The 144,179-nt window shown below is 40.6% G+C and overlaps 2 protein-coding genes across 5 annotated transcripts; one reads left to right on the top strand and one right to left on the bottom strand.

Moving 5' to 3' along the window:
• Nucleotides 1-41,322: 41,322 nt before the first annotated feature.
• On the top strand, nucleotides 41,323-80,087 carry VRK2 (VRK serine/threonine kinase 2). Of its 4 annotated transcripts, XM_058800787.1 has the most exons (16): nucleotides 41,450-41,517; nucleotides 42,658-42,723; nucleotides 42,809-42,909; nucleotides 43,811-43,951; nucleotides 52,643-52,698; nucleotides 53,203-53,272; nucleotides 53,604-53,691; nucleotides 53,829-53,937; nucleotides 55,130-55,222; nucleotides 61,645-61,777; nucleotides 70,922-71,042; nucleotides 72,790-72,848; nucleotides 74,008-74,198; nucleotides 77,146-77,301; nucleotides 77,594-77,800; nucleotides 79,612-80,087. In XM_058800787.1, exons 4-16 carry the CDS (start codon nucleotides 43,816-43,818, stop codon nucleotides 79,849-79,851), a joined length of 1,659 nt encoding a protein of 552 aa, XP_058656770.1. In that variant the 5' UTR covers nucleotides 41,450-41,517; nucleotides 42,658-42,723; nucleotides 42,809-42,909; nucleotides 43,811-43,815; the 3' UTR covers nucleotides 79,852-80,087. The 4 variants fall into 4 exon arrangements, with proteins under 4 accessions (XP_058656772.1, XP_058656770.1, XP_058656773.1 ...); XM_058800789.1 differs by lacking the exon at nucleotides 42,658-42,723 and having other exon boundaries at nucleotides 41,323-41,517; XM_058800790.1 differs by lacking the exons at nucleotides 41,450-41,517; nucleotides 42,658-42,723; nucleotides 42,809-42,909 and adding exons at nucleotides 43,464-43,667; nucleotides 78,510-78,601 and having other exon boundaries at nucleotides 79,612-79,836.
• On the bottom strand, nucleotides 79,297-102,313 carry FANCL (FA complementation group L). The gene is made up of 16 exons (XM_058802887.1): nucleotides 102,109-102,313; nucleotides 101,173-101,276; nucleotides 100,802-101,029; nucleotides 98,983-99,041; nucleotides 97,944-98,004; nucleotides 97,069-97,125; nucleotides 95,394-95,491; nucleotides 91,804-91,900; nucleotides 89,119-89,187; nucleotides 83,570-83,720; nucleotides 81,909-81,992; nucleotides 81,749-81,794; nucleotides 81,580-81,661; nucleotides 80,706-80,822; nucleotides 80,264-80,335; nucleotides 79,297-79,947 (listed from the first exon to the last, which is right to left on the bottom strand). Exons 1-16 carry the CDS (start codon nucleotides 102,311-102,313, stop codon nucleotides 79,912-79,914), a joined length of 1,566 nt encoding a protein of 521 aa, XP_058658870.1. The 3' UTR covers nucleotides 79,297-79,911.
• Between the last annotated feature and the right edge of the window lie 41,866 nt (nucleotides 102,314-144,179).

The following is a 144,179-nucleotide window of genomic DNA, read 5'->3' as shown; positions in this document are numbered from 1 at the left end:
CCTGTGACAGCAACCAGCTCAGTGATGGAGACAACTCCTGGAGAAACTCTCAGATGCATCCAGAAGGGAAGCCAGCAGGTCAGGGATCAGGATCAGCCCAGCACAGGCTCACCTGCACGGCCTGAGCTCAAAGCAGCCCCCAGAGCTCCCTTCACATCAGCCTTGTCCGAGGTTACGCAGCTGAGCCGTGCCACAGCCAGCAGTGCTCAGCACAGGCAGCTCAACTTTGACAAGGTTCCTGACACTAGGAGGGAAAATGTTAGCTTAATCAAAAGGATTGCTGCAAATCTCACTTTAATGTCATCCTTAAATAGTCAAACACAATTTTTTGTCCTCCATTCAAGTATCTCATATAATCCAAAGTCACAGGCCAGTTCTGGCAATAGCAAATGGCAGAATGCCTGGCTGTGTGGTCCTTCTGCCCTCAATTTTCTTCACCCTCTTTCTCTCTTTGTAATTCAGAAGGTTCTACTTTTTTTTTTTTCTGAGTTAGCTTTCAAATTGTGATCAGCTTTTTGGAGGAAAGAATACTATGCTCACATAAATGTATTTGATCATGTAAGCACAGAACTCTTATTTACTTTAAATAAATTCTTTTCCATAAATTTATCTTCTGCAAACAACATTTACAGAGTTTGAGAAATGCATATCCCAAAGCATCAGAGTGGCTAAAAAATCAAATTATGAGAAAAGATCTCTCTCAAACTTCTTGTGACACTAAATAGTGAGGTGGGAGCATGAATGGCCTCTTTTGTGACATGCAGCTTCTAGATTGTTCAAAAGAGGTATTTAGGTCAGTGCTGCTCCCCTGAACTGGCAGAGAAGCTGGGCAGGTATCAGCTAAAATGAGTATCTCCTGCCCATGCTCCTCACCTCAGCATGAGCACCCCAGAGCCCCTCTAGAAATCTCCTTTTCTCTGCAATCTGGCTGTGTGGGCCATGCAGCTTTCAGCCTCCCAGAGCTTTGAACCTTTGAGTTTGCAGAGTGGCACTGCTTGGCCACTCCCTGAATAAAGTCACCAGCTCAGCTGTAGGATTCCATAAACTCCCTGCAGACCTGCTGGGGGGATCCAGATTTTAGAGGCTCCCTGCTTGTTCTCTTTGCACGTACAGCTTTTCCCCCTGTCTGACTGTTTTTGGCACAGCCTGGTCACACAGAGACCAAAATTTAATGTCTTGACCTCACAGCTTAGAAAGGCTGAGACAAACACCTTAGCAGGACCAATCTCCCACCTTCTGGGCCAGATTCCCCATTGTTTTAATCCAGAGAAAATCTCTAAAAATTGAAGTTCTGTCAGTTGATCCTAATTTATCACTAATCAGTTAGAGTCCTTTGAGTTAAAGCAGTCAGATTCTACTCCTATTAGCAAGGAAAAACCCAACCAAAATGAAACCAATGAAATGCTTGCTGAACTGCACCAGATAGAGCCCAAGCGGCTAAATCTGGAGACAGTTTAGAGCTGTAAATACATTTATCTGTACCACCCGTTCAGTGCCAGTTCCAGCAACACAAGTGGCCATTCCCAGGCCAGCAAAGCTCAGCTATGCCCTGTGCCACACCAGCAGTGTCCTCACAGCTCCCTGCACTGGAGGGACATCACTTCATCTCAGGCCAGACTGAGGACATGACACATTCTACTAATGGCCAGAATTAATTAATTCTTCTGAAGTGCAGAGGTGGATCAGGTAACATCAGGCCTTTGTGTGAGGCTGGTTTACCTAATGAGCAGGAGGAAAGTCCAGCAGAGCTGCTCGGAATCTGTCCTAGGGTGATTTGATGTGACAAGTTGGTCTTTTCTGACACTGAGGTTTTTCATTGTTTTGCACCTCATTTAGTCATCAGTAACAGCAGAAAAGGTGTGGGAAATGACTGTCAGTTTTCCTTCACATTTTTCATCCACTCTGTGGAAGTGTGAATGACTGTACAAGGTAACAGGGCTGGGGAAGCAGAATGCCAAAGTCCAGAATGTTGACTTTTACAAAACAGGCTGCAAAGGAGACTGGCTCCTACATGTGCTCTTGCTTTATTTCCAGGGGGAATCTGACTGGGACCTCCTGCACCAGGGATAACAAAGCTTTTGTTACAGCTTCTGTGGCCAAATGCTGCCTTCAGGCACTGAGCAAGTCCCCTCTTGATCAGTTTCCTTTTTTTGGGGGAGTTTTGTTTCTTTCCTGGCCTGCAGAGTTGGTTCCTAGGCAGATATTTACAAGAAAATCCACTGGATTAAACACAGGTAAATAGTATCATCCTTCTGAGCTGGAGGAGAGGCAGCCAGTCCCATTCCCACCAGGCAAATGCCCTCTCTGTTCCTCTGCTTATCCTGGGGGTTTGAGGGCACTGACAAAGTGAACCCACCGAGAAATGAAAATGAGTGGAGGTAAATGAAATTCATCTGAAGTAAGCAGTAAAATGTTTACTGTCAGCTCCCCACCTCAGATCTCACACCCCACAAAGCAACAGCTACACCAACAGAGTCAGGAGAACACCAAATGGTAAAAAAAAAAAAAAAAAAAAAAAAGAATATGTTGAAGATAACTGCTCCATGATCAAACAAAAGGGGAGGAAGTGCCACTACCTCCTTTTTAATTTGAGTTTCTGTGAGCGCTGCCACATTAATTATTCACTAGCTGAGCTATCTTTTTTAAACCTAGTTAACAGCAAGTGGCGGTGGATAATGGAGGTAGTCAGCACTTACACCGGGGTTTTCCAAACCCTGCGGGGGCTGTTTAAGGGTTCCCGGTGAGCGGGCTGCGGCTGGAGCTCGGGTCGGAGCGCTCCCACAGCGCAGGCACTGCCGGGGCGCCCCGGTTACAATCTTTCCTCCCGCCGCTAGTCTATGCTGTTGTATAAAGTTCGAGCAGGCTGGGGAAACTCGCTCCAAATGCTGGGATGATCACTTTGTCTCATAGTCTTCTGAATTCAATTGCAGAACGGTTGCTCCATTGTTCTGTTCTGTAAAGTATATTTAGCTTGCTTAATTAACCTATATTTCAGACAAGTCATGCAGGCATTCACCTAACTCCGTATATGCCTTTGTGATTAAACTTTAATGAAAGGGAGTCTAAAGTAAATTCCTCCATGCTGTGGTTCTGAAACAGACACATAAAAAAATCAAAATACTTCTGTCAGATAAATTATTATTATTATTATTGTTATTAGTCTGAATTTTATCTGCAAAAGAGAAAAGAATATGGATCAGAATGAACACAGGGCTGAGAGGAAAAGGTGTTTCTGATTATGCTTAATAAAGGCTACTTCAACTGAAGATAGGTACGGAGATGTAAAAGTGTTCGATGTGAAATCTGGATGGGGTGCAGAGCACAAGGGCTGCTACACAGCTGTCAGAAGAAAGTTTCTATTTCTCTGTGAAATGTGTGAAAACCCACATAATTCTATATATGTGCATTTTCTCCTAAACAAATACACAGTAGTGCTATTCCTAAATAAGAAAAAAATCAATGCCAGGCAGATGAGCGCTCATAAGCAGCCTTACAATGGCAAAGCAATATGTGTCCATGAAGGAAGAAAAAGGGAATAGATAAAAAAATAGATTTCACTTCCAAGCCTCTAGTGGATTCTTAAAAACAACTGAAGGAAAAGATCATTTTATCCACTGTTGGGAGAAAAATGCTTTGCCCAGTGTCCTTTAAACTTTCAATTAGAGCAGCTTGAGGGTCACAAAATAGACATTTTTATGCTCCTCTGTTTTATATTAAAATATATTTTTTAAAGATATTTATTACTAGAATGTGATGAAGGTTGGTCTGATGAAACACTGGCATTATTATGATCTTAGTACATATTAATGAACTTTTAAAATGCAAATCATTGACCCACTAGGTGGTCTCATGGTCTCATAAATAGCAATCTTTTGCATTCCAGCATCCAAATACCTAGTTAGGAGCTTTCCAGAATGCACATTATAGGTGATACAGACCATAACAAGTACTTTGGCAAGGGAAAAAAAAAGCCATTCCAGCCTATTGTGTCAATTAAAATGAAGGGATTTTTATGTTATGAACCATATGTTCAAAGAACATTACATGTAAAATTACATACAATCCTTCTGACTCTGAAGAACACAATAATCCTGGGACATCAGTGGAATGCTTCTGGTGAAATTTGATACTGGTGGTGGTTTTTACTGGTGGTGGTTTTACTGGTGTGTCAAACAATCATTTGAATGGCAGCCATTCCTTCCCCTGTGCTGTGATGCCACCAAACCTCCAGGGTAGGATTAGCTGGGAGAGCAGAGCAGGGGTGAGATCCTTCTGGAAGGGACCACTCCCTTTTAGCCATGAATGAACAATTCCATTGGTGCTTCAGAGCTGGGGTTTAATGACAGGAAAAGACCCAGGTGGGCACACACAGCCTGAGCCTGGCACCGAGCAGAGATGCTCAACTCCAGGGTAGCTGCTGCAGTGGGAGCAGCCACAGTTTTAAGGAAACATTTCAGCACAGTTAGTGTTAAACTACAGAAAATGTTTACTAGTTTGTAAAATTATTAATTCAGTTTTTACTGATCTACTTACCAAATTAAGCCAATATATCAAAACTAATGTCTTCCCTCTCTAATTGTTATTAATAAAGATTGCCTATTTCACCTTAACAAGAATTCATTTTCTGTCTTCAAATTAATAACAGTCTGAGGTAACTCAAGCACCACAGGGCCCGATTCCAGGCTTATTTTCAGTCAAGTTAACCTGGAGTAGCTCCAGAGCTTTCATGTAGCAAGAATTACAACTCAGAGGGGGGCAGAATCTATCCCTTCACCTGTGGGCTCTTTCTTGACAATTCTTCTGGTCTGAACTCCAAGTCAAATTCTCCCACAGTATTGAAGAAATTAAAACTATCAGCAGCACTATCTTAGCTTGTGCTTCTGGAGCCCATGCAGCTACAAATGCTGATTTTCACCACCTGAGCATCTGGCTTGGACATGGTCATTAGAAAATTATTCCATGCACTGAAGTAGATGCAGAATTATCAAGAAAGGGCAGAAACAAAAAAGGTCACCCTGGGAACCCTGTCTAGATTTCAGTGGATCTCAGGATGTTCCTCCTGAAGGTTTGTGTGAATGTCCTGGATCCAGCCATGGGGCTGGCCTGGGATCACTGCAGCCCTGGTGGGGACTGGCACAGCTTGAGAGAGCACAGCAAGGGCAATTCACAACCTGAAACCTCAGCTTTCTGCAGCCCTGGTTGGGACTGCACAGCACAGCCTGAGAGAGCACAGCAAGGGCAGTTCACAACCACTGGGCAAGGGGAAGCTGCCTGAAACCAGAGGTTTTACAGGCACAGAGCAGGGGAGACTGAAGCTCCCTGCCTGGATCCTGCCTTCACTCCTGTCACCAGCACAGTGTGCCTGGCAAACTGGGCACTGCTGCTGGGGGGCCAGAGGAGTCCTGACTCCCACCAGTCTTTTCACAACTTTCTGCCCCAGTTTGATGCAATTGTTTGGCTTCTGTCCATGCCTTTGAGTGGAACAGAGCCTAAGATGAACTGCAAAGGAACAGGTTCTTTGCCATTTTGTTTGGCTGTTTTCCCTTTCCAAAGCTCTGGCTGTTGCTTTATAAATGCCCTTCTGACACACACTTGTGCTCGAGGAGGTCAAGGAACTTTTGCCTCTCAGAAATTATGTCCTCAGTTTATCCACAACCTCAGTACAGTGAAAGCAGCTGCAATCAAATACCCTCCTGTTACCCAGCATTTAGCACAGCCCTGACCTGACAGTGCCATCCTCTCTAGGGAGGAGAGGTAATTTAGACTCCCCGACAGCTTTCTGCTGCCCAACTCTATAGTACTGGATGTTGCCTAATTATATGTGGGCTGTGTTTGCTTTGTGCTTTTTTCCAAATTAAAGCTCCCCTCATCATTTTAGCACAGCTTTTGTACTCCTGCTTTGGCATCCCAAAGCTGCATCTGTACAGCATCTTCACCCGAGCATCATAAAAAATGCTAAATGACTTATGTAGGTCTTCTCACTTAAGGTCATTTCAATTATGGCAATATCAACAGATGTATATGTTCATTAATAAAAGTGTGATATGTGTTTGTGTCCCTCTGAAAGTTCAGTCAGAAAATTATAGATTATACTGAGACACTCCAGGAATTGCTGCTCTGTAAGTCAAATGCTCTATTATTAAAAATGTCATCCCATATGAATTTCATAAATAGCAAAGCCAAGAACAGAGTAACCATTTTAAAAAGTCTAGAGGGGATTCCATAACAACATTTAAATGCATTACTACTCAAACAATTTGATTGGATTATAAAATATTTAAAACTGCAGCTGTACTTGTGGTGTTTAATGTTGACTATTTTGATTTCTGGAATATCTTACCTAAGAAGTACAAATTTACAAAACTAGTTATATAATTAGACTATAAATATATAAGAAAATCTATAACCCATGAAAACACAGAGTTTCAAGACTACTGTGTATAGCTGGATTGTTCTACATACACAAACAGAAGAAAACTGAAAAAAGGACATTAAGCATTAAAGTTCATTTAAGACATGCCCCTGGAATTAAGCAGGAGCTTATTTTGCCAGAGGTATCCCAATGACTAAAAATAAATACCACAAGAGATGTAGGACAGTGTGTGCTAAATAGATATTATCGGCCAGATTCTCAGGAGGTGTAAACTGGCACTGATCCATTGTAGTTAGTGATTACACTGACAAGTTTTGGCTTTAATTTCTTCCTGTGTCCTCTAACATTTTTTCCCCAGGATCTCTCTTACATATGTATTAGGTATGTTTGGGTTTATAATTAAATCTTCATTGACATTTTAAGCAGAAAGGACAATTTAAAAACCTATTTTTCAGGAGAATAGCTATGTATTAATCCACAAATATATACTGATGCCCATATGTTATAGATATCCTTTCATATGCTAACTGTACCCCTTCTGCCAAACTATCTGTCATCTGCGCTGCTTTACCTGGACCAGTGTCAAGACATAATTCATCCACCAAAGTCATGTTATTGGTCACTGAACCTGCACAAAAAGCAGCCTCATTTCAGGAGCACGGTGACTACCCTGAGTCCCTTTAGTAATGGCTGCTCTTTTGGCTGGGACTTCCTGCATTAGGCTGGGGTTAGAAGCCCAAAGCTTTGCAGCTCTGGGATCTGTTCTGTAGCAAGTGTTAAAACACACCCACATTCTTTGTGCCTGTACGGGACATAGTGTGGGGTACCTTGGTTTTGCCACAGCTGTGCAAGGAATACTCTACTGTGGAGGTTGCCACAGGGACTTTGTTGCTGGTGTCCACTTGTCTCCTGCAGGACAGCCCAGCTCAGGAACTCTGGCAGTGTCCAGCCCTGTTTGTCCTGCAGCAGGGGACAGTGGATGGAGCCTTCTCTGCTTGGCATTGCTGCAGAGGGACAGGCTGGAGGTGCACACATCTCACCAAGCCACAGGGAATGTCAGAGCTGTAGGGATTACCCAGCAGGCTCATCCCAAAGCACATTCCTCAGGTGTATGTTTTAAACAGCAGCCCATTTTTGGCCATAAGGGCACAGCTGTGACACAACACTTCAACTTGAAGAGGCACAGGGACATTGTCCCACACTCTCCATTCCTTTATGTGACTCTCATTTCTCAAGACATTTTGGTTTAGGCTGTCTGATCTGCACATACACAAATTCCAAATGCCCTTCTGAAACTTCTCTAATTGTGCCCACCATTTAGGCTTGGCACAGAAACATCCACACGGCTCAGCAAGCCAAACGACCTTGCAGCCCCTGTTTTCCTGAGGGAGAGTCACCTGTATTTATTTCTATTAAACAGAAATTAACTCGGACCTCCATATGCAACCTCATTTGGCATAGTTAATTCCAGATTCCAGAGTTACCATTAAAACAAAAAGCACTTCTTAGCCATTGAAATCAGCGGGAATTAGGCTTCAGTAAAGTGCACAAGGCTATAACAAAGATAATCAAATGGCATAAGGATAATCCACTAATTGTTGAAATGAGGCGGAACATCTCCCTGGCTTCTCAACAGCTCGCCCTGGGCTGAGCCGTGTTTGGAGCTCAGGAAGTTTTTATCATTTTAAAGTATGTCAAGCCTGTGCACTTGAGGGCACAGCAGGGAGCAGAGGGAGGGCTCTGCCTGCCCTGAGGTTGGCAGTTCTACTCAAGGAAATGAAGATCACCCAGTTCCAGGCGAGCAAGGGAACGCTCCTCGTTCCAGATGAGGGCATGCAAATCCACCTGGCCTTCAAAACCAGGCCAGTGCCTAACTGGTGCACATTCTGCTTCCTCACATGGCTTCTGAAAAACTATCCAGTCTTTAAAAGGACCACAAACTTGAAGTTTCTGAGATTTCCTTGGTTTCTATGAGATACAGAGGCCAAAGGCTGCTGAAGCAAATTAGGATCATGCTCTCAGTATATCTTTAAAACTATTTTGTTCTCAGCCTGAAAGCAGAATTTGACATTCAGTAACCTCTGTAAGTCCAAAGAAATGCTATTGACTTCACTGCAACTACTATAAATTTACACTCAATAGAAGTGACAGTGGAACTGTGCCACAATTTGGTCATTACTCTATGAATTCATATGACCCAGAACAAGCCCAGAAATTATTTGTGGTGTTTGTATTTTAAATGCCTGGCTTCTTGGCACATGGTCATTTTCATGAGTGGTCCCTGCCCTTGATCATTTCAAATAATGTTTGAAGCATTTGGATCTTAAAATTCTCACTGACTTCTAGAAATATCACCTTTCCTCTGCCTGATTCTGAAGTTAGAGCTGAGCCACTCAACAGAGAAGTTCAGAAAAAGTTGCACCGTAAATTTGTGCACAGAACTATGTCCATAGGTGAAAACATCACAAAATTCAAGAAAATGTAATGCCAACAGAGCTCTTAACTTTTGGCTGCCTTTACTCCTCACACTCTACCATGTGTGGTCTTCTTGGAAAAATAACTAGTTATTTGAAAAATACATGAGCAAACATTTACTTTCAGGTGTAGCAAGACAGAACATGCAATACTTTTCTCCCTTACTACAATTGTTAGGAGGATCTGCCAGCTTGTGGCACAGGGTGGGCAGTTACACCTGGAGTAAGGTCAGTGCCCTTCTGCATTTATTATAATATTTAGGATATAATGGACAGACATCTCTCAACATTACATACTTAAAAGTCTACTATACTATTGCAGATGATCCTGTAAATCTAAATTAGTCCAAAGACTATTTGAGAGACAAAAGGATCAGATATAAAAAGGCACCCAGCTTAATTCTTCACCATTAAAGAAGGGTTTAAGACTCAAGTGTTAAAGTGGAAGGGCTCTATTTTACCTCAGTGGAGTTATTCTTGATTTACACCAGCTTAGAAATAGTCCTCACAACTGGAAAAATTTATTCTACCAGACTGGTGATGGAGGCATTGATCCCAAACAAATAAAATGACCTTCTCCTTCAATTACTTTGGTCTTCACTAATTAAAATAATTTTGCTAATGAAAGCTGCGAAAATATTCACACAATCTCATGCAGTCAGTCTGACCTTCTGCTGATGCTTCTGATGATGGCAAATACTTTACCCACCAGAAAATGTAAAACCTGTAGAGCCTCCTCTACAATGTAAGAAGACAGAAAATCTGAAAATAATTGTTCATTAAATACTTCAATATCAGTGGCAGGTTCTGGGGACCTGTGCATGGTGACTTCAAGGTGCCAACACATCCTCTGACCCCACGGCTTCATTATTTCTCCTGACCTATGGATGCAGTCCATGGGTATGATTTGCAAACCACACCTGCAGATCCTCTGCAAATACAGGCTATTTTTGTTGACAAAGTGTTCTTAGGGATGAAACCACTGACTCAAACAGGCAGGCAGAATTTAGGCAGAATCTCTTTTGAAATCAAAATATTGAAATCAGAGTACTGAGTGAAAACTGGTTTTTTGAGAGATATATTAATACAAGTATCTGTAATGTATGGCTTAATGCTGGAAAATAATGCCAGTCACATGCTTGTTCACTTTATACTGATAAAATGTAAGCGTTTCCATACATTCTTAAGAGTTATAAATGGTAAGATCTCTTTTATCAGCACTAGCACAGATTGCAATGATGTTCTAAACAAAAGAGAGCATTTTGTTCAAGTGGACTTCACCATTCCACACTGGTGAGCAAGAGATTACAGAATTCTCACACTGGTCATTTCAGCATCTGTGTTCTACAGGTATCTCATTCCAAGTCCTGAGAAAATATTGTCATACTAAAGAAATTGTGTTAGTCGAGCAGCTCTTCCAATACTCAGTTCCCATTATGACATTTCAAGTGTTCTGACTCACTGACATGCCCCTTATTTTCAGCCTAAGGTCCACAGCTATTACTGCGACACACAGCTTCCCCTTAGGGTTCTTCCAAGACAAAGCCAACCAGCTGCTGGTTAAACCATGCACATGGAAGTTCTTCCCAAAGTCAAAGGAAGGAAGACACAATGGAGGGGACTGGAGGTGAGGAAGTCTTTGCAACACAGAAAAATGCCAATCCCCACAACACTTTACATGCTGGAAGCAACAGTTAAAAGTGCTTCAAAAATAAAGTTGGAATTAAAGAGAGGATCACTGAAGGGATCAGCACTGACTCCAAAGTTATCAATCCCCTCCCTACAGCTTTGGTTACATTTCACATGAATCTGTACCTTCCAAAGATTTAGCTGTATGTTTATCACTATCCAGAATGAAAAATGTGTGCTATATACCCTGTTCCACTTTGAGAATTTCAACCTCTTACTTTGTGCAAATTCAGCAATCACAATATTGTATTTTAACAAACTTCTCCCCAGAAAAGTTCAGATTCCCCTCAAACTTGGCACCACTTGCCTTGCAATAGGGAGCAAGGATCACAGCTTTCAAAGTGCCAGGATTTATTACAGAGTGCATAGAAATGCATGCATAAAATTCTTCTGGTCAAGAGACATCGACACATGGTCTGGTTGGCAAGGTGGTGATCCATCAAAGGTTGGACTTGGTGATCTCAGAGGTCTGTTCCAACCTAACTGATTCTGTTATTCTGTAATTTTTCTTCTCCATTTACCAAAGTGAAGAAAAAAGAAAAATATGTAAGATTGGGCAGATCAAGGGTGACGGTGTACTTATTATCTCCTAATTTTTTATTGACAAAGGCTGTCACCAATTGCTGCAGGCAGAGCTGCAGTCAGACCCCTCCCAGGGGTGATCATGCATATTTTCTCCCCAGCCCATGTTAAGTAATGTCTGGCATATGCTTTGAAGCAGGATGGTTTATTTCCCTACAAAATTTTTTCCTCCTGTCTTTAAATATTTGCCATTAGAAATCTGGATAGTTTTGTTATATTTATATAAATGCCAGTCCTTAGCCTTCACTGATATCTTCTGGCAATGAATTATTTATTCTACGATCTCACTGTATACTCGTTTTTAATGTACAACCCTTCAATTCCATTGCAAGTTCCTTTTGCTCACATTATAAACACTGCGTGGCTGAAAATCAGCAGGGAAGAATCCCAGAAACCCCAATCCTAATAGATGCAATATTAACTACACATCCCTGAACAAGTGTGTGGTTTCATACAGTGGGGTGTGTATTTTATCCCTATTTACTATTTGTACAGCTGCAGCATGCAGAGAACCACACAACAGTGGATGTGGTTGTTCCAGGTTGTTCCAGGTACTCTGCAAAGAGATTCACCTTGCTAAGGGCCTGGTGCAGCACAGGGCAACAGAAAGTCCAGGAGGTTGGCCAGATGTGCTGTCGTTTACAGTGCCCCTTCCAATGGCCTTATGCTGCCATTGCTGTGGGAATTCATATTTTGAGTCTCACTTCTCTCCCTGCAGATGCTGAACTGCTTTGATTCAGAGGCAACAAGGCAGCTGTTATTTGGCTAAATTCCCTGTAAACTGGTGTGCAAGGAAGAGGAATACAGTGAAGGCAGAGGAATGCAGGATGAGCTTCCAGCAAGGCTCCTCTGGTCCTTCCCTCTTTCACAGGAGCCCACTGGGAGCACAAAGGCTGAGGGAGCACCCTCATTTTCCAGGGGCAGGGCTCTCATCCACTCACATTCAGGTGTTGGGGCTGAGGAGAAGAAAGGGGTTTTGTTTGGGATACCCCTGTGTGTTTTAAATAGCAAAGCACAGGAATTGCTACCTGCCTTCAACTGGCTCTGCATAGCCCCACCGTTTTCTGCCTTTCTGGCATTTACAAAGGATTGTGTGAGGCTACATCCTCCCTAAGCAAAGCCTTAATCAGTTTTCAGTCAGTCACTTTTTTTCTTCCTGGCAGCAGATATAAGGCCACACAGTCAAATAATGAACTTGTCTTTCATTTGGATATAGTTTATTAATGACAAAAACACTAATCCATTAATCAATTTAAAACAAGTTGGTAAATGAAAAAAATTCTCAGTCTCCTTTAGTAAGAGGATCACATGCATCTTAAAAGGGGGCCATTATCTCCATGGGTTTCTCAGCTGAAGTTAAAAATCTAAAAATGATTTTCATTCATTTCTCATTAATATGCAAAATTATTCAAATTAGATAGTAATTAACCATCTACTCAGTAGAAAACCTTTTCATGATAATTTATGATAAACTCAGTAGCAGCTTTGATTGAGATTGATTTTTGGTGTTGAGAAGCTATCGTGAATACAAAAAAGCACCTGAAAAAATATTTTTAAACACCTAACTTACAGCTCAGCTAATTATATGGGAACCATGTTCACAGATTATTTCAAAGGAAGGCCTATAGGCAAGATACTAATGCTGAATGAAACGGGCAAAACATCCTTTGGAGTTTGTCCTACATTTCATCTTAAAGCTCAGCTTTCTTCACATCTCCCAGCCTAATTCATTTAGAATGTTAAATGTTTAGCGCTGTTTAATTCAGCAAACGGCTACAGTGGAGCCAGGGCTTTGCTTGATAAGGCTTACAGGATTGCTTTCAAGATAAAACTGGTTTGAAAATCAAAATGCATTCAAGACAAACTGTTGTTTTACAACACAGTGTTCCTGGGAATACCACAATGATTTGTAAACAGACTCCAGGTCTGGTTTTGCAGATGGTGACAGGAGGTCAGTGGGTTATGGGGAGAATATGGTTTTGTTCTCACTAGCAAAGATGAGCTGCAGGACTGGGGACTTGGTAGCTCTAAACACTGGGGACTGGTGTGCAGTAATGTGATTCTCCTGAGGTGGGAAAACCAGAGGGAAAGCAGCAGTGACCTTGTGCTGCTGAAGTGGTGTTCAGGGACAGAAAAAACCCCATTCAATACCTACTGCTCCTAGTGGGAATTGCTGCAAGCACCCATGCCAAAGAGGCAGGATTACAGAGGCAAGGAAAAACTGATATTCCTAAAGGCTTTTCCTCTGAACTTGATCACAGAACTAATGCAACCAACAACTGACAATCTCATAATTCACATTCGGGGGATTTTGTGTTATTCAAATAATTACCAACAATAATAGGAGAAATGGGAACCTTGATGCCAAACCTCTTGAACTCTGTCATCAGGGAGAAGGAGGAGGGGAAGGATCAGGTTTCAGTTATGAGTTCTGGGACTGTCCCCGAGGTTTAGCTCCAGCCCAGATCCAGAGCTGTCTGCTCTCCAGGGTGAAATCAAGGCCATGTGTAAGCTGCATCTCACCTCAGGTAAATATTTCCAGTCCTTAAACCAAGACTCAGAACTGAGTAAACAAGTAACTGGCAGCAATAATAAACATGTAACTAGCAGAGAGAGGAAAGCTGTGAGCAAATCTCCACTCCTTTAAGTACAATGGCACCAGCATCCACACAATAGGTCTTGGCTGAGTTTTATTTACTGCCCCACCGCAACCCCCAAACTCCTTTTCTCCATCAGTGCACTCTATAAACGTCCTGGTTCATCAATAATCCCCAAGTGGCTTTCTCAGCCCTGCATCACTTTTCACACTGCACTGTATTTGCCATCTCCTGACCTGGTACCTACACAAGCCAAAGCACACTGGGTCTGCCTGCATTGTTCCTCCTTATTCCTCCTCCCTGCAATTGCTTCCAGATGGGGCCGTGCTACAATGGCTCCATTCATTCCTCCCTGGAAGGTCCAGCGGGTGCCAATGGAGAACCTTTCCCAAGAGCCCTCCTTTCTGCAGGCATGGAAGGGACCACATTCATCCTGATCACATTCTTCCATGCTCTTGACATGGGAATGTTTTCAAAGGGCAATAAAAAACTCTGTCAAGAAGTTACTGATGACACCCAAGTTAGTATTTCCTCTTTCAGGGAAATGGTGAGAGTCAGCTCAGATGTGGAACAATGGTTTTAGGATGTTGAAACCAACATTCCTGCTCAGGTGACATGTCACAGATGGGCCTAAAAAAAAACCATTCTAGGGAAGAAAATACCACCCCTCAGCTGACACATTTAACTACTGGATCAAAGAGAGGGGAGTAACACAGGGAAAGATGATGAAGAATTTCAGAGGGACTTATGCAGTTAACTGTGCTTTCTGAGACAGCAGAGACTAAAAGGAACAACAAATTTGTTCCAAACTTCCACATCCATTGCATTTCAATGATCTATTTTTCATACATTTTGAGATTCGAATAAATTAAAGGTAGGCATATTTTTGACAAAAGCAGAAATAATAACAATTCTCTAAGCCCTTATAAACCTCTTATTTTTTCCCTTCCATTGTAGTATCTTAGGGGATTTCATAAGTATGAACTTCTCATGTGCTGAACTACTATTCAGCTTATTTTACTGGTGGGGAAATTGCAGCAAAGGACAGGTTTGGTTATGTGTCCAATAGGTCACACAAGAAGCTTTTGTCAGAAGTAGAAACACTTAACATTAACCTGGAGCCCTCAGCATTGGTCACTGGATGTTCTTTGTGGTTAGGAGGGAACAGATGCCAGCAGAGTTTAGCCAATGAGTCTGGAATGAAACAAACCCTGATAAGCAGTGCTGATAGGCCATGGTGAACCACAGGAGCAGTAACACCACACTTCAATGGGATGTGCACTTTGTAATCTGACAGACAAGAGCTGAACAACATCCAGTGGATGGCAGCAGCTCCTGAGGTCCAGCTGGAAACCAAGTGGGATCTCTGTGATCACTTTGCACCACTTGAACGAGACCAAAGCTACCCAAGCCAGCAAGGCAAAGCCATCAGACCAAAAAGAATCCGGCTCAGAAATGTTCTGCCTCCTCAGGAATGCTGGAACAGCCCTTTTCCACAAAATGCTGCACAGATCCTGGTGCTCAGTTTCCCCAGTCAAAGAGGACTCAAATGAAGTGGGATTGTGCACGGCCCAGCTGTGAAACTGGGCAGCAGGGACACCCCAGTAGCTACACTGGGCAAAACCCCCTCAATGTCAGCCTATTTACTCCCTGCCAGTGAATGAAGCTGGAGCTTTGTCCTTGTGGGTTTCCAGCTTCATTTCTTTCTGCTGCTTATGGAAACGTGAAACAGTTAACAACCTTGTTTCAATAATATGCAATTCTGAGGGAGGAAAAATTGGGACCTAAGGAACCTGGCTTTTTTTCCTACCCTTATTATAAAGTCATTTTTCAAATCACCTTTCTGACACATTTGTCCATATTGATTAGCTGCTTTTAGAATGACATTGTCTGACCTGTCTAAATCCATCAATTGCTCTCCTGCTGATGCTTCATTCCCAGGCTACTTTAGCTTCTAATGGTATGGTATGAATATTATTCATAAAGTCTTTTTGCTGAAAAGATCAATAATCACATACATCTTAGGTTTGCATTCTGGGTGTTGTTCAAGAAGCCCTTTAACTGGCCACAGACTCCTCTATTTCCCTTTTATCACCATAGACTGTAAATGTTTCATTAGTAGCATTTAGAGAGTACATACTTGATACTATATCCCCAGGAGTTTCAAGTGAGTTATTAGGAACTTGTTCAGCATTAGGATTAATGCATATTCCCAGTAGTTTTCACTGCATTTCCATTCTGTGTGCCACAAACTCTCCAGTTAAGTATGTTTTGTCCACTTAGAAACTGTTTGGTAGGGAAGGCATGCCTTAATTGTTCCCAAGACATTGGGTAATGCTCTACTGATGGGCCTAAGGTTGAACTAATAGGCAAGTAAGATGCAGTTTAGCTTCAGCAGGTTTTAAAGTACTAATGAGGCACAATATAATGAAGTTAAGAACTTGTCAAGACAGGCAGTTCATATAAAAAGTTGAAATAACTTTTACATATTTTTTTCTTAAAAAAAAAAAAATCAAGATTACTCCATCACTGAGAGGATTTATTCCACTTAAATATTTTCTGGACTAATAGAATTTCTAGAAAAGGCTTTTTAAAACTAAATGCTCTGGTTGGGCAAGGAGCAAACTGTGTCTGCCTAAATATCAATAGGTCAAATATACTTGCAAAATACAGAGTTTTTTGTTTGAAGAAAGAGTGGGCTGGATCTCCTGTATTCCAAGCTGCTTTTTATGCAACTGCTTGTCTATATTTAGCAGCTTTGCAGGCAGGGAAATTTTAGAGCTTTAAAAGAACAAATACTGACTAGTCACCATTTTAACTTTATGACATTTTCCTGGAAGCCCTCTCAGAACAAAATCACAACATTCTAGGTATTTTAGTAACTACAGGATTGATTGGAACTTCATTGGATTTTAACTACTGCATGCCAGGCCGTTGTGCTCAGCGACATAAAATATTTCATTTTCATTTTCTGACATAAAAGTCTAAGTGTCCTGCTGCTGAGATGTATCAATCAAATCAGAGGTTCAAACAGAATATTATCTTTATGCTGGTATGAGAGGGAAAATGATGCTTTAGTTCCCAGTCAATCGGTACCAAATGTCTTCACAGTCACTAACAGACTTCTGCACACACTTGTGCAGAGCCATTACTTCAGGGTTCATAAAGTGGAACACAGCATTTCTGACAAAGCTGTAGCTTTTTTTTTATTTTTAGAACATAAAAATCTTGCTTGCATCAAAAAGGAAAATCCAAACTCATTTTTTGAAGGTTCATTTTAAGACAGGCATTGCAAACAATTAAAGCCCAAGTGTTTTGTGGAGAGAGATATTTCAGAGATGTTTGAAGAATGGTTATAATCTGCCCAAGTCCATTTTTTATGAAGACCAGTGGAGAGCTGCAGCAATAGGCAGGGACACTGTAGGCTACAGAATTTTTTATTTTGTTTAATGTGACCACCTCTCTGGCCATGATGCACGATTGCTGTGGATAGGTGGAATGAAGTATTCTCTGCACTTGAAAACCCAAAGTATTTTAATGCAGAATGATGAACAGAAATGCTTAATTAGTAAGTATTTTGGCTTATATTACATTTCCACCTTAAGTGTGATTTTTCCTTCTAGCTTAGCTCACTACTCAATCTTAGCACAGGCTTTACAAATTTAATTTAAGACTGTACACCAAATACCCCTTCTGGTGGCTCACTGAACAGTGGCTCACAGACACTTCTCTTTCTTGAGACCTATCCAGCATCATGTTAAATTTCCTCAGTCAGCTGAAATATTCAAATGAAAGATGCTGCTGCAATTAGAGAAGAAGAGGAGTTTGGGTTTGATTGGAGCATTTTCATGTCTTTCTGGTAGTAAAAGAATAAAAAGCTGACTTAAGTGCTTAAATGTTAGAAAAAGAAAGTATGACCTGCAGGTAGAAACCAGGCCTGGGAGAAAGAGAAAGAAAAGAGCAGCTCCAGAAGATGAAGTGCTCAGCCTACAGGCTAGTCATGATTTCCCACGACTTGGTGTGGGAATGAGCACACACCAAAAGGCCTCTGTCAGACAACCAACTCAAATTTGACTTTTTGCACCTCTCAGTACCAGAATCCTTCAGTTCCATGCTGTAGACAAGCAAATCCTCAATTCTGTAGGAATTCAGCATCTTCTTGAGTGACTCTCCCAATATTGAGAAGACCCAGGCTCAGCACTCTGTGCTCCTGAATAAAATCAGTCTGGTTTTATTTAATCAGTCCTGGAGCACAGTGGGGCACAGGCAGCTTTTTGCACCTGGAAGCCACAGAGATCATTTCTGGCCATGTTTTTGCTGCTTCTCCAGGCACAACGCCAGCTCTTCTCCATCTCTGCATACAGCCAGGCTGGGTAGGGTGCCTCAATTTTCACAGACCAGACATCTGAGACTGCTCTGCAGGGAGCAAAACCCACCCAGTGAAAATGTGCAAACTTTTGATGGCATCAATTGCTTCTTATTGTTCCTTAACAAGTTGTCCTTTTCTAAGGCAGATGTGAATCAGAAACTTGAAGAGGCACAAATGAAGCTCCCCAGGACTGGACACTAATTGTTAGTCTGGAGAATATTCCCCTTGGTACCTCCAACATGTGAAACATTTCCCTCCCACACACAGAGATAACAATAACACTTCACTTCTGCTGACCCCTCACAAGATCATCTTCTCTGCAGCTTCTCCTACTCACAAGTCAGTTTGAAAGTGCTGCTGGCCTGTGCTTAACCCTGACCCAAAGGACAAAAATCACTGCACTGCAAGGAATGCTGCAGCACTTGTGCTCACTTCCTCCTTATTCCTCACTTCTGCCACCACATCATGGAGCTTTTCTATGAAGCACCAAGGAAAAGAGGGAGAAATCCAAGTAAAGGAGTTGTTCTGAAGCTTTGCTGCAATAGAATTTATGATGCCTCCTTAGCAAATAACTGAGTAAGGCTTCATTAAATGTTATTGTCGAGATTTTCACAGTAATATCCTTTTTCATCTGAGGTAGATAATATTGACAGTGTTGCCAAGTAATTACACCAACAGAGCAAATATATGGCACTGTGCCCTTACAATTCCTCTTCTGGCTGCCCAGCATGCAGCTCAGCAAGCAAGGCTACAGGCCACTGACAGTAGAAGAAATTGTTTTATTTCTTAATTGTGAAGCTCCAGGTTACAGAAATGCCACTCAGACTTGCTAAGCCTCTCAAATAAATAATTGATTATTTCATAGCTCAGTACAGTTACTGTACAAGCCCTAATGCAGAGAGGAACTGGCATTTGTTGGCACTTCAGAGTGTGTTGGCAATCCAGAGGAAGCCAGACTAAATTTGTGCATGTGATTCCTTTTTCCCCCAAACATTTGATCAGAGCACAGGCTCAGTGTGGTTGTGGGAGCTGCCAGTCCAATCAAAACCCACCTGTAGAACACACCAGCACATCCTTTGCAAGATCATCTTGCTCTATCATTGCCAGTAGATTCTTGGAAATCTCTGGACCTCATGAATGTCCCTTCAAATGGTGAACACCTTGTCCCACCTTGAAGGTGTCAATCAGCCACATATAGAAATCTTAGTCCCCAGATTCTGTACAATGTCAAACCAATTTCCAATTGGAAGAACAAAGAGCGTTCCTCAACATGAGACACTTTTTTAAGATCCTTCATCTCAAATAACATGACAATTTACTCTGGTTAGAAAAGGTAAGGATTTTTTACTGTTTATTCTGGAAAAAAACCCAAAATTACAGTTATCTGCTCAGTGGATCAGCTACTTGGGTGATTTCTTCCACATGTGAAAACTGCCAAGCTGACAGCATGGCAGTCTAAATCCCCTACAAGACACACTTGTACAGTAAAGGAACCAGCAAGTTATGGCTCCCCAGTGCTGAACCCCAGTGTTCCAAGGCTCCTTTGGAAGGACAAGCACAGAGAGCTAGGATATAAATCCCTGCAGTGCCATTCCATGCCTGGTCTGAGGCTCTCACTGCTAAGCAGTGTCCATTAGTCCAGCTGTAGCAGAGGATTTGCACTACAAACATTCTTAGCTGGGAACTGGACTGCAAACCCAACCTCTCATTTCCCACTGCAAACCAAAACAGTCATCATGCAGCAATAACTTTGGTCACTGCCAACCCACACCCCATCAAAGCAGTGACCTTGAAATGAAAAGGTCTCATCTCACTCCCCCTCCTTCCATTTCTCCAGCAGAACAGCAACACCAAGAGTTCTTAGGATTGGAAGGAATCCAAATGCAATGAGTATGTCACTGAACCTTGAGCTCTAAACTGGAAGCCAATGAGAATTATTCCCTACCATTCCTCTCCAGGAAGACTAAAAACAACCCAAAAAATCAAACCCCCAAGGATTTTGTTTTCAGCAACAGGTCAGGACTGAGCAATACCTATGAAAATCATCATCCCTGACCTCAGGACATCTCTCACCACCAGCTGATAACATCCAACATTTCCTTATGGCAACCCCCTTTGCTACATTCTGATTTATACGTAGAACATTGCAGATTTTGGAATCAGTCCACTGCAACTGACCACCTAAATTATTGGGCCCTTATTTATTTGAATTATTAGTTCAAATTAATTGAAGAGGTTTGTTCCTGAGCCAATGCTGCTCTGTTAGCCTGTACAACTTGAGTCAAGGCAAGGTTGTTTGGAATAGCAGAGATGAAATTTTGGTTTGGTTTTTTTCATGTCTTTAATTTTTACTTTTAGAAGTTATAAATATTGCATTAACTGGGTTATAATACAGATAGTGATCTCTTTAATTTCCACTCCTTATGGTCTGGTTTTTGGTTGGCTTTTTTGGTACAACACTTGCTGCCTTTTCACTTTCAGAAAATCAAGCCCGAGAATTTAAAGTGAGATCTGTATATAACTATATATACATATATATATAGATGTGCTATAAAAATTACAGCACAAATATCTACATATGCTGTGGGTTTTAAACACATTAATCTAAGGCTCTGAAAATATTCAGTATGTGAGCATTCTACTTTTAGGTCCATGGTATTTAAAATGGCCAAGGCGGGTTTTTGCATTGCACATAAGGCTTTTTTCTGTTAAAAAATAATAACTATAAATCTGTTTTCTCATGCCCAAGTAGTCCTTGATGAGACATGTGAGGAAATGCAGTGTGGATTGTCATGAATGGAGCAATAATCATAAAATTAGAAACAAAAGAATGAGACAGAACAAAGCTTTCTTTTTTTTAAGATTCTAAATCACACACAAAACATTTGTTCTGCTCCAGCTCTTTGTGAACTAATTGGCTCTCCTGGAGGGACAGGTAATTGTACTTGACTACACAAGCTGTCCTGAAGCTCCCTTGGAAAGCTCCAGTAAGCTTCCAGTGTTAGCAGCCATCAAGGATTTCACAGGTCAGGCATCGGATCGATACAGCTAAAAGCAGCAGGGACTGTAATGTCGACAGCAGGTTTCAGAAAACGCTGCAAGTGCCAGTTTGTTCCCCTTCATGCAGAAGCTCAAGACAGCTTAATTAACCCTTGGAAAATACAATTTATCCAGAGGCTCTGCAGGTCTGTACTGGGCCTTATTGGTGAGCTGCTGGCAGAGATAGTGTAGCTGGCAGCTCTGAATTCCCATTTCCCCCTTTCATGCTGTTCAGTTAGGATGCAAACAAGCCGTGATTTTGGGAGGAGGTGCCCGCCCTGTCCTGGGGAGCGGCTGCTTTGTTAGAAGTGCCTGTGCTTGCAGCAGGAGCGGGGCCCAGCAGGAGCATTGATCTCTCACCTGCGTGTGCGGCTCTGTGTGTGTGTGAGGAAAAAAGAGAGAGGGGGAAAGAGTCATCTCCCACAGGTCTAAATGCTTCTTTGCCCTCTTGTAAAGATGTTCCCTTGTTAGTTGTCTACTTTTACTGTCTTTTAATACCACATGGCCATGAAAAGTACAGACAAGGTAATTTTCCACATCCCAAAACACCTACATTTTAGAAGACAAAGAACTTGCCAGGGGTGACAGACCAGTAAGAAGTTAGCTTGTCTGATGTGATATTCAAATTTGTGTCTCCAATGTCAAGCCAACAGGCTGAAGGGTTTTCCTTCCACAGCTCTTTTCAAGCTAAGGAAATCTTCTAAGACATGCACAGAACAACTGTGAAAAAATACTCGAATTTCTGAGGTTGGCAGTTTTAACAAAGAAATCTGCCTGTGAACTCAGTTAAATTATTTATAATATAATCTACTTTAAAACATTAACTATACTTTGATTATTTGTGGGTTTAATGTCTATAATTTCAATTAAATCATGTAAATGTATCTTGTTCAGTTTATATTTACTTCCTTTAATGAATGTAAACCTGCTGCTTTTGTTCTGGAACAGTGAACTCTCACAGGAGAAAACAAGGTAGACACCACTTTCTGTCTACTGGTTTGTTCCTGTTTCTGATGGTAAAATACTACCTGAGTTGAGTAGGATGAGGGAGATAAAATCAAATTAGAAATTTGATTTTTTTACATGAGTGCACACAGATCATCACATAGACTCACTCAGAGACTTGTGGCATTAACTATGCAACTCTGAATCCATATTTTCATCTTCAATAACCATTAAAGACATCACAATTTACGATAAAATACAAAAATTATGAACAACAAGCCACAAGGATTCTAAAAAAAGCCAAAGCAGCCCAGACTATATCCGTGCTTGTTGTATTAACACCCTCACAAAAATGGCACACTAAAAGAACTTGATAGAATTATTTAATACATCTATGTCACAGTCCCCCTGTCCAAGAAACTAGATATTAATTTTTCAGGATACCTTGGGAGAAACACTCTGCCAGAGGTAGTGAAAGATGCTGCTTGAAGGTCTGCAAGCAAAGGGGAATGACAGATACTTGACACATTTCAACCTGGCATATTGCTACCTACTGGGGAGCCAGAAGGTTCTGAGGTGGGCCCACACTCATCCACATTTGTATTAATGACAGGCAGGAAAAAATAAACCAGTGCTGGAATGACAAATGCAGGATGAGGAAGGGCTGGGCTGTGCCCAACAGAAGTGTACAAAAGCAGAGGAAGAACTTGGGTTTATTCTTGCAAAGGGTGGTTTCACATGAGTATCTTAAATACAGGCACATTGCACTCTCCTTGAGAAGAGGGGCTTGCAGAACAATCAGCAACAAAAAAAAGACAGAAATAGGTGACAGAAAAGAAGTTTTATGGCTGCTTACACCAACTGTGAGTCTGTCTCCAGAACTGGAGAAAGAAATCCATCCTACTGTTTTCAAGTCTTTACTTGCAGTTTGGACTACAAGCAGCATGTTCTTGAAAAGACCACAGAATCCAGCTGGCTATCTCTGATTTGTGAGATGGAGCAGGATAAAAGAAGCATTGCTAAACACCTTGCCCCAGTTCTCAGGAAGCCTTGAAATTGGAATGAAAAATGTGCAAGATTTTGGTAGATGGTGCTAAGGGAAGGAAATGTGATTACTGCTAGAATATCAATTAAATAACAGAACCTTTCTGACTCCACAGCACTGGAGTCCATAGAAAGATGCTGAGGTACACAGATATGAAAAAAAGAGCTGAATGATTTTACCTCTGTCACTATTCTCCTGCAGTTTCTGTTTTTCCTGTCATTGTATCTTTTTATTTTTATCTGCACTTACACTTCTATTTTTACTGGTTTGGGGTTGAGGTTCTTATGCAATATTACCACTGTAAGGGCCTGACCTGTACTGGAGCTCCTTGGTGCCACCAGCAACATCTGACCAGCTGAGCAGTGTGGGAGAGCAAAGCAAGAAAAATAACATGATGGAAACATTTTCTTCAGGAAATGCAAATGATTTCTGGTGAAACTGAAGTGCATCTTAGCATTTTCTGACAGTTCCAGAATATGGGAGGTAAAGATCCTTAAGGAGGGCTCTGCTCTGATATATTCTAAGCAGGGTTATTCATTAGGACCTGGAAGAGCAAAATCTAAATATGACATAACTCAGGAATTCAATTTTAATAATATCAACAAAGAGCTTTTACATTCCCACAATACAATTTAAAACCAAAATCCTCCTGTTAATTATCAGGGAGTGCAGGCTCTCCAAGGTTGAGTACCTATTTCTGTTTAAAGGTCGGCACTTTAAGTGCTCTAAAATCCACATACTTGCTCAAATTGCCTTGAAATTTGGTGTGTCTCATGGGGAGCCAAGGGAAGGTTGGAGTCATATGCTGAGGGTCACATTTTCCTGGGCTTTTCAAGATATGCTTGAAAAAGCAGCTTTTTCTAAGTGATAAAATTCTGATAAACTCTTTTTTTTTTCTATTCTTGCATATCATTAGTGGATCAAACCACAGTTCTATACAACCTTTAAATGTTTGTAACATTCAACATTTGTCACCCTGAACAGGGAAGTGTCCAACTTCCTGATCCGAAGAGACTACAGAGCATCAGTATTCTGAAATCAATGGCTCCCACCTCACTGGCCAACTTCCAAATGAGCTGGAGAGTACAGGAGGATGTGTGATATTAACCTGCTCTGTGCCTGGTGGCAGTTTGCACTTGGTCCTCCAAAGGAATTCTGAAACCAGCTGAGCTGATATTATGAGTGATGGAAAAATCAAAGACATATTTTATCATGTGGGGTAAATACAATTAAAATAGTTTTTTTTAAAGCAAGTTACACATATGAATTCTTGGCTTAATGAGACAGGAGAAAATGCTTGGAAATAGTGACTGGGGAGACTTCACTGTTTTTAGGAAAGTTACAGAAGACAAACTCACTCATTAGTTTTATATGACATATTTAAAATTCCTGTAGCCATCCCACAAAAAAAAAAAAAAAAGCCCAAATGTTGGGCAATGTGGCATATTTGTGATTTCCCTGTTAGTAAGCAGGAATTTCTGATTACATAAAGCATCTGCTTGCTGATGGTGTTGTGAGGAAAATATGGTAGGAGCTGCTGACCATACGCTTCGTTATTCCTGCAACAATTTGGTGAGGGGCTGTCTCAGCTCAGGGCATGCGGTGTCAGCCTCACCAGGAGACTGCAAACTTCAGCTTTAGTGCTGCTTAAGCTCAGAAATCTTATATTATACATAAAAGGCAGGCTTTGTTCCTGCTCCATGCCCTGGGATCTGTTTGTTTTTACTGAGAGCTTTGGAATGGCAGTTTGGAAAAGGCATTTATAGTCCAGTATCTTGGGCCTCTCCTTTTCCACTCTAACATGCCTGTAATTTTTGAGGCGGGCAATGCTACCACAAAAAAAACCCCAAAACCTTTCAAGACCTTCTACAATCTATGTAGAACAGGACCTCTATTTATGTTTTATTGTGATTAATCAGTAAAATGTTCTGAATAGTAATTGGCTAAATAATAAATGTGGTTTAAATGATCTCCAACCTGTCAGTGTAGTCAGGGTGAATTAACTTAAAAGTTCAGGTGAAAAGAGTACTTGAAGAGAAAATTCTTATTGTGGTATTTTCCAAGAGGAAACTTGGCTAGCACCAAAAATGGGTTGTTTGAGGTTCTGCTTGTACAAAATTTAGTCTAAGAAACTCCTGATAGGGGTATCACTTTATTATGTGATTTTTTTCTGTCACTGTTTTAGAGAACAAACTTTGAAACTATAACCTTTTGGATTTGGTCTAATTAGATTTTTAGTACTTCATTCATTTATTTCCCTGATGTATCACATAAAAATCATGCAAAATACAAGCTTATCATGTCACAAATTTCTTCCTTTTCCATTTTTCCTTTTTTAAGTTTAGTGATTTAACTCTTCTCACCCCTCATCACTATCACTTACATAAGGCCAAATGATTTTGGAATGCCAAAAGGAAGATCACCAGAGCCATGAAAACTGACAGCCATTGCTCTGTCCCAGAATCAGGAGACATAGAGGAATGGTTCAGAATTCCTCTATGCACAAATTCAGGTCAGGAAAATTCACCCTACTGCTCCTTTTGCTCACAGAGAAAGAAAGAGAAAGAGAAAGAGAAAGAGAAAGAGAAAGAGAAAGAGAAAGAGAAAGAGAAAGAGAAAGAGAAAGAGAAAGAGAAAGAGAAAGAGAGAAAGAGAAAGAGAATTTTGGAACTTTTGAAAGGAACAATGGCCCTTTGCAGCAGTTTAGGAAATCTGGCCTAAATACTCCAGGTGAACTAACTTTTCAAATTTCACCAAGATATTCCTGAGAAGTGGAATGGCACAAAATAAAGCTGTCTTTAGGCTTCCCTTCATTGCAATGGGGTGGCTCAGGCAGTCTCTGACAGAAGGGTCAAGGAATAAAAAAATTATGATAATGGGATGATCAGCAGTCCGCTGGAGAAGTGACCAACGCATTTCTGTAGGGACAGAAGAGCTCACAAAACAAGAAGTCTCTGCTTACCACAGAAATGTGTTACGCTAGGTAACCACCCACAGGTGAAGTTAGTCCCAGTTTTCTTTTTAGAGGTGTTGTGGCTCCATTCTGTGACATTTTCCAGGCTGCCCCTGTGAAAGCCATCCTGGGAAACAAGCATATGTAAGAGGGGTTTTTTGCCTTGCTAGAAAGAACATAAGCACCATATGGTTAGAAAGGGACAGGCTTCAGTTTCTTTGTCAGCATGAGGACTGTGCACACTCCAGAACAGAATAAAGCTTCTGAAAGCTGTGGGAGAAAATGGTTACTGTTAGCTATTAACTCTGTAATTTTCTACATGTGCTGGGCAAGGATCCTGTGAAATAGCAGGAGTCTCTCTGCGGTTACAGGGACTATAAAGCAACCCTCAACAACTGTTTAGAGAGGAACCTGGTTTAAATCTTGAAAGCCTGGAATCACTTTATTTAGTCAGCAGTGGGGCAAAAGATGATTTAGAAATAGCTTCCTGGTGTGTCTGGAAAAACATCTGTATTTCATCATATAATGGAACAAACATGGTGCAGTTCAAATACAGGAATGGGTTATATAGATGATGTGTTCATTATAGGTACAAATTAGGAAGCTCCTTTGGGAAGATCAGTCTATTCTGAAGGTCACTGTCAGGTCAGATTTATTCCAAAGCAGCTTCTTTTTTACAGAACCTGGAACTAACACGCTTCTTTAATAGACTCAGCTTTTGTTCAGCTGAGTTTTTATTTGTGTTTTGCTTTCTAAGCTCAGAAAAGCTCTAAACTCAGGTATTGCTGCTGTCTTTCCAGCATGGAGAGGCTTCATGCTGCAGTGTTGCACCTGGTGAGAGCCAACACTTACTGTGCTCCTGCTGCTGCTCCTGAGCCTGCACTGAATCCTCTATCCCTGCAGCTCTGCTCCAGCCACAGGGGACATTTGGGAGCACAGCAGGAGCAGCACATCTGTCCCCAGCTGGATCTCACAGCACAACAAAGCAGCACCACAACTTACAGAAGAGCTAATGCTCAGCACGAGATGGGACTGCAGAGCTTTCCTGCAATGAAGTGAGTGGTCTAAATAAAGAATAACTGAGAGGCAAGGAGGGGCTCTTCCAAGAAGAGGGGAGTGCAATGGAAGGGAAAAGCAAGGGAAGCAGAGGGTGAACATGCTGGCAGAAAGACACACATGGAAGGGAAGGTCCATACATTTCTGGCTGTCCATACACATCTGTTGGACTTTGATATTGGTTTCCTGTGGGACCCTGGAAGAGCACAGCTCCCTGTGCACATGGAAAGTGAAAACACAGATTCTTCTGCCCCACAAGGGACTGGCAGGAATTTCAGCTCCTTGGCAGGAAACTTGGCTGCTTATGTGGGCACAAACCCCAGTGCTTCTGTGCTAAAATCAGGGAGTGAAAGTAATCCATGCAAAGTTCAAATACTGCATTGTGGCAAGCTAGGCTGAGGAAAAATACACAAAATCCAATCTTTCCTTCTTTGAGCATTTACCCAAAAGCTCAGAAGTCTTAAGAGTTTATTCTGTCTAGAAGGCACAACTGGCAATGGAGCTGTGCTCTGCCTCCAAGAAATTCTGTTCATCTGCAAAGAGCCTGGGATGCTCCATGTCCATGAAGGTGGCAGGACTCAACAAGAAGCACTATTTTTTCTCAAATTCCCAAAGTCCATAAAACAGGCAGTAAGTTTTATGGCACGGTCACAGAAGATCTTTAGACTAACAAATATAAGACATTGGAACATGGCAAGAAGCTGTGGATACCTTCAGCTCACACTTCTGTTAGGATTAGAATTTAAAAATTCTGATTTTCAAACCTGCTCTTGTGGATGACTGCCTATCATATGAATGTATAATAAAAAAGTCTTGTTGGCATAAATGCTTGGAAGAATCTTTGAAACCTTTCACAAGAATAAGTTGTGCAGGAAAGCTTCCTTTTGTTTAATAAACTAAGCTTTCATAATACTGGGCTGAACAGATTCTTTAGATATCACACAAACATTAACTAAATTCAAATTATTCTAGATATTCTGTTCTAGATGTTACAATTTACTCTGTGTCTTTGTCATAGAAAAATGACAAATCATTGATAATTGTAATCCTTACATAACAATTTAACAAGGGGTAAAAACCAGAAAAGAAAGCAAAATAGTTGAAAGAATTTTCACTTGATTTTAACAAATTAAACTCTATCTAAAAAGTTGGTTTTGTAGTGGGTTGGAATATTACATATCTGTCACAGAAGATACACTTCCATGAATTAAAATATGAAAATATAATTTTTAATTACATTTTAAACACTTTTGTTGTTATCTAGAAATCATCTGATACATCCCTACTTTCTTGAACGACCGGTAGCACTGACTATTTCAAAACCACAAAGCAAATGCACTTTAAGACAGGCTTCTGGTTTGCTGCTTTTCTTGGAAATCAATGGTTTAATTTCAACAAAGCAAAACAAAAACTACAACAACAAAACCCCACACATACAAATGTCCTGTGAAAAAACCTGAATTCTTACAAATGGTTATTATGTACCTTGGATAGGCATCTGTGAAACAGATACAAGGTTCATGAAAAGCTAAATACTGATAAAGGTGAGTTTGTTTGGTTCACTTTGCTACCTCACGCTGCCAAATTTTCATTAATTATGTCATCAGAGTAATTTGTCTCTGGTACCTGAATGAAGCAGATACCTGTGTTTGAATTACCCTCAAGCCCTGGGAGTAACTTCAGCACTGTGATCACACCACAAAAAGCACATGCTTGTACTCTCCTTTTAACTGCTTCCCCTTGCAAAAGTCCTTTACCAGGATTTTCCCCTCCTTTTTCTGATAATCCATAATCTTCAGCCTGCTGCAGACAAAAGACTTGCACCTCTGTAGCTTGATGCCTAAACTACAAAGCTTTTGCTTCTTTTGCAAAGCTGCAAAACCTTCAAATGACTTCATATATGAGCATCGTGTGTCACTTGGGACAGTCCATCCCATACCAGTCCACAGCACATTACAACACAGGAGTTGTTTTCTAAAAATCAAACACCCCAAACTTGAAAGCCTGTTGTGTGCTTTAACAGAAGAATAAAATTCTGAAGAGTAGCAGAAGGATAATGCACTTGGACTTTTAAATGTTTTGCCTACATTTCTATTTCATCTGCTTGTGTTCTTTGACTCATTCAAATATCAGCAAGAAAATGGCACTGATAAACACAGCCCTTTCTTTAAGCATTTATGGGTCTTACTGTGCATTTTGAACAAGGATTTTGATATTTTCATTTTGCAACCAATTAATAAAAGCCCACTCAGCTATAAAGAGAAAATAATGCCATGTTCTGAAAGATGTTTTACACACATTCTGCATTTATCACAGCGTTTTCACTTTAAAGCTGGAAAGAGTGACTGCAAAGCAGATTTTGTTTATGCATTGCACCTTAAAAATACATCTTGGGGAGCCCTCGGGAAAATAAATCAATATCATCCCAAGACACTGAAAACAAAGTTCCTGGAAGGTACAGAAGTCTGCAGCATTCCTGCCCAATAGGATATAAGCAGTGAGTGTAAGTTCTTTCCTGATCCTCTTTTACTTCTCTTTTTACAATGTCTTTAAACCTGTGGTGTAAAATATCTATTACCCTTTTCCCACTCACTACACTTGGATGTCCTTTGCCTTCTGTTCCCTGGATTTCACTGCAGGAATCAGGAGGTGGATGACTGTCACCAGAACCTTCTCCAGAGGCTCAGCCTGTGTCTTTATCCCCGTGATTATTGCTTGCAATACTCATTAAGCTGTTTTGTCCCCAACTACAGAGTTCAATTGAAAGGTGGCTTTTATGCTTTCTCTGTTTAGAAATAGCCTCTTGTCTAATCCATAAAACTCCTCCTTCCCTTAAAAGTTCTTTTTTTAATAAAAGCTATTATTATTCCAGTAATTCTTGGAAAAAGATCTCTCTTTGCTATCACAACAAAACTTTAAAAATCAAGTTACCCTTGAACTTTCCCAAATGGCCTTGTACAAAACATCCCGGGCTGGCTGATGAAAAGAACATAAATCTTTTAACACTCAGACACTTGAGTTGTGCCTTTCCCAGCTGAAATGATAATGACTTTCCCACCGCCGTGCCTGGGAGTGCTGCATTACAGCGCCACACAGCCGCAGTGTCACCGAGGGCAGCGCGGCTCCAGGAGGACACAGCTCAGCTGAGGGATTCCTTGGGGAGCTGCAGAGCAGTCCCTGGGGCAGCTCATCAGCAATCCCAGGCACAGCTCCATTAGGGCTCTCTGCACTGACAGCAGCTGCCTGCTGAAGGAGATGAGCAAAGCCACGGGAGCAGGAGGGTTCCACAGGGCAAGGCAGCCTCTCTGCTATGGGCTGACACCAAGATTTTGCTCAGTGCTGCCAAAAGCCTCCAGAGAGGCCCTTCTCAAACGAGATCAAAGGTGATCTGGGCAGTTACCAAGCTCTCACTCTCCTTTAATCAGGAAGGATGCACAGGAACACTGATGAAATTAAAGCCTTGCATTAGACAAATACAAAGGCATGACAGCGTTGAGGAGTGCTCAGACAGGGTGGTTGGAATTACCTTACTCTCCCTTTTGCCAAAAAATTAAGCCTGTAATAGTACAGAATAACTGGGGACAATAAATACCTCACAAGAACTAGAAATGAACCTCACTCCCTTGTGCATTTAGCTATTAAAAAAGAGATTTAAAAGCCACAGTGAAACCCCACTATAGAGTCAAGGAACAAAGCACACGAGAGCTAGAGAATGACAAGATCATTGATAGCTTGAGGGAAACCTGGAGAACTTAGAAACAAAGTGAAAATTAAGCAATTCCAATTCACCCAATTGTAGGGAACAAGTACCTTCTTGCAGGGCAGCAATACAGACTGAACTGATTTCTTTTTGGATTACAAAATTATGTTAAACTACAGAGCACACTGCTGTGAACCCAAAAACAATGCATATTTCTGATTAACAATACAATGTGTGAAAGGTGTAGAAATTCCAGAGAGATGTGAAGGTTGTGACAGCCAGTGTGATCATCCATTCTAATAATCACAGTTATAAAACCCTCTAATGTCCATGCCAAACCTACTTAATGAGGCCAAATTTGTGGACTGTCAAAACTTGGTAGGATGGAAGAGCCGACAGGAATTGACTTGAAACAAGATTACTTTTATAGTTGGAGAGAAAAACATTCATTTCACAAGACCCCTGCAAATTTTCTATACTTCATATTTAACAGTCAGCACACACAGCAAACCAAAATGATTTAATGACATTTTAAAGTCAACGCAGTTTTGGAATGCTGAGGTACAGATCTGCTTCCTAGGACTTGAAATTCATCTGGAATGGCCTTTTTCTGGCTGTGGTGCTCCTTATCCATATGTTCCTAGCATACTGCACAGTACACACAGCCCTTCTCTGATGTTAGCACTCTGCAGGCTCCTCTGCTGTGAGGGTAACATTTACCTTGGTTGCATTATTGCTCCTTTACTCGCCTTGGGAACACATTTACAAAGAGCTTCTTTATAGATTTTCTGCCACCTATTAGAATAGGGAATGTGAGTCCATTTTCTTTATGCAGATTGCCCCTCTCATTTGGATTCAGGTGCCCTTCACTCTGAAAGAGTAGGGTCAGCTCTTTAACACAGAGAAAGTGCAAGGCTGTACTCCTCAATCCAGACTGGATGAGATCTGGGCTGCACCAGGGGAGGTTTCCATTGGATATTGGGGAAAATTTCATCACTGAAAGGGTTGTCAAGCACTGAACAGGCTGCCCTGGAATGGTGGACTCACCATCCCTGAAGGGATTTGACCCTGTAAATGTGGAGCTCAGGGATGTGGTTTAGCAGTGAATTTGGCAGTGCTGTGGAAATGGTCAGACTTGATGATCTTGAGGGTCTTTTCCAACCTAAATGATTCTGTGATTCTATTCTGTGTGAACAAGGGGATGGACTGGGATAGATCATTAGAGCTTAATGACCCCTTGATTAATTTGTTGTTGACATTTACTCAGAGGAAGCAGCAGAACAGAGAAGAGAGCCATAATCAAGGGGACGGGTGTCTCTGGAGACTGTCTGAGGCTTGGTGTGCATAAACAAAGTTAGCCCAAGCTTTCAGTGGTTACACTAAACAGCTGCTTCATTATTTATGTAAAAGTAGTAGCGTATGACGACTCAGATTCTTGGAAGGAAATCTTTTTTCTTTTCCTAAAGACATGCCTCTGGATTCCTGCAAGTGATATTTATATCCTTAAGGGATTTCCTCAAATGCCTTCCCATGGCAATCTACTTTCCATAAAGGCTCGATCTGATGAACCACTCAATTACAGTAGGTCACTGTAGTGATGTAATGACAATGTCAGGTACAGACACACGAGGCAGTTTCATCTCAGACAAGTAGAAAAATTATAATCATATGAGCTGAATTTCCACTTATTTCAGTCACAGTGCTTAATTCTGGAGTCTCTTTTATCCTCTTGGTGAAATTTTCTAGGTGGAGCTTGACACAGTTGCAAACAGTACAGTCAGCACCAGGGTCTGTGCACCACTGGTAGAGCTGCTGGAAAGTTCCCTGCACTACTGAAGATTTCCAAGATGGTCTAAACAACATCTGCTTCCCAAATTTGTCTGTTCCCAATGCCAGCAGCAAGCCCCTTCCTACCCAACCCACTGTGGGTATCCCCCAGGCTACTCACTGACCATGGCTGCAAGGTGAGCAACACAAAGCCTTAAGCATCTGCTCCCTGTGTCTGCCCCTGGCCAGGAGAGAGTTGTGTAATCCACACTTATGATGCCTCTTGGGATTTGGGCACAGTCTGTAAAACTACATTGAACTCTCCTTTGCTCCCTTGCTGCCAACTCTCCCCATTCTCATCTTCTCATCTTTGGGAATGTTGCTGCCATTAGGACTCTTTTCTGAGTATCTGATTGCTCAAGTCCCCTTTGACCTCACACATCAAACATTTCTGCTTCATTCCTGCACTCAGAATGTATGGGAGACCTCAGAGAAATGTCCAGAGCTGCCAGAATTATGGACAGAGAGCCAGAGAATGGCCATCACAGCTCCTTATTGACCCTCAAACACATGGCAGTGTCTAAAGAAACATTCACACAACTTTCTCCTGCTCAGTAATTTCATGGCAAGGTGGCCTCAGAGTTAATAACTGCTTTGCTTTTCCATGGGGGCAAAATTTATTAGCATAAAAAAAAGACTGCCAGACAAACAGCCCCTCAACACTTACTACCCCTGGCACTAAATTTTGTAGTTCATTCATTAGCAGGTATGGATGAGTCATGAATCCAGAATGCAGAGATTGTCTATGAGGTGCTGCACAAAAAAAGCAATAGAAAGATGGCTTCTACTGGCCTGAAACATCCCTGCCTAGTGATCATAAACTACATTCCAAATAGCTGACACTTCCCCCTCCGTGTTCCTGCCATGTTTGCTCTAGGAAAGATCCAGCCCTCACAAAGACCTGGGGATGCCACCATAACATACATCTGTTATTAGTGCAGATGAAAGCAATCAGGAAAAATGTAAATTGTTATAAAAGTGCCAGACATTCAATAACAAACTGTTACAGCACTCAAATGACAGGAAAGCTCTGGCCTTGAGCAATCTGATTGAGCTTTGAAGACTAATAAAGCTTCAGAACTAGTCCTGCTTTGTGTACTGGTGTTGCAACAGATGACCTCAAGAGATTTTTCTTGGCCTAACTTACACAATTTTATGAAATTGTAGTTAGAAAAGTGAAATATAAATAGTCTTGAACTTTTACACAGTATTAATTTACTCTTTTGAACTGTTACTTGTATATATGATACAATTAATTCCATGAGCAATGTAAAAGCCTTCATTAGATGTGCTGCATCACAAAAATTTATGTATCATCTAAGGAATCAAATCCCCAATAAAGAAATTAATATAGCCCATTACACCCTAATGCACAAAGAAATCAGATATTTCATCCAAAATCTTTATAACCACAGTCTTTTTATTATCATGTGCAACTCACAGACTCTCCTGTCTGGAGATGGTGGTTTAATAGTAATTCTTGGATCTGGACCTGTTCTTGCTTCTCTGGACCTTGCTTTCTTCTGAACTAGGGATGCATCTCCACCAGTATTTGGGTTATACCTTCAAAACAAAGCTCCTGATTGTCTCTCTTACCATGCTTTGGTTTGGGTACAAACAAGTTGTGGAGCAGCAGAAGCACTCCATTTGGAGTGAGTGAAGCCATGTGAAATTTGGAGTGAACATATCTAGAAAGGCATTTCCTGGTGAGCTCTAGAGCACTGATGCTGTACAGCTGAGCTGTCTTTTTCAACATCACACATCAAGCAGTACTGAAAAATACTCCTGTGCTTTACCTAAAGGGTGAGTAAATCTGATCCATATAATACTGAGGATGGGCAGAGAAGCTGAATGTCATGGCCCACCCAGCTAACAGCAGAGCACTGGCACAGCAGATGACAGAAAGCCCAACTCCCTCCTCCCCTCCCTCCTTAGGCATCAAGATGGAACTGGAATGTCAGTAAATGAGAACTAATGCAAGCTCCTGCTCAGGGGGCCACGAGTTCTCTGAGTGCCCCGGCACGGAAGGAAGAGTTTATGGCTTTCTTACAACCTCTGACACCCTATCTGCAACTTTGAGAGATGACTGCTGTAACTTGTCCTAATGCCCACCCCCTGGCTTGCTCAGGAATTCACAGTTTCACTGCTGGGTCTATATAATACCTTAAATATTGGCAATCCAGTCTCCATCCAGCAGTTACAGCAAGTCTGGAGTGTACTGTAGTAAAGCAAACAGCTGCACCCCACACAGAACAGTCCAGGCCTCCAAATGAAGCGCTGAAATGAATCTCTCCAGTGCATTTTACTGCACGGGGAGATGGCTCCAGGAAGACTCAATACACAGAAGCATTATTTTTTGATGGAAGGATCATACTCAGCTTTTAGAAAAGCAGTGCTAACTGGTTTTCCTGTGCTCCACCACTTGTAAGCACCATGGGCCCAGCTGTCCCTCCCACACAGCTTTATGCATCATTCTATGTATTATTTATCCTTGGAAGATGCAGAGTCACACAGAAGTCAAAACTTGTTTGCATTTCAGTTATGGAATAAGCTATTGATTCTATTGCATCAAAGTTATTTCTGTTTTTTCAGCAGTACTATGATCCACACACAATGAAAATAAATTTTAAAAATAAAAAATGAAGTTCCAATTAAAATAGAGTTAAGATGGTTCCCCCAAAATGTATCAGAGTTCTGTATTGATTTCATGGCCTGTTGCTTTTAAAGTGACTGCTTTTAAAACTTTTGCACACAGTTGACTTCACATTACAAAAGCACTGCCAAGTGTAGAAGTATGGAATTAGTGTACTTATGCTAAAGAAAATTAAGGCATCTTCTTAACTTTATGTTTCTTTAACAGACACTCATTCTTTATATTTTCCTTTCAAATGTAAGAAAGCTTGAAAGACTTAAACCAGGTTTCATTTAATAAGAGAAAATAAGAAGCCTGCCACACAGAAAATTACTAAATTACGCTCAGTTTAGGGGTTCCACTCTTCTCTTTTGCCTCAGGCTTTTGGGACATTAAGACCATGAGATAAATCCTGGTCAGTGCTTTTTTCTAAGTAGCAGAAACGAGAGTTTATTAGCATCACAGTGGTTGCCTCAATAATGACAAAACAGTTGCTCATTACTGCTCATTAGATTCATATTAGATTCATTTGCAATAGCAATACATCTTCTATTCATACTGGATTGCAAAACAACAGATATGATTTGACACCTGCTGTAGTACAGAATTCATTAGAAAGTAATAATACAAATAAGATTTCAATGGATGGACTTAGTCTTATGTCTCTGATGGGTCTAAAATTTGTCATTTAATGTAGAATTTATATAGGATAAATATCACAGCAGGCAGTCAGCTTCTCCAAATCATGTGCTCCAATAAAATATCACACACAGAAGCAGGGAAGCAAAGAGCAGACAGACACACAAACAAGCAAATTAACAGTACCATATGCAGGAACAGACATTAACTGTTTCTTTTGATATCCCTAATAGATAAATGTAGTTACTAATTTCTAGAGTCACAGAGAAGTTCAGAAAGCTGCATTTTCATCAAAAGATTAAGTCAACAAGTAAACATGTTCGATTTTCCCTTGAAAACTTCTGGGACAAAGAGCCCAGGATGCTCCTGAAACACTTGTTAAGTGCCATTGTCTTAATTTATTTGCATAGTGCAAAACCATTATTGTGTCTCTATGCCTTGGAAGCACCAAACTAATAACAGTGTTTAAATGAGCTGAAAATCTCTTCTTTTTCCTAGAAAATCCTATCAGGAAAAGACAAAATTATCTCCAAACTCATCAGTTCTTGCCTCATTTTTCCTGTGCAAGACATGAAAGTATATGGAAGTAAAAGGTCTCCACATCACGAAGCAGAGAGACAGGCTGATTGCACAATGTAGCACTGCATATCATAAAATAATTCATATTATAATAAATTCTGCCTCATTATTACCTTTCCTGGTATTTCTGAAGGTACCAAACAAATATCCTGGTTTTGTCTTCTGCCCAGCTCTTAATTCAACTATCAAGTTAATTAATTCCCTACTATTTACAGCTTATGCAAAGGAGTGTGTTCCTATTCCCCAGCACACCTAACATCTGAAAAAAAACCATAATTTTGCTTATTCTGCCTCTGGCAAGAAACTTCTTCACAACTCCTTATCAAATCTGTTTCTTACATGAACTGCTTCCCAGCAGATGGGTTCCTTTTCCACTCAATCCAGCTCTGCTCTCCACAGAAAAACTGGGTATGGCCATTGCTGTCTGCACTGTTTGACATAAATCTCATGATTTAACCCTCAAGGACTGTAAAGATGAATTCTCAATTGAAGGCTACCACACAGGTATTGTGAATTTCATAATAAAACACTTCATCTGATACAATCTAGAATCAGACCTGCCCTTTCTACACTTCTAAAATCACATTACCAGCCCATGGTCCTCCTGTGCTTCTCCTCTTTTTCCTCCAAACCAGCAGTTTCCAAAGGCACAGACTTATATTTCGTACCCTAAAATTCTGTTTTATTTCTCTAACCAATACCCCAGTACCTCACAACTTCATATTCTTCAGCAAATTGTTTAAGGACACTTCTCTTTTGGTTTTGTTGCTCATGAAATTGGTAATACTGAATTAAACAGGGTTTCAATAGGCCCAGTTTTCTCAGGACCTATAGAAAATGTACAGTACCATTTAAAGGTTATTTCAATGTATAACCTCTTATCCCTGCTCCTTTTAAAGCAGAATTTATAGAAAATTCACCTACAATTACTCTGTGAGGAGTATTAAAAACTAACAGACTTGTCTTGGTTCAGCCAGCCATTAGAACAAGCATTTCCAAGCCTGGATTTTCAAGAGTCACTATAAACACAAAAGAGAAGGAGGGAAAAATAAATAAAGTCGCACACATAGGGTAAACCTCACTTGAATAAAGCAGCTGCTTTTAAAAATCAGCTGCTAAGAAAATGACCAGCCTGATTATTGAAATGAGAGCCACAAACCATCAAATGATCCCATTTCTCGTCCTAGAACGGTGATTCTGCACAAGGAGTTGACAGCGTGGCAGTGGGAAGTGGAGCACGGTCAGGTTCAGACAGTGCCTTGCTTTCCTGGACAGGCTGGAAACACATCCCATCCCATCCCCATCCCATCCCATCCCATCCCATCCCATCCCATCCCATCCCATCCCATCCCATCCCCATCCCATCCCATCCCATCCCATCCCATCCCCATCCCATCCCATCCCATCCCCATCCCATCCCCATCCCATCCCATCCCATCCCATCCCATCCCCATCCCATCCCCATCCCATCCCATCCCCATCCCCATCCCATCCCATCCCATCCCATCCCATCCCATCCCATCCCATCCCATCCCCATCCCATCCCCATCCCATCCCCATCCCATCCCATCCCATCCCATCCCATCCCCATCCCATCCCATCCCATCCCATCCCATCCCATCCCATCCCCATCCCATCCCATCCCATCCCCATCCCATCCCATCCCATCCCATCCCATCCCATCCCATCCCATCCCCATCCCATCCCCATCCCATCCCATCCCATCCCATCCCCATCCCATCCCCATCCCATCCCCATCCCATCCCATCCCATCCCATCCCCATCCCATCCCATCCCATCCCCATCCCATCCCATCCCATCCCCATCCCATCCCCATCCCATCCCATCCCATCCCATCCCATCCCATCCCCATCCCATCCCATCCCATCCCATCCCATCCCATCCCATCCCATCCCATCCCATCCCCATCCCATCCCCATCCCATCCCATCCCCATCCCATCCCATCCCATCCCATCCCACTCCAGTTTTATCTGATCTTTCATACACTCTGTTTGTCACTTCACCACTGGTTTTAATTTTTTAATTGAAAAAAACCACAAAAACACATCTCAAACCAAAAAACTAGAACACAACAACATATAGAAAGGAGTCTCAACAATCAGGAAAGCCAATGGCTCCCTGATTTCTCCTGGGAAAGAAGGCATTGGCACCTTGCCTCCTTTTTCTGTTTGGGATTTGAGAAATAACAATGCAAATATATTAATATTGCATGGTCAGAGCTACTTTCTATTAATATGCCATTAATATAACCACCTTTGCACTACATTTAAAGATCATGAAGATCAATATTTATACTGAGGTCAGGGAAAAAAATCAATCTTGCAGTAAAATGAGTCATATTTAATATATCCTATCAGCATAATTAAGTTTATATATAAAAAGTAGCATTGATATGTGAATAAAGAATGCCATGACAGATGAGTTTCCCTTCTTGAACAACTTCATGTGGATAATCTCGGAAATGGAACGATTTCCATGGATAAAATGAAAGAAATAGGAAATTATTCCTATAAGGTTAGGCAGTGGCCAAACCAGGATTAGGATCCCAGGAATTACTCCCAGGAGGGGAATCTTCCTGATCCCCTTCTCTGCTCTGAGCACTACACAGTCTGTTCTCCCTGCAAACACAACCCATTCCCACAACACCAATAAACTTACATTACCTCTTCACATATTTCTGAAAGAAAATAAAAATGGGTAAGAAAACACTTTTTCTTCAGTGCTCAGCAATAATTGCTTTCTAAAGGCACGAGCAATAAAACCTCTGACATCCAAGAGATGAGAACATGCCCAGGCTCTGACCACCTCTGCAGTTCTAGTGACAGGAGCAGGGAGTACCAGCTCATCCCCACAGCCATGAAAATGATGAGAGAGCAGCATTTTAAAATAAAAATAATTCCTCAGTGAGAAGAATCCTGACCCTGACTGGGCACATTCTGTGGCTCATTCAAGAGCCAGGCATTCCTTCTTACCTTTCTCAGGGCTTTTGGCTGCTTTTGTTGCCAGGAAGTTTGCCTTCCTTGTAATGGTTTCCTGTTCTGGTGAGTTCAGGGTGTAGAACTGGCTCACAACTCCATGGGATGGGTAGCAAGGGGAGTGTTAAAGGAAGGTGAGTTCCAGGGGCTAAAGTGACCCCTCTGGAAGTGTGAGAGTCATTCATTCAGGCTACTTTACACTAAAGCAAATGTCACCTATTGCCACTGTCACTGTACTTTAACAGCACTTCTCAAATAATCTTTGTTTATTTCAAATGAAAGTTCCCAGATCTCCAATCTTTTGTATTTTCTTTAAAAAGAGAACTAATTTCTTACCTGCCTTTTTCATGTCTCTCCTTCTTTCTTCTGATCTTCTGAACACGTAAACACCTCTAATAGGTTGAACTTACCGTGAGATGCAAAGTACAAGAACTGTCTGAATGAAAAGCCTTAATCAGTCATGGGTTTGGTAAATGATGTCTCCATGCCATCCATATTGAGTGTCCATTACTGCTGGGCATAGCACATTAACTGACTCATTAGCTACTGCAAACCATATGGACATAGGTTTGGGTGGGTTGCTCTGGTAATATCCTGAGGTGAGCTTGCTAATTATTGTAATTACGTGATCTTAATCATGAGGCCAGCCACACAAAATAGAGTCAGGAGGCTCTGAAATGGGTGTCAGTGCACCCAGCAGTGACTGAGCTGAGCAACACGGCCCCTGGGTGCTGGAGCTGCCTGGATACTGCAGGAAGAAATTTCTCCCAAAGTTCTGAGGACCTGGCAGGGAGCAGCAACAATGGAGCGAGCCCGGCAGGAGCCCGGGATCTGCACAGGGACACAAACAGATCTCCCAGCACAAACTGGGAAGCGCTTCTGAAACTTGATGCCTTCTTGTCAATGCTCTCAATACCGAGATGTTACATCTCTGGAGTAAATTTAGCCATGATATTTTAAGCATCAGTGAGATGGGGAGCAAAGCAGGGGAATTGAATGTGGGAGCGCTAAAATGTCAGTGTTAAATACCACAAAAGCATCACAATGCAGTGGTGAGAGAAGCTACAAGTGCTCACCTACTGTAGGAAATTTAGGGGGCTTTGTGCATGTGACACTGCAAGATTTCATATAATTGACTGCAATCTTTTGTATTCAAGCTTAGGTTTGAGCAAGGAGTAGAAAAAATTAAAATAAATGGAAGATGGACCAGATGTTTAATGTACAGTGGTTTTAGACAAAGACAGAAACAAATACAGCTTCAGGACAGGTTTGCTGTCTTATTAAACACTTAAAACACTGCCTCCCTGACAATCTTTAAATGCAGGCCATGATAAACCAGCACAGATTATTGTTACTCTCCAGAACATATGATAGAAAGACTTTGATACTGGTGGGATTTGTGCATTTTTACTCTTATTATTCATTCACATTTTACTCTTATTATTCATTCACATTTCTCCTACCAGGATTTTTGAATTTGGCAGTAGTGGTAGCTGTACCACCTTGAAGGGAAATCGCTTCCATGATAATTAGGCTTTCCTGAAAAACCCAAACCCCCACATCTGTAGTTGTTATGGTCATTCATCCCCTTTATCACCTCTCCAAACTGCTAATTTGTAGCAACTGTGAAGAGGGCACTCGGCTTTATTTGATCAGCAGAAATGAATAACAGTTTGGGAAGGTTTCCAATTGGTTGATTACAAACAGGGGAAAAGAAAAAGCCCCACCTCCAGTTCAGTCCAACAGGAAAAGAGGATTTCTTAGGCCCACCCACAAAACACGGGCATGTGCTATTTAACAGGGCCAAAGGTGCTAAGCGGATTAGAGCTTGTCTCAGTAAAGTCTTTGGTCTTTATTAATTTTTAAAACTATGTATGTATCAATTTAATTTTGAAGTGTCTGAAAGCAAACCATCAAAGCTTTGCTGGTAACACACACCTTTTTGTGGGCCTGCTGGTTATGGCTGTTTATTAACGTAGATCTGGATTTAAAATAGGAGCTCATTCTTCAGGAACAGCCTGGTATGTGCAGGAACTTTTATTTTAATATTTTCTTTTTAAATATGAGTCATATGACTAGTTTCTATTACATTCCTGTGTGGTTGTCTTTGAATTATTTTAACTTTTCATGACTGATAAAAGCTTGAAAATCTTTAACTTTGTATCTATTCTCTCATTAAAAAAAGAAAAACCCAAACAAAACAAAACAAAAAAAAACCCCAAAAAACAAACAACCACACAAGCCCTCAGGTATTTCTCACAACTTGTAGGATAAATACCTTAAACCCTCTTATACCACACGTTAACATTAAATTGCAGAAGTTGTGATAGAGCTCTAAGTTATTAAAGATGGTTTGCTATTCCTCAGAACTCCATGAATTATTCATACTTAACTTGTTTGGTTTTGTTTTTTTTCCTCTACCTCATCTGACTTCTTTCACTTTCTTATGAAACTTTGTCACTTTCTAGGGAAACTTTGTGGGCAGGGAGAGCCTGGAAGCAGGAAGCCCTTTGATAATGCTTTCATTTCAGTTTAATCATGTGGACAACTTCTTTGCTCCGCTGTTGCAAAGAGGTTTCTCCTTAAACAGAGGTTTGTCCTCTGATTCCCAGGCAACTATTTTGAGGTAATTTTCTTCTGGAAAGATCCTTTACCCAGGTAACACACAACACTGATGATGATGATGATGGTTTCTTTGATGCTGAACTGGCATCTGTAGTTGCTTTTTTAAATGAGCCAAACAAACCCCAACACCACCCTCCTACAGTCTGTTTTGGCAATTGTTGCAAAGGGGAAAACCTCCACAAAATGCTTTATGAAAATTTTTAATTTCCTCCCTTTATGGCTGAGCTTTCTGCTGGTGATTTTTCAGCTGGTCTTTTCAATAATGATAAAACCACAGAGCCTGCAAGACTGATGAAGCCAAAAGAGTTGTTACATAAAGGCTTAATTTACTGATGGCAATGCAGGCTTTGCAGTTGTAATATGTGTTAGTACTTTTAAGTTTACTTGCAAATTATGTGGTTGCTGAAGTTTTGGATTTTGATTGTTCTTTTTAAGAAGACACAGGTCTTTAAAAAAAAAGGCTTAAACTTTTAAGTTTTGTACCCTTTTTTTTCTGGAAAAGGACTAATAGTCGTGGTGTGGTGTTTTCCCCTCAGGTCTGCCTAGGTGGTGTGTACCTGGGTGAAGTGACCCTATCAATAAAGCAAAACTTGCACAAAATGGTGGGTCATGATCAAAGCTATGCCCTGGGATCTTGGGGATTTAAAACTCACCTCACTCACAGTGTCCTTTACTGCAATTTACAAGGGGATGGGCCTGATGGACTCCTGGCTCAGCAGCATCTCTCGTCTGTCCCTGCCTGGAACCAGCCTGAGGTGGCCATCACCTCCTCCACTGAGCTGTTCTGGGTGAGTACGTGTGTTTCTGGGTGGGAACAGTTACCCCTGACCGCTGCCAGGAAGGTCCTGAGGGAAAACCGACGTGGCCTGAGGGAGGCGTGGGACCGCGACAGTTCTGTGACTTCACTGCACCTCCCAAACGCGCCTGGAGAACAGTTCGGCGGTTTTTTTTACTCCAAATCCTGGCAGCTGAGACTTTCTTTTTTTACCTCAGGCAGGAGGCCGTCTGATCTCCTACTTCTCAGTGCACGAAATATTTTTTTTTAAAGTTCCTCCCTCGCGAAGCGCAGCCTCAGAAGCGGGAAAGCGGGAACGCCTGGGGCTGATGGCAGCGGACGCCATCTCCCTCATGATCTCCCTGCTCCATCTCTCTCCTTCTCCGTTCCCTTTAACGTCCCTTCTCCCGGAGCGAGTAGCCGGAACTCCCGGGACACACCGACTTTTCGGTCACCATCTCCCCGCTCCGTGCCCCCGAGGAGAGGCGGTGGCTGTGGCGCCGCCTCAGGGCGGGGCTGAGGGGAGGCGGGAATGGCGCGCGCCCCGCCCCGCCGCGCTGAGGGCCGTGAGGGGGCGGCTGCGGGAGTCCCCGGCCCGGCCGGGGCTGCCCCGGCCCTGCCCTGATCCCCGCCCCGGGTTTCCCCGCCTCGGGTTTCTCGGCGGGAAGACGGCGTCCCGCCAGCCATTCCTCCTCCTCCGGCTGCTGCGGAAGTGCCCGGCTGGGAAGCTTGCGGCCGGCGGCGAGGGGAGGCCGGGGGGGCTCTGTGGAGGTGGGTGAAGGGGAGCGGGCTGAGGGACATCGCACCCCCTCCCTGCTCCGTGCTGGAAGGCAGAGCGCATCGAGGGATGTTGTTACCACCTTCTGGCAGCAATCTTTCAACAAGCTTTCTCTTTCGTTTTCCCCTCCCTCAAGGTACCATGCCGCCCAAAGGTCCCGGCAAAGGCAAGCTGCCAGTCCCGCTCCCTAAAGACATGATCCTGAAAGACACCGAAGGAAAAACCTGGAGGCTGGGCAATCAGATCGGCCAGGGAGGATTTGGCCTGATCTATTTAGGTAAAATACTGCTGATAATTAAGAGCGTGACTTGCAAATTTTTTTGTAACTTCCTGAACTGGAAAAGGCAGTAATTTTTAAAAGCATGGTTTACATGCTTTTGGTGATCCTTGCTCCAAGCGTGGTTTTCTGGGCTGTTGTTCCTGCTCCATTCCTGCAAGTGATGCAGAGTGTTCTCTGTGGCCTGTCCAGCTCGTTTTGCTGGATACTAACACGATTTTCTATGGATCTTGAGTGGGGTAACCCAGGTGCCGCTGTGTCAAAGCACCGCCAGGCGATGCTTTTCAAAGTAAAAGTACTTTTCTTAGGCATGGTTTTGGCCTTCTGTCGCCTCATGCTCTAGCCCGCTTTCAGTTTCTGCTTTTTGGAAGTGTTATTTTCTGGCCAAGAGTAAATTAGTTTTAATGCAGGAAACGAAACAGTAACAATACTTAGCTGGGTGCTGCCTCTGAATTCACATCTTTTCAGCAGAGGTGGAAACAGTGTTCTGTATTTGCCCTGGCCTAGATAAGTTTCTGTGACTCCTTCAGAAGAAGCTGCTGCGTTTCAGTCAGTTTGTGCTCTGTGAGGAGTGAATAGCTCTGAAAGGCAGTTTGTAAAGCATTCTGGGTCACTGCAGAGGGTGTCATGTATGTTGCTGTTGCTAGTCTCTGAAAAATAACAAATCTTGTGTCCAAGGCAGTTATTATGAGCTTGGTTTTTCTTTTTTTACATGGCAGCATATAGAAACTAGTTCACAGTGTCTGTTTGGAGTGAAGTTGAGCTTGTATGGAGCAGTGAGGAATCAACTAGAAGCAGTTTACTGCATTGTCCATGAAGCCTAACATGATCTCTTTGAGTTACAGTAATATTAACTCTACTTGGAATATTGAGGCTTAAAACTTAATAAGCAAGTCACTCCTATACACAATCCAGCTTCCTTTTATGCAGAAATCAGCACACAATACAGTAGCAGTATATCCTAGAGGTTCCTGTGGTGAAGTTTCTGGTTTGGTTTCCTCTGGAATTTTTATGGTTCACACTGTTCCTCACTGTTCTGCAGACAAAGCCAGTGGGAATGACGGAGGTTTCAGGTAATAGAGTTGCCAAAGGGTAGAGCACTTGTTAAAGTATTTTCTTTTTGGTACATCTTACTACCTTGTTATGACCACCTTTGAACCATTAGTTGGTTACATTTGAGAGGTGCTGTGAGCTGGGCACATGAGGAAATGGACCCTAACATGGGCTAAGAAGTAAAGGTGTCTCTGGGACCTTCCATTCCGAGATAAAGGACAGGGAGATGGGAACCTGCAGAAGTGTCCCACAGACAGAGGGCTATGAGGGAGCTGGGGATGCAGTGCAGAGAGCAAGTTTGTAGTGTAGGACCAGTAGTGCTGTGTTCCTGAATCCCTCTGAATGTGGCTCTGTCATTCCCTGCTGCAGCCAAATCCCACTGGACCTTGAGGGTGGCTTAGCACATGGCATTCAGACATTCCAGGCAGATTGGAATTTTCTGCCTGATCACAGAGCCCACCAAGGTGATTTCTTATACTGAGGTGTTTGTTGTAGTTTGGCTCCCACTGAACTGAGGTGGAGAGCAGTCAGTGGATTAGAATGAGAGTCAGGGACTCTTGGTATTACTATTCTGTTTTTTGTAAGTGACAGCATGGCTGAGGAAATGCAGCTGCCACTTTTGTAATGGTATTTGTGTTCATTTAATCCCTTCTTTCAGCAGGAACAGTGAATGCTACCTGCAGCACTGCACTGCACTGAAGGCTCAGTTCCCCTTGTAGCTCATCAATTAAAGAGAAAATGGACATTCATCCCTAAGTATTGACACTGAAGCTTTCTCTTTTTGTTGTCCACCTTTTGATCTCTGATGTGTTTATATTAAAGTTTACCATTCAGCAGCTTCTTGATGCTACAAAATTCAGCTGTCTTTGAGAACCAGGGGAATGAGGTAGATGACAATTTTTTGTGGTTAAGATACAGGTGTTTGAAGACACCTCCTTTGCTCTGTGTTGTTCAGACCTGTTTCAGAACATCCAGAGCAAGGTGTGAGAGGACCACTAACTTTGAGAGAAGGAGCTGTAGAGAGGTGGGGGACAGGAGGTTCAATTGCCTGCCAGGTATGAAGAGCACAGCCCTTTTACTAAAGTAAAGGTTAACTTTGCCAGCTATATCTTTTAATAAGTATTTTTACAGTAGCAGTGTAAAGATTTTGATGTGGTTGTTAGAGCTTAATTTCCCATTAAGGGTATTCCATACTCCATTAATCTATAACAACGTTCTTGAGAAATTTTACAGTATCTCTGCAAAATCTATTTACTAGGGGTGCATTTTGTGGAAGACAGTTCTGTTCACTAAATCCAAGCTGCTGAAAGCCATTTACTGACCCTGAGTCCCAGGATGCAAATGGAGGGCTCCAGAACTTCTAATTGTGGGCATGAAAGTTACCATGATCTTCAGGTTCTGCCCTGCCTCACAAATGCTTTCCCTTGTTCTCTGATTACTCTTACTCTTTCCATTCTGTTCCAAATTGTTGTGTTGCTGGTGCTGCTTTGCTCTCAGGTAGAGCTGTTCCCCCTTTGGTAAGGGGAGCAGAATGAAGAGCACCTGTGGAAGGCTGGGACATTGGTGCTCTCACAACTCTGGTTTGTAGCCCTGTGGAGAGCAGTGGAAAATTAACCAAGAGCTGAGGAGCTTTACATTCTCTCATTTATCTCTCTGATCACAGCCAGTAATTAACACCAATCTTTATATAAATCATTCTCTAGTCCTGCTGCAAGCACTCTATTAATGCACAATTTGGACTGAAAATGTAAATGCAGAAAGGTCACACAATGTTTTGTTAAGGTTCGTCTGTCACGTGGAGCCTGCTGCATCCAGTGCTATCTACTTGCAGGCTTCTTTCTCATGGAAAGGGATGGTTCTGATAAACAAAAATATTTTTTAAAATTTATGTACAAATGTTTGTTAGATGGTGGTTTTTACGACAGCCCTTACCACATTGTAAATGTGTTTTAATTTTATGAAGCTCAGGAAAGTAAGTATTGATAAAGTCAACATTGAATTGTACCCTGCTTGGAGATCAGTGTAGCCAGTGCACTTTCCTTTCCTTTTGAGGTTTTTTTTCTCACATTTTCAAGGAAGAGAGAAAAAATTTCTTCCTGAGCAGTGATTAAATGAGTGAATATTGTCTTTTAATACCAGCAGTACAGGGAGCCCTGCTACTGGAGGAGGTAAGGAAGATGTCTGCTTGGTCCTGTTCTTTTAAGCTGGGGTCATAGTGCAATCTAACTGCAGATATTCTGGGAATCAGGCTGAGGTGGGAAAGAGAGTTTGTTTCTGTTTCAGACTAATTTCCATGGGTAATTTGTATAGTTGTGAGCAAGGGATGTACCTGTGTCAAGGAAGAGAAGCATCGATGGAAGCACACTTGGTCCTGCTGTTCATTCCTTGGTTTGCTTGGGAAGCTGCTTTAGCAATTGCTTCTGGAGAGACAAAGTCCTTCAGCAGTTGCCTAAATTGAAATAATGCAGCAAGTTAATTAAAAATGGAGTAAAATTATACCAAAAGATAAATTCAGCATGGCTTTTATTAGCTCAATGGAAGGACAGATCATAATAGCAAAGCCCTGCAATTAAAAGCACTCGCAGGTAACTCAGGTTAGGGATGGATTTTTCTCAACTTCAAGGTGAGAAATACCTGCAGGTGTGAAAATAAATTTGTTAGTAGACAAACACCACTTCAGGTAGGGTCTTTTTGTCTAGTCACTAATAATAACTATACAAATAGAGAACTGCAAGTGCCCTGTTTGTAGACAGACTAAATCATAAACTCAGTATGATTTTGCTACTCAGAGGCTACTTAGGGCTGCCTGACCTGCACTATCTCAAAAAGAGAAAATATTCCTTACCTTTACTAGTTCTTGCTGGTGAGTGCTTCCTCTGGAATCTTCCCCATTTCTTTTTTTCTTTTGATCCCCTGTAAGCTGACAGTCTTCACTTGGAATGTGTAACTCATTTTTGCACAGTAGTGGAGAGCCTGTTACAAAGCCTGCAGAGGTCATTGCTCTTACACTGCAGTGTTCTGCTACATCATGTGTTGGGATTCTTCTTCCATATGCTGAGTAATCCTGGGAGGTCAGGAGAGCAGTTTTGATGGAATTTATTTATTATTTACCTTCAGTGGGGGATGGAGGAGGAGCTTTGGAGGACAGCTCAGGTACCTGTTGCCTCACAGAGGGCACTCCTTCAGTTGTCTTTGGCACCTGTACCCTGCTGAAACTGGCATTGTGTCTTCTGAGTGGGCACCATGTCAGACCAGCAGATGGGCTGCAGCAGAATCTTGCCAGAAAACAGTTTGTGCATCAAGTTTTAAATATTGGAGGCCTGGGCTCCCATCTGAGAGTGCTGTAAGAGCAGGCCATGCAAAGCTTTTCTGCCTGGGGTTAAAGGATGTGTCATCCCTATTCCAGCTTGAAGTAATTAACTTTGAAAGTCAAACAATTGGCTTCCATTAGTGTGGCATACAAAAACTCTGGTGAGTCAGGATTAAGGTTTCACAGAAACACAAGTAAGAAATGTTGTGAAATTGCTTTACCAGTACTGAATGCTCTTAAATTGGAGGCATTTGGAGTTACCTGCAAAACAGTGGAGCAGTTGAACATTATTTTGTCCCAAAATCAGTTTAGTTAAGTCTTGCAGAAGGTGGGTGTAGTGGAGGGTTATGTATCTGTAATCTGTATAAAACCTCTCTATACACTCAAAGCTAAAGGAATAAGAATCTTGAATAAAACCTGGTCAAAACCCTGCTCAGCAAAGAGTCTGTCCAGGAAAAGATGCTGCATCTATAAAGTAACAGAGAAGCAGAACTTCCTTAGGCTGCAATGAAAGTGGGGTGTAAACACCCTTCAAACATGAAATGTTTCAGTTTTTGGGAGATATTGCAGTGTCAGGGAGGGGGAGGCAATGTGCTTTGTTTGCCTTGGCACCTTCCCTATGTACGAAATAGATGAAGTTGTGTTTAATAGCAAATGCTGGTTTTTATTGTGTGCATTTTGTTTTTAGTAATTCTATTGCTGCAGCTTGTGTCCTTTTTATCATTAGATGCTCTGAGCAACACTCCTTCCCTGCTTTTACCCAGTGAATTTACCCAGTGAATTCTTGGCTTGACTTGAACAGAGTCAGAACTTCTCCAGCTTTCTTTTATAGGTAGCCTGTAACTTCAGAAATGTGATATTTTTGAGATTGGTTTAAATTTCTGCAAAAACTAAGCTGATATATCACTCCTCAGGATTAGCTAATGAATGGGACAAAGCAAAAATAAAATAGTAGCAACTAGAGAACTTCTGAAAATACTTTTATTTGTGTTTCCAAACAAATCCATCCTCAAAATATCCAACAGTGGCAAAGACACCAGCTGTGGACAGGAGCAGGGCTGTTTCTCCAAACTGCCAAATCAACGTTGTTTTCTTTTCCACTGTGTAAACTTTGTCAACAAAAGTGGTTCTGTGAGAGCCATTGAAAATATTTCACCATATTCCAAATGTGACTGCCACAAATTAACTGCTGAAACTACAACAAGCACGTTTGAACTGGCAGAGGGAATTGGCACGTTCCTCTGTCAGGCTGCAATTGTGCTGTGTGCTCGTAGGAAATGGCAGTTCAGCCACAAACACCCTTTTGTTACCATTGCTGGTTAACATTTAGAGAGTGCCATTAATTAAGGATGTGGCACTCAGCACCAGAAAGGATGAAATTCACGGTTAAGGTGGATGATAAGGCCATAACTGCTGTGCTGGGTGCAACTGGGGAATCCTGGGCATGGGTTAATTCCAGTTGAGGTTTTAGTGCAGGCACAGCAGTTGGGAATCATGGCTGGGGTGTGAATCTTACTGCCCTGCTTTATTTCAGAGGGCATTTTAAAGCTGTGTGCCCCACTCTGGTGTGCTGGCTGTGACTGTGGATTGAAGGGGAGGGAGGGAAAGCAGAGCTGTGCCCTTTGCCCTCTGCAAATGTTTTGTGAGACTCCTCTTGGCATGAGCTGAAAGCAGCCCCAGCCTCCGTCACAGCCACATCCTGCACCAGTGCTCCCAGTCATGCAGACAATGGTTTGGGTTGTGTGTGCCTGCAGCAACACCCCCTCCCCAAATGTCAGGGGTTGTGCATCTCTGGTTGGCAAAAGCAGCAGAAGCTGGGAACTTGTGCACTTGTTATGCTATTTTAAGGGCGTTTTTGCAAACATAATCTCACCATATAGTGCTTCTGGTACCCTCTGTGAGTGCTTATCTGCCATCAGGGACCTCCTGCCTATCAGCACTGCTCTCCTGCAGAGTCTCTGCTCACTGTCCTGCAGTCTGCATTTCCTGATTGTAATATTATAAATAGCCATGTGCTACCACACAGAACGAGGCTAGCACATGGCTAATTACGAGTGTACAGTAATTAACTATGAGCTAAACTCGCAGGAGAGTATGTGGTGCTGGTCTATGAGGTATGTAATCAGACTGTTTGTTAAACCTTGGGAGCCTTTCCAGTCTGTTAAATAACTATACATAGTCATGAGACAATTTTTTAAAAACCATTTATGTTTATTTATGGACAAAAAAATAGTCTGTCTTTTTTCTGAGCTGTGACTGGAGTATTGGTTGGCATCTGAATGGGTGGTTAAAGTGGATTAGCAAAAGGTGCACCTACAACTTCTGCTCACCTGTATGGGTGAGACTGTCCCAGCATTGTCTGTGTCAGAGGTTTAGTGCTATTTGTGGGGACTGTAGTGCCTTGTTCCAGGAATGTGCAGTAAAAATACCTTTTTTCCTTTTGTACACTTGAATGGAACTCATTTTGTGGGGCACCTGTTCCAGTGTCCTGTTGAGCTATGACTTTTCTCCCTTTTCACTTTGTAACCGTTGCTGGTTATGTTTGGGTTTATTTTCCTTCGGGATGTGTGACTTTCAGTGTGACTCCAGAAGCATCCAAGCCAGCACAGTGTAAGAACCACGGGGGTGAAGCCCTTTTGCTGGGCTACCTCCTGTTAATTGCTCCTCTTCATTACCCTGACAGCTGTTACTCTGTTCCAGATTACCATGAACGAGGCCTCTTTTATAAAATGTCAAGAAGTCTTCAGGGAAGTTAGATCAGCCTCTTTCAAATACATTTAAATTTGATACTTGCCTACACCTATCAAACCTCTGTTAAGTAACGTGGTATTGAATTACATTTTCTTATCCAGACGTTCTTTTCTGATCTGTGCCAGTGAAATGAGCACATCAAATTCTGTTTGGGTGATGTGATGTTGTTGAATGCAGTGAAAACATACGGGATGTGCTCCTTTTACTAATGTCTTCTATTAACACATATTCTATATGTGGCTGAGAAAAATGAAACACAGAAATGCCTGAGCCTTAATTCCCACTTCAGTACAAAAATATGGTAAGAGCAAAGTGTACCAAAACTTCCCTTCTAGTAGATTTAATGTGTGTTCTGCGTGTGACTGTTACTTGTGTGAGTCTGTGGACAGTTCACACCTTCCAATGCTACTGTTTTAATATTTGAATTTTATTTTAATGTGTTATTAGCACAGCAGCATTCACATGGGGAAGTGTCAGTGGGGAGCCTGTGGGTGTTTGGGGTGTGTACCCTGCCAGATTCATCCAAGATGCTGAATAGAACTGAAGCAAGATTGCAGCTGAAGGAAGCAGTTCATTGTAGAAGTATTTTTATGCCCTGACCATCAAAAACAGTAAGCTTGGATGGTTTGATTAGATCCAAGTTTACTTGATTTTTATTATGTGGTTAAAAGAGCTCAATTTTTGTGTGTGCTTATGGTTGAAGTGTTTCACACCTGGACTGTTGTTGGCATTTGGTCATTATCAGAAGTTTTAAAGGGACACTTATTTCCTAGGAATTGTATTCTTTTTGCCTTTCTTCAGTGATGATTCTAAAAGATGATTTAGTCTCATTAAATTTTAATCCCAATGTAGCTCTATGTAGCCTCAGTAGTATCAGAGAGAGCTGATAGTTCTCTCAGGGTCAGAAGAAAATAGGATTGCATTGTCTGTGCACAGGGGTTCTGTCTCCTGGGCTGTAATTGGCACATGTGGTCAATTATTGTTTTCAAATCTCTACTTGCACTGAGAGGCACAATCCCTCAGCTCCCCTTTAGGCAGGTGGTGGCTGTGCTATCCCCAACTTAGGCCAGTGTCTAAATAATGCCAGAATAGAAATCAAGGTTCTAGGGCCAAATTAATTTGTGATAGAGGAAAGCAGACAATCCTGTCTAGAGGCATAATGTAGGTCAGAACTTTAAAGTGGTGTCTTTGTCACGACAGCAGATTGACAGCAACCCAATACAGTGGTTTTCCAATTGGCTGGAATGGCTTAAACAGGGTCTGTCCTAATGGAATGGCTCATTGTGGTGCCAGTGTGCACTGAGGACATCCTGCTTACTCCTTAATTAACATCCAGGGCACACTTCTGAGAACAGGGCTTCAAATTGCTTCTCGACTTGTTGATTAAAATTTCTCTGTGTGTTGGTTTTGTTTTATATTTCTTTGAACTTGGCAAAGCTCTGACCTTTAAAAGCAGGAATCCAGGCCATCTTTTGGTGTGTATTTTTGGTTGCCTGACTCAGTGTTAGCACATTCTTTATTTGCAATTACATTTTGTTGCATACAGCTTGATCTCAATCTCTTTGTTCCTTTTGCAGCGTCCCCTCAAATTCAGGTTCCTGTAGAAGATGATGCAGTGCATGTCATTAAAGTGGTAACGTGCAGATCTCATTTATAAATTATTAACTTGCATACAGTTCTTTCTCTTGATTATCCACCCTTATTTTCAGCATTTGGTCTTTATTGCATGCTTGTTGCTTTTGGTGCTCTGGGTTTTTTATATCCTTTGCCTGCTTGGGGATATATTTGGCATTTCCATGACACACAGTATTTCCTTGACTTGATTTTTTTCCTTGATTACAACCCTTCAACAGTGTAGTAAGGAAAATTAGACTATGATCTCAAACACGCCTGATCTCAAATATTTCTGAAAATAGTGTCTTAAATAATATCTAAATGAATCTGTGTTGTTTATGAAAATGCATTGCCAAGTAACTTTGCTTTTTAGCTACTTAAATTAAATTTCAGGTGGCATGGAATCTGGGAGATGGGAGATAAAAGGGCTTTCATTCTCTTGTTATTTCCTTTATGCTTCTCTTAAAAAACTGTTGTCTTTCTAAGGCCTTTTATGATACCAACTTTATTTGTTTCTCAACAGGAATATCTTGAAAATGGCCCCTTGTTTTCTGAGCTGAAGTTTTACCAGAGGGCAGCAAAACAAGAGCATAGTAAGTAATGTCTCAGGTAGAGGTAAGGACAAGTCTGGGTTTAACTACTTTCTTAACAACTGTTGCTTTAGAGCTTGAAAGCCAGAACCAGTGCCAGCTCATGCAGTGGCACTTCTGGATTGCTGTAGGTTTTGTTATTTGGGTCTTGGCCTTGTCCTTTCTGGTCAGAGGAGAGAACAGAAGCCAAGCAGCCAGAACAGGGCCACATTTATTGTCTGTACACCAAGGAATGGACTCCAGAGACAGGCCAGCCCTAGGACAGAGAAAACACCCCAAACCTAGAGTTCCCAGCTGCCTTTAACCCAATGTTATGGTCTTCTTGTTATTGCAGTAAGAAAATGGATGAATCTCAAAAAAATAAGATGTTTAGGAATTCCAGTGTTTTGGGGATCAGGCCTGGCTGAGTACAAGGGAAAAAGGTAATGAGATAAATGGTAATTAAGCCTCAGACTGACTGATGACCCATTTTCAAAAGTGGAGATTTAGTCCTTTCAATCTAACTCAAACTTGCAGTCATGTCTTAAAGGATTCCTTCCTTTTCTGCATTTCCTCATAGCTACAGGTTCATGGTCATGGAGAGACTGGGGCAAGACCTCCAAAGAATCTTTGAAGATTGTGGCAGCAGATTTAAGAAGGAGATTGTTCTGCAACTTGGGGCACGGATGGTATGCACAGAGAGAGGAAATTGCTGTGTCTCAAATTTGCTGAGTTCAACTAGAGAATTATCCTGCTAATACAGCTCCTTTAGGTGGCTGCTGAGTTTAGACTTAAATGTGTAAATGCTGTGTATTTTCTTATTTCTCTGGGGTTTTTTAGGGAAAAAGGTATTTAGTGGAAAATCAAGACTCCCATACAGACTGAAATTTGGTCAAATCAATTTTTTTTCTAATGGGTTAAAGCACAGACCATCCACTTCAACCTGTGTGTCTAGACTGGGATGTGTAAGCCAATTCTCATGTTTCAGCATGTATTGATTTTTTTTCAGTGTCTGAAGGGTATTGTATTAGACATCCATATTTGTCAAAGTTCACAATTGCATGCCTGAATGCCAAATTTTCACTGTGTTTGCTGAACACACTGATTATACAGGCCAGGATTTGGCCAGTCTGCAAATACCAGTTTTGTTCTCAGATGGGTGTCACTGGCACATCCCAACAGAAAGTTACATACTTGCTCCTTTGTAATATGATTTTTGTTGTGAAACTGTGAATACTGAATATTTATGTTGTGAAACTATGCTATTGCTGAGCTCAGGTGGATAGAGAGTGGAGTAGAGGCAATGGTCTTAAGTTAGAGATGAGGAACTCTTAGACTGGATGCATCCAAAGCATCTCTTTAACCTAAATTTTTTTTTTTTTTTTAATTGAAGAGCTTTCATAGTCACATAATTGATAAACTTGTAACACTCCAAAAGTCAGGATTGGCTTGTCCTTTGGATGAGTTGCCAAGTGCAAATGTATTTTTTAATAATTAGAGGAGCTGGAGGTGTTGATGCAGGGGGCTGTGACATGAGATGCTGGTCATGTAATAACTGGCAGGATCAAGTGTATGCCAGACCTTTAGAGCTGATGGAATGTGATCTTTCCAAGAGCTTGGTGTTCTCAGCATCTCCTCTGGTGTTTGTAAAGTACTGGTTTCCTTCTGGCTCTGTGATTTAGAAGCTGGTACTCAGGGAGTTCCACAGGGATATCTCAAGCAGAGTATGGCTTGTTTCTGCTTTGCCATCATTAGTCCCAGCAAAATTTGTCAGCTCAGTCTGTGTAGCCCTTGGTTCCTCTGTCTAAATGAGAAATATTTGGGGGCAGAGTGGAGAAGATGATGATGATGTTCTGTCCTCTGTTCTGAACTCTTTCCTAGTTGGATACTTTGGAGTACATACATGAAAATGAGTATGTCCATGGGGACATTAAAGCAGCAAATCTTCTGCTGGGCTACAGCAATCCACACGAGGTGAGCATGTTTACTTAGCTACACTTTTACTGTGTTTATAACCATTGAAAAGTTTTAAGTTTTGCAAATGTTTTGCTTTCCCAATTCACATATTAAAAGGAATTTATGCATGAACATTCACATCCCCTCAGAGCAGATCTGAGAGTGGCTCTGTGGAGCTTGAAGGCTGTGAAAGAAGCAGGACAAAGCTGGGCTTTGTTCCTTCTGTGTTCTGCTGACTGGGATAGTGCTATGGATGAGTAAACTAATGAAGAGGATAAATTGTGGGACCTAATTGCTGCTCTAGGTTATACCAGTAAAGGATTGGATGTGGCCTATTGTACTTTCATTCTGGGAAATTCTAGATTTCTAATATTGCCATGAATTGTTTCCATGCCCTAACTCTCCTGTCCTGCTCACTGTAGTGGATAGAACAGGTAAGTAGGATTAAAGTTGCTGTTCTCTAGCACTCTGAAGCCAGCCTTGAAATGGAAGTGTTTGGGTGAAATGTTTTAAAACAAATCTTTTGGTCCTGTCATATTCCATGTGCTCTTCTGATGTCTTTATTTTCTTCAGGTAATAAAATCTAAGTATGCTTTTTTAATTGGAAAAAAATCATTTAGGAAAAAAAGGACATTTCCAACTTCACTTAAATATAATTAGCTGTAAGCAATACTTCTTTCAATTTTGGTTTCTCTGCTGCTGTGATAAAGAACCAGATCTTGCAAAGCAGCTCACTGCCATTGGAGGTGAACATTTGAGTATATCTGCTCTTTTTAAAAGCTTCAACTTAAATGGCTGAGTCAAATTTAACTTGTCAGCTTTCTGAAAGACATCATTTGAAACACAGCATGGCTGTTTAAGACAACCCTGGTTTATACAGTGGGAGCAGCCAGTGCATAATCACAGTTTATGGTGTTCTGCTGAATCCAGAGGAGAAGGCTCTTTAGAGCCAAATTGATCTGCAACCATTAGCATAACTCAAATGACTTTTCTTTTGTCTTGGCTATTGTATATTTTTATGAGAGCAGAAATGCTGCTGTTTTTTGAAATTGCAATCACTTTGGAATTGTCCACTTCCAGTAATCATAAAATGTTAAGACTTAGAGCTGACTTGGAATTGGGCAGGTTGCTGGGTGATTTTCTGATTTGTTTCATGTGTTATTTGTATGAAGACTGTGCTGTACTTGTAATTTGCTTTAATGATAGTAAATTCATTGACAGGTTAAAAGTAAGGTACTTGTGAGTTACTGGACAGAGGTTTTAGTGTTTATTTTCTAGAGTTTATTAAATAAAAGAAATCAGTAGATGCTCCAGTTTGAGTAGCTCCTAACTCAACATGTGCAAAGTGTACATCACTGCTGGGAGGTTTGCTGCAGAATTTTGTTTCACCAAAATTTCTGTTCCATTGAAATTATTCTATAAGACTTTTTAAGAAGTTCCCATTCTAGTTCAGAAGTGCTAATGAGGAGAATTTCTAATATTTGCTTGCATTTCTATGGTAGGAACTAAATTTTCATTCCTGTATGTGTGAAATGTTTGTGCCACCTTTCTCACTCTGCCAACCCAGTGAATAACTCAATTGCCTTGGTCTTGGTTGTTTTTTTTTTTTTTTTTTAATGTAAAATGATCAACATAATCTCATAAATAGGGAGTGAGAGCATCTAGCCTGTGGCAAGCTCCAACTCAGGAGTACAAGCCCAGGGGCTTCTCTAGCTCCAGTGGGAGTTGGCATAATAAAACTGCCTGACCTAATGATTTCTGTTATGAGATTTTTCTAAATTTTAATGCCAGTGGGTTCTTTCTCTTTAGGGTCTAGGATTTTAAGAGAAAATATATTGTAAGTGTAGAATGTTGTAAGTATAGAATTAAGGAAACTTGTTTTTAAAAGAAACCAAGAACTCATCTCTTAAAAATAATATTAATCTCTATTCAAAATATAATTCCATATTCTGTTTTGGTAAAGAGAGATGAATCTCTGTTCAAAGAAGCAGGTGTACCTTTATACTGAATTCTATCTTTTTTTGCAACTGCAGAAAGTCAGTGACAAATTTGCATCTAGGAACACACATCAACAGTCACTAAATGATAGAAAAAAATGCAATTTTCCTGTGTTAAACTTCCTGCTGCTGGTCTCTCTCTTCTGTAAATAAGAGTCCCCTTTCTCAAAGGGCATGTGAAATCCATACTGCTCTCCCCTGCTTTCTGTGGCACAGCAGAGAAACAAATAAAGTCAAGGTGCTGTCAGTGTGTGACCTCCAGATGGTGGTTAGAAACGGGGAGAGGCTCCAGTGAGTGCCCTGAGAGAGCTGCAGATGTGCTCACAGGGGCAGCAGGGCCATCCCTGAGTTCCAGGTCACAGGATCAATTCTGCACTCAGTGGCTCTGAGCAGGGACTGCCAGAGCAGCACTGAGGGACTGCACAGCCCATGAATCTCACACAGGCCTCAAAGGAAACTTGGAGTCATCAGAACTATCAATTACAGGTGAAGCAGTCTCAGGGCTGGGGAGAGTTAAAGATGACTCATTGCATGGTCCTAACTGTATGATAAAGCAGAACAAGCAGCATTGATGGACTCTGAAAGAAATTTAAATCCACTCATCTCATTTAAATGGTGATGCTATTAAGAGGGGCAAGTGGTCACCAGACAAGAGCTTAAAATCTGCACTTTAAATAAATGAGATTTGAGAGAGCGCCTCCTGCAATCACCTTGTAGCATTTTTCCCCATGGATTTTATGGGCAGACATGTTGCAGACTCAAGTTTGGGTTTAAAAGCTGGGAATTTTAATGGTATGTGCACCTCAGTCCTGATTTTAAGTCTTTCTTAGACCAAGTCAGTTACATTATAGAACTCTGACTTGATTATCAGAGATAGAAAAATACAAAATTGTTTCAGAAGATACAGAAATCATGCATTGATCTTTTGGGAAAAAGTTGCATGAAAGCAATTCTGACTTCAAGCTGTTTTTCATTGTGAGGTGAATCATCATGATTCCTGCTTTTTAGCCCACTGGGACAGACTTGCTGAAGTGCAGGCGAATTGAGAAAAAATCAGATCTTCTCTGTTCTCCTTCAGGGCAGAGATGCCCTGTGCCCTTTCCCCTCTCTCTGCTGGTAACCACCATGGACCTGAGTCTGCCTTTACCCTTCTTGTAGCCCAGTGCCCAGCTGAACCTGACAGCACTCTGGCCATTAGCAACCAATCTGCCTCTTATTAGCAGGTATCTACTTAATTATTTACAGGCATGACGTAAACTAGGAATGGAAACAGAGAAAATCACTGTACTTCATCCTTCCAGCAATAAATCTCCTGCTCTGTCCTTCAAGATAAAGGGAATACCACGAGAATCCAGAGGGCCAGGCTAATAACTGCCCAGCTCAGTGCAAATAAATATCATCATGGGTCCAGGTTGTAAGAATTGTGTGTGTTTAGCAGATATTTAGCACTTCAGACACCAAGCACTGTGAGGGAGTCGTGCACAGAAAGGGCAGGGAATGGCTGAAACTGTGGCTGGCTTCTCATGCTCACAAATAATTATTTGTGCCTGTGATGATTCACTTGACCAAGAGCACATTTATGTGTGCATGGAATTAAAGGTGAAGACTTTAGAAATCTGGCTCATGGTTGGGAACAAAAATCTATTAATGACAGACCGTGCTGAGCACTGCAGAGCCTGGTGCAGACAGGGCTACTATGTAAAGAAGAGAAACCTGAACAAAAACAAGAGTTAAAATAAGTGAGTGGGAAGGAGTGTACACTGTGCCACAGCTAAACCCAGCTGTTCTGGGCTTTTCCCTGCTACATTTTCATAATCCACAGCATCTTTTCTTGTTCCAGTGTCCTGTTTGTCTTGGTTGCTCTACTCTGTTTTGTTCTTTTTTTTGTTTTTTCCCCAAAAAAAGCATGCAGATAAAAAATATTTATGGTATTGAAACCCATACTAAAACTGCCTTAATTTTTGCCAGTATTCTCTAACACTCATCTGCTTTTCCCCTTTCCCACACCCTTAAAAAATCCACAACAACTATAAACTCTAAATGAGCTACCTCTACCATGTTCTGAGCAAATTTGGAAGGGCATGCAGTATTACATTATCAAAAAGTGACAACTAGCTATAAAGAACTATATATCTTTTTAATGATGAAAGGGTTATAATGAGAATTGATGAAATGAAATTAATGGTAATTTAAAATAACACAGTCATTCTGATAATGGTTGTGGCAAGGTTGTAACAGTGCCTTGCTGGTTTTGTACAAGCTGAAGGGGATTGATTTTTGTTGGTGGCCAAGAGGCTTTGCCTTGAGAGGCTGCCATGTTTGTGGACAAAATCTGATGTGAAAATTAAGGAAGTGATAAATGGCCCAGCTAGAAAGAACCTGACCTGGTACACTCATGGCCAACTTTTGAGGAGAACTGCTGTCAGGATCACCCTGCATATGAGTGGCTTTAGGAAGAAGTTGCTTCTTTATTTCCAGGTCTTTCCATCTTCAGTCAGTGCAGGAAACCTAAAGTTCCTTCTCACTTCTAGGGTGTTTTCAGTATAAATTGAAAACTGCTCTGCTGATATGGCTACTGAAGGTGTTTTATGCAAATCCATTGGTTAAAAATGTGCTGCATTATGGAGCTACCTTAAAAATAAAAAATTACAAAGTGACTGTGATAGGATAAGTGGTGGGGGGTTAAGTTTGACTAGCAAATATTTGTGGCTGCTTTCTGGGTGGCCTGGTGTTGGTATAGTTTGAAAGATCACCAAGGCTGGGCTGTCACATGGGAGTCTCTATCACATAAGCTGGCATGCCCAGCCCAAACCAGAGAGCTGCCACAGGTGCTGTGGGTGTATTTTCTTTCCTAACAGTTGAAGTCTTATTTTAATGTAGGCATAGCCTTAATTTTTAAAGGTATTTTATCTTCCTGTCTATGTCAGAAACCTGTAGTCAAGGAGAACACAAAGCACAGCACTGAGTCTGGAAGAATGCACCTCCTAGGCTCCTCTCTCCTTCCCAGCCCACAAAGGAGGCAACAGACTCACAGAACTTGGTTTTTAGGGTAATTTGAGTGAGTTCTCTGGCTGTGGGCTCAGTTAGGGCAGCACCAGAGCATCAGGAATGCACCAGAGAACGGATGCAGGAGAAAATCAAATCAGTCAGCCCGACCAAGCTGATGCCCTGTCCCAGATTTTGTAGCCATCCATGCCTCTGGTCTTTGATCTTGTATCTCATTTTGGCTGGGCTGTCAGGTGAGAAACATCATCAATAATCTTAAAAGCCACCCCCCTGCAGGAAGTGAGGGCTGCAGCCCGGCTTACACGCTCCAGATAAGCTCAGATCCTGCAGCAGAAACAGTAAAACCAAGAGACCAGCAATCCCAGGATTTGAAGCTGCCTGCAGCACAAACAGGAATCAGAAGTTGAACAGAATGTGCTACAAAGTAATGTGTTACATTTTCTTGAGGCTTTTTTGTTTGTTTGTTTTTGCCTTTTCCAGGACTGACATAATTAAATACCAAGTGAGTGCCAGGAAAGTTTGTTTTAGACTTTTTTAGGATAAACTGTTTTGTAGCCAAAGAGGAAACTAAACTAACGTTCAAATAAGATGTTTTTCTTTATCATATAATAAGATTTAGTTGCAGTGATCTCTATGCCTTCAGATGATTTTCAGCTTTTGCCCCAAAAGTCCGTGGATGGAATGCTGATTGTGGCACTATTGCAGTACACACAATTTGGGCCAACTGTTTTTTCTCTTACATTGATTTAACCCCATGTATTTGCTTCAGAGTAACTGAGAGACCACAGTTTGGTTCTGTGGCTTTTTAAAATGCTTTCTAAATTCAGTTTACTGGGTTTACTGGGTTGGGGAGGGCTGGTTTGCTTTGTTTTAGCCTACTTTGAATAGTTGATGTAGGAAGTTAGTGACAGTGGCATTCCAAAGAGCTGGATTACAGGTGGCCCAGTGCCCAGGAGCCCCAGTCCAGTCCAGCTGGGGAAGCTGCTGCCTCTTCCTCTGCCTTGAAGGTGCACAGAAGAGTTGAATTGGAGGAGTCTCAGCTGCTGGAAAACCCAAATGGGGAAGGGAGGTAGTGTGCCTGCTGAAGTGAGAGGAGGAAGGGGTCCCATAAGCAACGTGAGGCTGCATGAAAGGCATATTGCAGTTTATGATGTCTGGATGCCCACCTGGAGAGCAGAGAGCTCAGGAACAAAATGAAATGACTGAAATCCTGCTCGACTCTGAAATAAGAAAAGAGTATAGTAGTGGAAGGATTTAAATGGGGAGGGCAGCTGTTATAGCCCCCAGTTGTACATATTTTATCCTGAGGCACCATTTGGTTTAATAAAATTTAGATCTAAGGCTGTCCTTAACCTATCAGTTTCTTAAGACTTAATTATAAAGGTTATACTTTCAAAGGACAAAAGCATTATTCATTTGTCTGTTCATGTCTTCCAGGTTTATCTTGCAGATTATGGACTTTGCTACAGATATTGTCCCAATGGGAACCACAAACAGTATCAGGAAAATCCTAGGAAGGGCCATAATGGGACAATAGAGTTTACCAGCATAGATGCCCACAAGGGAGTAGGTAGGTTTCTTTTTTTTATTTCAGATGAGTGATTACAGAATGAGTAATCAGGCTGTGAGTGCTGCTGTACACAGGAGAAGCAGTGTTGGGGATTGCTCAGCCCCTGGTGTGGTGACCTCCTCGTGTGCCTGGGAATGCTTCCCCAGGGCTGGGGGAAGGGCAGCAGGACCAGCCCTGGGAAGCTCTGCACACACAGCACTGGACAGCCCAGGACAGCCCTGAGAAGAGCTCAGCATCAAACTTCACTGGTTTATGTTGGGAGGGCTGGTTTGTGCTCGCTGTGCCCTGCAGAGGCAGGATTTGCTAATGCTGCATTGTCAAGGAAAAGGGTTTGGAGCCTGCACTGTCCTTTAGGGAGAGCTGTGGCTGAGTGTCACCATCTGTGTTATGGGAGGGTATTTCAAGATGACATTCCTTCTGCAAGGAGAAAAACCTTTTCTCAAGCCATAAAGTGTTAACTTTTTGAAATCTTTTTCCAGTAGCCTTTCATATATCTTACTTATTTAAACTCACTTTGATGGTATTGGAAACACATTTGCAGGTAAATTACATACATAGTCCTTTTATTGGATATTGATTGTACTGCCTTGCATTCCAAGGCAGACTTAATTCAACAATTCCCTAATTAGTTAAAGTCATAACCTATGTCTTGTATTCATTTACCATTAATTAAACCTTAGCTGTTTATTACGCTGCAGTCCAAATCCAATAGCAGACCCATAGAGCCATGGAGAAGGGACTGGGAGGTCAATATTGAAAATATATGTTGTAAAGTCCCACTGATGGCTGCATTGTTCACAATCAATATGGTCAATGCAACACAACTTTCTTAGTTGCTATGTCAGCAAGACAAAAAGTCAATTCTAATGTTATGCTAGTGAAAAAAATGGTGATTATTGAAAAACTTTGACTCTTGCTACAAAAGAGTGTTTTTGTTAACTTTTCTTTCCCCTTTCCCCTTCTTCACCCCCAAGATCAGCTCAAGCAGGAGGGATGGTTTGCTGCTGCCAGCTTGGTGAGCATCAGTGTCACCAGTGATAACTGCAGGAATTTGTGCTTGTTAATAGCTGCTGAACTGTTACCTTAAACTAATACTTTCTAACGAGTTTTAGTTGGCACAAACAACTGTATATTATTGCTTTTTCTATTAAAAGGACCATTGACCATGTAATGTAAAGGTTCTTGATAATTTGCTGGAGCTGTTAAAACCTGCAGTCGTTTAACTCTGGTCATTAGGAAAAATGAAATAAGACTGGCAAGTATTTCCTGCTAAGACAACTGCACCATTTCACCTGCTAGAAAATATTTTGTGGTGAGGAGAGCATCTGTTTTGGACTCTTGTGGCCCTCCCAAGCTTGCAGGCTGCTTTCTGGAGAGCTGACTCTGCCTGCTTTGCTGGTAGAGTGAGTGGTGTGGCTGTACATTGGTATTCGATGTGGATGCTCTTTGAAGGGTAGGTGGAAGCTGGGATATTTGTGATTTGGCTGTTGGGTAGTTATAGCAGCCAGTTTGGTAGTGTTTGTGGATGGGTATGTGGTTACAGGACAGAGAATTCCTTCTATTTGAAAGTGCAGGGAAACTTTACAGGCAGAGGAAGCCTGAGGTAAGTTTTGCAATCTGTGTCTTGGATAACCTCCTCAAAGAGCTAAATGTGGTGGAATTGGTTAAAACCAGAGGACTCCACAAAACAAAATGTTCAGACAGATAGTTTGAGGGAGCTTACCCCCCCCCTTACACTTGAAAAGTGTTTCCTTGATAGCTGCAAACAGAAAATCCACTGATTTTTTTTTTTGCTCCTGCCAGAAGAGACTGCAGAACATGATGTGGGACCTGGTATGTTGCAGAGCATCCAAACTCTTCACATGGAATGCCAGCTCTGACCTTGTGGTGGTGTCCTGCCTTTGTGTGGGACAGAGTTCATTCCATGCCAGCAGCTGGTGCAGTGCTGTGGTTGGGTTTAGGGTGACAATGACACTGACAGCACAGGGATGCTGGAGTTGGTGCTGAGCAGGGCTTCCCTTCAGGCAAGGACTGGTGAGTTCCCCGTGCTCTGGCTCTGAGGAGCTGCCCAGGGAGCTGTGAGGGACCTGGCCAGGACAGCTGAGCTGGCCAGAGGGATGTTCCATACTGGGATAACAGGGATAAACTGGGGGGTGGCCAGGAGGGGCCAATCACTGCTCAGGTGCTGCTGAACAGTTCTGTTGTGCATCACTTCTCTCTCAGGGGGTTTGTTCCTTTCTTTACCTTCCTTTTCATTATTATTATTTTTAAAATTTTAAGTTCAAGTATTAAGCTGTTGTTATCTCAACCCATGGATTTTAACTTTTTTTCCCTGATTCTCTTCCCTGTCCCTCCAGGGAGGGGGAGGGTGTGAATGTTTGTGTGGTACTTTAATTGGTGGCTGGGGTTAAGCCACGACAAACAGCCTGAATCAGGAAGAGCAAACTGCCAGAGTTTCCCCACTTGCAGCAGAGCTCTCAACATCCCAGGAAAATCTGCATCTGCAGGGACTTCTGTTGGAGATTGCAGGGGTTCAGCTGGCACAACGCAGCAATGGGTTCCTGCTCTCCTGGTGTGAGGCTGAGAGGCACAGACATGGCTTAGGATGCTGAAAGACTTCCAGCAGCTGGGGCAAAGGGTTTCTTTGCTCAGCCATCTCCTGGATTCCCTGCTCATGGTGCAGTCTCAGCACAGTCTCCTGTACAAAGTGAGGTGGGGTGTTCTGAAAAGTCTTTAAAGACTGTGGGCAAATGGAAGGTGCAGAGACAGCCTTCATTCTGGTGTCACCCAGCTTTTCAGAGTGGAGGGCTTTGTTATTTCAATGCTTCAGGAACATAATTCTCATTTTTAAATATTATTTTATATAAATGAGATCCGTTCCAGAGGGCATTTCCTGCATGTGTGTAGCAACATAAGTATCTCAGCCCCCCTGAGCAGCATCAGTGGCTGTGCTGAGCCAGACAAATGAGAACATTTTGACTTGTTCATGAAGCAGCTACTGAATACACGCAATGATTTGAGGGACATGCTGAAGCTTTAACAAAATTGGGAATTTGAAGTTTTGATTCAAAAGTGCCTCTTGGCAATGCTTGGAGCTGATACCCTCCTTGCACAGAGCCAGTCAAATGCATTCCCTTCCCAGTAATTTAGGTCAGTGCTGGAGTTTCTGTGGTTGAATGAAGATTTAATGGGAGGTTATTCCCCAGGACCTCCATGGAGCTCACCAGGTGTAGAGTGTGCAGTGCACTGAGATCCAGGAAGGTTCCTACCAGTGGCCACTGCAGGGAAACACTCTGGGGTGCTGGGATTGGTCTGTGTTCTCCTGACAACCTCTGGAAAGGCCAGGTGGGATGGATGTGCTGTTCCTGTGGAGCTGCATCCTTGAGCTGTGTTTGGAGTTCTGGAACCAAGTAAGGCCCAGGCTGGCCTCTGCACAGGATCCAACCTGCACCATCAGCATTCCTGGATGTGTGGCAGGATCCCATCCCAGCCAGGGTGTGGGTATTTGAAATTAAAACCCTTTTTATTCTGATGCAGATTTCTTAGGGCACAACTGCCTCATTGGTTTTAGTGTCTCATTGGAGTGTACTCACTGTATTCATTTTTAAAGACCAGCCTGTATAAACAGTATTGCATTTTGGTTTGTTGATTGATAATTAAGGAGAATTATATCTGTACTCAGTGTACATTTAAAAAGTTGTTACGTAGTTAGTGTTAAAAAGTAATATTTGGATCAATGGCTCCTATGGATTTTTGTAGATTTTCTCCTCACTGAGGCATGCAGTCAATACCTAATTTCTCTGGAGATTTACTGCACTTAACATATTGAGGTTCTTTTAAATACTCCAGTCCTGTGCATTGAGTGTGTAAGCCCAGTTTTAATTTGCTATCATTGATGAACATAAGAGTATGAAGTATCTATGCTGAATTCCCTCCAGCATATATTTGTGTTTGCCATCGATCCCAAGCTGAGTCCTCTCCCTTCTCCCAGCACTTCACAGGAACTTTGAGCAGTGATGCCATCTCTTGCATCAGTAGAGACCCCACTGAAGTCTGCAGGACTGATCTCCACATCTGCAGCAGTAAAAGCTGCTTACCCCAGGAGTGGGGACTTTGGGCAGGCTTCTCTGTGCCCCTCACGGGGGTTATGAGCTCCTTGGGCTCCTTGAGCTCCATCAGACACTGGCTTTGTCCAGGGCAGTGCCAGCTTTGGGCTGCTGGCAGGGAAAGCCCTGCAGCCCCTGTGCTGGTTTTCCCCACTGCTCAGGCAGAGCTGTTCAGTGGTATTAAAACCACAGCTCAGTGCTTGGCCATTTTTCCTGTTCTGCTGACTAAAATATGTGCAGGGTTCATTTTGTGAGGAAGGATGTGCAGGAATATAAACACCTATGCCTGGAAACACATTCTTTGGGAGCCTGCTTCCAGAGAACAGAGCTCTGAGTGCCTCTGGATCAAGAGGTTGATTTGGCATCTGTCCATGCATAGTTAGGATTCAGAGGGAGCCTGCAGGAGTTTTTTCTTTTTTTTTGTCGGTCAAATGAATTATTGATCTGCTGCAGTTTGATATGTGTTTCCCAAAGACTGCGTACAGGACAAACTGTAAATCCTAAATAATAAAAGGAAAATATAACCAGTCTGGCAAAAAATGGGTGGAACTTTGCAGTGGGAAATAAATAAAAAGATGGTTTAGTTCCTGAGAGTTGGGATTAGAAATGTGTGCCCAGCAGAGGAAGGAGCAGGAGGTGGTTTTAAGTGAAAGAAGAGTCACTAGCAAGGAAAAGATTGGATGGGCTTCTACAGCCACCTCTGGAAGCTGCCAGGAATGTTCAGAAGCAGCAAAAATAAGGAGAGAAGCATTTACAACTCTGTCACATCTGAGGACTGTGCCTGGGGAAGGGCTGTTGTTCTCTACTCTAGGAATTCAGGCAGGTAGTGAATCTCAGCTGCTTGCCCACCCCCACTTGTCAGGCCCTTACCTTTGTGATTCTTTTTTCTGCCACACAGATGTGAAAGAAGAGTTAAACTTCTGCCACATGTCCTTACTGCAAGCCTGGAACCTTTTGCTTCCGACCAGGTACCGGCATCTCCTGCCACCACCGTTGTACCTGCCACCAGATCTCATGGTGACATTGCCCTGCACCTCCCAGCCTTCCCACTCCATGAACTTCTCCCATCAGAGCAGAATCCCAACCCTCTTTCTTTCAGCACATCCCATTCCATCAGTCCTGATTCCCTCCTGGCAGCTCTGCTGTGTGTTCCATGTCCATTCATCCCATCAAGTGTCTGTAGGATCCCAGTTTGGGACAGAGCGTCCCAGGCTGGCACAGGAGGTGTCCCTCTCTGCCATGTCACAGGCTGGCTTCTCTGGAAGAGCTGTGGTGGTGCTGTGGGTTTTTCTTTCCAGCAGTCCATGGTGGTGGTAATTGTCAGGGAGTCCTTGAGCACTGTGCCAGTTTGAGGAGAGCAGAGCTGGTTCCTGGCTGGCTTTTGCCCTGTCTGAGGCTGGATAACTCTGTGGAATGGCCTCCAAGCACTAAAATGTATCATTAATTTAATGTATTTCTCTAAGCTCTTCTGTGGAGCCACCCACTATTCCATTGGTCATCATCCTGCTGCAGGAGCTCCTCAGACTGGCCAGGACCAGGGGGAAGCAACACTTCCTTATCTGCTTTGGGGTTTTTTTGTCTTCTCATTCTCCTACTCCTAATAGCAGCAGTGATTTTTGTCAAGTCTTGTATTTGTCTGGTTTTTAATCATCTCAGCCTTGGGTTAAGTTCTATCACTTTGTGATGATACATTTTAATCACAATTGCCTTTCACCATGATTAACCCTCCTTTCCTTTAAGGGCTTTTGCATTGCTGGCTGTGGTGTGAGTTCTCTTTGCTTGTGAGTTACCATAAATTGGTGTCCTGTAATGCCAGTGAGAATTGGAGGTGCCACTGCCCATCCATGCAATATGAGCAACCAAAATGATCCAAATGATTTTCATGTTTATGAAAAGCTTCTAATCCAAACAATCACTAATAGTGAAATTATCACGTAGCAGTGCTAATTAAAAATAAGAAAATATTTCATATGTCAATTGTTAAATCTTTACAAAAGGCTGGAGAAAATCAGCTAAACAGAGGCCATAGAGAAACCTCCCATTTTTACTTCTGTTTCAGAGGAGTTCCTGGGAGCAGTGGAGTTTTGAGAGCATATTGTGGCTGTTGTGATATCCCTGATCTATTTGGAAATAATAATCTGAATATAAATTAGAGTGCAGATAGCTGCCAAATTCAGTGTACAGAGATAAATCATCTATTTTCTTCTAAGGTGAATTGCTTCAGTTATTCTGAGTTATTGGAGCCTGTGCCTGTGTGTTGAGTATGTTTGTGGTATATTTAAAACTCTGATTTCATTGATGTGGTTGTGAGTTCATCAGCTTCAGTGGAGTTGTTTCTGGTTTATCTTGGCAGGACTGAGAGCAGAATCAGGCCTTAAATCTCCAAATTAAAAAATTAAACTTTAAAGAGATTGTGAAATAAAATACCACCAATATGTTCCCATTAAATACTATTTCACATGAGACTAAAATAATAGTAAAAAGATCCTGTGAGTAGAAAAGCAGAAATCGAACATCTATTAAAAAAAGAAGAAAAAAAGGCAAGTTTTTTTAGCAGAGAAGTAAGAATTTGATTTAAATAAGTACTGGTTGGAGTGTACTCTCTTGTAACTGTGACAAGTTATCAAGCAGAATTGTTTTATTTTCACCTGGCTGTCATATTTAAAGTGAAGGCAGATTGATTTCTCTCCATTGATGTTTATCAAGAATTCCTGTAATCTTCAATTGTGGGAGCAGATTTATTTTTGCAAGTAAACATATCATTGAAATTTATCTGTTAGTGCTGAATTTGACATGAAAATCTAATAATTCCATTGTCCATAGATAATAGTAACTCGTTAAAGATTAATCAATTACTTTTTAACAAGAATCTAAATGATTTCAAAGCTTGAGGGATTTCGCTTATATGGAGCAGAGGGAAAGAAGCAAGTACAAGCAAAGAATCAAACGCTGACATTTTCAAGTGGTTCTACAGAACCCCCATGTAAATGTCTGCATGTAGCAGCCCTTGTGGTGGCCTGGGAGATGGAGGGATGGGGACTGACTTACTGTCTCCTGTGGGACATTTCCTGCTGCTGCTGGGCAGAGGTGCTTTGGCTCCACGGACCTTTTTGTGTCCCTGTGCTTGCTGTGCCTTTGGGCAGGTGTCAGCCAAGGCTTTTGCTTTGTCCCAGGAGCTGCAGGTGAGAGGGAGCATCATTAGTCACAGCCAAACTGTGAAGAAACTTTAATCTCTGGGACTGTTTTGTCAGAAAATGACTTTTCTTTTGGTACCTTCTGAAATCTGATTGGTTTGCTGTTATTTATAGATGCACATCAATGAATCCCCCCCGTGGAAAAATGCTTTTCATTGGAATTCTGAAAGTTTTCCTCAAAAGGCCACTTTCTGTAGCCTCTCTCACCCAAACAGGTGCCAGAAAGGCATTGTGAAAATTAGAGGATCTGCAGTCAAAAATGCTGGCTTATATGGATCGAATCTGGAATTGCCATAATGGCAAAAAGAGTTGTGAACACGTGTGTGTGAATGGAATTGTTCCACAGTTACTGGGAGATTTATGGCCAGAGAAATCACTTCAGAACAGCAAGTGGTAGAGATTGTGTTTTTATTTTAATATGGGAGCCAAGTCTTGCATTAGGACGTTGCTGAATCCAGGGCAGGAAACAAACGACGCCCAAGGGACAGCGCAGCGGTGTCGGATCCAGGGCCTTTCATAATCCCGAGCCCAAGAGCAGTTAAGATAGGGAATGTATAAAAACTAATCTGCTGCTTTTACAGTAATGTGTGTACAGCAGCGAGGGACAGTTATGATGTGTTGGCACCGTGGCTTTTAGCAGATGACTTCTTAAATTAAAAGATAAGTTCACCGAGTGACTTTCTGGAATTTATTTAATGAAGGCTCATAAAATATGATATCTGTTTACAGCTGGATTAACAGCACAGTGCTCAGCTACTGGTCTTTACACTGGATAAAAAGTGCCAAACAAGTCTAAACTCTCCTTTCCTTCTTGGAAAGCACAAATTCATTTTGGAAAAGCATAAATTTAACTTCTACATCTGTCTGTCTTTAATCACAACAAGCAGTTTCTGGTTTTGTAGATTCCATGTGGTTTTGATGTGCAAACTGCAGGCTGCAAGTCAAGGAAATCCTGCATTGCTCCTTCTTGTTCAGTTTTAGCAAGTTTGGTTTCCTCTGGGTAGCAGCAAGCACTAGCAATTCTGTTGATATTGCACTTTTCCCCTCCCTCTTTCTCTAGAAAGATTTAACTTCAGTTTATCTGTGTAGATGATGCTCAGAGAGAGTTAATTTTTGTTTTAATTTTGTCTCCTGTATTTGTGTCTGCCTGGGGTGTGCAGGGAGTAAGTTGTTGCTGAAATAAGTTCCCTTTTGGAAGCAGCAGTGGGAAGTTCACTCAGGACTTTGCTGAGCAGCGAGTGCACTTTGGGCAGTGCAGAGCTCGGCAGGCGCTGCTGGAGCCGGGAGCAGGCTCTGGTGAGGCAGTGCACACTAGATGGCACTTTTGTCCCAGCATCCGAGTTCAAACGGCTCCACGGGAGAACAGGAAAGGCCATCAGTGTTTAGTCTGCTCTCACAGAGTCCCTGCATGACCAATGTGGACCCCATGGACTTCCTGGAACATGTGTTAGCAATTTAGCAGCAGACATTTATTTCTTTGTTTTACTGCTTGGCTCTTTGAGAAAGTGTTGGTACTCAGTTATGGGCTGTCTGGATCATGTCAGAGGCCATGGGGATCAAGTCCATGTGACAGGCCAGACTGAGGAAGGATGGAGTTGGAGGAGGTGAGGAAGCTGACCCTCACTTGAGCAGGAACAAGTCACTGCCTGTCTGTGGCCTGTGGCCAAATGCCGGGGCGGTTCAGGTCTAATACAGCTGAACAAACAAAACACTTTGCCCATTTGGCTTCTTCATATTTCATCAGCACCAGTTCAATCAAAGTCTTTTCTATTTCCTAAGAAGAGGTTCCTATTCTTAATTGTATTTTTTTTTCTCTTTCCCCCTCCCCCTTTCCCACATTTTAGCCCCATCCAGGCGAGGTGACCTTGAAATCCTTGGCTACTGCATGCTGCACTGGCTGTGTGGGAAGCTGCCCTGGGAGCAGAACCTCAAGGACCCTGTAGCTGTCCAGAGTGCGAAAACAAAGTAAGGACAAAACCCCACACATGACACACCAGCCTGGAGCCCTGCAGCATCCTCACTGCTTCCCAGCTCTGGGAAACACAGCTTTGCATGCCGTAGAACAGCACCTTAGGAGAAAGCTAAAGCAATTTTCCTTAATTAAGAGAGATGTTGGAAGCAGTTAAAATGGGAACTTTATGTGCATGTCTGCACTCCTTTGCATGTTTATGTCTGTGCTGCTGTGAGGAGAGGATGGATTCCAGTGCACAGTAACAGGCATTTTGTCTGCTGTGTATTTTTCCAATACTCTTTTTTTCCCAAGAAATCATTTGTGAATTAGCACGGGCCTTGGTGCACATACAGAAGGTTGTTGTGTGCTTCCATTAAACTTCACGGGCGCTTTGCAGAGACCATAGTACAAACATCTCGTGGAGGTTTTTCCACATGTGCACTCAATTTATTTAACTTTCTATATGATACTATTTTTCAGATGTTATTCTGTAGGTTTTTAATGTTACATAAGCCTACTGCCATTACAAACAATTAAATTCCAAACCACTAAGGAACTTGGTGAAAATCTTTCCTTTTTCCCGGCATGACTTGGAGCTCACTGGAGCAACAGTGCATCAGTGTTTTCTTCCTCTGCCCTCCCAGCTGGGACAGGAGGGAGTTAACTGCACAGGGTACCTGTAGCAGGCTCCACAGCAAAGTTTCCCAGAGCTGTAGCATCACAATAGCAGGAGCAGCAGACTTTGAAGTAGGGCAGGTCACAGCAGAGGTGCCTGCTGGGGCTGGCCGATCCCTGAAATCAGTGTGGGACAGGGAAGGGTGGCTGCAGCTGGGGATGTTGACACCCTCTGCTGTGTTTAATATTTCTCCTTTAGAAGTTCTGATCATTACACAGCCCCCTGCAAGGTAACACTTATACAATTCAATGGGAAATCAATTTAATCCATCAAGCTGCTCCAGTGACTCTTCCCTTTCTGTTAACCCTTGGATGGCTCATGTTTCCAGGATGCTGAGCAAAAAGAGGCTTCAAAGAAATGCACAGAAAATTACACAGATTCCACTTATCAGAAATATCTTCTTATTCTAATGAATTGCATTCCTAGAATTAGGTATCTTGCCCAGGTTATCCCTCTTATCTGTCTTAATTTTCAGCTTCCTCTGGGTGCTGAACTGCCCAAGATGAGGGCTGGTGTTTTTCCTGTTTTTAGGAATTGATGCTGAGCTTCTTTGCTGTTTCTGGATGGACAGGAATTCCACCTGTGGCCCTGCTGTTTATGAAGTGTGTGGGACATTGGGTGATGTGACCTCCCTGTCCCCTTGTGGCCCTGCCGTGCCTGGGTGTAACTTTGGCAGCCACGTGCTCCATGGCAGAGGGGAGCTGATGCTAAATGATAGGAAAGCAGAGCAGAACTGCTGCTTAAATTCCAAAATAGAAATTGGAATCATCAATCTGAAATCAGAACAAGCCATTTGGCTCAAAGGGCTTTTGTTTTTCCTTCTAGAAAGCTTAAAATATGTACAAATTAAAACCTAAAGTGCAGTTTTAGGTGTCAGCCTGGTCTTGGTGAAACCAGCTGTGTGCAAAGAGTTAAAAATGGAGCTGGTGAGGGGAGATGTGGGTTCAAAAGAAGTCCTGTGAATCATTGGCTCTCCTGGAGGTCCACTCCCTTTGGAGCTGAGACTTGCTGTCTTCCTAAATCCCAAATGAGGAATCACCTGCTCCGAAAGCGCATTAAACTGTTGCACTCTGGTGTTGTTGCAGACTTATGGATGAGCTCCCAGATTCAGTGCTGAGGTGGGATCCTCCTGGAAGCAGCTGCAGTAAGTGTACTTGCACCTGTACCCTCTGGCTCTTCAGCCTCTTCCTAAACACAGCTCAGTGTCTGACTCTGGGGGGGAGCAGAAGAGAAGGGAAGAAACACAAATTGAACAAAGTCTTTGGAAAAAAAAAAATCTTGCTCAGTCTGTGCTGTATCCCATGGAGTGACATGAGGGATCCTGGCCATATGTAATCCAAGGTGTTGGGAAGCAGTGACTATCTTGGAAACAGAAGTAGCTGTTAGCATGGAAATAGTAAGCAACTGTCTACCAAAGGTTTATTGCTCATTGCTCAGAGTTTGAAAAAGCAAATGGATGCACAGTTTGTCTTGTCTTGTTTCTTCCTTCCCTGAAATACAAAAGTAACTCAGGGAAAACACCAAAGGTCAGTATCTATTTTTGATTTATTCCCTTATTTTCTTAGCACTTTTGTATTGGAATTACTGGAATGCAGTGTGTATTAGGTGAAATTTATTCATGATGTGTATACATATTTAATAAATCTTTCCTGCTGGGATTTGACCAGATGCTAATATCTGGTGTAGCACTCCAGTTTTAGGATACACTTGGGTCTTCAACTGAAAGAAAAGTTTGAACCCCCCATATGTTTTTCCTACTAGCATTATTTCTGCCCATTCAATGGTTTCCCTGTTTTTTGAACCACTTGATGGAAAAATGTTGCTGCTGTTGGACTGTTTTGGGATGCAATCAGAAAAACAATAGTAGTGTTTGAAGAAAAAAAAAAATAATTGTATTTTTCCAAAACATTCCCAGTATAGTATTTATGCAGATTAAAATAATACTGTTCAGAGTAATTAATATTTGAGGGGATATTGTGATCTATCAAAGACTTTCTTCTTTTAAACAGAACTATCAATCCTTGCTGGTACAATGTTTTAAATTTTATCCTTGGATAGCTGTCAGTGCTGTGGGAATTAGTGCATGAACATAACGAGATGGAGCACTTCAAGTCTGGCTTGTTTATCCAAGTCTGTCTTTTCCTTTTCTCCTCCCAAAAAGACAAGACATTGTCAGTTCTGTGTTTTGAGTGTGCCTTCAGCTGAAATTGTGTTGTCTCGTTTGGCATCCGTGTTGGAATGAGATCCTCTCTGAACTTCTGGGGTTGCACTCAGTGAAATTCACACTCTGATCTGCTCTGCAGGTGAAATAGCCAAGTTCCTGGCCTCTGTTTCTGGCTTAGCTTATGCTGAGAAGCCCAAGTATCACGTGCTGAAGAAGATCCTGCTGGATGGGCTGGAGTCGAGCGGGATGCGCTACGACGGCCCCCTGGAATTTTCCACAGCAGCAGCAGCAGCGTGCGCACGGAATCACCTCGCTGCCAAGCTGTCCAGGGTGAGTGAGACAGCTCTGGGAGCACTCCTGACACCTCCTGCCTCTTGCCTTCCCTCTTGGACAGGAGGAAATAGTTAAAGCTCTCAAAATGAGACTGACACAGCAGTTCTTCTGCCTTAAATACACCATGTTTGTTAATTCCTGTTTCCCCTGGCTTTGCTAAAAAGTGGAATGTCAACCCTCAAGGAGGAAGAACTGCCATGAGTCCTTTTGACCCACAGGCTCTCACTTCAAAGCAGTAGGTCTGTGGAGAATGATTTACTTTCAGGATAATGGGGAAGTCAAGGACTTTGTTCACTAACATCTTGAAGACAGGCCTGAATGCCAGGTTTTTCCTTCGTCCCAGATTAAAAGCAAAGTTACCTTTATTAGTGCCAGCATTTAATTCATTTTCTTGCTTTCAGGCTGTTCTTTGTCATTTACCTTTACCCTCCTGCAGCCCCAGTGTGGAGATGTTCCTGTGACTTTAGCTGTGCTGTTGGTGTGCACTGGCACAGGGTTTTCCAAGTGACACAGCTCTCCTGTGCTATTTTCCTGCAGTGCTGTAAGTTAATAAAGCCCAGCTTCCCTAAGCAGAGAGGGAGGTAATTAGCAGTTTTGCTGGGAAATGTCAGTGCCGTTGTTCCTGTGGAAGTGCCCGCGTGCAGCAGCCCCGTGTGGGGCTCTGGGGCGTGTGCAATAAGGCAGGGTCAGGGTCCCATCCATTTTTAATATTCCTGGTGAACTTTGGACCATCACAAGTGTTCGTGAGCCAAGAATGCAGGATGCAAACTAATGTGACTGATAGGCTGCGAGATGAATGGTGATTCAAGTATCAGTGCACAGATGGTTCTGATTTGCTGAGTTTTGTAGCTGCTGCAACTGAAGACATAAAATATCCTTCTAGTCATAAATTAGCTCTTTGGAAGCAAAACCTTGGCACCAGAGCTTTACAACCTTCAATTAGTAGGAAAAGAAGTATTTGAATGACTGTGGTATTGACATCTGTAGGCCTGCATAGTAATCATTCCTAATAGAAGAGAATATCTGTTTGAGGGGGTTTTGCATGGCTAATTAACCACCAGTGAGAATATGTAATTTTTTCATGATCTCCTGATTGTCACCTTTCTCTCATGATACAATTAGACTTTATTGTAGCAAGTGCCTCACAAACCAATTGTCAGCACTATTTACGTATTGTGGAAGGCAGAACAAAAGTTCATGTTTAATGAAAAGGTACTGGGTTTTGATCTTGGTAATTACAGATACTTACTTTAGCACTTTTATTGACTTTTCTGGTTTTACCCCCTTTTTTCTTTTAACAAATCCAAAAGCTATTTTGGTGACTGGACTTGTGTGGCTGTGACAGTGACCACTGTGCCCTCACTCATTTGAGAAGTTCTTTTAAGTTTGCACTGTTTTGTGAACTGACTCTGAGCATCAGGTAGCTGTTAACTGATCTCCAGCTGATCCTGCTGGATCTCTGTTTCACAGCAGTCTTTGATTTCTCAGAGTCAGACACTAAATAGTAAATCTGTTTCCTTCTTAAGCCTGGACAAAAGCTCGACAGTCTGTAGCATAAAAGATGATTCCAACCTTGCAGGCTGCAGGAGCTGCTGCAGCACTGGATATTTGCAGGTCACACCCCCCTGGAAAATCCCTGGCTGAGGAGTGAATGGTTGTCACCATTCCTGTGCTGCAGGACTCAGTGGGATTGGGTGTGATGGCCAGGAACAGGATCAGGGGAATGCCTGGGTGTTACTAAATCTTGGCACCTGTCAGCACTTTCTCAGGGAAATCTGTAATGCTGAGTGTCTCACTGCTTGGAGCAGTGACAACACCAGGATCACCTGTGTATGACTGCAGCCTGTTCCTTCAGCCAGTTCTGCTGCTGACACGAGCCAGTTTCCTGTAGGCATTTGCTGCTAAACAGCTGCAGAAAGGCAATTTTAGGTTATCCAAAGGATTTAAGGAGTACTTAAATACAAGTAGAGAGGGCAGGTAACTGAACTCTCTTGAAATTTATTGCTATTTTCAGCAAATGCAATGTTTCAGTGGCCTGGTGCACTTGGTGCTGCAGCCCTGACAGTGCTGGGTGACAGGCAGCTCTTCCCAAAGCATCTCTTCATGGCACTGCCTGGAGTGATCCTAGGCCTGACTCTTTTCATCTGTGTTCCCTTTCCCTCGCTCCTTTTCTTCACCAAACACTTCTCCCATTGAAGAGAGAACCTTGGAACAGTGGGAGCCACTGCAAACAGGCCTCTGTCTCCTCACTTGTTGCTTGTGAGCAGGATCTGACTCCAGCTGGTCTGATTCCTCCTGTACCACTTTGGTACCCAGGAAATGAGGGGATTTGGGGTTAATTCCCTTCTGAAGAGCCATGAACACCTGTACCAGAGGCTCCTGTAGCATCAGCTCCTTGATGATGTGCAGAGGACTGCATGGATTTTAGGATATTGCTCCTGTGTAGAATATGAGTCTAATCTTGAGATGGCATCAAAAGTGTAGCAGTGGCTATATCCTGATTCTTGGTTCCAATGGCACACCAAAGATAGGTGATAAAATATTATTTGCATTAATTCCCATATTTGTTTACCATGTTTTTGTCTCTGGATAAATTTTTTCAGCTTTTCCTCTTACAGTGAAAGTGCTGATGTTGGGAAAGGAAAGTGGGGTAAAAGTGGGTGGAAAGCCAGGTCACTGCTTGCTTGATCTTGCAGAAATCAGACTAAAAAACAATTGCATTAATACCAACCTGTAATTTCATTAGGATGAAATATGGTCATTTTCAGATGTAAATCCACTTATTTTCACTTCTGGAACTTTAAGTGAAAACTTGGTTTTGCTGTAAGTCCTGTTTGGAAAGTGATGCAGTTGTTTAAGGTGTGTATATATGGTGAAGATCATTCTTTTTCTGTGTGAATCTGGGCTTTTTTTCACCGTACAAAATGCTTACTGTGCACCCCAGGTTCGCCTCCCAAAGCCTCCAGCAAAAGCAGCTCAGCAGAAGGGAAAAAAGCCACAAGGTGAAGAAGCTGCCTATCAAAACCAAGGCACACAGCTCCTGGAAAAAGGAAAGCCAAACACACGGAGCAGGAGGCGTCCCCAGGCAGAGCTGCAGCAGGTGAGGATCTGGGGGTGGCAGCAGCACCCAGCTCTCCCTGTTCATTAGCTCCATGTCCATCTCGTGGGGTGGGTGAGGAGAAACAGGGCTGGGAAAGAGCCACGGGCTCTGTCACAGACTCCAGGAGCCGGCAGAGGCTTGCTGGCTTCCAGTATTCCAAAGAGGAACCTGAGTCTCTGGCAGCCCAGGGCATAAGTGCCAGGAGGGCAGTGCCTGAGCTGCCCCAAGCCTGGCACCTCCAAGTGCTGGATCAGGACCTGGCCTAACTCTGAACTCACTGAATTCCTTTCAGCAAACACAGTTACTGTCTGTACCTCAGTGGGCTCCCTTGGCCAGGCCTTCCCTAAAGCCAGAGCAGCAGAAGGAGGACATGGGGCAAGAGGAGCAATCCAGCTACCTGGGCAGGCCCCAGACCCGGGGAACACGCCGGCAGCTCCACGTGGAAGAGAAGCCACTTCCATTTTACACTACACAGCAGGAGCCTGAGCACCCAAAAAAGGTGAGGGGTTTGGTGTTGCCATACAACAGTCACAGTGCCTTCAGAAGGAAAGATCAGCTTTTCTAAAAACAGGAGTTTCAAAAACCCCTTGAGGGCTCAACTACGTGTAGACAAACTCTGTTTGCCACACACACTAAAGGTTTGTGGGCAATTGCCTGTGTGCACTATTGGCCATCTACCACTGCAGTTTGTGTAGCTGCAGAGCAAAGCCTGCACAAGGATGCAAATTGTTATTTCACAACTCTTCTGTCTCCCTTTGTGGACCCTGTTGTTTGCTTGGTAGAAACTTGGTTCGTAGTTTCCTTCTGTGTGTAGTGGAAAACTTCACAGCATTCATTACTTAAGTCCTTAAATTCTGAGTTTTACATCAGAGGATTTTAGCAGTTAACAAAACTCACCTTGAATATTGTTTATTTGGTGCATAAAAGGGCTGAATGAATAGTTTGTCTTACTCTTCAACCATACAGGGAAAAAAAAAGAAAAAATGAATCAGTTTTAGTACAAATAATACAGCCCCACGTCCATCTGAGTGGTCACTCTGTGCTCCTGTTCACCAGAGAGCGCTGGTGATTTTAGTGAGTGGATTCCACCCTGGTTTCCTTTCATATAAACAAATAACTTGGTTAAATGAGGACAGCTTCTAATAAGCACAAAAATGCAACTTTAAAGGTAGCTTTATGATTAATCCAAAATTCTTTGCTTCAAGCAGTCTGACCATCACTGCCTGGAGACTCCGGTACAAGCTGGGAGAGGGAAGCAGCAAAAGCACAGCTGTACCTGAGAGCACCAGGCAGGACAGTGGTGAGCAGAACCATCCTGGGAGATGTTTTGGCTGCCAGCAGGGGAGATGGTGTTTGACAAGTCAAACACAACTTTGAAATAGGAAAGCATTCCACTGTTACTTCCTAGTCCTCAAATGTAAAGTTTTTTGCAGAAAAGGGACCAAGCACTGGGCTGGTGGTTAGATGGTATTTGTGTTTGGATTTAGTTTTTCTAATGGAAATGCTGCTATTCCAATAGGATTAAATATGCTGTTTCTGTGTAGAACCATTCTGCATAATAGGGGGGCTTTAAATGGGTGTCAGATAACATTTAAGCCAGCCAAATGAGAAAGTGGAGAAGGAAAAAAGGGAGGATTCTCTTAGCTTCATTTTGCAGAATTCCTCTCACTGATTCAGGAGATTGGTAATGGAAAGCTCTGTAGGAAACCAGAGCTGTCCCTGGCACTAAGGGACAGTTAAAAAGAGTCTTGGCTAAGAGAAAAGTGGGATTGTGGTGTTTGGGGATCCCTTTCAGAGGTGGAGGACAGTGCTGGCCAAGGACAGAATTGCTGCTGGAGATGTAGAACAGCCCTGGCACCCCTGGCCAGCCACACAAGCCCCGCTCTACAAGTTTACGTTCCTTGTGATGGGCACAAGTTTGACTTCACTGTGAAATGCAAAACTTACACAAATCAAACCAGCACCTTCACCCTTAAAATCATGTCTTGAGTTTCCAGGATAAACCTTTATTACACAGGAGAGACTGAATATATTAAACATTTTTGGACACAAGTCAAAGATAAAGAAGAATTTCAGCTGTAGAGTTCAATAGTAAATATGGATATGTCTCTTCAGGAGGTGTTTAACCATGCCTTATGTTACACACTTACCATACAATATCCATACAAGTATCAGTTCCAGAGGTAAGACTCTGTAAGGATTGCAATGCTTTCTCTAGGATAACCTAAATACCCCAACAGCATCTCTGGTTTTTTGATTCACATCTCACTTCATATTAGCTTTATAATCACAGCTATTTTTCCCCTGCAGGAAGACACTGCAAGAGAGCTGCCACCATTTGACCCCTACAGAATACTCTCAGAATCCCGAAAGAAACTCAATCACCTTGTAACTCCAGTTCCTGCAGCAGTGTCCCAACCTGGTGCTGACACCACTCATCCCTCTCTCTCTGCTGTGTTTAAGCTTGCATTTGCTGATCAAACCTACCCCTACACTGCAGCTGTTCTGGTGCTTCTGGTGCTCATTGTCCTGTCCTTGTATCTGCTTTGATGTTGCTGTTCCTGTGTCTTCAGTGGGAGTGCAGTGGTGCTCCCACAATGCAGCTTTTTCTTAGAGTTTCTTCATTGAAGATTTTAGTGTCAGGGGCTTGAAAAAGAAGTTTTTAAATAATCCTGTCAGTACAGGCCTTGTACAGGCAAGTTCTCATCAGCACTCAATAGTTACGGATTCTCTGAACTATTTGTGTTGGCTTCTATTTTAAATGTTGAGATTTTTTTTGTTGTTTGTAACTGAACCTTTTGTTACGACATTAAAAAAGTATTAAATACAATGGAGTATGGTCTTTAATTACTCTGGCATTAGTGTGGGGCTGTCTTTATACTGTGTCAGAAAACTTTTAGTTAAACACTGATGCATTTGCCTTTCCTACTCTAGTTCACTCCTACTCCATGGCTTTCCTTACCTTATTACAATAGGGACATTCACCAAAGATGACATTAAAGCTCTGCCTGCTGGTAGGAAGTCCTTGTAGCCACTGCAACACAAGAAGTGGTTTTAAAGTCTCATTGGTTTCATCTCCAATTTAAGAAACATCTATTAATTACCAGAGTTCAGCTGATGAACATCTGACAGGGTACATGCAGTCAGCCTGTGGTTCCCTTTCCCAGAGAGCTGATGTAGGAATTGGGGGTGACAGGACACACGACTGCCACAATGTTCCTCATGGGCTCTTAGTGCAGAATGTAAGTGGCAGTGCTTGTTGTGCAGAAGGTGCCAGCCAGCTGCTGGCAGCTGTGCCCCATGTCCCTTTACCTCATAGAGACAGGCCTGGTGGAAGGGCTGCCCACATGTGCATGCAGAAGGTGCCAGCCAGCTGCTGGCAGCTGTGCCCCATGTCCCTTTACCTCATAGAGACAGGCCTGGTGGAAGGGCTGCCCACAGCGGGGATCGTCGCACACGTGGTCGGGCGCGCTGCCCTCCAGCCGGTAGGCGTAGCAGATCCCACAGTCCTTGGCAAAGTCCTGCAACAACAGCAGGGCTGAAAGGCAGGCCTGGGCTGCTCACACACAAACAGCTTCACCTCTGGTTTTGCTTTTGCAGTTTTTGTTGGCTGGAATTACTGGTTTTTTGCCTTTAAGACATTCATGTTTATGTCACAATGGCTTAGAGTGACACTGGGTTCCAAGTGTGCAAGGCTTGACTGGGTTATATTTCATCCCTTACTGAATTACATCTCATTCAACAAGTATTTTCATACTTTTGGGTGCTTTTTGTTTATTAACCACTATGATTTGTCATTAGACACAGATCAGATCTTAATTTAGAAGCTTCCTGAGTGAAAGCAAAGCTCGTAATCCAGTGTTAAAGCATTGTCAAAAATTGGTTCCCAGTTTGTTTGAAATGCACCAGTATTTGGATGGCCTCTTGTCCCCTCTAAGCAGCTCCACCTAATTAGAACTGAAGTCATCAACATCCATAACAGAATGTTTGGATTTTCCACATCTCATTAGCCACTCTGGAACATCCTCTTTTCCTTTTAATAGTGGAGCCTGTTATGAATGCCCTCACTGCTATGAAGGCCACAGGGAAGTGTGCACCTCTAATCAAAGGTTAACAAGCTCTGACAACTGTTGCTTGAAGTTCAGAAGTCCTTGTGACAATGAATTAATCCAATTACCTCTCAAAAGTCCCTGATTGTCCCTGGCTCTTAGAAAAAGTGACCATTTAAATGTGACTTATTCAGCAATAACGACTGATCATTAACCAAAACCAACTTACGCTTTTTTCCAACACAGCACGAGATGGAAACTCAATTCCTAGGAGCTCTCTCAAGTTCTGTAACAAACTGACTTCTGGGTCCCTGTAGGTGGGAGAGTGGAGAGAAAAATCCACCTGAGGAATGGCAACACCATTTGGGTTTCCAGCCTGCTTTACCAGGGACACTCACCACAAGTGCATGTTGTTGTTGAGTTTGGTTCTCAGGGGGTTCACTTCTGCAAACAGACAGGAATGATGGCATCACCCCAGTGAACCTCCCAGGCTCCAGGTGGGGATTGGGCTCAGAGATCTGAGTCCAGAGGAGAAACCAGTGGAATTTGCTGCCTTACCATGATCTGCTCCAAGGAAATAACACTCTGGAAGCATGTTTGGGTGGCGAGGATCAACCTCTATGTTCACTGAGACATTGTTCCCTGCAAGGAGAAAGCAAGGCCATGGGGAAGCTTTGCAGTCAAGGATTTGAAAAGGGAACCATTTTTAAAGGCAGTTTTAAATTGGTTCACTCCGGCTGGGTTTTGTTAGGATAAATAATAGCAAAGTTGGGGGGTGTCCAAATGACTGTACAAAATATCAGTATATGGCAAATACTTAATTTCCACAAACTGTAATTAAAAGTAGCAACTGATTAATTAAACCTGTCAGGCTTGTGTTTCTTTCTTTTAGACTTGGCTTAACCTTTACACTTATTCAGAAAGAAACATAATCAACCCAAGCTAGATGACAACATCCATCCAAAATCTTGGTGAAAATTTAAAGGTAGAGACATGTAACTTACTAATTCATTTTCATCTTTTATAGTCAAAAAGAGAAGCCCAACCCCAATATTAAGCAGCAGAAGTCAGTCCCCTCCCCAGCAAATTCCAGGACTGAGACAACAAAGCTGTATTTTTGAAACAGCAAATATTTGGCTTTACAAGACCCCCCAGCATCCCTGGAAGGGGATGTTCCTCAGAGGGAAGCAGCTCCAAAACATCACAGCAGAGTCTTCTCTGAACAAGGCCAGGTAAAACCCAACCTTTTCTGTAATTAAAGCTGTGTTAAGCTCTCATCCTGGAAGAGGTGGGAATGAATGAAATCAAAGTTCAGTGGTAGCTGAAGGTTCTCTGTGCCTGATAACAAAAGGCTCAAAGCCCTGTCCCTCCTCTGCTCAGCTGCTCCAAGGCACTTTTTGAGGCTTTTCTTCCCTTTTCCTCGGCCTGTGGCAAAGGGCAGCAGGACCAGGACAAAGCCCCTCTGATTGCACACAAAGTGGTGTCTGACCCACACCATTCCAGCCACTTGCTGAACTTTTCCTGTCCTTCCCTCCAGCTCCTTCCTCCCTCCCTCTACAGCTGTCAGGGACAACGTGGGTCCACTCTGTATTCTCACATTTCAATTTGCTATTGGTGATGTGGATTTAGTATAATTATAAAATTCCTTATCCTATGTATGTTAAGACCTTAAAATGCCAGACATCAGCATATAAACTGAGGTACATTTTACAACTGAGTTCTTGACAGGGAAGCCTCATTTCTTTTTATTTCTGTTCTTTCCTCCTTTAACACCCTTTTTCCCCTTGGGCTGCACTCTAAAATTCCTTCCACTCCAGGACAGGATGAATCTAAAGTTTAAAACTCTGGAATTTGTGATTGAGGTAAGGGCTTCGTCTAAGCTGTTTTTTTTACAAATACTGATTTTTCTAAGGTTAACATGTAAGTGCTCAGCTTGACAGTTCCATGTTCTTAATTCACAAATACACAAAGTTTTCCTGCAGAAATTTTCATTTATCTGACACCAGAAAGTTGTAATGAATTTCCCAAACAGGATCAGCATTCTGTTATGGAAAATTATTTTTTTTTAATATGCAAAAGAAAAGTTCTAACTTAGGTTTTAAGTGCTGCTTTTCCTTTCCCAAACCCAAAGAAGCACCATCTGATGAGACAAGCAGAACAAACCAGCTCCCTGAGTTTTACTTCTCAAATCCACTGTTTCCCTTTAAATCTTTTCCTACCTATTGCAATTCTCCTGCTTGTAGCGCTCCGTGTGGGATTTTCTGGCTCCAACACCCACGTCTTCCCATCGATTTCATCAAGGGCATCCCAGAACTCCTTCAGCGACTCCAGTGCTGCCAGGAACTGGTTGTAAATGTCTATTAAGGAGTTCTAAGAAAACCAGAAATTTAAACAGATGTCATTGGGTTTCCACCAGCAGCCTGAGAGTATATTTTAAAACCAATTTATTCATTTAAGGAGTGTTGAAATCCATGTGTGTGTCCCAGTGTATCACCATAGCATTAAACATGGAATATTACCTAACAACCTGATCATTATCTCAAAATTAAGCAGTACAAAAACAGGTGCTTAAGATCAGCTTTCAAACCCTGTAAATAAGGCACAAAAAGGAGAAACCATCTAATAAGCAGAGGATTACACGTGGGGGATTTCAATATTTGAGAGTGGATTACATGGAATCAGAAATATCTTTCATTAGACAGGACAATATATAGGATAGCAATGCTAAAGAAATCTTTTGAAATTATCAGTGGGCAAAAAGAAGTCACCATTTCCCCAGGAAAAGACTTCTGCAAGAAGAGAAAAAACACTTCGTGGTCAAGGGAATCCTTTGCAGGTGCAGATGCCCATTGAGGGACAGATTTCAAATATTTTGAGGTTCAAAAGAAAAAGCAAATTAAACATTATTTTCTCAGACAGGTATTTTTCTATGAATTAAACAAAATACAGAAGGAACGGTTTCCTTTAATCTGTAGTGATTATATTTTTCCTTTCTCACCGGGACAAAGAGCAGCAAATTATCTGAGTGTTCTCAGATGAAGAAATAGAATTTTTCTACATAATAACTTTTTATATTTTGTGCATGTGTATTTTAGAAAGAAACGGTGTAGCTTGGAAATAAAATGCTACATTTTTTCCTGCTGTTGTTAAATTATATTAAAGTAGGAAAGCACCTAAGCAGAGAAGTGTGAATTCTGCCAATCTCAAAATGTAACGCTTATTATCTTTAAAAGCATTTTGTTACTTTTATAATACCTGAAGTGATATAATAGTGTCAGTCACTTAACCACATCTTAGAGTATAGTATCTTCATCTTAAGTACTATTATTTCCAGTATTTTAATAATTTTCACACAGTCCTGAAATGTGATCTTTTGTGCTCTGATGACACTTAAATTAATAGCATAATTTTCTGGTACTTGCAACAGTTGCTTTCCATTTTGATTTTTTACATTTTTCTATATCACATACAGATAAATCCTCTAATAATCATTTTTATCTTTATCTTCTGGGAATTCAAAGGGTTTCACTAGAAAAAAGAAACATCAAGGGATTATAACCCACAGATAAGTTTTAAAATCCAATTAATTTTAATACTAATTGTAATTTTTCAATGATGTTCCTTAAAAAGGTAGTTAAATCTTTTTCTTTTTTTTTCTACACTGTTCATTTGATCTTATTTGCATGCTTCACTGATGTTGCCAGCTGTCTCCTGCTCTACACGTAAATGCATCTATAGCTATTTAAATACATCACCTGCTTGTCATGCAAACCATGAAAACTCCAAGATTCCTTTTTATTTGATTACCAACTAATTTTTGGTCGCTGCCCAGCACTTTTAGAACAGCCTGAGATCACACTTTTCTTTGGTCTAAATTACACCAAGACCATTGTTAATAATGTCAAACAGCACAACTCTGTTCCCTGGCCCCCCTTGTACAAATGAATTAAAATTTGTGTGAAATATGTCAAAATTCCTTGGAAAACAAGACATTCCTCATTCAGGCTGTCAGTGCTGCTCACTCTCACAAAGCCAAACTGGTTCCTCCATCCTCCATAACCACCCTGGCTTTGGTGGGTCCCAGGAACTGTGACCCCAATGTCACCTCTGTTATCAGATCCATGGATCCCACATCCATTCCCACCACAGACTTTGTCCAGGGAAAATCAGATACTCTGAACCTCCAAGGGGAACACACCTTCTCTTTCACCAGGAAAGGATCATGAGGTTTCTCAACCTCTTTATTTCCATTTCTGTCCTCTGCACTCTCATCTCCCCCTCATCACCAGGACCTCTTCATGCCAATTCCTTTCTTCTTTCAATTCAAACATTCTCCCAAGCCCACCCTTACTGCCCATACACCATTCCCTCCAATCAAAGGAATAAGAAAAAATGGGAAAAAAATCTCACTCTACTCTTGGTTCTAATTTCTAGAGCCACAGAGGCTGGGAAGAATAAAGACAAAATCTCGAGTCTGTGCCTGCCAAAAAACCAATGAAGCCTTTCAGGAACTTCTAAGAAGTGCTGTAACCTATATGGCTGTTCTGCCAAATTTCAAGCATCTGCTCCAAATCCTGGATGAACTAAATAGTGATCAAATGGTAGTAAAAAAAGATCCAATTAAGATAAATACAGAACAACTGATTGCAACTTATTTTTCAAAAACAGATAAAAATGTAATCTTTATTTTGATATTTTTTGGCTAAAATTCTTCCTAACAGAAAATTTGCTTATCCAAAATTAAAACAACTGCAAAGCCCCCTAATAAGAAAGGTGGAATAGCCTAAACTATAGGTACCATTACCTTCTTGCCCTTCATGAATTAATAAATAAAATACAATTTAATAAAGCAAACAGTCATTAAATGGAAAAGGGATCACCTAAAGAATTTATGATTCTGTAGATTTGTTTGGAAACAGTTCTTCATCAACAGCAGTTTAACAATTTCCCCTCTCCTTAACAGAAATCAAGCCAAGACACAAGCCTGAAATCTTTATAAAGTGTCTTGTCAACCATCTCCATTTTCTGCATTTACAGCTGGTGCCTGTGAAGTTCCTTTGCCAAGAAAAAGCACAATTACGATGCTTTTTATTGTGTTTTCATCTAAATAACCCAAGAATAATCTCATTCCCAGCAGTCCACCTTCTGCACCTTGCATTCCTGTTTCCTTGCTGGCTGCTGCACGACCTCATTAGTCATTAATTTCCACTCCCATGACCTTCATGTAGCCAGCCAGGTGGGCAGTGGTCAGTCTGGAAACCTCACCCTGACAGGAGACACCCTGATTCTGCAGAACTGCACTTCCAGCGTGTGCTAAAACTGGAGAGAGCACATTTATCTGCTTCTTTAGAAAAAGGCTATAACAGAAATAAGTAGATGTTCTTGCACTTGTCATTGAGAAGCACTCTGCATTTATTTGGCACTTAGAGCAGGAGCAGCAGCAGCAGCATTGCCCTTGGTGCTGATTTCTTACTACTCTAAAACGTCTCCTCTGAGCCAGAATCCACTGGCTGTTGCTGCTCATGCTGTGAGACACCTGCACTGGCTACTGGGCTTGTCATGACGCACAAAACCCCACCATCTTCAGCTTGACATTGTGCAAGTTATAATTATTCATCCAAATGAATATGTCAGAGCAGCAGCAGCAGACCTCTCATCAGAGCAAAAGAAAAATACATCAAAACATTATCAACCCAGCAGGAAGACAGGGACCATAAGGAAAATTACCCATTTTTAATATGGATGCCATAAAGCCATGTCTATTATTATACGGAAGGGGAAAAAAAAAAGAAGGGAAAAAAAAAAACCAACAACCCCTCAAGTTTAAAATCCATGAGCCTGAAATAGGCAGCAGCACACACAAGGGGTGGGAAAGAAAAATCAATTACCTGCAATCTATTTATATTTTCTTTCATAGGAGTTTATATTCTAATGGTGCCATTGCACCAATTTAGTTAAGCCTTGTCAATTTATCCTTTAAAGGCGTAATATTAAAAGTTTAAGACCAATTGGTACCAAAACACCACGTTATTTCACTAGAGAAGAGGTGTAGCCTGTTCTTTTTCCCTTTTAGGAACCAAAATTTTCATGCACTTGAGTACCTGCTGAATTCTGCTGCCAGTGGTGTTGCAGCATTATCTAAGCTTAACCCATATTTTATCACGGCGTGAGGGCTGCTCGCCACAGTGATTCCCACACATTTGGAAAATAAACACAATTTACACAATTACCAAAGCCATTTGTCCCCACAAGTGTTGGGTTCATGTCACCCCCACACAAAAGGTCAATTTGCAAAAGCTGCTGTACAGCTGAAGCGTTTCTGTCTGCTGGTATTTGGTTCAGGATTAGAGCAGGCTCTTTGCAGCTGGGATTATTTAATGATTTCAGAACAGGCTCTTCCCTTACACACAAACACCTTTTGTTCATGTTCTCAAATAGTCCCCAGGTAATTCTAACTGGAAGAAGATTTTAAGCATCAGAGTGTTGTATTTTTAAGAGGGGATTTTTCCTTGGCTGTAGTGCCAGTATCAGTATATCCACCCCCATTTTTAACTTGTCAAAGGCTGCTCCATGTCAGGTTTTTCCAGAACATTTTATTAAAACACAAGTTCATCTTTAAAATTACTAACAGTAAACACAGAGAAGGAGTCACTGTCAGGGATGCTTGATATGTTAATTTGAGGCAACATAAATTGCAAGGCTGTAAATTAATAAAACACTGTTCAAAATATGTATTTAGTTTGAGGTTAAAAACAGCACTTGAAATCCTGGCCAGAATGTAGGGACTCCAGTAAAATTCAAGGGAAAAACATTTATTTAAACTGCTCCAAACCATATCAGAGAATCAAAACCTAAACTTACATAAATAAATACATTTTTCATTTGCAGTGGTTGATCTTTGCAGTTGTTTCCTCTCAATATTAGTGGGCCTGAGGTAACACACAGAACCTTGAGTTGTGCAGAAAAATTATATGCCCAGCTTAAATTCATCCTGCTGCAACCTCCCAGCCATGTTCCCCATGTAAGTTGTTATTTATTGCTGGGTAGAAACCCTTGTGAGAGTTAAAATTACAGGTGCAATCATTTATGTAAAAACTATTTTCTCAATTTAATGAAATATGAATTATTTCCCATATTCAAATTAGCTTGTATCTGAGCAGTGACATTTAAATTCATTTAGTAAAGCACACATGCACTATTCAGGAAGAAAGGTACATGAAATAATGTGAAACACCCACAAAAGACAGTGTAGTTCTTCATAGCAGCAATAGCAGTTAAACTAAGAAATTAGAATTTCATTAAATACTTTCCTAGATTGATTATAACTGGAAAAGTTTTATTAAGTTATGAAAGCTCTATATGATAACAAACTGGGGAAAACTCTATAGGACAACCAACTCCTCTTTTCAATGTCTGTCAGCTTTAGAGGGTGTTTCTTTTCTAGAAACAATAATTTTTTCTACATTTCACTTTCTTTGCACTTTCCCACCATAATTCCTGGAGAATTGTTTGTCACATGAACAGCTTAAAAAAAAAACCCCAACCAGTACATACAACATGCAAGATAAATCTCATGGCAAGGAAGATATTTAAGGTACTGTGATAAGGAATATGGAATTCAGTGCTATTACATTTTTATGAGCATGTACAGAAATAAAATGCACACAGGGAGAAAAGCTGGAGTTAAAAACCAAAGCCAAGCCCTTGTTACCACCCCTCCATTGCATATGTATTTTTATTTAAAAAAGCTGCCTAGTCCAGCAGTTACCTGTGGCATCCAGGAAACAGCAAATGGAACAGGAAAATCCACAAGGCAGTCTGGTGGTTCTGTGGGATACTGAGGGAGGGAAGGAAAAAACAGTTTGGGATTTTTTTCTCTTAGTGATTTAAAGTCAGACTGATACTCAGCTGCCAAATTTGATAACAAAATATGAGCACTTCAAGCATCTTGAGAACTTGGCTCTGAGAGGAAACAGTATGTAAAGAATTTTCAGGAATAATTATGAATGTTAATTATCATTTAAAGAAGAAAGCTACATGTAAATGTTTTATTTATCAGTATTTAGTAAAGGCAGGAGAATCCCAATTTTCTGTGTTCAGTGGTCACAAAGGAACATTAAAGAAACCTTAGGAAACAAAGCATGAAATATTTTTTTAAAATTTCTCCTCAATTATACATACTAGAAACCAAAGTTTAAAAATCAAACACCCCTTCCATGAGTCAATAACTAATTTTCATTTAAGCTGAACTATTTGTTCTGAATGGTAACATTTTGTTTTTTAAAACTGAAAGTAATGCAGAGTACTCAACTATTAAGAAAGAAATGAGTGAACATAGACCAAAATAAATAAAACAAAACTTGATCCAAATTAAGAGACAACAATAAGAAAAATTTTTAAAAGACTGTATTAAAAAAGAAGCTATAAAATGTTTGATGACTCCATGACATCTTAGCTTATTACAGTTACAATCAAATGTGTGTGTCAGAAGTTATCCTATTTTTCTTAGGCCAATTTAAGCAACTATTAAATACAATATTTATATTGGTTTTCTGAGCATGCAGCTAACTTTATCTAGAGAAAGCATTTTCATAGCCCTTGCCAGATCATTCAGATAATTACCAAAGTGTCTTAATTACTACACATCAGGCAAATCCTTCCAGTGGCCTGTTTGAAGCCTTGGGGTCTGAAATGCTCCTGCACGGATCTTAATCAAAGAAACAGCATAACAGAAATAAACACACTTTTATTAAAGCCTCTTATCAGAAGAAATGCCTTCCCAAAAAAGACTTCAGCCAAGTCTCCTCAAATGCAGTGTCTGTGTGTATGAAGGCAAATCAAATCCCCAGAACAGTATTTCACACACAAATTTTGTCTGGCAAGTTTAAATGCCAGACATGGTTTACAAAGGACAAGAAATTGATCCTTCATCATGAAAAATACTTGAAAACAAAATGAAAAAAATGAAAAAGAAAAAGGATGATTACTTATTAAAACAGACAAGTCTGATAATCTAATCTTTTTGTTACATATATCTTTAATTGTTAGATGGTGTTTTTTCTGCTATGAGGAGTATTCTGCAATTTTATTACTATCAAATGAGGAATATTCAGCTATTTTATTACTATCAAAAAACCCCACAAGTTTGCACAAGGACAGAAATTGGGAATCTCCGTTCCCTCAGGACTCTGCTAAGTTAATGCTGAACAGAATCAGCCAATGCACCAGTGTCAGTGTGACCATGGCAGCTGCTTGAGAAAAATGAATGTTTCACTGTAATTTGTTCTGCATTTTTATACTTTCAAATAGTTAAAATATTTTACTTCTATTGTCCTAAGAGCAAAAAGCCTTAGGGCAACAGGTTGCACCAAATTTCTAGTGTCACACAAAGCATATTTATCCCTTATAAACAACACAACCTGGTTCCTCTCCTTGCACATTAAATAGCCCATAATTGCACTTCCATCAGTGTATTTAATAATGGACTGACTAGCAAATTAATTATGCAGTCATTACTCTCTGCATGTAGGACAGTTTTACTCTTTCTAAAAATCCACTGGAGCAACACTCATTCCCAAACAATATTTTTCCCCTACAAAGGTAAAGCTTGTTCATGTTATGTAAGACTAAAAAAATTTTAAAAAACCTCCTGGTTTGTAAAGGAATACAGGATGCCTGTCAAGGTGGGATTACATCCTACAATTCCATGTCCCTCTTTGTGCTTTCAAGATTATAACTTGAGCTGATGGACCACAGATAGTCCCAAACAACATCCAGACACTTTTAGATTCCTTTTTCCCCTGGACTGATTTTCTGAAGACAACAATTATTGCCAGGCAATTGTCACCACACAGCCTGAATATTCACAGTCTCTGGTGGGAGATTTATGCCTTGAAATGAGACATTCTATGAAGAAATGTAGTAATTTGAGTTCAGTGATAAGTACCAGGAAGAATTAAATTTTTTCTCTTTCTGCAAATGCCATGGGTTTGATTTGCAAGTACTGTCAAAATGAGACATTTATTTAGACTAAAAAGAAATAATTTTTCTGACTGACTTCAGTTTTTCATAAATCTTTACATCTCTGACTTAAACAGCAAGACTTGTTAATAACCAACCCAACATCCTCTAATTCTTGTTCTGTGCACAGTCTCTGGATGGAGTGATAATGAAGGAAAGTCTCCCAGATGGCTTTGTCAGTAATCCAGTAAAATGAGTACAATATCAAAGTGTTTTTCATGTGATGCACAGATGCATCTTACAGATAACCATAATCCAATATTAATTTTAAATATAGCTAGTCTGAAAACTCAAGAAAAAAAAATTAACTGACCTATTACCTTGCAGAACAGACACACCAGCAAGCAAACCAATCCTCTAAAATCCTAATGAATTAAGAAAAATCAATATATTGCAAGGAAGCCTCAAGATATCTTTTCCCACATCAATTTACCTTTGCATTTAACTTGAGAGTGATGAGATGCTGCCGACCACAAGAGTCTTCAGCTTTTAACTTGACTGTGCTCAGCCCAGTGTCCACATAGGCCACTCTGGAAGAGAGAAGAAAACTCTGAGAGCCCTGCAGTTCACAATACCCTGATTAGTCTGTTACAAATATTAATCAGAAGGAGCCCTATATGCCAAGCATTTCTGCTGCTGCAGATTTACTGCTGTTAATACACCAGGCTGGTGCTTAATGCAGCCATATATCTCAGGGTTATTTACAGAGTGTGTCAGGGCTCATGCTGTGGTCAGTGAGCACCGGGTTGCATTTTCCATCAGCGGAACCTCTGACACACACAGCGTGTTCCTGTCAGCCTCTGCTTATGTACACATTAAACTTCCTGTCAAATCTGTGATCCATTTCTGCAGTTTCTTACTCTATCAGACTTTTATGCTCTTGATTTGCTTTTCTCTTCAATGAAGTTCTCTTTTATTATCAATACTATTATTGTGGGAAATTCAGTGCATATTGGTTCATATTCCAAAATTGATTTTCTGCAGAAAATAGTACCTGAACAGGTACAAAATGAGTTATTTATGATGATTTGCCTTCATTTCATGACAGTTTTACACTGTATTCATGCACCCTAGCAAGCAGAAAGTATATACTAAATGTGAAAAAGAAGTTTTAAAACTTCTGACTCTTTGCTTAAGATGTCACTGGTTCATGTCTCCCACCACAATGAAGATGGATACAATTGTAAAATATATTGTTCTCTACAGGTGGATTCTGCTTAGTAGCATCAACAATTGCCAAAAAGGTTCAAACCTCCCCATATATTATATTTACCAGTAAACTGGGCATGTGGATATTCTGGCATTTTTACTATGTCATTCCTGTGTAAAGATAAAAAGCAGTCCAAGGTAATTGCCCAACTTATCACCCAGACTGATGGAAAGGCCTAACACAGTTCAGAGGGAGCATGTGCTTGCTGGCCTAAGCAACATTTATTTTTTTAAACCACCACATACTAGAAAAATCATGTGGCTCTCGCAAGTGAAGCTGGCAACAGAGTTGTAGAGGCCTGTGGAAGAAAAAGCAGATGTACCCTAAAGGGTTGTACACCCCTAGGAAGGAAGTGAAAAGAAGAAAATTGTCTACAAAAATGAAATAGCCTCAATAGGAGGGAACTGAAAAACACTCATGGAAAAAGCAGTAGCGGTAATAAGAAGAGAGAGAGACGTTATTTCATGTTTAATGCTGATTAATGCAATATTAAAGAGACCTGCAGATTTCTGGGAGCATTTCTCCACAACAGCTGAAAGAAAAGACAAGTCTTGATAAAATGTAATTCAACTGGAGCCAGTTAAACTTGATATACTTGGAAAAAATTAGAGGATTCTTCCTTCAACTGGGGGGAAAAACATCATTACTCCTGCTTTGTTCCAACTTTACCTCAAAAGTGTATCAGAGTTCTATAAAGATGAGAAACCACCTCTATAGCACCCCTCCATCTGCTGCTTCCTGGACTGGGGGGTTCCTAAAGCAGCAGCTAAGGCCCAGTATGGATACTGCAGTGAAAAATGCAGCAGTGTCCACAGCAAAGCACAACTGCTGCCTGCAAAGAGCCACAGCAAAGGAAAACAAAAATGAAATTATTAAATTAAAATTAATGGGATGATACCAAGGTGTCTGGGATTTTACCTGTTCTGACAATCATCTTGTTTGGACCACTTCAATCTCGATTTATAAGATAAGGATGGATTTTTTAGTTTAAAGTCACACTTTTTGTATAACCATATAAAGATTTGTGTACATAGGTAACATTTCACTTATACAGACTTTTGTTCCTCTGTAGGCTCTGTCATTTTATCACAGAAAAAAGATTAAAAAAGGAATAAAAAGAATTAGCATAAAGATGGAAAGCCTTAGGTAAATCTCTGAAGTCCAGCATAACACACAAATGACTGAGAGCACAGGAGCAGGCAGGATTCCCTGGAAATGGAGAAGGCAAGAGAAGAAGATACTTTGTATGAAATAAATGGGAAAGTATCAGGCATAAGAGCTTTGAGACAACATGGACTTAAGAGATACTGGCAACATTTTTGAATCCCCGTGAGGGTTATAGGAGGTTTTTTATAGTTGATAATTTGCCTTCCACTGCCACTGGCTCAACCAGCTTGAATAAGGGGAAGTATTAGAAGAGCCTTTCCTGTAACTTTACTCCTGCAGTAGTATCTCTCGCTCCCCAGTTCAAATCTTTCAACTTTTTTTTTTTTCTCAGTTAGATTTGGGTGCAGTCAGCTCCCAGCATGACCCAAAACTTGCTAGGAATGAGTAAATCTGGGGTACACAACAAGCAAGGGTTTTTCCTAAGAAAAATCCTTAACTAAAGCTCAAGGTGTGAGCAGTGATTGCTCCTTGCTGGCAGCACCAAACCAGACAGCTCTGCTCAAAGATGACTGCAGGATGTTCTTAACTGCCATGCAAATAAAGCATCACCTACAACTCAAAACCAGCCTCAGTTAAGAGGCTTCCTTAGAGAGCCACTTCAGTGCTAAAAGCACTCTGGAATCAAAGGTGTGACTAGCTAATGGACTCCACATGGCCTGTCCAGGTTATTCTTCTTCCAAGCCAGAGCAAACCTGATGTGATTCCCTATGTGCAGCACAGTCCCTTGATCAGGGACTGATTTCCCCAAACCTTCTTCAAGATTTTGGGGTTTGTTTTTTTTTCACTGGTGTTTTGTTTTTTATCCATTTTGGGAGAGCAAACACAATTGAAAATTTACTTCTCATGTGTTTAGGAAATTTTACCTAATATTCTCAGACTCGACTCTGTGAAATTTGAGTATGGCACAATTTCGTATTAGCAATGGCAACCACTGACAAAAGCTTCAGCTGATTTCTCAAGGGTGCTTTCAATCTTTAAATAAAAGTGGGCCTTGAAATTCCCACTCAGTGTTAATCACATGTTGTTTATCTATATAGAAATCAGGTGGGAAAACTCAAAACTATTCTTACACCTAAGGCTTCTTTATTTCATTTAGCACAAGATACACCTGTTCAAGTTTTGGGTTGAGACTTTTCATATTCTCCCCTCCACTCATGAATTTTTTGGGTAGATTTAACTTTCTGTGGAATAAATAATAAATTCCTCTAAGAAGACCCTTGTGCTGAAAGAGCAGGTTCTTTAGAAGTTATTGTGCTAATTCTAAAAAAAGTAGGAAATGTTTTTATGAAAGCATAAAGGTAAATGATGATCAACCATAGGGTTAGTCACAACCAGCTGTACAAAATAGGGAAAAGAGAGCTATAAATATTAACATTAAATATGTTTAATATACCAGTAGTTTATAGGTCAAAGAAGAAATGATTTCTTAGTAGTGTATCACCTTTCAGCTCAGTTATTTGAGACAGAAAATATGCCTAGAGTTGATACAGGTTTTTTGGGTGTTTTTAATTTAAAAACAAAGCAAAATCAGTTTCTGAATAGGGTAAATGAACAGAACAAGTACATTGGATGTGTTCAGCTCACAAATACAAAAGAGGAACAGATATTCTAAAGATGATGTTTGTTAAGAACTAAAACAATCACACCTATTCCAGCCCAGTATTTCTAGATCTCTGACAAGGCAGGAGTAGTATTCTGGAGGCCTTGGAATGTGCAGGTCTTGTGTGTTCTTTAAAGCAATTTCCTGTTTAAAAGAACATTAAAAACATCATTAAGAGCAATTTCAATATTTTTGCATCTATTTAGCCATGTGATTTTTGCAATTCATTTGGAAATATTAAGCTTATGTAAAATTAACTGTACACTGCATTTGTTTTGTTATAGCCTCCAGCTAAAGCAGACAAAGAAGCTGTTTGGTAAATTACTTCAGATACTGGTAATGAAAACATCTGCAATTTAAAAAAACCCCACAGATGTTGACAACGGAGTCTTCAGATGCAAATATCAAATGTGCCTCTTTTTCAGCTAATAAATCTGAAGTCAAGCATCTTGACTGAAAGAACATTTCAAAGGAAGGTTCTATTAAGCCCACAGCTGTCTCCTGGGCTCCACTGCCACAAAAGACAACACATCTATGATATTCCCCATATTTATATATATATATATATATACTTTATATAGCAATCAAAAAACAAAATCAGTTTCTCAGTTTTAACAACACAGGATCCCTTGGAGTAAGTTTTGGTGCAGACACTCTTCAAGAATGCAGTAATGTTTCAAAAAGAACTTTTTATCAAAAAGTTAATGTTACTGTGAAAAATAAGCCCTAACCATGTTGTGTTGTGCTACTTGTTCTTTGAAAGTGCATTTGAGCTAAAATTATGCTTACAGAACACATACATTGATGACATTTAAAGTTATTAATAATTTAAATGAAAATATAATTTTTAAGACAAGTTTAACAATAATTCTTGCCCAGGTCTCCTTTACTGTTGTCAGTGTTTTCACTCTCTGCAGTAACTGAGAACCACTATTTTGCTATTTTGAATGAACTATACTTTGACTGCATTCTCATTGTCTGAGTGCTTGTGTAGGCAGGCAAATAGATTGGAACAACTATTATAAAGCTTTCCAAAACAGACATTCTTATTTAGGTCTATTCCAAGCATAGCAGAGCAGCAGTGTAATGCCAGGAGGAATTTCTGCTGTGGTTTTGAAGAATACTTCCTGTGTTTTATTCCTCAAGTAAAGTAGGTTGGATGAAGTATTCATCAGCAAGAATGCTCACAGAAAAATGTTTTACTAATAGATAAGAATTCCCAGTTACATGTTGATTAAAGGTTTGCTACTCTTCAACCCCAGACCTGAAAAACTTTTAGAAGAAGAATAAACAGCAGCCTCTGAAATATTAGGGGAAAAAAAAAGCTTCTGCATTTATTTGTCAAATTGTTAGTCAGCTGAAAGCACCTTCAGCAATCCACTGACTTCATAGCCCATTGTATAATTACAGGCCTGCTTTACCATCTAGACAATAACAGGAATTCCAAGAATATCACTGTAAAGAGGATGGCTCTACACTGAGATTCCTTGCTGGGTTTTAAATTTTTATAGCACTCCAACTTCCAAAGAATAAAGTCACTTAAATCCTAAAGGATATTTATACAGCTATTACATGAACAGCATAAATACAAAATCACCTCTTCTTAATAAATAAATAAAAAAGAGCTATATATCTACGGGACAGTAATCTATAAAACACTGAAAGTGAAACCCAAAGCTCTAAGAGCATCCCATGTCCCACACACATATTCTGCCACTCACCAAAACAGTTTTCAGCTCCACCATAAAGCTGACAAGGTCTGGGCAGCTGTGCAGCCGCTGGAGGAAAGAGAGGATTAGCTAATTTTCTGCAACTTCTGGTGCTTCAGCCCAACTGTTTCTCTGGTATTGTCAAACCAAACATAAAAAAAGACCAAGTGCATTCCACATGTTTAAATTACAGAAGAGAAATTCCAGGAAACTTAACTGAGAATGAAACATCCTCTGGCAGCACTCATTTATGGATGTATTGAGATACAGTGTCTCAAGCAGCACCTGTGGCAAAGGCTCCTCCTTGGAAACAAAGTATTCCTTGGGACTTCAAACACTCTGCATCCTCACTCCAAAGCTTCCTTTGGATACTGAGATGCAATTTAGACCCCAAGAATGAACTGAGTCTATTAATAATTAACGTGAATTCTCTCCTTTGCATTGTGAACAACTTGTAAAAAAGTAAATACATTTTTAAAAAAGACAAAATCTGTTCTAATTGAGAGACTAAAGAAAAATTCCAGTAAAATGTCATAAGTAATTTATTAAAAATTGTTCTAGCCTGATCTCAAAACAAAGAAGTGTAAAGGTTGAATAAAAATAAATATTTACTAAATTCTATCCATTTCTCATTATATTTACTTGTAAATCCTCAGACATTTAAAAATAAATCTTGGCTCTAGGGTGAAAGGAAGATTCTTTAACCCTTTTAGAATAGGTGTGCAAGCACAAGATGTCACAGAATCATTAGATTTCAAAGATTTTTTCATTAGATATCAAAGATTTAAGACTATTTAGTAGTAATAATAATAATAATAATAATAATAATAATAATAATAATAATAATAATAATAATAATAATAATAAGTGGTTTTAAACTTGTATACCTGCTTCAAAACGTGCCGGTAGCTGTGCAGGATCCTCTTCAGCCGCCAGCTGCACTCTATCCTGGACAAACAGAGTTTGTGCACATTTCAAACTCACACTACATCATCTTTCAAAGGCAGAAAGCTTTCTAAACACAACAGCTTTTCTTGGAGAAAAACAAAGGAAGGAAACAATACTTAAAACTCTGTTCAAAGTTACTCAAAACTTCCAAATGTCACCATGCTAAAGCCCATTAAAAATTAAGCATCAACCTGCAAAAGCCTGCTCCGTGCTGAAAACAACAACATCATTCTTGCAAGCGAGTGTAACTTCATAAAATACACTAATATTTAAAAGTGATAACCTGCAAATGTCAAAGTTACCTGTAATGCAGTTTTAATTACCCAGCCTAGAATGCAATAAAGCCATGGAATGCCACATCTGCTCCCAGTTTGGGGCTGGCCTAGGCAGAGCTGTGGAATACAAAGTTAAAGCTCATCCACGTACATGGATTTGCCTCTTTCACCCACTTCCCACAGACTGCTGGGATAAACACAGAAATGAGAACAGGGCTGGCTTCTAAAGAAAGTTGGGTCATACCAATTAATAGAAACAGCCAACAGAAAATGAAGTTAAAAAGCTCTGTTAACCATCATTGCTTAAATTGCTTACATAATTGCTTAAATTTACAACTTTGCACTGAATTAGCTGTTTCCCAAATGGTGACATAGAAATGATCTATAAATACAAATTATATAAAATATATAATTTTTTCCCAAGTACATTGCTTCATATATGTAAATACAACCAATTAATTACAACATGTTTCAAAGTTAATTAACAACTAAATATTTTGATATAGGCAGTGCTTATTGTCAGCATTTATTACCACTGATGCTGTGCAATTTTGTTGCAAGGTTAAGCTGAAACCGGAGAGAATTAATTAATAACACTGATATTGGAAAAAATAATAACTCATTTTCATATCCATTATTGTTTTTATCAATATTAATTTTGTTACATTACACTTTTAGAAATTAGTAGCATAAATTCTCTTACCTGGCATTTTTCAATTGCAAATCCACTGGTAGCAGTATCCTGATGTGGAAGTTTCTACCCTTGAAAAGAAGTATTTAGTTAATAGGAAGGTGAGAAAAGAAAAATATTAGACACTTGTGGGAAGGATTCCTCATCAGATCAGCTACTAAGAAAGAAAATTTGTCTTTTCTGTCTTTCAGGAATATTATTCAGAATCTCTTTCCTTAGGGATAAAAAAGCAGTATGAGTGACAGGCACAAATAATGTTGATTTTAATTCTGAAGCTGAAGTACTCTTGACCTTTAATTCACAATATTCAGTAAAAACTCTTCAGTACATCACATTTCATAAAGCAAACATAACACCTTTCAAGAGAAAAATAAACCTTATCCAAATCTGGACAAGACAAAAACATATAATTTAATCCAAAGCATGCTACTGTACATGAAAGTTTGTCTCCAACTCCAGTAAGACAAAACAGATGCTTATCATAAAAGCAACTACACTAAAAAGAACCTTGGGCACTGATCCACAGCACATTTCAGCAGAGTTTTACAAACTGTAAACAAAAGCAGCCCCAAGTACATAAATTTAATTTTTTTTTCTTGTCAGTGCAATCCACATGAGGCAGCTTCTAAATACCCCCTACTTGTATTTTCATTCCTTATTGAGGTTCTCCCTCTACTTTAATAAAACTGAAATAAAGTCAGTGAAGCCTCAAAGCAAAGGGGGCAGATAAGTTATCCTAAAACTTTTATTCCAGATCCTACCCCAGCTCAGGACACCTTGAAGTTGGGGTACTGGGTCCCCAGCACAAGCAAGACATGGACATGCTGGAGTTAATCCAGGGAGGAGCTCTGAGGGTGACCAAAAGCTCAAAGCATCTCTCACGCCAGGAGAGCCCGAGGGAGCTTGGACTATTTAGCCTGGAGAAAAGAGGGATCATGGATGACTACAGAAGGTACAGCCAGATCTGAGTGACACACACTGACAGGTGACAGAAATACAGGAAGTATCATCTAAATGGAATGGAAAAAAACCCCTTAAATAGTTAAGGGGGGATCAGAAACTGGAAGAAGCCATATAAGAGGTTGCACGCTCTTGGTCGGAGATATTCACAACGCGGCTGCAAATGGTCCAAAGCAACCACTTAAGGCAGAGGACCTCCAGACGTTTCTTTCAATCTCAATGTCAATTACATTTTTGACAATGCTAGTGGACACAGCCCACGTCTTTTGCCATCTACTTAGAGGAGTAAAGCCCCACGCTATTTCTAAATTAAAATGCACCCGTTCAGAGCTCTTTGTATGTGATATTTTAAGGAGCCACAGCTGCACAGTGTCAGTGCAGGCAAAGCCGGGCTCCTCACGCTGCCTCAGGCGCTGTTCTGCCCCTGCACCGCGCTTTCCACACCCCGAAGGACGATGCAGCCGCTTCAGCTGAAGCCTCAAAAGTAAATGAAAGGAAAACACCCATCACCAGTCATTTATGTCAACTTTTACCACAGGCCATGAACGCGGGCACATTCAGCCTTGCCCCAAAATCACTTTTGTCAGCACAACTAACCCAGCCCAGAAGGCAGCAGGAAACCATTCCCGGGGCAAACCCGCGGGACGGCGGCGGGAAACGGCACTCCCCAATTCACATTGCCGGCGGCTCAGTCAGGAACCCCGGCAGGCTGAACCCCTCAGAGCCGGCAGGGCGGGAAACGCTTCCCCCTCAGAGCCAGGCGCGGCACGGCGGGAAGCGGTCTCCCTCCCAAGACCCGGCAGAGCGGGAAGCACCCTCCCTCCACCTCAGAGTAAGGTCCGCCGGCCGAGCGGCGCCCGGGCCGCGGTACCTGGGCCGTGACAAAGCCCTCGTAGGCGGTGCCGTGGCGGTCCTGCGGCAGCAGCAGCGGGCATTGCCGGAGCAGAGCCCGCGGCCCGGCCATGTTCCCGCCCGGCGCCGCCGCCGTCGTTCGAACGCGCGGCCCCGCCCCTGTCCGCGGGCGGCGCACGCGCCTGAGGGGAAGAGAGGCAAGGGGCGGGCGCGTGAGGGGCGGCGCGCCACGCTGAGGGGAGCGCACCTGAGGGGACGAGCATAACACTGAGGGGAGGAGCGCACCTAAGAGGAGAGCACCCGAGGAGAGGAGCACACCTGAGGGGGGAGTACACCCCAGAGGAGGGTTGTGTCGCTGAAGGGAGCACACCTGAGGAGGGGGGAGCGTACCTGAGGGGTGAGGTGCCGCTGAGGGGAGCGCACCTGAGGGGGAGCACACCTGAGGTGAGGGTTGTGTCGCTGAGGGGAGTGCACTTGAGGAGAGGGAAGCTCACCTGAGGGGGGAAGCACACCTGAGGTGAGGGTTGTGCCGCTAAGAGGAGTACCCCTGAGGGGACGAACACACCTGAGGGGACAAGCGTGTCACTGAGGGGAGGAGCACACCTGAGAGGAGGATTGTGTGGTTGAGGGGAGTACACCTGAGGGAGGGAGCACACTTGAGGGGACAAGCGTGTCACTGATGAGAGGAGTGCACCTGAGAGGAGGGTTGCGTGGCTGAGGGGAGTACAGGTGAGGAGGGGGCAGCCTACCTGAGGGGTTAGATGCCACTGAGGGGAGTGCACCTGAGGGGGAGCACACCTGAGGTGAGGATTGTGTCGCTGAGGGGAGTGCACCTGAGGGGGGGAACACACCTGAGGGGACAGGCGTGTCACTGAGGGGAGGAGAGCACCTTAAAGGAGGGTTGTGTCACTGAGGGGAGCGCCTCTGAGGGGGGAGCACACCTGAGGGAAAAGCACACCTGAGGTGAGGGTTGTGTCGCTGAGGGGAGTACACCTGATGGGGGGAACACACCTGAGGGGACAAGCGTGTCACTGAGGGGAGGAGCGCACCTGAGAGGAGGATTGTGTGGCTGAGGGGAGCACAGCTGAGGAGGGGGGAGCACACCTGAGGTGAGGATTGTGTCGCTGAGGGGAGTACACCTGATGGGGGGAACACACCTGAGGGGACAAGCGTGTCACTGAGGGGAGGAGCGCACCTGAGAGGAGGATTGTGTGGCTGAGGGGAGCACAGCTGAGGAGGGGGGAGCACACCTGAGGTGAGGATTGTGTCGCTGAGGGGAGAACACCTGAGGAGGGGGAAGCTCAGCTGAGGAGGGGGGGAGCACACCTGAGGTGAGGATTGTGTCGCTGAGGGGAGCACACCTGAGGAGGGGGAAGCTCAGCTGAGGAGGGGGGGAGCACACCTGAGGGGAGGAACGCACTCGAGGGGTGACGTTCGTGCCACTGAGGGGAGCGCAACTGTGGAGAAGCAAACACCTGAGGGGAGAAGCACAGTGCGCTGAGGGATGAGAACCCTCAGGGGAGGCACGCATGTCCCGAGGACGGGAAACCCTGAGGGAGAGCCCCCCGCGGCTTCCAGAGTCTCAAGGAGCAGCCCTGTTTTTTCGCACAGCAAGGACGGGCTCCTGCTACTTTGAGGAGCGTCTTTTCCAGAGTGCTGAAGGAGCACGGCTGCCCTAGAGCAGAGCCGGGGATTCTTCACTCTTTAGCACATCCTGAGGAGACTGGATTAAGTAAGGAGTAAGCTGTTAAGTAAGGATTAATATTATGTAAGGGTCATAGTAAGGGTCATTAATATTAAATAAGGGTCAGCTGACTGGGTCATGGAGATTTTTGTGCCACCCAGGGCAAGGGGTTATTCGATTTATGCATTCTTTTCTAGTGGTCAACATTTCCTACCATAACACTTTTAGGGCCATAATAGCTCTTCTGCCCTCTCACACAGGTACTGGGATAAAAACCTTCCTTTCTCGGTGGGTTGCTGCCAGAACATGGCAGCCACAGTATGTGGGAAAGCCTGAGGAGAGAAACTTAAAACTTTGGGGGGTTTTGCATTTTGGGGGTGTTTTGGAGGGCATTGAAACTTCACACATCACTGAGGCTGAGCATCATGCAAGAGTCAATTTCCACACAAATAGGCATGTTTAAGAAAGAAAACACTGATTTTTGCCTAATTAGATGATGGTAAGATTTTCAGGGATATGTGCTACTAAATATGTATTCTCACCAGTGTTTAACTTTTTTATACCTTGGAAGTGTCACTGGTGATTTCCATACTTCCAGCAAACTATCAGTGCCTCCGAGAAAGAAAGATTTGGTTCTGTGTAACAATGTTGCTTTACTCACCCTTTTCTGCTCCGGAAAACCTCGGACAAGATCGTTAGCAAGGCAAGAAACACTTTCTAAACATATGCACCATCAGGTTTAAATACCACGGCGTTCAGCCCTTGTGTAGTTTGCTCCCCTGAAGCTGTTCCTGTGCATTTCACTACCCAGCATGGCTCACCACGAGCAGTTAATCCAGTGTTTCATAGCAATTTGTATCCCTCGTGTTATCTATTAATTTAATTTTGACCAAAACATTTCTGCTCTTGAGCTGTTTGCTCTCAGTATGCATGGCACTAGAAATTACCTTATTTAATTGTGAAGTAGCTCTGTACTTTACCAGGTCCACTGATCATTTCTTAATAGCATCAAGTGCAAAACTGAAGGCAGGGGGTTTTTTCTTCTTTTTTTTGGCCATGCTTATCTGAATCTCTGGCATTAAAAAAATGTGAAGTCCCTTTAGCCAAGTGCATTTATAGAGTAATGCATCTAAATAAAAATACTGTAAGATCAGAAGCATAAAATATTCTACTACTGGAGTCCAGAAAACATTAATCATTATCTTACACTGCATGTGCTGCACACTTTGAAACTTTGTAAAAAAAATGCAATTACTTGAAGCATCATGTTACTTTCAGCTGGCATGCAGACCAGCATTTTTAAAGCAGCAAAATTGAAAAACAAGATCAGTGAGAAGTTGGACAGCACTGCTCCTCAAGGGAAGGGAGCACTGATCTGATCTTTCAGCCACAGGCCACATAGACCAATTTAATTACAATTATTGTTTGCCCGAAGAATCATAATGGAGTATGTTATTAATTACTTGTCCACTCAAATATCATATTCAGCCAGTTAAGCCATCAATAAAATCATGGCTCCAGTGGCAAAACAAGCAGTGTACAGAGCTAACATTTGAAAGCACCAATTTCTGGGCTAAATTTTGTTAGTTAAGTCATCCCACAAACAGTCAGAAAGAAAGTGCATTCATCAGTCAGAATGCACATGGAACCACATTGAAATGATGTGGATTTTTTAAGAGCTGGGTTTTTTTATTTATTTAAGGATGCTATGAAAGGCAAGAAAATAACAGTGCATTGTTCTCCAGCATTAGTGTCTCCAACAAAAAACAATCCATTTAAACCCATGCAAAATGGCTAATACTGTTATTGCTGTCCCTTTTCATAACTCAGTGTCATTTTATTCATCTCACCCCCAAGAAATGACCTTTCTGTGCACATCCCCACCTTTTCCCACAAATCCCCTGAGTGACAGAATCTCATCCTAATCCCATTTCCATTTAGATGTTACAGGAAAGCATTGTAGACCTTGGAGGCAATAAGTAATCATAATGGAAAGATAATAATATGTTTATGAAATCTGGATTTTAGAATAGTAAATTGAAAAATTACAATAGTATTTCAAGCCACTGAAGGTCAATGTTACTAAGAGCAAAAAGCCATCGATCAAGTGTTCTCAAACTTTTCTAGTTTAGATTATTTTTTGATACAAAGCATCTCTGTTTCAGAGAGCAGCACCTCTCTCCTGAGGTGATTCCTCATCTACCTAGCAGTCACACAATCTGGTGTTATATACAGGATTTAATAAATTTTACAAACAATTCTTTTTTTTAGCATGGCTTTATCTTTTAAGCAGACCTAAAATAGAGAGAACAACTTCCCAGGCCTCTCCAAAGTGCACTATAGACCCCAGTTTAAAAATTCCAGCCCTTATTAATTCCTAAGGGTAAAAAAGGATATGTTAGAACTCATAACTAAATATACCAAAATAGTACTTTGAGTACTGTGTAGTTGTAGGCTTTTGAAATAAAGGTAAATTTGCTTCCTTGTTTCTAAAAGCTACAAAGTTGTACATATAGAAAACCACTGCAACTTAACTAAAGCACTAGACAAAAAAAACCCAAAACCAACAACAAACAACTAAAAAAGAAACAACACTCCAGCCTTATCCTCAGCTAGTGGAGTTTTCCACTGTTTTAAAGCACACCTCAGACTCACCAAGAGCCATTTCTGGGACTCTCAGAAGTTTTCTGTCAATAAAGCAGCAAACCATGGCTGTTACCTGGAAAGGGTTTTATTGGACTGCTGCTCCCCCTGAAAGGCTCCCTGCTGCTGTCAAGGACCCTTGTGCTCTCCCCTTCCCCTGTTCCTGGAATTCCTGGCCCTGCAGCCTCTTCTCCCTCATGCCAGCTCTGGTTCCCAAGCAATGCCCTTGTACAATGGGCCAGTTTGGTCACTGACCAAGAGCTAATGTGGTTTTTTTTTAATTCTTTTTAAAATGGCCTGGTTTGCTGGAGCTGTGACAGAGGCACTAGAGAGGACATGAAGAAAGCATCAGGAGGGCACATCCACCAGCCACACCACCTTTTTGGAAGCAAGATGTTAGATCAGACAATGGAAGAGCACACAGGTGAGAACCACCAGGCTTCCCCTTCTACCATCACCCTCCCAGGCCACAACCTCTTAGTGGCACAGTTTCCACAGACACTTCTTCCTTTGCTTATCCCTGGAGTGACAGGAAAAGGGAGAATGGCTTCAATGTGAGACAGAGGAGGTTTAGATGAGGTGTTAGAAAGAAATTATTCCCTGTGAGGGTAATGAGGCCCAGGCACAGGTTGCCCAGAAAACTGTGGCTGCCCCACCCCTGGAATTGTCCAAGACCAGGTTGGACAAGGCTTAGAACAACCTGAGATAGTGGAAGGGGTGCCTACTCATGACAGGTTTTGGAACTAGGTGGTATTAAAGGTCCCTTCCAACCCAAACCATTCTGTGTTCCTATTTGCATAGAGTTGTCTTACATTCTACGTTTATTTCTGGCTATTTAAAAACATTTTTCATCACTAACAGCTCACAAACTCTGAGACTCTGGACACCTCCCTCACAACACCTCAGTACAAAGCAGTGCAGCTGTTCACAGAAGTGTCTAAGCAGCAAATACCTCTGTTCTGATGAGTTTGAATGCAATTATTCTACTGTATTTAAAGAACTTTACTATCATATCCAAACCAAGAGCAGTGATTGATCTATTAACAGTATAAAATGATTAAGTAAGCATTGGCTATTTTAAAAATGTCTTGGGACTAGAGGGCTCTCAAAGCTCACGTTCATCTTTGTATATATAGGCAAAGTCTTGGCACTCTTTTTGGCAGATGACCCAGCAAAATGACTGATATATGAACATTAATGCATTCACATAAATTAACTCTGCACATAAAAAACACAGAGCCTTTAAGCCCAATTACATCTTCCCCAATTGTACAAATACTCCCTTTGCAGTCAGTGGCAGCTCAGGAAGATGAGGCCAATCCATATGTTATATTGATTCTAAAGGCACAAGAGTATGCAGTTAATCCCTTTCAAACCTTGCAGAGCACAAGCTCTTGGAGATCTTCCAGGCAGCCAGATGAAAGTTGCCTTTCAGAAGCAGGGGCTGTGTGCTGTTAGAGATTCCAAAACATGCTGGGCCAAAATCTGGCCTTGTTTTACCAGTGTAAAATGGGACTATTTCAGGAGAGTTCAGTATATGTGCACTGATATAAAACTGATCATTATCTTGCAAAAAAAGTGTATAATACTAACATGCTTTCCTCTTAATGGCCAAGAAAAGCAAAGCAAAGATCAACAAATGAAAATGTTTTCTTCCAGCTAGAAGTGTTATAACATCTAAAACATGTCAAGCAGTTTATGATAGTTTTTAGGGTCTGTTGTGATCCTAATAGGTTTTATGTGAAGATAATTCAGATACCAGAGTGATGGCTGATGTGTAAATCTTCCCAGGTAAGTAAAAAAGGTAGGTTCAAAATTGCAAACCCACCCATGAATCTCCTGTAGAGATATGGCTTGAAGCATCCAAAGGAGTCGTTAGAGATGAGAAACACCTTCCTGTGAAGGTAAAGCCCCTTTAGGTGCATTCACACTGCACTTCTCTCCATCAGCAGCTACCAAATCTGAGTATTTTGAACTTCTGGTGTTTCACCTGGGTGTTGGCACTGCCTTTTTGTGGGATTTTCTAACTACAATACCCAAAATACAAACCCATCTCTCCAGCATAGCTCAGAATCCAGGCTGACACCCAGAATCCAGTGCAGAATCCCCACATTTTACAGCATAGCTGGATCATGCAAGGTTGCATGAGGTTGAAATGAGCCAAATTACAAAATAAATGTATCTGTATGGTGTTGAAGTACATTGTTATGGCTAAGTTACAATCCTAGTGCCCATTTTAAGTCAATGTTTTCTAGCAAAATAAAATGAAATTCCTATTATCCAAAAGGAGGGAAGTCATTAAGACAGAACTGTATCACCAAGCAGCAGTTTCAAGGTTTCTTCAGCACAATTTAGAAAACTGGCATAATAAAAACAAATTTTGAAGCAAAACTAAATATATTCTTTTAAAAATATTGCAGTGAAATAAGCATGAAAACCAAAAAGGACCTAACAAGTCAGAGAAAAAACCCAGCCATTATCCACAAATAGCAGTTGATAAATTGGGGCAGATACATTATTTATCTTAGAAACAAAGGAGATAAAATTTTAAATCTAGACAGAACAATAAGTACTATGTGATCAGTGGCTTAAAAATTCATTGTAGATGCACCTTATGAAGAAAGTTGCTATTTGTCTAGATCACTTTGTGAGCCACAAGATGCAACTGCAGGGATTTTGCACTAAGCAAGAAGTTTACATTATAGCACTTTATACCATTTAACTTTATAACAGTCTTAAGTTAATGCCTAAGAGGAGCACAGACCATAAGAGTAGAGAATACTGTGCAGAAATTAGAAAGAAAAGAGGAAAATACATAATGTATGATGTAAAAAGAAACAGATAACGAAAATTAAAAGGATTTTACTAGAGGAAAACAATTTCATTTTATTGTAAAGCTCTAAATGAATAAAATAAAGTCTTTGAATGTGAAGATGATTAAAAAGACAAAATCATTAGCTAAAGATATTTACAAGTTTAGACTTTCATTTTGATTGTAATTTTAATTAGCTGGACACTAGGGGGGATGAAAATGAAAGCCTACATCATCTACTTACTCTTTAAATTGCATTCCACCTTAATTTTCTGCTCTTCAGTTCTTAATTTTCTCTATTTTTGTTCTAACTAATCCGGTTATCAGAATAAAGTGATTTTCTCTCAGCCAGGTTTAACATTCAGTATTTGAGTCTGTGAACCAAAAGTTCATCCCACTGCTTCAATTTTTATTCTTTCAATAGCAGTAACTCTCCAGGAAACTTTTCCAGTCTTTTGTCTGTACAGCAGGGTGCTTTATGTACACACGACAGTTATGCAGCTAATAACAAAGGATTCTATTTTAAAAATAATTATGTTCCATTTACACAGTTTCCCATGAAATTTGCTCATAAAAGGCAGGATGCACCAAAAGATTAAATGCCATTTTCCTGTTCATTAAAATAATTTTTTTAAATGTAACCCAGTTACTTGCCTTTTTGTCTTGAAGGAACCACATGTCCAAGCAGCAGTCAGTTTATTCTTAAACAAAAGAACTAATTCCCTTTGGGCTGTCTCTGCAGTGCACAGTTAACTCCCAGATTTGTGCCCTTGTCTCAGGCCATGGACAGACAGACAGACACCCTTTCATGAAAAGCTGCACTGAAGCAGATCACATGGCCTTTTCCAGAAAAGTTCTGGAAGCACAAATCCAGAGCTGAGGTGGCAGCTGCAGGTGCACCAGCAAGGCAGTCTAGCACTGAGTGACCATCCCCACTATCAAGCCTTATCCGTTTGAAGGATTCCTCAGCTCCTGCCTTGCCCTGAAGATGCTCTGCTATAAAGCCACATGGAATTCTGCAAGTTGACCTGTAAGACACCTACCTAGTTGAGGAAAGGCTGTAATGGAGCCATCAACACTGGGGATTTCATCTGCACTGACCATGGAAGGTGTTCTGTAAAAGGGAGCAAAAGCTGCATTGCAGCCCTTGACCTTGCCAGGTTAGCTGGTTTGGGCTAAAAGTAGCTACCCTGCAATTTATGTGCTCTCTTAAAGGTCAGCAGGAGAGTTAATATTATCTCAGTATGTCCTTGTTACTTTCTGAATAATTCCATTTAGGAGAAATTCAGTCCTAGAAGGTGTTTTATGTACCATTCTTCTATTAGGTGGGTGAAACCCAGAAAGGATAGTTTGATCTTGACAAGATAAAATTATCTTTTTGTTTCAAGCAATTGATTCACAGACATTCTTGACATGTTTTCTTCTAAAGAACAGTGAGGATTCACTCATGGATTTTTTGTGAGTGTCCACTTAGAGTATAAACAATCTTCAGCAAAGCCTACAAACAGCTCTCTGTACCTGGGAGTTCTTATTTTCAAGTCATTTTAGTTCAGATCAGCATTGTGCTTTTGAAGTGAATCTCTGATTGTCCTCATGTTCTGTGCTTTGATTCACATCATGATGTGGTATTGAACCACATGAACCAAATTCCTTTTGGATTAAACTCAAGTGGAAAATGCTGAAATGCATCTAATGTACTCCAGCTGTAAATGTCCAGTCAGTCTTTTAAATTCAGTTACAGCTTTAAAAAAAAAAATTTAAAAGTGCCATGGATATCACACTCTCATCACAACATATTTTACTTTAAATTCACATTTCCTCCTGCTCTGCTAATGTAGATGGAAGTTTAAGGATAATCTACTTCAAATTCAGCACTTTTCTATTTGCAGTTTTATTTCTCTCTCTTTTATGGAAGTTGATGTTCATCATCTAGTCACTCTCTCCCAACTAATTCTAATAGGTTCAGAACTCTGTCAAGACACAGTTGTCTGTTCCCTGGGCAGAACAGCCAATTGCAAATGTTTTATTTAAAACCAAAGGTCCAATTACAGGACCAATTTATGATCTCGGTCGAGCCAATATAAATCTGATCTAGTTCATTGACTTTAACCTGACTGCAGTAACTTTATTCCAGATTTGCTCATGTGTAATGAAATTGAGTTCAGACAATGGCTCTGATCATTACTTTTTAAAGAATTAACTAGTAATATAAGTTGCAATACAGAGTCCTTCCACCTTTGGAACAAGGCTTCATAATTATCACTTGTGGGTCAAAGGCATACATCCAGTCCAACACTGCTTTAAGGACCAAAGTGCTTTAAAGATTTTGCTTAAGAAGGCACAAGGTGGGCATGGCAAGACATGAGGATTTCAGCAGCACCACCTGAAAATAAGGACAGAATTTTTTTTTCATTCCCTTATAGAAACATAGTAGTTTTCTGATGCATCATTAAATAACTGGTAGCAACCTGTATACATTTTGGGTTGGGTTTCTTTAAACACAGAGGAAAAAAATACACTCATTTCTTGGCCACTCTGCAGCATGTGGTTAAAAAACCCGAGCAGGCACATATGGCTTCCATAATGCACACTACTGCACAGTCATTTTCCAAATCAGAACTCAAAGTATGCCTTCAAGTTTTAGGTGATATTTAGCACTTATACCTTCTTTTATCTGTTTTTTCAAGTTATTTAACTTTCTGGAATTTCCTTAACAATCACAGACAACGTAAAGATTTTTATTCAGTTCAGGGTTTTGATTTTAGGGCATTTTTGTTCGGTTGTTTTTTTTTTAAACTTTATGCAGTGGAGTAGTTTAAATTTCCTTATTTCCTCAGTGGGGGGGTAAAAAAAAGCAAAAAGCTTTAAAGACAAGACAAACTCTGCCAAAGGAAGAATATGGCAGTGATACTCTTCTGAGCTTTCCCAATCACTCTAGTATCCTGGTTTCTGTGACAGCTACTTGTGAATTGAAAATAAAGGAATAAATATTCCCCTTTTTAGACTTACAGGCTTAGACTAAGAGGGAACAGAGACAGAAACTGCTGACTGCAAGAGTTGTGGACACATCAGAGAGGGACTAAACACAGGGTTAAACAAGGATTCAGTTGCTCACACCCAAATTACACTACATACCACATACTAGATATATAATTATAAAATATATACTATAAGCACACATGTTGGGGCTAAAAGTGAAAGATTCAATTCTGACAAAATTGTCCTACCTGAGAACCAGAATCAATAGCAAAACCTGGCATAGCTCTATCAACTTATGAGCTTATGCTGGCCCTGGGCTTAAGTCTGTCTTTGAGTGCTTGAAATTAGTTTCAGGTGCAGTAATCACAGAAAGAAAACATGTGCAGGGACATAACTTTTTAAAGAAACAACAAAACTGAAACAGGTTCAGAGAATTATCCATCAAATTACATTTTTAAGAGTGGCTATTAAAATGTTGATGAAAGAATATAAGATGATGAGTCAGGGACACTAAAAGACCAAACACATGGTTCTCCAAGATATTACACTGAGTAGTAAGAATTTCACTTTATAACCCAATGTGATTAAACAGCATACTGCTGAAAATGCAGATGTTATACTGCTACATTAAAAAAAAAAATTACAAAGATTTTCCTAATTAAATCATGAAAGATCACAAAGAATATAGGGAGGAACTTTGCTAAGAGTGCAGTCATGTAGAAGGACTAGGATTTAGGGGTAGTCTTTGAAGTTTTCTTTTTCAAACTACATGGCCTTGAAGCTATTGAAAGCTTGAAAGATTTTTCTGGTGAAATTGTGCAATGTTAGACTTATGTTGTACTACTCAAAAATATGTGTGAGCTGCTTGTAAGGAAGGATTATTTTTAAGGAAAATTGTTTTCATATTGACCTTGGATTCATGTTTCTAAAGCAGCTAAAGCGAAGGCAACATTCCCAGCAGCAAAAATTCCTGCCAGGAATGTAACATTCAAATCTCAATTAATGTGTTCAAAAATGGCAGTGGTAGTGATAGAGAGAAAAAGCACAATAATTCCCCAATTTTTCAAAACAGAGGTGTTAATATGAAATAAGTTTTCAGCAAGGACAGCAGAATTTATCAAAACATCTTTTGTATATGAGATGCTTTTTTTTTAAAGTAATCCTGATTTCTTAGGCATTATACAAGAGACTTTCTTAAATAAGTTTGACTATTCTGTACCATTTTTTAGGGTTACAAGCACATGTCAGTAAACATTCAAATACTCCATAACACAGTTGAGATTGCAAATGATGCTTATTCTTAAGACATTCCAGTACCTGCAGAATTGTGTCTCCTGTATTCCAAAGATTTTCCTTCTGCTGTTCAACCTGCTGCCATTATGTATTGCATGAAGGAAGTGCTGAACCATAAGAAGTCATGGATGAATATGTTCAAGTATTCCATGCACACACTGGGATCCATTTGTACAGGGTCAAGTCTAGCTTTCTGTCACTATTTCCTTCGGTATAACCAAACTTCTCTGAGCAAAAAGTGCATTTCTGTTGACTCTAATCTTTCCCCTACAGAAATTCCACATTCTGATTTGGGAGCTGAACTTCCCCACTGCTCAGCAGGTGAGTAGTAATTACTTGATTCCATGCTGTCCATACCCTTCAATGTCTACAACAAGATACTCCTAAAGATCAGATGAGGATGGAATTGTGAAAAATGTTAATTCTTGTAAACCTCTTCTGAAAAGAGCTGAAGGAATAAATTCCTTATAGACTTGCCAGGCTCCTTGGCTGATAGCCCAAACTGAAAGCTCTCTTGTGTTTGGGAGTCTAAATGTGATCCCTTCACCTCCTGTTCCAGGGAACCACTGTAGGTTGTTTGCTTTATTCCTGTCTTTCTCATCTCTAAAGCTCTTGTAAGTTTGTTTGTTGTTCCAGCACAGTGACCATACTATTAACCCAGGCAGAAGTGTCTGAATTAACTCCAAATGATTGAGCCATCTGGAGAAGTTCAGTTTGTATTAAACTCTGAGAGTTAATTGGGTTTTATGTGGCAGAGCTGCTTCAGGAAGCTCACTGGGTCCTATAGCAATGTGATATAGATGTAATGCACCCCTATGCATTAAAGCCTCCATCAGACTCATTGGCTGTGGTTTGTACATCCATTTTGGTAGATAAATTTGTTTAATCATATGCATTTGCAGTGGGCTGTGATATCTAAGTGTGCTTCCCTTTCCACTGCTCGTAACTTTAGCCAGTGGCATCTCCTCCAAGAAAGAACACTTTGGCTTCATCCCCATAACATTTTAATTGCTCACTAATGAATCATGTTTAGTATCTGAGCATTGGGTGGCTGTTAGTTTCTCTGCATATATTTACCACTGTGGCATTTCAAACAATTTGCAAAACTATTGCTTCTTCTAATACCATAAACTATTTCTGAATTCCTTACTTATGATCCTTTAGAGATTGCAAGTGTTACGCAGTCTTTCTCCATAGGTTTTGATTCTGGAATATTTTTTAAATGTTTAGTCTTGAATTTTGTCTTATTTGAGGGAAACTGATTTCTTTTTCCTGACATGCATTTCAGTTATTTTTCCAAAGTTTGCTATTTCAGTTTAGAAATTCTTTTTTGTTATCAGTGTTATCAATTCACTGCTTTTGTAATATCCAAATTACTTGATACAATAATCTTGTAAAATTTATAGGAAGATATGCACCCTCCAAACAATTACATGGAACCCAAAACGTAGCAGATTTTTAAAAAATATTTTATGAGAATATTTGTTTTATATTTATCTAGACTGTATTTATTTAAATTTTTGTTGTAATAGTGTTTTCCTAGTTATTTTAAGAGAAAAACATTGGCAATTATTCTTACAGACTTTCTCTAGATTTTTATAAAGAAGGAATGACATTTTTATGGAAAAATAGACAAATAAGCAAAGAGTATTGTCTTCCTTACAATACTTATAAGGCTCAATTAAAAAACAAACCCTGAATGAAATTGTTTTAGGCCTGTCTTCTGAATGTTCCTTGAGTAGGATATTCACATCTTAAACATTCTGCATTGTCACATGTATGTTTAAAATATCCCTCAGTGATCTTTCTATGCTACTAGTTTAAAAAGGAAATATTACTGCTCCAATAAATTTGTGGGGGGAGATAAATGTTTATTTGACTTTTTTTCCTAACTGCCCAGCAATTTCCAGCAATTTCTGGCTGCAGGGAAATATACAATAGATTTGAATCCTCTAGGTTTATGACATGCAACAGTGTACATGATTTCTCTTTCTTTTCTCTTATTGTTTTACAGTTCTCCTCCCAGGTAAATTTGGGAGTGCTTCAACTGCTCTCAGGGTTGCCAGATTCCTTCCAGCACGAGGAACAAAGGTAAGTTCATATTCTCTACTTTTGTCAAGATCCCATTTACTTATGACACTTTATGATTAGGACAAGTGGATTTTCAATTAGAAAAAGTTCTCCCCAAAACCAATTTCCTGCTCCCGTTCAAAAGCAGGGATCAAGGCCATGACAGCCTATGCTCCTCTCACATCTCAGCATATTCTGACTCGCATGGACCCTCAGCAAAATTCTAGAGCTGATACACCTCAAGAAGGCATTTCTTCCATTTTTGAGACAACCCAAACCAGAAACCCCAACCACTTAAACAGAAGCTAATTGCAGAAATTACCTGTGCTCAACATACATCATCCTTAAACACCTGATATTTTAATTCTATGGAAAATTTCAAGAACATTTTTACCATCCTCCCTGCACTACCTCACTTGGATCATTTGTCTTTCAAAGGACTAGTAAACCTTAATTTGCTTTAGCAGCTTTGAATGGATTTTTATTGTTTCTTACCACAGCCTTTCAACTCTAGCAATTTGAAAACTAAATATGAACTGCAAAACTCAACCAATCCTGTAGTATTCTTTTAATATCAATTTCTATATAATTAGCCCCCAAACTGTGTTCAATTACTGACAATTATTTCCATGCACTTTGAGGGACAACACTAATTTCACAGTTAGCAGCATTTAAAAGGAAGGTGATTCAAACACTATATAAAAAAGTCCCCGTCTCAAGAGCTACAGAGCATTGTTGCAGACTTTGTGAGATAAAAAGGATTGCACTGGTACAATATCAGAACTCAGATTTTACAACCCCACACGTGTGTGTGATTCTGTCTGGCAGGTAGTTTGTGTCAGTATTCTTTAAATGCAAACTAGGCTTATTATAACTTTGGCTGTGTCCTTTTAAAACCAATAAAATTATGGAAAAATCCATAAAAACTGATGCACCAGATAAAGACTAATGATTAAAGTGATGTAATCAGGATTTCTCACATCCAGATTTTTTTTCTCTTAGGCTGTCCTACAGATATTTAAAGCATCTTTCTTATAACTGTTACAAGGTGCCTTCCCTCACATTATAAAATCATGTTTTATGACCTTCAGCCCATTTTGTGTCCCTATCATATAAGAATACAGGTGGAAGAGATTGGTGATGTCATGATGGTTCTATGGTAATGATGTACAGCTCCTGTTCCAGTGAGGTCACTGGAACTATCAGTCACTCTGTAGGGACAAATTATTTTTGTTATATCCATTTTGTTGTTGGGCTCTGATGGACCTTGTGACAACTGGAAATTGTATTTATATATGTGCATGCTTAAAAGGTTATCAGTAGAGCCCAGAGCATTGACTGGGTACTCTTATTATAGAGTAGTAAATATCCAAATAAAGAAATAAATCAAATTACACCTTTCTCAAATGAGAGTTACAAAATGGAGCTAACAAATATTGATAGGCAGCAGTCTTCAGAAGATCTTCTAAATTATCTTCTAAATGCTATGAAGTTTAAGCAGAGGAGACAAGGAAGCAGAAGAGTTATTGTCAAAACAGCACACAGACATTTAACAACAAAAATAACAACCTTTTGTTGGTAAATGACAGCCAATCTTGGCTCTAGTGTATATCTCAAAGATCCGAAGGAAAGTTATATGATAAATAAAATTGTGTACATTGTAAATTCCAAACACATTGAATACCTGAAGAATAAAGACCAATAACTAAATTCATGCAAAGGACAGATATGGACCAAGAAATGTGTTGGTTTGTTTTTAAGATTCCATTCTTTATAGAAGTCTCTAATTTCAAGTGAAATGCTGATTTAAACCTTTAGATTTGTGATTTTAAGGTGAATGAAAACCAGCCCACAGTATTAAAGTACTTGCAGGTTTTTTCAGTATTTTTGTTGGGTTGGTTCAATTTCTTTCCAAAAAGCTGAGCAATAACTTTCTTTGCCTTTATGGCACAGCAATGCCATCCATCATAAGTCACCAGGAAAAGGTCAAAATTTTATACAACCCTAAGAGTCAACTACAGATCACACCAGTGACTACTTGGATAAACATGAGGGACAAGATGAGAATGTGACAATAAAAGAAAACTCCAAATCATGCTCAGACAGCAACACTGGAAAAAAACAAGACCTAACTTGGGGGGAAAAGGTGACCCAAATGCAATGGGGTCCCTGAAGGACACAAGTAAATGATGACTCATATGCTGAGTAGGACCTGTCTTTGGGGACAAAGGGGAACTGTGCATGCGTGAACCCACTGGGAAAGATGTGTTAAAATGTAGAATAATCCAAAGCCCAGTGAAGGCTATTCATTTTTTTCTGCTGAGAGGAAAAAGGAGGGGAGGCTTTGGGTAATGATCCCACAGGTGACAGGAGCAGCCTCAGAAGGTTTTGTGGACTAAGGAAAGGTAAGTTTTCTCCAGGCTTCCACCACTTGTACAGATGCAGGTCAAGGAAAGGTAAGATTTCTTCAGGATTCCACCATTTCTACAGATACAGCACAAGGAAAGGTAAGATTTCTATGGGATTCTTGCATTTGTACATGTAAAGGATTGAAAATCTTAATGCAGGCAATGACACTGAACAGTCCACAACTTCACAGCAGTAGTTATCCTCTCTAAAGTGAATAATGGCTATGAGAATTAGAGGCAAAAACTATTAATAAAAAACTGCAATATTTCTGGCAAGAGCTTGTACACTGTATCAAATAAGAAATAGGCATTTTAAAATTGGGTTGCACTAATCTAGCTAATTGCAATGATGTTTTTAGCATTGCAGATCTAAATAATTATGTGAATAATGTAATTTTAAAAATTTAAAAAATATTTAATGCATTTGCACAAGGGATCACTAAGGATATTTTGTGCTGGGTCATGTAACCTCAAAGACATTTTAAAACTGAAAAACTGAAACAGCAAAAGATACAATTCAGGTTTCCAAAATTGAGCAAAAGACAAAAGGTCTGGTTAAAACAATGAGGCACAGAATCTTACAGGGAAGACTGAATTGTATTTTAAGTTTACCTGCTTTTGTTTACCTATTGCAGTGATCCTGGTATGTACCAAACAATATGTACAGCAATATCCAGGCACAATATAGTGAGTTAATAATGGAGCTTCAGTCTTAACTGTGAATTCCCTTGCATTACTTGGTATATTGCTGATACAGATAGGGTTTTGTGGCTTAATTCGTGGCAGCACATAGGGTGTCAGCTGGAAATCCATTTTGTCGTTGTAGAACAATATACAGAATATAATAAACCCATTCCCACCTTCCCATTCTTTCCTTACAGTAGGAAGCCAACATTTAGAAACCCATAGCAAACAAACACCTGCTAAGCATAAATCACAAGCACAAACACAGCGCTGGACAAGTTCAGAGAGATACGATGGGAGAAAAATCCATGGAAAATCTTAATAGTCATTAGGAAAATCTAACATTTGTTTCACAAACTGACAGGTGGCTACTGAATCGACTTCAGAACAACCATAAAGAGAGAGCTGGTTATTATGCCAGTAAAACTTAAACAGCAGAGCTTTTTAATAAGCTGCACTCTGTTAGGAGTACACTGAGGGAGCCCAAGCAGGAAAAAGCAATAATCACATCTAGCAATAACAAGAGGATCAACTAATATCCATCATAATTTCTCCCTGTTTTGCTTCTCCCTATTAGTATGAGATATAGTAGAAGTACAAGCAGCCTAACAAGATACTGAGCAGAACAGGTGCAGAAACTAAAGCGTCTTCCATTTAGAGAGTCAGCATTTTTCTTTGAAAAAACCTCTGTGCGCTGTGCAGGTTGGAGCCTGGGTTGCCCATTGCTTATACCCATTGTGTGATGTGTGCACTATTTTATCTCTTCCTGCAGAGTTTGGTTGTGACATACATAACACATGTGCCCATAAAGTTACCCAGAAAGGCACTGAAAAGGTTCAATATATGTCATGGCAAGCATATTTCTTTGTTAATTCCATAAAGACAGTCTGGAGAAGCCAAGTCTCCTACAATTTTTGTGTCCTCAGTGGGGAGAAACCAGCACATTGCATGCTATCATTATCACAGAATTATGGTGCACTATGTAATACTTTCACTCTTGCCAGAGAATGATAGTGGAAATGGCATTGCCCCATTACTAATGCTTAATGTATGACCAATCAGAAGCTGAAAATCATATGACCAGTGGCAGCTTATGCCATCCCATCAGTTCGTAAATTGGATGCAGTTTGTCAGATGGACACAATATCCCTCCACTGTAGGTGGTCTCTGTTTCATTAGGTTTCAGATTGATGGTAGTGAACAATAATCCAAAAGTGTGCAATAGGTACATCAACCTCATTTTTCATTAACAGTGCTTCCCAGACGTATTGGGAGCAGGTACAAAACATAGATTTTGTTTGGCTTACTTTGATCCGTGCAGAGACTATTGGGTATCTGACTTCGCTGTCGGAGGCTTATGGTTTCGGTTAGCAGAACCTGGTACAGCAACTGGATGAGGTGTTTTTGATATAATCTATTCATTTAGGTGTGATGCAGAAATAGTGGGTGGCAAAGCTGCTAATTTTTTTTTTTTTTATGAAGTAATGAGCAACCAACAATTTATTTACATACAAGGCACTGCAGTTACTAGGGGACCTTTCTAAATTACGGGGTAGATATAAGAGTGGTAGTGATTTTTTTTTTCTTTATTTCCCAAGAGATTAACAGATATGTTGGTGCATTTTTGCAGCTTCTAAAAGAAATTAAAAGACTGAAAGCCTTTGCCAGGGTCACTGAAATGACAAACAAATCAACTATGGCTGTATCTTACACAGTTTTGACTTATAGGGATGTGTTTTACTTCACAGTGAAATAAAGTAGAATGCAATGTTGTTCAAATAGTGAGTAATTGAAAAGCCATTTTTAAAGCAGAGACTTTGAATCCCTACAAATGATATAATATTTATAAAGCTGGCAGAAAACTGATATTAGACTCTGCAGCAGATGAGTAAAAACTGCTATCATCAGGACTGATCAGGTACCACATGCTTTCACTATCTTCAATACAGTTTTCTTCCTAATTTTTATATTAACAAAGTGCATGTACATTATTAGCAAGTTAAACATACCTATTTAAAAATAAAATCAAAGCCCTAAGTAATATATTATGCAGGAAAAATCATGTTTTAATGTTCGGATAAATGGATTTCATTATGCAGAAGCACATATGCTGTTAATCATGTAGCATCAAGCTATACATGTAGTCAAGATAGGCAATATGGCTTACTCTTCGGATGTACCTCTTATCTCAGTGTATGAAAAGTTTCCATCCACAATATTTCATTGTCTCTTTCTAAGAAATGTATCTCTAGGCCCTGAAGATTTAAAGAATCCTCATCATTTGCACAGCACGAACACGAGCTCTGTTCTGTGTGGGGCTGAGGGGGGGAATTCTGTGTGTGCATGTATTTGGCATGAATTTCTACGGAATATATGGACTCTCACATCACGCCACTTTTCCAACAGCATCTCTTATCATTGTTTAAGAATATCTTTTCACTTTCATGCTTTTCTCTAGTTATTTAACATAACTGGGCAACTTTTCTTCTGAAGTTCTAAAACATGTGTCCATTGCCCTGGTTTGCCAGCCTTGAGCAAATCTCTTTAATAGATCACTTTCAAGATGATGATACATTGATATTCAGCTTTAATTAGTGTCATGAAAGAGAAAAAGCCCTTCAAATGTCAATGGCTTGCAAAAGTTGTTGGAGCATCTTCTTAAAGCAAATCTGAAGGCCTGGCCCGCAATAATTTTTTCTTTCTTTCACATGATCCTATTACAGGAGTTTTTTTGTAAACTGGTGTTATAAACGATTATTTTTAGTTAAGAGAAGCACCAGGAAAGATTAAAAAATGGATATAAAGACATTCTGGTTCTTGATCTTCTTTCTTCTCATCTCAACCTTTAGAAAGTCTTGCTGGAAGAACACAAGGAACAGCGGGAAGGTTTCTAACAGATCTTTGAGACCTCCTTGCAGTCAGATCCCAGGGGAGCTAGAACAGTATACCTCTGTGGTTCAAAAACTCTTTGGGCCAGAAAAAGGGGCCTTTATCTGCTGACATTTCAAACATATTCAATCAAATATTGATCTAGAAAATCAGCCACTTTTTCTCTAGCAAAGAAATTAAATTAGTGCTACCTACTGAAGATCTACAAATGGTTCTCCTGAAGATAATGATAGTACCCTAGGCTGTTCCTAGGATCAAAAGTTTTTATGGACACCAAACTGATTTAATATTTTCTGTAATGCATGGAGAAAAAAGGGTGAAAGATCTGCGTGCCAATAGTAATGTGCTGGAGATTATCTCATGTGGCGAGTCCTTGCATCAAGGAGCCAGGTAGGTTTTTTCAAATCCATCTCATCTTTGAAATAAAAGAAACAGAATGTAGCCCATTTCACCTTAGACAAAGATTTTCATCACCAGAAATATCTGACACCTCTTAAAGTTGGTGCTGGTAGCACATGCTTCTCTAAGTCATAAACATTTCCTGTTCAATTTCAAGATGTCCCTTCTGTTGCTTTGGAAGAAGTGAGAAGTCTCTTCTTCAAACTCTAAACACTAACAGGCCATAAAACATGTCTAATGTGCAACAATGGGAGAAACATTTCTTAAAATATATTTCAAGTCCCATTGTTGAAACAATGTCATGATTTGTATTATGAAAAAAGGTAGGCTGTACAGAGGAGCACAAGGGTTTAATGATTTAATTAGTACTTCATTCTATGAATTTACTGGAAAAAATAATGAGGCATTAGTTCCCATTAAAGCATTTCCCACATTCTCACCCACAAAATCATGTCTTCGGGGTTTAACTACACTGAGACAAAGAACTGAGTTGTTACAGGTCAGATCAGTCAATGGTGGATTTATCACCTCTCTCACTTCTTCATGAAGTGCATCCAGTTGATGATGTCTTGAAATTCTGACAGTTTGCATTTATTGCTGGACATATATGACTGGACTAAATCTATGCACAAAGAAGAGGCACTCGGTATACATTTTATAAATGTATCAAAGCATCGCAGAGGTTTCGAAAGACCATCTTCAAATGGAGTTAGTTCAGTGGTCTGGAAATTCAAAGCTTCACCAAAGATTCAACCAGTCCCATCTGTTGTTTGGTTTGTCTGGTTTTCGATTCATAAGAATTTCATAAGAATTTTTCTGTCAGTATTTTGTATGCAGCAGATAATCCAGCAATGAGGTAGAGACTCCTTGTAAAAGGACTCCTTTGTGTAAAAATATTTCCATTCTTCATATTGAGCTCAAAGAGCTCTACATCTAAACTAACCTCATCTGGTAAATAAAAATTGTCTTTCTGGCTTTCCATCTATATCAGGGCATCCTTTTACCCATTTATCTATTAGAACCCATTGAATATGTCATAAAAATACAGATAAATGTAAACTGTCATTTAAGTCTAACCTTTCAAACCTTCAGGAAATTTGAGGATATTAAACAGTCAGAGAGCTGGAAACAAAACCAGAAATTTCATGTCCAACAAACTTCCTGTATCAGTCAAAAATATTTAATTTAATTTTTGTCATGGATCAATCCAAGTAGGAGCTATAAAAAAGAGGAATAAATGAATTCTCTGTTTTCACCACAGTAAAATTTGACATCAAGTCTGTGATATTCTGCAGCAGGAGTGGTATAGTTTAATATATTTTTTTAATGAACTGGAAAAAGGGATGAGCATTGAGGTGATAAAATTTGCAGGTGACACAAAATTATTCAGGTTAATCAAATCTGGAGAGGGTAATAAGAAACTTCAGAAGAAAATAAACAAGTTAGGTGAATGATCAGTCTGATGGCAGATTAAGTTCCATGTTGATATATACAAATTAATGTAATTTACAAGGTTGGGGTTTTTAAAATCTATTTTTACACCTTAGTAAGTTCTAAATTAATTGTATCAAAGGAAAACGACCTAGAGAGCATTGTCAAGAGTGCAATAAACTCCTCCATTTGGCATGCAGCTATAGTAGAAAATTTTGCTATTCTATTTTGGTACAGGAAGGAAGAATAATATGAAAAAATCTTTAGTGTCATTAAATTGGTTGTCCTCTGCATTTCAAATACCATGTGCAATCCTGGTCACCAGCTGCAAACAGAAGGTTTGCAGAAATAGAAGCAGCTCAGTTCTCTCTGGCAAAAATGCAAAGGATAAAGAGGATAGACTGGAACAACTGGCATCACCAGTTTCACAGAAGCATGGTAGAAATGATAAAAAGCCATGAAATAATATCTTGATAAGGATAGTTAGGATCTTATCATATGAAAAGAACACTCAGGGAAATTTAAAGCAGAGGACATACTCCTCAAACAATGTAGAGCTTGTTGCAGTGGGTTGTTAGTTTGGCAAAAGTAAAAAAAGAGATTGGACATTTATATTAACTCAGAGATCTTAAACTCTTGAGATAAATTTTTCAGTTTGCTTTTTTTGCTTTGCAAAGACTGTTCTGCAGGAATCGCTGTTACCTAGTACATTGAGACTTTAATCGTAATTTTCCTCGAAGTGTTTCCTCAGGATGATAATTCCTGATTAAGGAATTCATGATTAAGAACATCTGTAGTTAAGACAGAGATGACTAAACTGAGAGTGAGTGATAGAGAGGAGAAGAACTGTTAGGTAAATAGAGCCTAAATGCAGGTAATGGACTTTTAGTATGGGTCAGCTGTGCTTTAATTGTGAGCTAAATATAACTGAATTCATAGCCTGCAAGCAGTGACACAGGTGGCTAAGGAGCCGTCCTTGAGGTAATTCAGCAGCACACCAGCCCTTCTGAAGAATGTTCAGAGCATTTCTTTAAGGAGAGTTTTCACTGCTCTGTTTAAGGTTGATTGCTATTGAAATGGAATCCACAGGAGCAATTAAGAGTCAGCAGTGCTGCACTGTAACCAGGGAAGAAGCCCTATACAGAAGAAGCCACTATACAGAGTGGTGAACATGAGGTTTAATAAATAGAAATTCCAAGGGATTTTCACAGGTTTAGTGGAGTGGTGACATATGTTATCATCTTGCTCACCATAGGCTGGGTATGATTTTACACTGTCATGTCACACCGGCCCATGATAACCAGAAGTCATTTATTTCCTAACAAAATAGTAACTGGATATGACAACCTGTGCTGCCTCATGGTGAGGTTATGGTAGTATTTACTGATAATGTGAAGTATAACTTGTGCCATCCATTATATTTTTCAGTAGAAATTCAGAGCATTTCTAATGTAAAAAGAACATCCCAGCTTTTTTTAGTGTCTTTTCTTTTTGCTTGGTACTATAATAAGAACTTTCATTACTTGCATATAGCTTACACTAAAATTGATATAGCAGTTCTCAAATTAAGAATTAATATATCTTCAAAGTACAATAAGTAATTAGATCATGCTATGATTATAAAATTCCTCACTGTTTAGCTCCATTTTTTGCAGGAGTAAGGTGTCTGTCTGTGTTTCTGCATATCTATTTGGTCTCTTCTGCTTTTATTTCCCTAGATAAGATATACTGGTTATATTTTAATGCTACAAAATCTAAAATAAGCCCTCCATTGAACTAAGAATGCATAGTTACCATTCTGCTTTTATTTTCCTCAGAAAACATAAATAATTAAACTTGACTTCAAATAAAAAGATGAAGTTAGCCTTCCTACTGTACCACAAACATTTTTCCTTTATGGTTTGTCTAGAGGGATGGTAATCCTGTACTCCTGCTAGAAATTATCACATAAGAGTTCTCTTCATTTTAGTCCTTTTGCAAGGTGGATGCAGTGGATGTCTACACCACAATTTAAAAGGCTTTTCATCAGGCTTCATTCTTGATTTCTATTGTAAATTCCACAAGCTACAGTAGTTTAATGCAGAAGCGTAGATGTCCATAAAAAGCTGGAGGGAATGGTGTAAGTTATAATGCTGTTATAAAACTGTCCGTGATATTAACACACACTGTATATTAAATACACAAAACTGTTACAATAACTTGAAGGTTGAGACAAACTCATGAAAACAAATAAATTCTTTAGGACAGTAGGCAAGAGGTTGTTCTTTGCAAAAAGATTTAAATACAGTTGTACAGCAGTCCAAATTAAACCCCCCAAATAAAAAGCTTTTTCCACTCCTCATGAAGTCTATGCACAAAAATCCATCCACAAAATAGATTTTCCAGGAAGGTCACTCCCCTCCATGCAAATTTAGGCACCTGATGTCTACTGGGGGGAAGGCAATGTCCCTATAAATGAGCTGAGTGAAAAGACCCTTCATTGAGCAGTTCAGAGCAGAAGCCAGATTCAGGTAGTCTCCAGAGGAGCCTGTCTTTCCACATGGATTTTGCAGGAAGCTTTGGAATACTGACCTCCTCACTGGGACAGTGTTCTCAGCTATTATCAAATATCAGGAGGATGAATATTTCCCTGTTGCCTGCCACATTTATACCACTGGCCCTCCCAGTCTGGTAAATCATGTGAAAACAAAACTTTGAAAACTACATGTAAAAACTGAGTAAGACACAAATTCATGCTCATACTCTACTCAGTTACATTATTGTGAATCCAGTATAACTCCTTAGTTTAAAAAACAATTACCCTATGTCACGTGAGGTGAGAGCAGGATCTTCTGTGACGATAAGTAAGAACTTCTCTGAATGGAGCAGCTCAAGACAGACTGGTTATTCCATAAACTAGATGGGGTTTGCAACCCTTGTAAATGTTTTAGTTTCTTTAAGCAGAAACAACCTTGTTATTGAGTGTTAGGTACCGTGAAGAACCAAAGAAAGGAAGAAATCCAGTTGGTTCTGTCTTGGTTGGTTAGTTTTTTCTACATTACACCACTGTAAGCAATGTAAGCACTTCTCTCCTGTGCTCTGCAGCTCTGGTCAGTGCCATCAGGGAAAATGAACTGATTTGCTGTGCTGAGCTCGTTGGTAACGTTAGAGCAGATACCAATGCAGCACTAAAGGATGTGCAAAACCTCACTGTTTTAACATTGACTTCTCAGGCACACATTACAGGTCTTTAATATGCAGCACTGAGACAGACTTAGTTCAGGGTAGGACAAAGCACTCAAACTTAATTTACTGAATTATGAATTTTTTTCTCCTCAATTTATAGCATTACCAGCTGCGTGTAAGACTATTTTACATGGTAAGGTCTCTCATTTTTTGGCCTAGCATAGTGCCTGGCTTTTAAAATGCCTCCTAAAACCACTCCACATTCATCTTTTCATGGTTTTTTTGTCTCTTGAAACATGAATAGAGGGAAAGTACAGATGCGCTTAGGCACAAGTGCATTAAATGAATTAAAGGTGGCTGCCATTTTAGGTAGTCCCAAGGTCATGAATAGCAAAATATGAAAATTTCATCTTTTTACTGTTGGTCGAAACCTTAATATGTTCCATGACCCTACACTAGATTCAACATATAAAATGAGAGCAGCTTAATAAATCTGTCACTGTAACAAGTACTACACATTATGAGAAGGAAAACTTAGATCAAGCTTCTCCTTTGAAGTTTTAATGGACACTCCAATTTGATGATAGTAACTCACCTATGCTTGTAATAGGTTTGCAAAGCCTGGAGCAGCTCCATCTTGGGCTGTAGCTCTGGATGACAATGAACTCAGGCAACTGCAAGATTGGGGCTTATTCAAATAGTGCAGGTCTGGCCTTACCAGGCATGGCAGGCAAACTTTTAAATACTTTTCTCCCTATGAAAGAGTATTTCCAGTTTGAGCTGTTCATAAGAATTTTGTCCTGTAATAAAACTGCAAAACCTCCCAGTCTGAAAAGGATAGATCAGTTTATGCTCCTTTGTTCCACCCTTGTGCAAGCCAGAAGAAGGGGAAGGGGGAAGAAGAAAAAAAAGAGAGAGAGCACAGCAGGGAAAAAGGAATGAAAAACTAGATCTTGGAGCTCTGTGTTTCTCACTGCTCTGTGTAACTACATCAGGTACTACCTGAGAAGTCCACCATACTGGATGTTTCCTTCTGTGGATAAAATTCTTTATGAAATCAGGGGGTTTTGTTTAAAACAAAACTTAAATGTGAGTTTGCTATTATGATCCAAATCTTGCTAAGATTTATGCAAATATTTACCTCCCTGCATTGCAACTCTCTTGATTTTGGTAGAACTGCCAACCATGTGTACAGACAATAATTTGTGTAAGTCTGTCTCATAATGAGCATCTAAAGGTTCAGAACTGAATTCGTTCTCTCTTTGCATAGGAAGGATGAAGCCAAAGTAATTCTGTTTGTCTGGCAGTGTGTGGTGTAACCACAGTGTTACATACCCTGTAGACATGAGTCTCAAGTGATTAAAAGTGCTTTAAAAGGCTGGGAAAATTCATTCAACATCTGTAAGATTAAAAGACAAGGCAGCCCTGTACATTTTCAAAAATCAATTATGTAATAAGGATGTAGTTTACCATGAGAAAACATAAGGCAATCATTTTAGCAAGGCTGTTCTTCCTGTTAAAACATGGGAATCTGCTCCTGTCCAGGCACAGATCTCCCTCTCTTATCCCGTGAGTCAAAGACAACTTTGATTTCCTCAATGAGCCTTCCTGGGTGAATGTGACACCACATTATCTTGGCTTACATTTTTCATTCCCAGTTTAACAGTTATAAACACCTTTCAACATCAAATAAGAGCAGCAGGGTAATCCAGATAAAAGAAAATTCTTCAACCCTAACAGCCTGACTCAGATTTATATGCCTGTTTCAAATTTCTGTTCCTCATTCCAAGACTTGCAACATTTCACAAGTACCATATAATGTGCTACTTGATTGGCCTTTCCAAGGATACAATGTGCTGCAACACATTGTTCAGGAGTTTTATAGGTAGGCATCCCCACCACTTCTGGTATTCATTGAAAAAATATATCATGGGCTTCTCTTTCTGTGCTCTACAATCTTGACGTTTCTTAATATAAGGTTGTCTTCCAAGATGTCAAACTGGTTTTGAATTATTTTATGGTGTTCTCAGTTAAAACACTGTCATGTAAATCAATCACATCCTCAGTTCTCTGTCAGGGAACTGCAATCTTGAAGTACAGCCTTCAAATGGAATCAGTACTGCTACCAGATTTCACTGTAGGAGAGCAACCATCAGTCTGGGATTTACTTGTTACTGTCCCAGGTAAAACCTTTGCCAATAAATTTCTGCAAAGGATATGAACATTCCAAGCGAGGTTTCACTTGTTTAACCTTGATCCCAGCTTTGCCACTTATCACTGTTAACCAAGCAAATATCACTATTACTGTCCTGAGCAGCTTCCAACCCCCCCGTGAGGTGTCTTGTAGCTTTTTCTCCCAGCTGAGCTGTTTTCCCAGCAGGTTATGGAACTGCACCACATCCAAGCTGTAAGGTGGAAACAGCTTAAAGCATCATTACTGATTATTTTCTTAATGCTACAAAGTTTCTTTAAGGATTTTATAGAAACCCTTGCTTTATAAATTATTTCCTATGTCCCAGAGCTTTAAAGTTTACAGCTGGTAGTTAACCATAATTTCTTAAACATCTTTTGAAACATCACCCATATATGTTTCCACATATTGAAACATACCTACAATAACTTAGATTTGAAGTAATTTCTATCAATCTTGTAACATTAGTTAAATATTTATAAATGCACCTTTAAGTGTCACCAATTTATTCTCAGAAGTCAGTAGCTGGTGATAAATTACTGGTGAACAATAATGGTGCATTAGAGTAATCCACAGTTTTGGAGTCTTCAAAGCTTCAATGCAGTTGTTTCTCCTTCCACAGGCAATATATATGTAATTTTGCTACTTTTCCCCCTTTCAGATTCATAATGTATTTCCTGTTGTCTCTTTCAATGCCCTCAAATCCTGAGGGGGGCAATCTTGTAATTACATGCATTAACTCTATTATATTGTGAACTTGTATGATTCTGCACCCACAGAATGAGGAGCTGCCGTGTTCTTAAATGCCAGCTACTCTTTAACTGTAAAGGCACCTACTATTTTATTGGAACTATTCTTGCTTTATTACTGTAAACAACTTTGATCATAATGATGCCATTTGAAAGAGCTGATCAAGCTGAGAAAAATGACACCACAGTCATAAAGTCACACTAAATTTTGCTATTAACATTTTATAGTGCATATAAGGAAGGCGTTCCAAGTTGCAACTACAGACAAAAGAGAAAATTAATTTTACATAGAAATGTAGATTTAAGCATTAGCAATATACTGGTACAATCATTTGCACCATATTCTTAAGCACAACAGATGACCCTCTCTGTAGATAAGAAAGCTTGCTGGTTGTCACATCTTAGTTGAATCTGTGCTTGCTTTGTGGCAAACAAGAGAATATATTACAGCTCTTATTCCTGCAACAAAGATAGGATGATTGAGTTAGGAGGAAAATACAGAAATGTCATATAGAAAAATTTGAAAAATTATCAGAAAGAAAACTCAGTTCACAGGAGAGCTCTTGATAGAAAAGAAAGCCTTAGCTGAAGGCTGAAACTTTTTCCAGCAAAACTGATCACCTGATCAATAGGACAAGTTTGCTTTCTGAGATACATGCAAAGCATGGAGTTTGGAAAACAAAACTGCTGAAGTACTATTCTTTGGCCACAATTGAAAAAATAAAATAGCCTGGCATCTGTACTGGGAAATTTTGTTTAAAATAGTTTCATTTGGGCTTAAAGGTAAAACAAAGGGATTTTGATACAACATATGTTGTGAATTCACCAAGGAACTGCAAGTGACAGATCCAAACAGTGAAGTAACTGCTAACTGTGCTGTAATACAGAGCAAACTGTAACAGAGTGAAAATAAATGGCAGTTTGTAGGAAAGATAGGCAACTGTTTAAATGTCACTTAATGAAGTTTGATGTGCAGGGCTGGAAGCTGCCTTTCATTAGGATAATTTTCTTTTCTCCAAACACATCCTTAAGCAGCAGTAAGTGGGAAGTCCTTGGATGAGGGTATCTTGGTGTTTCTTCTTTGCAATAAATGGCAGGGGAAAAGCAATGTCACAGGAGCACTCCTTAGTCCTTGTGGTTTCCACCTGCAGGAGCAGCCTTTTTTACATCTTTTCAGTCGCCCAAAGCTATGACAGTGATTGCAGTTTCATGCAGTGGGAGCTCTTGTTGGCCTTGTCTTATTGCAGCAGTCTGAACTGGAATTAGGGGGGCAAATATCCAGCAGTAGGAAAGTGAAGTAGAGGAGATCCAGTTCCAGCAACTCTTGGATCTCTCTTTGAAGGGCAAAAAGGGCTGGAAAGGAAAGAGGATGAACTTCCAAAGATCAGCAGGCAATTTGAAAGGAGTCCAGGTTCACAAAGCAGCTTTGGTGGACATCATGGTCTGGAGACAGAACTTGGAAGTGGAATAAAATAATCTCACTTCAACCTCTGACATGGGCTATTTGTCTTACTGGTTTCTGAATACTATAAATTTATTTTGTATACTTAATAATATAAACTCTGAGCTTTCAAGTTAAAAGGGCTATTTAGGTCTGTGTGTTTTTCTAGGTGCACTGCCTTCACTTGGCAAAGCCAAAGATTCAGCACAAAGTCAGTGCATTTAACATTTAAGAATATCAGAATTTAGGAGTATCATTTTATGGACATTTTACCTTTTCCCAATAATGGAGAAACTTCCATTGTAGAAGTGGAATGTAGAAAGTCCACCATTTTAAGAATAGATTTTTGGTTTTATGCTAAAGCTTGCTAAAGGGAAAAGGTATTTTAAACAAATACCTGGTGAACTATTAAACTTCCTAAGTTACAAAATCTCTCAACCCCAGCTGCTGAAAGTCTCTGACCTAAACCTATTAAGTAAGTCTGCTGAAGAGAGTGTCTACCAGTGCTATACATTAAAAATAGCTTATGTAAAAGAGTACAAGGTATCTCTGCTAGAAGTGAGACTGCTATCCACTAATATTCATCCAGCAGCACTGATCCTCTGCTGTTTTGTAACTTTTTTTTTTTTAATGTAATTTTCTAGATAATTTTGCAATTATCAGTAATTTGGTGATTCGGTTGCTGCATTTTGGAGACCTGTATTTTTCTACTGTTAAATGCAAGTGTTGGTATCTCTGGCTTTGGGATCCTCCTCTCCCTGATAGCTTAAGATTTCTCTATGTACCTAAGCAAGTGAAATAGCTGACAAACAAAACTGTGAAGAGTTTACTATTTATGTTTAGGAAGAATTCTGTGTTTGAACATTGACTAATGGCACACCAAAGAGAACATCGATAAGAAGGAAAAGGAACAGCAATTTTTGAAATATCAGATATCTTACAGAGAGAATAAGAAAAATAAAGCATGGGGGCTGAAAAGAGAGGAAAAGAAATAATTTTTTCTTAATTGGGATCTAGGGGACTTGAAGTCATAAAGCAGGAAGCTTTGCACTGTTCCTCTGACATTCAAGTTTGATAAATGGCAGCTTGATTATTCCACACCTCAAATGTCCCTGTTCTATATAAACAGAAAGTTACACATAAATGTGTAACAAACCTGAGTGTATCTAAACTGAACCAAATCAAACCAAACCAAACCAAACCCTAAGCAGATCTCTCTAAAGCCATGGTAAGAAATGCGATGATGCAATGTGGAGAGACCACCTGATTTCTTACTGACACTTTTATTTCTGTAACAGGTTTTTGTTTATTCTCCAGGGCAGAAAGGCTGAATTTTCTCTTGCCTTGAGCTAAATTCTCTAAAATTGCTAGGCAGGAAATATACTATCCAATATCCTACTATTTCTCACTTCATTATACTAATATAGTTTCACAAACAATGAGGCAGAAATAATGAAGAAAATATGCTGTAGCAATGAGTCTTTATGTGACTACTTTTTAAATAGAGTTTTACACAGTGCATTTTCAGGTCTCATAGATGAGATTTTCATTCTATATCTATTCTAATACATTTAACTGTACTTTTTAGGGAAGAATCCAAAACCCAGCACCACAGTGGCCCTGATCCTCAGCTGTCACAGGAGAGCTCTCAGGCCTGCATGAGTGGTGATCAGGGGGTGGAACATCTTCTAAGAAAAATTTTTGCTAATGCCACAGAATCAGTAGCTTGGGCCGGTGTAACTGTGCATTAAAGAAGGGCCTCATCTGAAGGACAAAGTTTTAAAACCACTGTTCTAAAACTACACTGCAGTGACCTTCACTTACTTTACATCCTTGCCGTAAAGGTGGTTTCAATACCAGAATCGTTTGTGCCCCCTGACAGGCACAGACCTGAGGCTTTCACAGCAAAAATCCCTTTGAGGACTATATTGACTTCAGCAATTGCAATAAAGGCTGTTCAACAGTGTCACAAACAGTTTCCACAACAGTTTCCTTTTTCAAGGAAACAAATATGAAATATTTTTTTATTCTGTATTGCCTGTATTTCCTGATACTTTGCTCCTGTGAATACCTGAAGCCCTCCAACAATCCACAGCTTTTAGGAGCAAGGAATACCAGCTGTAAATGGGAAATCCAGACTGAGAAAAGGCCCTGATTGGCATCCCTGGAGGCTGATGACCTCCATCTATCTGTAAGTGATAGAGCATAGGCAGGAACTCTGTTCCCTTCTGCAGAGCTGCCAGCATGACCCAGAGGAGCCCACATGAGGCTGCCAGCTCTGTTCATTCCTGTGCCCACTCAGTCCATACCTGTGTGAGACTTTCAGCAAGGATGCTAACCTGGATCACTCCAATGGTAATTCCTGCAGTATGAATACTGGGGAGACAGGAATTGGATCAAACCCAGAAAACTCACTTAATCTGGGCCACAGACAGACTTGTTGGATAGTAACTCCTCTAACTCCTCCTCTAACTGCTAACTACACCTGAATTCAACCCAAATGCTCAGAAAGTTTCTTGTAAAGTATTTGTTAACTCAGTCCAGCTGGTCTCCCTGGATATACTTTTCTACAGCTTCCAACCTAGCTGTCATTATTCATGAGGCTTTCTGGAAGTGCTGATCCTTGCACTTAGCTTCATCATTCATTTTCTCCATTATATTCCATCTGAAATTGCATCTGCTACTTATAGATTGATAAACACTGGCTATATCTCCTAAGGGCTCCTACGGTTTCAAAATCAGATTGGGTGCTATTATTATTTAAGGCAAACATATCATTAAAACGCATATACAAATAGTGCAGACTAATATATTACATATGAGGAAAACATTTTTTTGCTGCATGAAAATCTTATTCCAAATTTTGCAAACTCTAAGCAAGCTTAAAAACCTTTAAACCATTCTGTTGGGTGTAAAACATAAAAGCCATTTGAACATTAGAAGTACTCTTTCTGTCTGTTTTCCATGAACTGGATTTAAATATATTTATGTTCTTGTGTGGAACATAGTTTTATAATTGTGTGGTTTAAGGATGGTTTTTGTCCAGCACAATGAAACAATTACATATTTTAAGGTTGTTTTTCTGTTGACTTTAGGAATTTACTCCCTTGGATTAATTTACCTTGCTTTACTTTCTCCACTGTTGACTCCTTTCTCCACAAACAGTTTGTCTTTGAGGCATTTTTATCCTTTTGTTTTCAATACTGTCAGGTCACAGTACCATAAAAACTTCCAATGAATCCTGACAATTAAACAAGGCAGTTTAGATTGTATTTAGTGATTATTTGACCTACTGGATTTTATCAGCACTACTCATAGGGAAAGAGGTGTGTAGATGAGATCTCCAGATGTTGGTGGGTAAGTCTCAAATGAAGAAAGGGATATTCCAAAATGATGACACTGGTTCTGCATCATGTACACACATGGTTTAATGCAGAAATTCCATCTTCATCTGACACTCTCTTTGTTGCAGCTTTTTATGTAGTAAAATGGTACAGTAAAACTTGATAGTAAATAAGAGTAATAGTAAAACTATATAGTAATAGTAAAATAGTAGATAGTAATAGTAGAAAAAAAAGTGATAGTAAAAAACCCCTAGATGGTAATAGTAAAATAGTAAAACTAGATAGTAATAGTAAAACTTGATCATAAGATGCAATGAATGAATTAAAAACAGGGTAAATGGCAGAGAACAAACCATAAAGTGATAATAGATGCAAAAGTATCTCAATGGCATCTCATTTTTAATATATTACACAGTAGGAAAAATTGGCAGGTTTACTTGTCTTTGCTACAGGCAAAGCACCCCCAGGAAGTAACTGAGTATCTGACTGATTTTCCAGGATGGGTAAATTAAGGTTCCTTCCTAGAATAATCTAACCTGGATTGTTACAGTACTAGTACAATACAAGACTGGAATACTGCTTCCTTAAGACATTGTTTCAGGGTGTATTTCCCACTTGTGGAGCAAGTGAAAAAAGGAGAAAAAACTGTCAAGTGAACTATCAAAAGGAACAAAATAAAAAACAAAATAGATATAATAACACTTCAGTAGAATCACATGCTCTTTTGACTATCAGTGAGTCTCACAAAAGGCTTTCCAGAACTTTGAAGGATAAAACGCTCTCACATGTTGGCGTCAGACAGCTCCGCGCAAGCCGGGCTTGGTGCATTTCAAATGGAAAAGCTGTCCTCTCCCAGAGATGGAACTTGATTCTGGCCTGTCTGTGTCACAAATAAATACATAAGTAACTGCACAGTAATTGCCAGGCAGCAGGGAGGTCACAGAACAGAGGGAACCATCCCTTTTGGAGCAGAGATGGCTTTCCCAGCCTCATGGCAAACACACATGGCAGTCTGGGAAATGGAAATTCCACACTGGATCATATCAGCGGTCCAGTGCTCTGTCTCTACAGTGAGTGGCCAGGACCAGATGCTTCAGTGAAATTTGCAAGAAAACCCATAATGGACAATTATTGAATAATTTGCTCATAGGGGAAGTTTCTTCCTAATCCCAGACAGCTAATGATTGGTTTATGCCCTGAAGCATGAGGGTTCATACATCTCCACCCCCAACCATTTTTATCCTATCTAAGGTATCCCTGGGCGCTCTCATTATCCAAATAAGTGTATAATCCTTTTTGAATCCTACTAAGCTCTTGGGCATAATGATAGCTTGTTGCAGTGAGTTCAACAGGCTAATTATGCATTGTGTAAAAAAAGTATTTCTTTTTATCAGTTTTAAATTTGTTTCTTTTCAATTTAATGGATGTCACTTTGTTCTTACATTATGGGGAAGAGTAAATAGGAGCATTCAATTGACCTTCTCCATACCATTAATTATTTTATATCTCTCTATCATGTCCCCACTTATTAATTTCCTCTTCCAACTGAACACTTCTCATCTTTTAGATCTCTCTTAATATGGAGGTTTCTCCTTGTCTCTGTTGCCTTCTGTTGCCTAACTTAGGGCTTCTTCTATTTCCTCTACATATTTTAAGATTGCATGACCAGACATGAATATTGTATTTGGGCAGAGTGTGCCAACAATGTGTATAATTGCAGAATTACAATATTGTCATTGTTTTCCATCCCATTCTTTCTACATTCTCACATTTTGTTTGCTTTTTTAACCTCCACTGCTCATTGATCAGATGTTTAATTGAGCTGCCCGCAGTGACCCTCAGGTCCTTTTCCCAAGTTGTTATAGTTAATTTAGAAGCCAGCAATGTGCATGAGCAATTCAATCTGTTCCTTCCAATATGTGTATTTTCATATTTGTCAACGCTGAATTTGGCTGCCATTGCTGAATTTGGCTGCCATTGTGCAGCTTATTAGGTCACACTGAACATCTCTGCAATGCTCTGTAGTGCTGACTAACCTAAATAATTCTTTGCCATCCAGAAAGTTTTCCACCCCCCCAAATGCTTTTTCCAAGTGGCTGAATTTATTTGTCAGAATCAACCATAAGACAGTGTTTCTGGTGTGGTCTGCGGCTGGAAATGTGACTACTTTTGATTAAGTATCTGGTACGACACAGGAGTTAGAGTAACTAGAATTTCCAAACACAAAAGCTAAACCCTACCTGGAGTTACACATAAAATTAACTCTGATTGACTAATGAGTCCTCATTTGGACACAAATCACAACCACAGTGGATTTCCACATGATATGCAATTTTTTGTGCAGTCATATCTATCAGCATCTTCTGCAAAGAGACAGAAGTTTGCTGAGAGCTGTGTGTGAGACTTTAAATAATCCTCTGCATTTCAGACTGCAAAAGCCAAAGGTGCAGACTGTCCCTTCCCAGTTTGGATTTTGCACTGGTTAATACATGGCCCCTCCCTGGTGGTAGATCAAGGCACCACAGCCTGGAGGTCAGCAGGAGATTCTATCTTTAGCTCTTGTATTTGTCTTGTGCAACAGAGACTCAAAAAGTTTCTCTTTACTTGCACATTTTTTTAGTATTAATAAGTCTTCATAAATAAGATCACATTCAAGTTTTAAGAATGACCTGAACCTAAGGATTGGACAAATTTAAAACACAAAGAAATTTCTGCAAGTAAACCAGAGACTTAAGTTCTCAATTCCAAACTTGTACTGACAATTCAAGTGGAGCATTATCCAAAGGCAATTTTTGTTTACAAAGAATTAGAAGTTTCTTTGGAGAACTATTTTTTTTTTTTGCTCATGTACTTCTTTTCCAAAAGAAATCAAGGTAATTGCAATGGTAAAGCTTGCTTTTATTTGTGGCCTCTTGCCACCCACTCCCCAGCAGGTTTTTCTGTTTTGCTGCATTTTTACACATCTCCAGCTAATTTACATTTTTAGAGAAGCCACACAGGGCACAATAAAATATCCTCAAACACAATGTTGATTTGAGGGGTCACTATGCCATGTTTTTGTTAATCTCTCATTTTCACAAACAACACGTTGATATAAGATCTTAGCAGGCCCATACTTTTAGTTGTGCTGATATGAGAGCTGAGGGAGACTGGAATGTAGCACACAGCCTTACCCACTTTGGGATATTCTTGCTTCTTAGCATCTCTATCCCTCTGAAAGATAAAGCTCTTCTGTACCCTCTGGCAGACAAAATCAGCCAAAATAACACAAAACAGAGGGAAAATCTGGGAAAAAAAATCTGGTAATATGGCTTGTCCATCCAGAACTGGCACTTCAGAAAATTAAAGCAACAGACCTGTAAAGCTGATTTAAAGAAGAAAACCTTCATGATTAATTTACTGTAATTAATTAAAAGGCTCTTGATAACTAATATTGTTGTGGGCACAATTTAAAAAATCACAGCAGGCTGTAAAAACATCTATGTGGAATAAGATACATGAATTCCATTCCACTATTGTTTTAATTTAACATGCCTACAAGGAAATTTATTTACTCACCATAACACAGAACTTCTGGATATGCTCCCTGTTCTAATTTGCCATTTTCATGTGCACTAAAAATTAGTTGCCCTACTTCTTCCTAGTAAGTGATACAGATTGTTGCTGACAATTGCCAAGAAGGCAGCATATTAAAAACCTATCAATTATTAATTACTTCAAAATATTTTATTAAATGCATTATGAAAACTGAACACTGGACATTTTTTTCTAATTGCAATACACCCGTTGTTTTGCAAACTTGCAATTGAAAACTTAGCAAATTTCTTCAGCTGATATGAGATCTTTGATATCTGTCTGTGCAGAAGTTTCTTGTGAGTAAATATGAAGAATAAAGAGAATATTTAGCAGTTACAATTAACTTGCATGTGACAACAGCTTTGTGAATGACACTGAAGAGGTAAATTCTACACTAAAATTTCCTCTCAGGTTTTTATATTAAGTGCTTTTTCAAATCAGTGTTAGGAATCTTCCAGTAAGACAGCAGATCCTAGAAGATACTGAACGACCCAAATAAATGAGTCCTTATAGGACTGAATCCTAAACCAAGTGACCAGCAGTACCAAGCAACAGAGACAGATTCTAACTCAAATTGATGATTCTCCATTCAAAAATCCTTTTGTTTGAACTTTCTTGTTAACAGTCATGTAAATAAGCCCATTTTTAAAAAAAGCCAGATAACCTGATTTCAGATGTGATGGGAATAATCATGATATATGGTGAATTGTCTCTTCAGACAATATGCCTGAAAAACAGTAAATATGCCAGTAAAACCTGCTGCCCAAGAGCACCCCAGTGCTTTACTACAAAGCACAGTTTAAGAGATTACATATATACAAGGTTAATGTGATTAAAATTAGCAATAAAACCATAAATAAAACAAATGGGTCTGCCAAGGCCTTGCTTAAAAATAAATATAACAGTCATACAGAGACACAGCAATGACATGTTACAAAAGGAATTAGCTATTTAGCCACAGAACAGTTATAGTGCCAAAGGCCATCTGAAATGAAAGGCATTTTAAACACAAGGGGAGAAATAATTTGTGAGAATATTAACTTATTGTGTATCTCTGTTATCCAACTTTTCCTCTGTGTTACTCTGGACCAACACCTACCTGGTCAACTAAAACTCTACATGACCAGATTTTACCATTCAGCAGCCACTCTCCTAACTGGGGAAGCCAGGGGGACACTGTCTTTTAGAAAGGAAATTCTTACTTTTTCAGGAAAGGGCCTTTACATTGCCAGTTCCTAAATCTGCTTGTCTGCCTCAATTTTAATGTTGTCAGGCAGTTTAAATTTTAACAAATTTCCATATATAAAAGTATGAAATCACTTAAACTGTAGAACAAAGACAAATATTGCTGGTAATTAATGAAAAAAAAGAAGGCAATAATGAAGAAATCTTAATTTCTTGCATTATGGTCCATTCTGAGAGTGAACAGAAATGGTGTTTACAAACAAGGTCTGTGAAAACTGTGCTGAGATGATATAGACTGAGTGCCCAGAATAAGATCCTGTTATTTATTCAGGTTTTACTTTTTGAGTGTGTTCCTTAATTTGATGAACTACAAAATATTTATGAAAACTAAGTAACACAGTGTCCATTCAATATTGATTATTACAATTTTAGTATCACATCATGAGGAAGTCCTGGGAATTTTGTCAGGACACCAGATATTCCCAGAGTCCTTGGATGTCTGCTCAGATCATCACTGCAAGACTGTCCAGAGGCCGGAATTTCCAGTCAAGATTTTGTCTGGCTTTACCCCAATATATTCCAGAGATTTTTGTTCTCCAAAGAAACTCCACACTCTTGGAAAAGTTAAGAGTGAATATTTCTAACCTCCACTAACAACCTATTTCAGTGCCCCGATCACAGATAATACTTCCAGTATTACCCCACTGTTCTCTTCCGTCTCCTAGCTCTGTATCTCTCTTCCTGGAATAAAACAAGGCCCAGATACATCTTCTGCCCTCTGGGCAGGGTGGATCAGCTGGCCAAGATCACACTGACCTTGGATCTCCTCTGAGCTCTCTGTCTTGCCCCCATGTCCACACAACAGAATTATTCCTGTGTGAGTGTGTCTGTGCTCTCAGGAACTGAAGCACTGTGAGAGTTGGTTGCTGTACCATGGAGACTGGCATCCAGACACAGAGAATATTAAAGGTGGGATGGTGCTGCAGGACTGGAGAATGGTGGGAGGCAAGCTTAATGCAGTCCTGTCCACACAATCATGTCCTGGTGTGGCTTCAGAATTGAGCCAGGGAGCAAACTAGATATTGTGCAAGAAAATGTAATATAATTAACAGGATAGGATAGGAATAGAATAGAATAGAATAGAATAGAATAGAATAGAATAGAATAGAATAGAATAGAATAGAATAGAATAGAATAGAATAGAATAGAATAGAATAGAATACCCACAAGCCAGGCTTGCTCTCAGGCCCAGCACACAGTCTGTGGCACCAGCCACACGGAAGGTGAACCTGTAACTGGCCCTGCAGATGACCTGCCTGAGTAACTCTGGCTGCTGAGTAAAGTATTGTTAGGGAATGAGGGCAAGGAAGTCTGTATGGGCGGGTGCCACAACGCAGACGAGAGGAGGTGCAGTTTCTGGGATAGATTTATCATGCTGCAGCTCCCACTTGCATTCATATGCATGCATCCTGTTAGAAATGTGATACCAGATGCTGTTTCCTGGCAACAGGCCCAACACCCCCTTTCTCTTAGGTGTGAATTTTGACAACTCCAATTCACTGGAGCCCTAGTTATGTTATCTTTTCTAAATGCTTAGAGACTAAAAAGACCTCTTGCTCTTTCTGCCGTGGACTTACGTGCCACTCAGGCCAATTTCCAATGCTGTATTAATCCAAAAATATCTTCTCTTATGTATAGCACAATTACTACCACTAAATAGGGAAGGACGGAAACATTCTGACTCGAGCATGGATAACATGAGTCCTTTTTTGCTGTGTTGTCAGTCAGAGCTGTTGTTATGCTTGGCATATGTCACATCAATGTATAAAAAATGCCCGTGTCAGTCAAATGCATGTTACGTGTAGATTGGATGTCAATCTAATGTTTTGTATTAAAATCAGTGCCACAAAACATGCACAACTTTATAAACATCACTGCTGAGATTTTCATTTGGAAGTGTACAGCTGCTTGCAGCCATCATCTGCACAACACCTGAAGAGCTCAGAAATACTTGGGAAATTAAACTTCAGGAGAGGGACACTAAAATTCCAACTTCACTTCTCTGTTATTACTCACAGACCAAGGGGAGGTCACCTATGCCACTTGCTTCTCCCCATGGCTTGTCTGCTGCTAGGAAAAACACAGAGAAAAGCTGAGTTTCCAACAAAGGGAACTGCAGAGCAGGGGCTGGCACAGGCTGACACTGTGGCCCCTGTGTGAGCTGTGCTGTGCCTGCCTGAGTTCTACACACAGAAGTGGGAAAGGTGGGAGAGGTGGGGACAGGGGCCAGTCCCACCTGAGAGCTGGGAGCTCAGCAGCACTTCCAACCCTACACAGACTTGCTGCCATGGGAGAAACTGGGAGGCTTTCAGGGCAGATGGTCACTGGCTATGTACTTGGGGTCACTGTAAAGCTGGTCCCAGCGTCACTGTGGATGTTTCCTGAGGAACTTTTTTCAGCCAAGCACAGCCCAGGTGTAACAGCTGCACATAGTTTTGTTCACACAGATGCTTTGGCCTGGTTAATCCAACAGCAGTTTTGAGAATAAAAGCTGTTTATAAGCATTAATTAATCTTTGCAATGAGGACATTGCTATTAACCCTGTTGTATGTGGGGGTCACATCTGTGGTTGGTGCAGGCTCGTTCAGTGGTCTGACTCCCCTAGGATGGTTCCAGCTTGTGGCAGTATGGATTTTGTCTAGAGACACTTTAGAAAAAAACAGACTGAGGATTGTTGGACAGATATTGGGAATTCTGGTTCTGACTGTGCTTCTGACTCTCCAAAATACTGATGAATCACATGGTCAAAGAAAGCGACCTTGCACACAGACAAGAATATAAAGCCATCTTCATGGTCATTCTGAAAACTCAAGAAATGTATAATTTAATTTGCATTTGAATGACTGGGCTCAAGTGATTATTGAATAAAAGGTGGCCTGTTGTGGCCTATTGCTTGCCCATAAATACTTATTTTCCTAGTGTGACATTCTGTTGTTAATCAAATCTATTCATGTTGTCTCCTAAATTACCAGATTTAAGCTGAAGAAACTGCTTAGTATAAAACAGCTACCCCAAAGTAGATGCATAAATTGGGAAAATGTTGTATTTTGCTGGCTTCTAAACACCCAAAAGGTTGAAGATTTATCTCTTGGTTTCACAAAGCAGTAGGCAGAACCAGTGATTCCAGTTCCAAACAGGATTCTCAGGGTTCTGTCAATGTTTTCTCTTTTTTTGATTCTGAGGCACCAGATGTTCATGAGGGAAGGAGCAGGAAATCCACTCTCTAACCCCATTCCCTAATTCAAGTTGTTACTCTTGGAGACAAACCTATACATCATCTTTGTATATTAGCAAGAGATCCCATGGTAGAGATAAAGATGCTGGAGAGGCAAAAGGTCAGGATGAATAAGTGGGAAGGAGGATGCTCAGAGGGACCTGAAGCTACCTCTCTTCCAAACAAACAGAAACCCCCTCAACAACGACCCTAAAAGGGACAAGTTCACAATAAGTGGCTCCGCAAGAAATGTTCCTGAATCCTTTAGAAAGGCAGTTGGATTGTGCTCCAGAAGTTCACCAGACAGTACAGACTCCCAATCCCCAACAAAAAGGGAGTTAATGGCCTCAAACCTCATGCCAGGGGTTGTGAATGGCAGCACACAGGCTTTTAAAAGGCAGAACATAACAGTATTAGACTCATAAAAGAATGCACACATTTGGCATTAAAGGGATGGCATAAATATTTTTAAATAGCTCCTGGGGCTTGGACAGAGAACACTGTAAAACAGTCTCTTTATCTTTGCAAGAAAATATATGCTCATTGAAAAACTGCTGGATTGGGAAAAAAGTGATTTCCTTGCAGTGTTAGAGCCCCAAAGCCTTGGTAGCAATTTTTCATCATTTTGTTAATTTTCACTAATATGACAAGTATGCTACTAATATGATTGTTCTGTTTAAAAACTAATACCACTATTAATATGTTACAGTGATGAATTACTAACAATAATCTATCACGAAGGAAAAATAGTGACATAATTAATGCAGTGTTACTATTGTGCAATAGCAATTTGTTAACTCCATGCAAAGCACTCAAAGAAAACTTTATTTTTCATATTTTCTTCCGTAATTGCTTTTACCCATATTTACAGTGGAAAGATCTGCTTGCAAAAGAGAAACTCAGCACCTGAATCTTCTCTTTTTGGTTCAGTAGATGCAGGCTCTTAGGCCGACAGATTTAATCTCAACCTTACTTTAGAATCTGGATATTATCTTTTTAGGCAATACTTTTACTGCTGCTTTTAAGATCTTTTCTGTACTCCCTTGTACAACAGTGCAGCTTATTACAGAGCTCTCACATTGCAACCATTTTATGACCAGGGGATACATTGTCATATTGCATTGATTAAAACACTCCCAGTCTACACATCATTGCTTTTTTACACACACATTTCAAATGCAATCTCAGGGAAGGTAAACTAAATACAGAAAACAGCTTTGCAAAGAATCTAGTTACTTTACCATAAAGACTTATGCTCCAAACAAGAAGATTGGAGGAAAATGTGCATATTCCCTTTACTTGAGTTTTTTCCCACAGTTTTAAAAATCTGTGACATTCTTTCAAACTTTGTCTGCAAAACAGCCTTTTTCAGTGCCCATTTCCAGCACAAGATACGCCATAATAGCCATCATAAAGATTCTTGAGTATGGATCACATTACTGCAGCTCTTTGCACACTTTCTCCTATGATCCTTCTACTTCCATCCCCATTCAGGGCAGTAATTAGTGCCCCTCTGGCAGCCTCTTCTAAGGCATAGAAAAAGCAGCCTGGACCCTGCACAGGTGAGCAGGGCAGTCAGGACGGACTCAACCATGGCTCTGCTGGATTTGGGCCTGCTCGCTCTCCAGACAGGCACTGCCACTTATCCCATTTGTCACCAGCACCGCAGGGTCCTCTCTGCTCCTGCTCATCACATCGGGGTGTGATGCAAGAGCTAATTATAAAATCAATCATTAGCAGCTCTGTAAAGTCAGAGGAAATACTATCATGCAGGTCTGGTGTGATTTTCCATAACTTCCCACAGCTGGGGGCAAGAGGTTGGAAAACTCTGCCCAGTCTGACTGGTGAAACTGTCTCTAACCAGCAGTTAGTGAAAGACTGCAGGATCCATCACAGGATCTCTCTATCACCTAGGCATGTGCTGTGATCAAAACCACTACCTTAATTACATTAATTTAGTACTACCAGTAGCTCTGCTGTTTGCTGGTCACTGTAATAAAAAAGGTTGCAATAATAATAATAATAATAATAATAACAGCAACAATAATAGCAATAATAATAATAATAGTAGTAGTACTAAACCCTGGAGCAAACGAAAGTTTGACTTGGTAGAAATATTTCTCAAACAACTACTCCGCTGGACTTACACAGTGGAATTCATCTTGGATTAAATACTGCATTTGTTTTTTAAATGGATAAATAGAGAAGAGAAATTTAAGCGATGCAATTTAATCTTGTTTAATAAAATCTGTATGTCATTACCTCTTCTTCGTATCTCCAGAGCCAACACAGCACTGCCTGAATATTCCCCAAAATTATTAACACAAACACAATTGTGCAAATCTGTTTTTCAAAGCATAACAAAGACTTTTGCCCTCTTTTAAGCCCACATGAAAACTGGCTTTGCTGTTCAGCAAGCCATATCTAAGAGTGCAATAAAAATACTCTTGTGCACCCACAATGCTTAATTTTCACAAAGTTTTATGCTGAACTAAACCGTTTTTAAAGGATTGTAAAGCAACACGTTTCTAAAGTCACATCTCCAATGCTCTGGCATGTCCTTTTGAAAAGTTAGTGGAATGAAGACAAGATCTGAAAGCAGTACAGAATGATGGCACCATTTGGAACCACAACAAAATTATTTCTATCTTCACTCTCATTTAAAAAAAAAAAAAAAAAGAGCCTAAGAGCTGAGTATAGATTAAATATAGTAATTCAAATCTGGCTGAGAAGCTGCGAACTTTTATGCCAAGTTCTAGCCTGAAATGAATTTAAATGGCCACAAGTAAAAAATCCACAAAGGGGAGATTGCAATGAAATCCTAGCAGGGAAATAAAAATAGCATCGTAAGCAAACAGTGTAACCTTAAAAAGGGAAGCAGAGAAAGCAGAAACTGGGAAATATTCTTGAACTTCTGTATAAAAGAACTAGAAAAAAGTAGGACAGCAGAGCTAAGGTCACTGTGGAAAACCAAGTGATGGTGTTTGTTTTGGTATTTGAAACACAGGAGTGAGGTCAGACTGTGAGGGGTGACCTGAGGGCTGCTAAACTATTGAGAGCAGCTCCAAGGCCTGCATGGCAATTGCTCCCCTCTGGCCATGACCCAAACAGATTCCCAGTATTTTACTGTAAAATTATTTATAAATACCTGTGCAGTTCTAAAATGTAACTTGTAATGCA

This window comes from Ammospiza caudacuta, chromosome 3 (genome assembly GCF_027887145.1).
Source record: "Ammospiza caudacuta isolate bAmmCau1 chromosome 3, bAmmCau1.pri, whole genome shotgun sequence".
Lineage (NCBI taxonomy): Eukaryota > Metazoa > Chordata > Aves > Passeriformes > Passerellidae > Ammospiza > Ammospiza caudacuta.
Note: the sequence above shows the minus strand (reverse complement) of the source record. Positions and strands in the feature narration are given on the sequence as shown.

Excerpts from the sequence above, each read along its gene's own strand:
- FANCL (XM_058802887.1), bottom strand. The coding sequence starts at position 102,313 with ATGCGTGCCTCCCCTGAGGGTTCTCATCCCTCAGCGCACTGTGCTTCT. Across the intron at positions 101,277-102,108 it reads CGACACAATCCTCACCTCAG|GTGAGCTTCCCTCTCCTCAA; the intron begins GTGTGCTCCCCC and ends TTCCCCCCTCAG. Across the intron at positions 81,993-83,569 it reads AAGCAGGAGAATTGCAATAG|GGAACAATGTCTCAGTGAAC; the intron begins GTAGGAAAAGAT and ends TTCTCCTTGCAG.
- VRK2 (XM_058800789.1), top strand. The coding sequence starts at position 43,816 with ATGCCGCCCAAAGGTCCCGGCAAAGGCAAGCTGCCAGTCCCGCTCCCT. Across the intron at positions 52,699-53,202 it reads CAGTGCATGTCATTAAAGTG|GAATATCTTGAAAATGGCCC; the intron begins GTAACGTGCAGA and ends GTTTCTCAACAG. Across the intron at positions 72,849-74,007 it reads TCCTCCTGGAAGCAGCTGCA|GTGAAATAGCCAAGTTCCTG; the intron begins GTAAGTGTACTT and ends TCTGCTCTGCAG.